Source organism: Pinus tabuliformis, chromosome 3_1, assembly GCF_031772625.1.
Source record: "Pinus tabuliformis cultivar Carrire ecotype Pingquan chromosome 3_1, CPIR1, whole genome shotgun sequence".
NCBI lineage: Eukaryota > Viridiplantae > Streptophyta > Pinopsida > Pinales > Pinaceae > Pinus > Pinus tabuliformis.
The window spans coordinates 102,445,475-102,589,653 of record NC_142301.1 but is presented as its reverse complement, the minus strand read 5'-3'; the positions used below and the strand labels follow the sequence as shown (position 1 = coordinate 102,589,653).

Genomic DNA, 144,179 nt, shown 5'->3' with positions numbered 1-144,179 from the left:
TCAAAGAGGCTGAATTCTAAGGCGTGGATCTCTCTTTTCTATCTTTTTGTGAGCTGGTTTCATAACATTTGGTATCAGAGCTTTGGATTCTAGGGTTTCGCTGCTCCAAACAGGTCATCGTGGAATTTTCGCTATAATTTTTTTCTGTGACGTTTCAGAAGTCGCAAAAAAAACCCATTTGAGAAGAATTGGCGCTAAACCTTGGGTCTGAATTTCAGAGCTTTTTGCACGATATTTTCGGAGATATGATCTGAGGAAGTTGGCCTTTTTGCAGACTCCTGAATTACATTCAAAACAGGTGACCTGGGGAAAATCGTCATAACTCTCTCTCTGAGGATCGGATTGAAATTTCGTAAAAGGTACAGAAAGAGGACGGACTGTAGTTTCTTGTGTGTGTGTTTCAGATTCAAAGGTTGAAACAGTGACTCGTGGCACGTCGTACAAGTTCGCTCTACTGAACCAGTCTAAAAGCAAGTCACTGTGGGAGATTTCACATAACTCTTCCTTGGAGAATCCAATTTGGCTCAGACTTGTGGCATTGGAAAGAGGACGCAGAAGGCTACTACAGGTAGCAATTTCAGAACTGGATGATCCGAAATTACAGAGATACATCAGATTCAATATCAGGCTTCTATAAAGTGAAAAAAGGTGTGTAGTTTTTTTTTTATTTTTGTGTAAGCTTGGTTTAACGGAATTCAAAGGGCATAGTAAAGCATTATTATCGGTAACTGATGCCCCGAGGAAAGAAAATGCAAACACCTAGTAAGGAACCTGAAAGCTCTAGCATGACTCATGAAGAAGAAGAAGAAATGCTACATGATATATCAAAATTACAAGAACAAGTGCAACAAATGTCACGCTCACAAAAGCTAACAGAAGCTAAGATAAGTGGCGTGGAATCTAAGATAAAGGGCATGGAAGCTAAGATGGATGATTCGAAGATAGATTTGAAGAGAGACATGGCAGATTTGAAGACAAATTTGAAGACAGACATGGCAGATTTGAAGACAGATTTGACAAATTTTCTACAAGAAATACTTACTAATGGTGAAAAGGTTGTAAAGGAAACTCATGATGTGAACAAAAGAAATGTTAATCATGATTCCATAGACGCTAATGTTGGATCGAAGACCCACCATATTCCAAAAATCGATATGAGGAAGTTTGATGGCAAGGATCCCGCCACATGGATATTACAGATGGAGCAATTCTTCGATCTCAATAATGTGCAAAACACACAAAAGGTACGTATGGCAACTGTATATTTGGAACCAAATCAGTTTGTATGGTATCAATGGCTTTGCTCTCGTAAAAAATTTATCACTTGGGCAATTTTTACGGAAGAATTGATAGCACATTATGAGGATACAAAAAGCAACACTTTTTTTAGCCAATTGATAAGTCTCAAACAAAAGGGTTCAATAATGGAGCACATTGAGGAGTTCCAAAAATTGAACATAAGGGTAAAAGATATTCCAGAGGAGCATAGGATTGATGTGTTCATAGGGTCTTTAAAGGATAATATCCAACATGATGTTCGCCTTTGGGAACCTGATTCATTAGAGAAGGCATTCAGGTTAGCAAGAAAAATGGAAAGCAAAATTATGGCAACTAGGAAGCATACCATTCACAACTATAAAGACGGAAGTGTTGTTGCCCATAGTCTTCCACAACCTACAAGGTTGACACCACAACAATTGGAAGAAAAAAGAGCAAAAGGGCTTTGTTACAATTGTGATAGCAAATACACAAAAGGTCATAAGTGTGCTGAGAAGAAATTATTCTACATAGATTGTGAAGAGGAAGAAGAAAAGGAGCAAGAAAGGTCAAAAGAAGAGGATATACTCCAGGAACAAAGCCTAGATGAAGAACAAATAAATCCGACCATATCTTGTAATGCATTGGCGGGAATTACCACTCCTCAAACCATCAAGATAGAAGGACAAATCAAGAAGAAAAAGGTAATAGTGTTGATTGATTCAGGAAGCACCCACAATTTTATTCATTGTAGGGTAGCAAAAGAATTGAATTGCTTCCTATATCCAGCACCAGAGTGTCAAGTGATGATTGCAAATGGAGGAACAATAAATTGCTCTGGAAAGTGCCATAATATCAAGCTATCCATGGGAGAATATGTATTGACTAGCCCAATGCTTTCCATTCCAATGGGAGGTGCTGATGTTGTACTAGGAGTCCAATGGCTACAATCCTTGGGTACAATAGCTTTTAATTTTCAAGAACTTTTCATGAAATTTTCTGTGGAAGGAAAGGAAGTTGAATTAAGGGGTATTGCAGGGAAACCAGGAAAGATAATCAGCTCTAATGGCATGACAAAGCTTCTAAAAAAGGAGCAAAGAGGTGTAATTGCACAATTATGTTCGCTAGATGTTTCCACATTGGAATCATCTATTTCTCCAGATCTCCAAAAAGTCCTGGACAATCATTCCAAGGTATTTGAGACTCCCAAAGGTCTCCCACCTATGCGTGATCATGATCATGCTATTCATCTGATTCCAGGAAGTGTTCCTCCAAACATCAGGCCGTACAGATATCCCTATGTCCAAAAAAGTGAAATTGAACGTATGGTTGCAGAAATGCTAGAGGCTGGTATAATTCAACCGAGTCAAAGTTCTTTCTCAGCTCCAGTAGTATTGGTGCACAAGAAGGATGGATCATGGCGCATGTGTCCAGATTATAGGGAGCTCAACAAGCTCACTATTAAAGATAAGTTCCCCATTCCTGTCATTGATGAATTACTGGATGAATTGCATGGATCAATTTACTTCACCAAGTTGGATCTTCGTTCGGGATATCATCAAATCAGAATGAAGATTGAAGACATTCCGAAAACGGCATTTAGAACTCATGAGGGTCATTATGAATTTTTGGTCATGCCTTTTGGCCTTACCAATGCACCTTCAACATTTCAAGGTTTGATGAATTCAATTTTCAAACCATTCCTTAGAAAATTTGTGTTAGTATTTTTTGATGATATACTAATCTACAGCAAGTCTTGGAAGGATCATGTTGAACATGTTGACAGGGTGCTACAACTATTGGAGGAGAAACAATTATATGCAAAAAGATCCAAATGTTTCTTTGGAGTCCAGGAGGTGGAATATTTGGGTCATATTGTATCTCATGAAGGAGTTAAGGTAGACCCTAGCAAAATTAAAGCCATTAAGGAATGGAAAATCCCCACATCCATAAAGCATCTGCGAGGATTTCTTGGGTTGACAGGGTATTATCGCAAGTTTGTTAAGAATTATGGGAGAATAGCAGCACCTCTAACAACATTATTGAAGAAAGATTCATTTTCATGGACTCCGGAAGCAACAAAGGCCTTTGAACATCTTAAAGAGGCAATGTGCCAAGCACCGGTCTTAGCTACACCGGACTTCACAAAAACCTTTATTGTGGAATGTGATGCTTCAGGAAATGGAATTGGTGTTGTTCTAATGCAAGATGAAAGACCCATTGCTTTTGAAAGTCGTCCAATCAAGGGAAAGTTTTTAAGCAAAGCTATTTATGAGAAGGAAATGTTGGCAATACTCCATGCACTTAAGAAATGGCGACCCTACCTAATGGGAAGACACTTCAAGGTAAAAACGGATCATGATAGCCTTAAATACTTTTTAGAACAAAGATTATCCTCTGAAGAGCAACAAAAGTGGGTCACAAAGATGTTGGGTTATGACTTTGAAATCATCTACAAAAAAGGGAAGCAAAATGTGGTGGCAGATGCACTCTCAAGAAAGGATGAGGATGTGGAAGCATTGTTGTGTGCCATTTCTATTATCCAACCAGATTGGATAAACGAAGCAAGGGAGGAATGGAAGAATGACGAAGAAGTGTGGGCACTTATTCGAAAGCTACAACAAGATTCCAGTACTTCTGATACATTTAGCTGGCAAAATGATTCGTTATGGTACAAAGATCGCTTATACCTCTGTAAGAATTCCCAGCTAAAACAAAAGATTCTTATGGAATTGCACACTTCTCCCTTAGGAGGGCACTCAGGATTTTTAAAAACTTACCACAGGGTTAAGAAGGAATTTTTTTGGGATGGCCTTAAATCAGATATTCAAAAGTTTGTGGCGGAATGTTTGGTTTGCCAACAAAATAAAGTTGAAACAATTAAGACACCAGGTCTATTACAACCTTTATCCATTCCAAGCCAACGTTGGGAGGAGGTTTCAATGGATTTTATCACAGGTTTACCCAAGTCTGAGGGAAAGAGTGTCATCATGGTGGTAGTTGACAGACTTACCAAGTATGCACACTTTTGTGCATTATCACATCCATTTAAAGCCAGTACAGTTTCTACTGCATTTATGGAAACAGTTCAAAAGCTACATGGAAACCCAAAGATTATTGTAAGTGACAGAGATCCCATTTTCACTGGAAATTTTTGGACAGAATTATTTTCTTGTCTTGGTACTCAGTTAGCTCATAGCTCATCTTATCATCCTCAATCTGATGGGCAAACTGAGATAGTAAACAAATGTTTGGAAGGATATCTTCGTTGCTTTGTATCTGATAAACAGACACAATGGGTCAAATGGTTGCCTCTGGCTGAATGGTGGTATAACACTTCCTTCCATACAGCAACAAAAATGACCCCATTTATGGCACTTTATGGGTATCAACCACCATCCATCACATCATATTTAAGAGAAAATTCTAAGGTTCAGGCAGTGGAACATCACATCGAACATCAACAACAAGTCCTCCAACTCTTAAAGGATAACCTCGTGTTGGCACAAAATAGAATGAAACAACAGGCAGATCAACATCGCAGTGAAAGAAGTTTTGATGTAGGTGATTGGGTATTCCTACGGCTACAACCATATAAGCAAATGTCCCTAAAGCAAGCTAAGAAGGATAATAAATTATCACCAAAGTATTATGGTCCGTACAAGGTGTTGCAAAAGATTGGTACTATGGCATACAAATTGGAGCTTCCTGCAGCTTCTCGATTGCACCCAGTTTTCCATGTTTCATGTTTAAAGAAGGTTATAGGCGACAAGCTCCCAGTTCAAACAATATTGCCAGAACTTGACGAGGAAGGAAAAATTATATTGGAACCGGAAGCAGTCACAGAAACAAGAACTCGACAGCTACGAAATCGATCAATTTCAGAGTATCTTATCAAGTGGAAGAACTTATCCGCTGAAGATTCCACATGGGAGGATGAGAATTTTATGCAGAAGTATCCAGAACTACTCAAGCGTTGAGGACAACACTTTTTTGAAGGAGAGGGGCATGTTGGGTCCCTATAATACTAGTGATTACCCCATTACTATTGTAGTTATACCCCTTATTTATATTGTTGTGCCCCTATTACCCCCATATTGTTATTTCTGTGCCCCATAGAATCCCTCTATTGTTATTTTTGTGGCTTTATATTATTATTGTTAGGTCGGTTGGATTATATTGTGACTCCTTAGACTCCTATATATAGAAAGGAGGTTTTGTCATTTGTATCATCCAAGAATTGTTCATTTATGTAATGTAAAGGAGGTTGCCCCCTCGAAGAGGCTGAATTCTAAGGCGTGGATCTCTCTTTTCTATCTTTTTGTGAGCTGGTTTCATAACACTTGATGTCTGTCTGTTTGAGATAAAACTTTTTACTTGATAGTATTACACAACTCATCCCACCTATCATCATTCAATATAGAAAGATTTATTAGCTTTCCATAAACTTCATCTACTTCAATATATTTCTCGAAAGTTGGCTTGTTGATGAAAATTTGTTTGATTTCATGCTTGATAGTTAGATCAAACTCCAATGCTTCAATGAAAGCTTTACCTGTGACATGTCCTTTAATACCTGCAAACTTGGATGTATCTGTTGCAATGGTGTAAAGCTTCTCACATTAATCTTCCAAGATGCTTAATCTGTTATTGGGTGCTACTAACCCTAGCAATCTTCTTTGATTCAACAAATTGAATTTAGTATGAAATCTCTAGACAACATTTTCCCGAGCTTGACACTTAGTCTCCAACTGAGTCATTAAATTCCTTTTCTGCAATACCTTCTTGATCTCTAGGATTGTCTTTGTCCTATCAGCAATCTAAATTTGCTCCAACTCTGCTCTAGTCTTTGAGTTCAACACTTTGATCATAGATGTAGCCTCAGCTGGTTTTTGTCCCAGTGTTGTTCTGACTTGTTCAATTGTTGTCTGGAACCTGTCAATTAACTCTTCTTGTTCAAAAATAATCTGAATGGATGGCCAAACCTCAGTTATGGCATGATTGATATCCACCCAAATTCTTTCCTTGGCTTGGGCCAAGGTTTGAGCCATCAGTGACTGATTTTCTAATTGATCTATCTTCTTGGCAAGTTGATGAGATTTATGCATCTCTTCGACCAAGAGGGTATCATTTTTTATTTTTTGTGCTTCTAGGTTCTTTAGCTTATGCTGGAGCTTATCATTTTCTTGTCTCTAAAGAGACAGGTCCTGCACAACTTTATTCAAATCATCTGGTGTTGATGTAGACTCCCCTGTTGTCCCTACAACTGTAATTGGTATGGTTGTTACTGGAGCTATAGTCAATTGTGCAGCCTCTTATTTTTCCTTAAGTAGCTTCTCTATCTGTTCCTCCATCTCCTTTATCTGTATATTTTTCTTAATGATCAATTTGACCATGTCTTCTTTATGCTGCTCACTTTCTTCAATCTCTTTAAAAGGTAACTTCAGTTGTTTCCTGAGTGCTGCTATGTCTGCATTCTTTTTCTTGATGATTTCTTCCACTGCTTTGACATCATTTGGATCATAAGCCAGCTTGATCACCAAATATTTCAAGGTTTGGATTTTGGTGTCCTTTTCTAATGAATAATTTTCTCCAATTGTAATTGTGTCTCGACATTTGTGAGAGATGTCTTTAACTTTGAATGTTCTATAGCAGTATTTTTCATAGTGGAGAAAATCATTTATCCACACTATCTATGCATATCCATTTGATCAATGGGATGTATTTGCTTTGCATCAAATGAGAAGATAGTCTTCTTATAATCTGAAGGAGTTTTTTTGAGATGGTACTTGAGCTTGTAAGAATGCCATTTTCATCCTTCCTTTCTCACTATCAAATGTTGTTAACAACCTATGTTGGGAAGTAGAAGTCTACTTCCAAAATTGAGCATAGGTGTTGGCTTTGAGTGTTTCATTTTTCTGCTTAATCTGCAAAAAATTACTGAAGATATTGGGATCATCATGTTCACCCAATTCTGTTGACTGTGATTTTTCTGAAGGATTCTGTGAGGCCGAGGAGGATGGGGTGTCAGGGAGGTGTTCCTCTAACCCTATGGAAAATTGTAAACCACTCATAACAATAGTTTGTTGTTCTTCCTCATTCTGAATGGTGACATATTTGAGATGTGTCCTCTGCTTTTTCTGTTGAATAATGAATTCTTGTGCACTTATTTCTGTACAGGCTGGAGATGAAGTTTCTTCTCTTTGCCTTTTTCCCTGTTTATCTTGAGGTACTGGAGTGTGGAGGGTAGTTGTAGACAGAATCTTCTCTTCTACTTCTTGTAGTGTATTCTCCTCCCACTAGTCTTGATTCATAAACTTCTCAATCTCTGGTCTAGGGGTATGATTATAAGGTGTGGTTTTGAGTTCCACCCTTAAATTAGAAATAATACTAAATGGATCATATGACCAGGTAAAACTGGGCTGAAAGTTGAATTGCTTGAGAATTGAGTCGCCTCATCTCCTGATGTTATAGTATTGCATATGAAGGGTCCCACTTGAGTCTTGATCTTGAATTATGATTTTCTTTTACCTGAGATAGAATGGATTTCATCCATATTGATCATTTGCCTTATATATTCCAAATAGAAAATTCTCATTGGAACATACTTAGGCAGCTTGTAGGGAGCCAACTCACATCCATATACTCTTACCTCTGTATAATTCTAGTATAAATACCAATCTCTAGTCTTTGTCTACTCACTCAAGTGCAAAACCATTTTAATATCTAAAATGATCCTTGGCTCACTCTGACTGCTAAGAAGCCCTGCAACTGTATGAACAAAATTGTCTATGAAGTTTGCAAACTTAAACTCTATTGAGTTTTTCCTTACTAATGAAGTCCATTGTATCACTGATTGGTTGATGCCCTGATCATCTTGCTTGTGTAAATTTATTGGAAACTTATCTCCCTGCTAAAAAAGAAACATATAGACTAATACAGATGCATAATTAAACATGCCTTCTGTAGTAATCTTCATCATCTGTTCATGCATATTATCAACCATAAAATGACTGAAATTAACATGAATTATGGCTTGTGTTCATTAGAGAAAATAGAAGAAAACCTAGAATGGGCTCATCTACCCACTGATCTGATGGATACCCTAAAAGGCAAGAAACTAAGGCCATTATCTGTTTGGCTTTCTCTGGGAACATAGAAGCTGGATAAGGGGGATTTTTCTTGGTAAGTTGAGAATGTTCACGAAGAAAAATCTCAAATATCTGAGCTCTTTGAGGAAAGGTGAGCTTATGATATACGTCCATAAGAACAAAAGCATAAAAATGGTTGAGGGAGTCATTTTAAGGAATCAACAACGTTTATGGTTTCAGGTGCAATTGAGATCAGAATGTCTCCATTCTAGGCCACAATGGTTCTTTGCAGTGGATTGTATTTGGCCTAACACCACATGACCAGATCGGGGAAATAATGTGTCTGTGGGAAGATAAACATAGGTAACAAGGATTCCCAAATATTAATGTCATCTTGTTGGTCTAGGTAATTTTGCTTCAACCAGTGATGTAATTCGAACAGGTCGAATTCACACTCGATGTTGGCAATCTTGAAATATTGGTCTGCTAATGGCATGTGGTCTAGGTCTAGGGTAGCAGAAGTCTTGGGGTTATCCTCGCTCTTTGATTTGCTGCTAGAAGATTGGGCTTTCCCCTTTGGTGTTGTGAATAAGGAGTTTGAGAAGGAAAATGATATCAGAGGACAAAGGTTTGGCTTGAACATATACCTAGATAAGCAATGAATCTATGTCAAGGGTATATGGGCTCTGAATTGCTGAAATTGACAGGTGTTGGCAATAGAGGTTACAAAAGCTTAAACAATATCTACAATTTAAAAACAATAACATAGTAGCTAGGAGAGTCGCGCGAGATGAGCTAAGGTGATTTTTTAGACTTTGATCTATTATCATTATGATTGGAATTGTTACCCAACGAGATTTAGGTGTATTAATGGGCAACGGGAATATGGTAATGGATAAGCGTATAACGGGCAAATGTTAACGGGAATAGGACGTGAGCAAATGATAGATTGACAAGTGGCGCGATGTGATTAGTGGAAGGAAATGTGCGGGAGGTGATGTAGTGACCGTTGGCGGGAGCAGAGGAGCGATAGGTGGATTTTGGAGGGGGGGGGGAGCGATGGTAAGTGGTTTTGGACGAGGGGGGTGCGAAGTCATGAGGGAGCGCCACGTTGCATGGGGCCCTGGAAATGCAATACCGCTTTTCTGACCCTCGCCCCAACTTTTCGTTGATTCCGACGGGGAAAATCATGGCCATTGAAAAGTGCCCTTTAGATATTACAAGCCGACAAAACATCAAATCATATCCTGACGTTGTAATAAAACTCAAGTTTAATGCTTATTACATCTCTCTAATCATGTTTAAATGACATTATGAGTTCTTAATTTAAACAAAATAAATCTATCCGAGGCATAATTTAAATCCCTAAGGGCACATTTGATCTAGCATGCCCTCTTTTATTTCTTAAAGTAATTATTAACCCTATTCTAGTGCATAATGCAATTGACCAAGATTAAATGCTTTGGTCACTTTTTTCTCTAATCTATCCTATCTTCTAATTTCAACCAAGATTAAACAATTTGGTTGAATTATTTCCTAATCTAAAAGCATAAATTTAAACATGTTTGATCATGATTATACTATATTATTAAAATATGAATTATTTCAAGTGGCATTTGAGCTTGCTCACTTGTACAGTGGTTTTTCTTTTCATGGGGTTCTTTTCATTTTATTTTTTTAACAATTTTCATATTTTCATTCTTTTATTCTATTTTTTTATACCCTCTTTTATAAGCATCTAACTTATCAAAACCATTTATGTTACAACACTGCCAAAGGAGGAAAACATTGCCAGTTGTTATCTTTGATAACTTTTAGATAGTTTGGAGTTAATTTGTCAAATTAGCAATGTTGTTAAAATTTTTGAAAGGAAAATAAATGTACAAAAGGAACAATTGGCTACAGGCAGACAAAAATAAGTTGCAAAGACGAGTCAAAGCATTGGAAACTCAAATAGAGATGATCAAAGTTGAACTCTCAAAAAGAAATATTGGTCTCTTAGCTGAAATAACAAGCACCCCTTAAGTATGGTAAATTCCTCACTTTTTTGCCTATACTATGCTAAACTAATAGTTTCAGCAATATACATGGTTAAATAAGCTATAAGGAGTGATAAGAAGGCAGAAGAAATCATAAAAAATCAAAAACTCAGAAAATTCAAATTTCGTAGCAACTCCCCATAGTTAAGCTGAAAATTTGCTACGAAATTGTTGTAGCTTATCATTGAGGAAAATGCAAGGAAAAAATTTAGTTAAAGGAGTTCTAATGGCATGAATTTAGCTAAAATACATGAGAGTAGACTTCAGAACTTACAGAAAAATTAGAAAAGTACCAGAGGGATGTTTTTGTAACTTGCTACCAAAATTTGCTACGGAAATTCTGGAAATGATTGTTTTAGTAGTCAACTTCAAGCTCACTTTTGGACCAAATGGAAAGGAATTTTGGAAATCTGAAGGAGGTTTTTGTTCAGCACGAGCTCATCTACAAAAGCCTCTCTCAGTTTTTACATAGATATCAGGGTTTGGAAGATATGCACTTATCTTTGAGGCCTATTTTACAGAATTTTTCCTAGCCAGATTTGTTGCAGAAATTTTGAAATTCGACTTGGTGGAGGTCCAGGTCAGCAAAGTCAAACAAGTCAGCATCCACATGGAAAAATCTCAGCACTCCAACACATCAACACTCCAGCACATCAACAGTTGTTTGCATTCGATGAGGGTCACTAACAGAATTTGTTGAGCTCATAAATGATAGGAGACTCCTATTTGTATTCAAATTCTGTTAAAACAGAAATATCCCTATAAAGGCTCCATGTTTTGTAATTCAATTAAAATTAGGTCTCTTAGCTATGCATCGAGTCTAGCCCAGGTGGAAGATTATTGTAATGGAGACCTCACTCTATATATGTGTAACTTTTTCACTTTGAAGGGGTGGATGGATGATGTGAGAGGACCATCTTTGTAAACCTTTTTCTTCAGTTAATATACATTTGCAGTAGAATGTCTTTTTCACCTGAGATTCTGTTTTGGCTCATATATTTTTCTCCATGTTTTGTATGTTGTTATCAGTTTCATAGCAATTTGATTACTTGGAATTCATGTTACATGCTCCAACTTCCTTCATTTGCTATGTTTTACTGTAAAAGTTTTATTTCTTGCCTCAGCTTCCATGAAAACAATGTTGTTTGTAATTGATTTTATTTAATTGACTCCATGCCCAATGGTGGTTGTCATCACACTCTTTCACCTGCAAAATCACATGAAAAGTATAGAGTTAGCCTTATGAAATTTTGAGTTTTATACTGAAAATCTTATAGGTATTTTGAGAGAGCCCTCTCAAACTGGAAGGGCTAACTTCCAGTTAAAAGTTGGTTTGAAATAGTTATGCTTGGTTGGAGGTTGTCACAGCCCAGCTAGTCTAGCCTAGTTATAACACCAGTTTTGCGAGTTTTGTGAATTTGCAAGACAAATGGCAAAGAAATGGAGGAGGCTTAACTTGGCCATTTTTCAGCCTTTTTGAGTCCAAGAAGAGCCTACCAAGAATTTTTGGGTGTTCTAGACACAATGGCAACATTATTTTGTGATTTGAGCATTGTATGTTGATGTAATTGACATTTTGAACATATAATATAAAGGGATGACATTAGAATATGGACCTAGAGACGTAGCCTAGGAGGGGTGAAATCTGTCACCAAATTGTTATTTTGTGATGTTGCATGTTGTCTATTTTTCTCTGTTTAAATCTGCAAAACTTAACTAAAATTTCTAAGTTTATGTATTTTTTCAATTTCGGTACATTTTGCCTACAAGACATAAACTAGCTTGCAAACTTTTTCAAGAAACCTTCAATTTTTAATTTCATATCAGTTTGGTATTAGAGCATGGTTGTTTTGAAGGTTTGACTATTTTTGCAAGTGTTTTTGAATGATTACAAGGTATAAGTTGAGAAGAGGAGAAGGAGTGCTTGAAGAACCAAACCCTCAAATTGGTTCAAGGAGGTCACAAACTCCAAAAAATCCACCAATCATGGTACATGAAGAAGGACAGGAGTTGATGTCTGAGGAAGATAGAGCTTTTAGAAAGGATTTATATGATATGTCTGAGACGTTGAAAGTGTTATACAATGAAAGGACAACAAGGTTGCAAGGAGAAAGTTCTAACCAAAAAAACGATAAGGGTAGTGATGGGAGAAATCCTCCACCTCCACCTCCTCCTTCATGTCCATCTTCACCTCCATCCTCACCTCCTTCTTTACCTCCTTCAACACCTAGAAATACTCCTCCTAGATCTCCAAATGGACATGATAAGTTTCCTTTGCTTAAGATTAATGTCAAGTTTGAATTGCCTATGTGCAATGGGGAAGTAAATGCTAAAAAGTTGGATAATTGGGTTTGTCAAATTGAAGTTTATTACAGGATTCAAAAGATTGACGGTGATGTTACAAAGATCCAACTTGCTTCTCTTCATTCAGAAAGTGCAGCCGTCATCTGGTGGGAGGCCAAAACTTAAGAATATTTGAAGAAAAGTGGTAAAATTATAACTTCTTGGAATGATTTTACAGTTGTATTAAGAAGGCAATTTTATCCATTAGTTTATATGCATAAAGCAATTATGGATTGGCAAAATTTTAGACAAGCTAAAGGTCAGAGTGTCCAAAGTTACACACAAGAATTTAGAAGAAGAGCTTTAATCTTAGGTGTTCATTTGCCTTCACAAGACATTCTCCTTAAATACATAAGTGGATTACATAGTTATTTGATACATACTATACTTATGTTTAATCCCACCAATCTAGATGAAGTATGTGTTCAGGCAACACATTTAGAATCAAGAGGCAAGAATGTTCCTCTAGAGACTAGCAAGAAACCTTCAAAATATGGATACAAAGGAAAGGAGAAGTTTAAATGCAAAGGAAAAAGAATGCTACATTCAAGAAAAAGGGAGAGAAACTTACATGTAAACATTGCTCAAAAGAAGGCCATGATGAAGACCATTGTGGGAAATTATATCCATAAATGAGACCAAATAAGTTCAATGACAAGGGGAAACAAAAGACTATTGCAACAACTCAATAAGATCTAGGATTTGATTTAGGTGATGAAACCAAAATCACAGCCATGTGAATGAAGGGTAAAGCTTATAATGCAAGTACTAGTTCTTCTAGTAAGCTTATTGAGTCTCAAAATGATAAAGAAATAATTGAGCTTTTCCATATCAGGGTCATTACAAAACATACAAAAGTTGATACCTTGTTTGATAGTGGTTCCCAAGTCAATCTTATTTCTGAATTAATTGTCAAGAAACTAAAGCTAGAAACTACACCTCGTACTAAACCTTACCCTTTGGGTTGGGTATGTGATGATGCAAAATTGCAAGTGAGAATAAAGTGTAAACTCAAATTTTCCATCACTGCAAACTGTATAGATGAGGTAGAGCTTGATGTTGTACCACTTGTCACATGTGGGATTGTTTCAAAGAGTCCATACTTGTATGACCAAAAATCCATATTCTATCATCATGAGAACAAATATCATATTTTTAAAGATGGAGTTGAGTATATTGTTAGAGCACATCGCAAGAAGATGAACTTATCTCTTGTAAGTGTTGGTCAAATGAAAAGGCTTGTAAATGCTAGTAAGAATTTTGTGTTGTTGATGATTAAATCTAAAGATATTGTTGAATCTAAAGCTTTTACAGGATGTGATTCTAAACTCAAGCATGATTTGGTTTAAGTTGTTAATAGTTATAACAAGATGTTTCAGGAACATGAAGGATTGCCTTCTAAAAGAGGAATCCAACATGAGATTCACTTAGAACAGGATACACCACTTCCAAATATTGGCATGTATAGAATGTCAATTTTGGAGAATGCATAAATTAAGAAGCAAATTCAAGAGTTGCTTGACAAAGGGGTCATCAGGCCTAGCACATCTCCTTGTGGGTCTCCTATTGTATTGGTTCCAAAGAAGGATGGTACATGGCGCATGTGTGTGGATTTTAGAGCTTTGAATAAAATCACGGTAAAGAATCGCTATCCTCTTCCTAGAGTTGATGATTTGCTAGATCAATTAAAGGATGTTATTTACTTCACAAAGTTAGATTTAAGAAGTGGTTATCATCGGATAAGGATTATTGAAGATGATATTTGGAAAATTGCTTTCAAGACAAAACAAGGTTTGTTTGAATGGTTAGTTATGTCGTTTGGGATTTGGAATGCACCTACAACATTCATGAGAATTATGAATGATGTGTTGAGACCATTCCTTGATGATTTTGTCTTAGTCTACTTAGATGATATTTTGATTTTTAGTAAGACTTGTGAAGAGCATGTCAAACATGTGAAACATGTTTTAGATGTCTTGAAAATAGAGAAATTGTATTTGAAGATGTCTAAGTGTGAATTTGAGAAAGCCTCTTTGGTTTATTTGGGTCATATTGTAGGAGGGGGTGAATTGAAGATTGATCCCTCAAAAGTTGAAGTCATTGTGGATTGGCCTAAACCCAACAATGTAACTGAAGTTGGGAGTTTTTGGGGAGAAACCCAATATTGGAGAAAAAATATAGCTAACTTCTCAGTCATTGCAACACCATTACATGCTTTAGCAAGTCTGAAACATGTCTTTCATTGGGGTACAACACCAGTTCTAGCACTTCCAGATATTAAGCAACCATTTGAGATTCAAATCGATGCAAGCGATTATGGCATGGGAGTAGTTTTGATGCAACATGGTAAGCCTATTTGTTATCATTCTGAAACCTTTACTAATGCAGTAATTAACTATCCAACTTATGATAAATAGTTGTATGCTTTGGTACAAAGTGTGAAGAAATGGAAGCACTATTTGATGGGTAAAGAAACTATTATTCATACTGACCATCAACCTTTGCAATATTTACAATCGCAAACCAAGCTACAACAAACTAGACACTTCATGTGGATGAGATTCTTACAACAATTTTAGTTGGTAATCAAGTACAAGAAAGGTATGTACAACAAAGTTGTTGATATGTTATCAAGGCCTATTGTTAATGAATATGTCATTCTTAAGCATAACTCAATCATGCATGAAAATTATAATGAACAATATGATCAAGATGACGATTTTAAAGATGTTTATGCAACTTTGATTCAAGGGAATCATGTTGAAGAGTTGGATTATCATGTTCATAACAAGTTGTTGTATCAAGAATCTTCCCATAAGGAGATACACAAAGGATAATCTCAATCATAAACCATCATTGTAAGGATAATCTTCCCATAGTGAACAAAACAATAGTGCATCTCCTTTGTGGATATTGTGGTAAGCATCCTAAACTTTGGGATGAGAATTTGCATTACATCCAGCATGCCTACATTCGTGCCAAGCACTCATCTACGCAAGTATCTCCATTTGAAGCTTGTTTGGATTATTTTCCAAAGTCCCCTTTGGTAAAAATATTGCAGTAGATGGACATAGTGATGTGGACAAAGCCAAGCATTTCATTGAACAAATTCAGCTAGTGCATAAAAGAGTACAAGAGTAGATTGAGAAAAGCAAAGAAAAGTATAAAGCAAGGCATGACAAGCATCGGATTGATGATGATTTCCAAGTGGGAGATCAAGTTTGGTTGTATATCAGCAAGGAAAGACTTCAAGGTGAAGGTAAAAATTTCAAGCCAATTAGATATGGTCCTTTCAAAATATTGGAGAAGATTGGTAACAATGCTTTCTGATTAGAATTGCCACCTTACGTGAAAATTTATTCTATTGTGAATTTGGAAAACTTGAGATTTTATGAGCCTCCGATGATTGATGATCATGGAGAGGATGTTAAGATTCCATCTATGGAAGATTTTGCTCCTGGATATTTAGATGAGTTGCAGGTAGACACAATTCTTTACAGGATAATTAGGACTTTGCGCAAAGGTAATGTAGAGTATCTTCGAGTGGGTTTCAAAGGTACCAATCCAAGTAAATCAAGGTGGATTAAGATTGGGAAAGTGAAGGATTTGTACCCTCACTTAGTTGCTGAGTAAAAACAAACTTTTGGTGGTCTAAAAGCTTCCAATGGGGAGGAATGATCTAGGGGATAAAAAATATGCTAAAAAAACGTGCTCAAAATTGTTCGAAACTAGTGCCAAATAGTAGATCTCGTCTTTCTATTTCTAATGACGTTTGAATTTCCTTAATCCGACACTATACGTGAAAGTTATCGTGTTCTGAAGTTTTTGGCAAACAACTAAAAAAGTCAACTTGCAGGGTTGAATGGGTTGCTGACTAGGCAAGTCGTACAGTGATGTGGCGTTGAAGTCAACAGGTTGACTGGGTAGGTATGGTGGTCAGATGGGCCAATCTTGTGTTGACACGTGGAAATTCTTACAGGTTGATTTGGCGAATTTTTATTGGTTGTTTGGTTTTCGGTGGACCAATTAGGAGGCACCACGTGACCCTCGAGATTGGTGCAAAATTGGTTAAGGGTTCGATCGACCTCAGTGGGGATCGGCCCTATGACCCTCAACAAAACAATAAAACACCATACCATTCAATTGGTTCTTACCATAGAATGGACCTCGGTTATATTTAATGTGGAGATGTCGACACACTCGCCGAACCGACCCTAGCCTTGGGTCATGTTAACTACCATACAATCTTGGCAAAGGACTAAAGTGGGTTGAGGCAGGCATGTGGCCCTAACCTCGAGCCATATGGGAACTACCTGTGATTGGATCCAAGCCGGAGGGGGTGAGCAGTTAAGCCCCAACCCCCGATCCCAACGAACACCACGGAACCAATGATGGGGGCATCAGAGGAGGAGGGCTGGTGCATGACCCAACCCGCTGTTATATGGCCTGCAATGTGACCAGGAGCGGCAGAGGTGGGGGATGTGTGGCCTCTGGCCCTCACCCCTGTCCATATCGTGCGACATACGACCAAATATGAGTGCTAAGAATCAATGCATAGGGCTTATTGGCCCACTTAAATGTTCAACAATTTGCAATGATTTCAATGGAATTTTCACTGCACGTATGCCGATTTGTCGCCTAGTGGTTCTGCCAAAGGAGGAAAACACTACCAGTTTTTCTAGTTTTGTGAATTTGCAGGACAAGTAGCAGAGAAATGGAGAAGGAGGCCTAATTTGGCCATTTTTCAACCTTTTTGAGTCCAAGAAGAGCCTACACAAGGGTTTTTGGGTGTTTTGGACACAATGGAAGCATTATTTCCATGATTTAAGCATTGTATGTTGATGAAATTAACATTTTGAGTGTAAATATAAAGGGCCAACATTGGAAGTTGGACCTAGAGATGTAGCCCAGGAGGGGTGAACTCCATCATCAAATTGTTGTTTTGTGATGTTGCATGTTGTCTATTTTTCTCTATTTAAATATGCAAAACTCAATTAAAATTTTAAAGTTTATGTGCTTTTGCAATTTCGATCCATTGCCCACAAGACATCAACTAGCTTATAAACTTTTTCAAGAAACCTTCAATTTTTAATTTCAGATCATTTATTCCCACCGTGATATTTTCATGAGGAACCATAAAAAACACTACTACCAACCCGCAACACGTATTAGGAATAATTAAGAATTAGTATGTAATTAAGGAGATAATTAATACTTAATGTTATAATTAGTATAGGCACCTCTGTGAGTTAATGTGGGCCTCTTTAATATTCATGAAACAAATTCGTGTGTAGTCAAAATATCACCCTGGATGCAGCTTACAACATTTCAATGTTTAATCACATTTATTTGAAGTACTACATATTGATTTTTTTTTGAAATTCTGAATAATTTCCAAATCAATAAATCACTCAATAAATTTGTTTTTCTTCATGTGTTCACACCACTCACCCAACCAATTCCTCTAGGACTCAAAGCATGGCTAAGAAAACTTAGAAAGCGCAAAGACTTCTATAACTAATTCTTGAAGACTCGAATGAGAAGAACCCAAATGCTTTTTTGTTCTCTGATACAATAATCACAGAGGTAGATGTTGGTATAGCTTCATGGTATGGCATGTACAAATTGTTAGAGGTTGAACTTCATGGAATTCAGCCCGACATTCCTCTAGATGAAGTTGGCGCAAAGGGTGGCTCAAACACCTCTTGGCATGAGTTGCAAAGTCTACCCTTCACAAAATCATTGCAAGACCCAAACTTCTGCCATACACTAACATGATGCAATGGGCGGAAGATCATGTGTACACATCGAAGCAGATAATTTTCACTTCTCGTGGCACAATTGTGGGCTCCTTTCGTCCCCAAGACCTATAGGTTGTTAGAAAATGTAATTAGGTTTAGTGTTCATAATTGCTATTATACTCATGTTTCATGAAAAAAATCAAAAGAAGAAAAAGAAATATTATTTTATAAACATGTGTTTCATCCTCAAATTGATTTGTCATCTAGGTCAAGCATGTTCTTCGTGCTTCTAGCATTTATTGAGTCAAAATCTTATTTGTCATCGGTCAAATTATTGTTCTAGAATGGAGTCCCATTTGGAATTTGAAAAGAAAGTGGAAAAAGAAAATTAGTTGAGTCAAAAATGTAATTTTTGTACCTTAAGACCAAGTCGGCCCTGGAAGGGGTAATTCGACCTCCTAGATGTGTATAAATAAAGACAGTTCGACCTCATTTTAAGAACCACAAACAAGTTTCGACTTTTCTGCCAAGAAGAGAGAAGAAAAAACAAAGGAGTTAAAGAAGTCAAGGAAAAAAGAGCAAAGACCAATGAAGAAGGAAAATTGAAGTTTCTACCCTGAAATTTGCCCTCTTTCACACGTGCAAATTTTCTGAAGCTGTTGTAGGGGTCGAAGTTGCAGATCTACTACAGGTCTGAAATTCTATTACTGGGGTCCAAAAATCTGAATCTAAAGTTGATTTGAAAGGTTTTGACTTGTGTTGACTTAAGCTGACTTTGACTTGTTGAAAGAGCTTGTAAGGAGGGATGAATTGGGTCTTGTTGGAGGTCTTGGTCTTGTAGTTTGGGTCTTGGATTCTCATTTGATCTGATTCTATAAGAAGAGAATATTTTTTTTGTGTTTTCCCCTTGGAGGGGTCTTGCCCTAGCTTGGAGCCTACATCTTACGTTCATTATCTTTTGTGATCTTCATAATTTATGGTTTTGGTAATTGTTTGACGAACATAACATAATAAAGTAATAAAAATCCAACATAACTTCACAATAAATTATCAAGCAAAGGGAAATCATCCTAATTGTTGCCTCGATTGATTTCTCAACATAGGTTATGTATAAGCTTCACGAGCCCAAACATTAATATAATGCTCAATTCATTGGAAGGAATGTGTAGAATGTGACAAAAAGATGCATGATTTGATTAAACCATGGAGGGTTAGTGAACATAAATTTAAAGAAGAAGTTACAAAAGAATATGTTATTTCCCCTTTAAAGTGAACACATCAATTTATTGCTATTATGCTCTATAGTCTTTATGACATAAAAGGAGTAACACATTTTCCTTTGGAATGGGTTCCCCTCATTCAACGGGCCTTAGAGGGCTACTCTTTCAATCGGTGACCATACTGTGTAAAAACATATCTAAAACCCATTCAGATTTCAAAAGAGGCTAAGTAGGGCATTGACCGAATTGGTGATTGGTTTTTGAGGAAAATTTTTCTTATTTGAGAATATATGGTTGTATGGCTTCCTTGCATGCATTACCCCTATTAATCCTTGACATACTAGTTTTCAAAGAAATAACCTATCAAATAGTTGAAACACGAATTGCTTCTAAATTGCAATTTTTTTTATAGAAAATCTTGCCAAGTTTCCCACACACACACACATACATATATATTCTCGAGAAATACCCTTTTGATGATATGTTTTGTAAAGTTCAATCTTATGACAAGGTTTGTCAGAAAGCTTGAGGACTCTTACTTGAACAATATCATCTTTTTCTTACATTCAAAGAAGGAAGAAGATCATCCTTACCTTTGATTCTGCAACAACTAGTGGGCAAATCCCTTGCCACGACAACCTCTACATTTAAGGCATCAATTATTGTTCACGATAAAGATCCATTAAATGTTGAGCATGTTCTTGCATAAATTACTACTAAACTTATCAAAGAAGGCATTATCAAAAGAGTTGCAACTTCAATTGAAATGTATGAACAATGGGATCAATTTGCAATGATGGCTGCATATATACATAAAAAATAAGAACAGGAAGCTCCAAAGCCTCCTTCTTCAACTTCTACTCTTGGACCGCATACACAACAACATATTAAGCAACATCAAGTAAATGTTGAGGCTTGCAGTGAAACTAGTTTGGCTACTTCTGAGTTCCTGATGAAAACTCTCATTAGTGCTATCCCAAGTATCAGTTCACAGGATGAAATATAAGCAAGATCTTTGCCACCAATTGAGTCAAAATATATGCCTGCATTGGAAGTCTTTTACGGTTCTTAAAAGAAGGTCGTTGTGAGGAAGAGCATAAATAAGAGGAAAGGCGAAAATGAAAGAGAAATCACAAACATTTCATTGCAAACAGTTTAGGATGGATCCCAACTGAGGGAAGATCAAATAGCTAAGGAATTAACTTATTTCATTGGGGCTTATGCTAATGCTAACATTGGTAATGTTATTGGATCAAAAGACTTTTTAAAGTAGAAGATGACATAATTCTTCAATTAGAACAATAATTGTCATGAAAGGGAAATTAACTCTAAGCTCGAGAAGTCGAAGTCAGTAAATTGCAACTTGAATTACAAGTCATAAGTCAACAGAAAGATGCTAAGATGGCTACACTTCAGTTCAAAGTTTTGGAAGCAACAAATAACACAGTGGACTTAAAAATGTTCAAGTAAGAAGCCTCTAACATTAATCAATAGTTCCTTCGTGAACAAGAGCAATTTTGTAACAGGTTGAGTCTTGTTCAAGCTCAATAGAACTTGGATAAAGCATTCTTCAATGATATGATTGATAAGGAATAATGTATGAAGAAGCGAAAAACAAATTGACTGAATTGATTACTTGGTAGAATATTGAAAAAAAAAAAAAAAAAAAGATAATAATAATAATTATTCTCGGCCTACCCTGTCTCAATGTGATATAAAAGAAAACAATGTTGAACACCTAGAAGGTTAATTTGCATATTTCTAAGGAGTTGATTAAGGCAGCACGACAAAGTTGTTCTCCACTAATAAAATTCAGCATGCAAGTTGTCAAAGAAACAGAGCTATAACTAGATGTTTTAGAAGAAAAGCCATTAGAAGCAAATGCCTTAAGAAAGAAGGCGAAAGAAAGTAGACAAGAATATCAAAATTAGATTGAACAAATTCAAAAGGTTGACATGGAATCCATTTGGAAATATGTGGTCAAGTTGTGAAGCCATACACTTATGACCAAGTTGGTCAATGACATAATTGCACAAGAGTTGCCAACTATGGAAGCACACTTTTTTTTAGTGCCAGGTCAATGTTCAACTTGATCCTCTTATGCAATTCACACATCTTGTAGAAATGTATGCTCATCGATAATCATCCAATAAAGCTCAACGGGATATTACTCTAATTAACTGAAAGTTTATTTTTATTTGGGCATCCAAACAAACTTCTACTTTGCTATATTTATTTTAATTATTGAGAACATCATGGAGGACAAAGTATAATTAGTTTTTTGTAATATTATTTGAGTCGCATTACAACCCCGTGAAAGGGGTTTTGATTTTGGCTAAGAAAGTAGACTTTGCACTACTGTAAAGTTGTTTTCTTAATATAAGCTTTGGACCACTTCAATTTCATGTTTCAATGAGCACGCGCAAATATGGTACTATTGCTTTAATTTGCCTCCTTGTGTTGTGATAGAAATTATAATATTTATTCTTATTGCTTTAATGGTTTATGATTGGAATTGATTATTATTGATCAATTACTCTTATTTGTATTGAAGCATTGAGATTTAAATATGTGTGTGAATGTTGTAAATGAATGAAATTCATTTAACTATTTAAACAAATTATTGTTTTATTCACAATTGATTTATTATATTGAACAAGCTTGGAGATCCATTTCTCTTGTTTATTGTTGTTTTTCTATTTCACATACATTGAATACCCGAGATAAATATAAATGTATATTAGTTTAATGATATAGAAATAGCTTCGATAAGTTTCTTTTAGTTTTCACTATATTACAATTACTTGATCTTTACATTATTTCCCTTTAAAAACATTTAATTCATCATTTGCAATAAGTCTCCATTTATTCGAGCAAAATCTCATCGTGATAACCAGACACATTTAACCCGTTGAAATCATTATCCCAAATGGAAAAGGGTTTGATTGGGATCATGACTGAGTGATTTCCTAAATGTTGAGTTCATCAATTTGGCCATCAACATTACACTAGATCAAGAAATGTCCAATGTCCTCCTCTATTCCTTACGCAGATAATAGATGCCCAATCCACTTTTACCTCTTTTTTAAAATCATATCAAAAGTTAGACTTGTATCTATAAGGGCCAACCATATAAATATCTTGGATTTTTTTTATGAACTTTATGTTTTATATTTTAATCCATCACGAAGCCCCTACTTGACCATTAACATAAACAATGAATTTATAGTCTAACTCAACATTATAAGTTTCATAGGACTTATTTCAAGCCCAAATCAATGAGTCAACCTCCTTGTTTAATCTAATATGCCCTTGATCCATAAACTGCCATGGTTGTTCCACTTGGCAATTCGTCAAAACAAATCTAATAAAATTATACTTAAAAATCCAAAATCTACATTATTACAGTTTTATTTCTCTTTAGATTTATAGATATGTAGATCATTGTTAGTAATGTATGCATGTGAATTAAAATTAAGTAAAAAATAGAGAACAATGAAATAAAAGCTCACACACACATTTGACACAAGGTATGACTTGGGAAACCCTTACGGGAGAAAAAACCAGATGGAAGGTGAGGATGCTGTACTATCTTTCTCTAAATATAAAATGTCTATGAGTACAAAGAAGTATGGCTTGTGGGCTACTATAGTGCACAAATCCTCTCTGTGTGCTCTATCTCTTATCCCTTTATGCTATTTTTTCTCAACTATGGAACAAATGCACTCAAAGAATGGAACCGCTTTTCCCTCTAGTGGCCTGGTTATAACATAGCCCGATAACCTACTAGTGGTTATGTTTGACTACCTCAACTCCTAACCAGAGTTACAATATAGGCTCTTCTAGAGTCTTCTTCGTCTTAATCACATGCCTAACCCCTCTTCCATGAATTATGGGGGCCAGTGTGGCATCCTCTTGAATAATGGCGGTGAAAACATGATGGTCAACTTCTGAGTGACATAACTTTCGCATACATACTCTGATTGATGTGATTCTTGCATCGTTGGAAAAATCTTTGTGTGTAGAATAGAAAGAAAGAAAAAAAGTGCAACACTGAAGCAACGAAGTTTTACCCCCAAAAAATGTTGTTTGATGCCTCAAAATGCTCCTTGAAGGTTTTAGACGCCAATTTGCCAAACTGGGTCCTGTCGATAAAAATGGTCCTGTAAGTTGATTCGTCCACTTTTACCACTTTGAAAGCATCAAGATGGATGACAAACAATATAATGACCCAATCTAGACCAACCCATTTATGTAACAACCTTGGTTAAAAATTCATGTAAAAATATATAAGACCACGGTCATGGGACACTTATTCCAAGCTAAATGGTGGGCAAAATATCTTGGTGGGGTGTTCATTTCAATTGTTATGGCTAAGGAAATTAGCAAAGGCAATGACAAAGGCTTTGGAAAGGCATGAGTCATTTATTGGCATTTTATTTAAGAAAATAAAGGAAATTAGGAAAAAAGGAAGGTGAAAGATCACAGGTTGCATGTGAGGAGGAAATTGAAGGAAAATAATGGGAAATGAAGAAAATAGAGGCCTCATTAATAAAAAGGCTTTTGAGGATCAGTGGGTAAGCTTGGTCAGTTCAGTTTCAGAGCTCTATCTCATTATTCTCTCTCTCTCACTCTTTACTTAGAGTTTTCTTAGAGCACCCTTGGAGAGTTTTCTTAACGATTCTCAAATGAGTATGAGACCCCTATGCTTAGATCTGTTGTTTACACCTGTAGATTACATATTTGTGATATGTTTGACAAAATGCCTGTCATGGCTAGTAGGGGTCCAGTCAAGGGCTTGTTCAAGTATTTGAAATTGCATCATTGTTTCATTGTTATCTTTTTGTTCTAAAGGTGTCATTCAATTCTGGGTAGTGACCTGGGCTCTAGGCCTGAAAAAGTGGCTCAAATCCCGGGGACGCTAGCACAACACTGAGAAAAATAGTCCCTGGACATTGACATGCCTTGTCATGAGAGCATCCAGAGCCTCTTGGACGTTGTCAGGCCCATAGCATGGGAGCATCCAGAGGTCAAGAGGTCTAAAACCTTAGTGGGACCCAGGGGTTGGTTACCATAAGTGTTGGGATGGTTCTTAGGGTTCCTGTAGCTGATGTGGAAGGTCTATATGATGTGTTTCCATCGATTCCATTTCCTTAAGGTCACCTAGGAGGTTGAATCCAATCATAGTAGCCTCTCGTCACATGTTTACCTCGGATGGCCGGTTACTTGGGTAGATGTGGGAGGAGGGTATTACATAGTGGTATCACATCATGGTTCACCCCTCAGACTAAATGGGCGGTGTGTTGGTCATGCATTCATGTCGGGGTCATATGTGTTCCTTATGATTATAGTGCATGTGTTTGTTGCATTTACATGGTGTTGATCATGGTTGTAGTGATGTCACCATGTAAAGGTTAATGGTGTTGTTGTTGTGGGATGTGTCGTCATGAGTGTATGGTTGTGTATGTGTTTTTTATGCATATCGGTGTCTATATGTTATTATGCATGCATTGTCATGGTGAAGGTTGTTGTGCATGAGGTAATTTTATGCAATTAGGTCATCGTGATACTATTGGTATGTTATGATGCTAATTTGTTGGTCGAGATAGAGCAAGAGATGTATATCATCATAATGAAGTTGCAACATTGGACCTCGAGGCAAGAACATGTTTTCATACAAGTTTGTATGTTGGGCATGTAGGTATATAGGTTAAGGATTGTTATGTGCATTATGGTTATGTGTATGTCTTTCATTCTATTGATGTTATGGTTACATACATGATAGATTCTAGTTGATTAGTGTAGTCATATGCACATGTGTCAGATAGTCATGAATGATAGTGTTTCCGGGAAAACTAGTGTCCATTCAGAGCTGCTAGTCCCACTAAGATAGGTAGCTATCTTAGAAACAAACAATTCAAAGTAACTTGTGTTTTCCTTTATGAGAGATAGATGAGAGAGAAGCAGAGAGTACCAACCTCAGTCTTTCGCTTGGCTCCTTGCTTGTTTCCTCTCTCCTTTGATAGAGCTTCACCACTCCTTTCTCACTTGTCCCGCTTCAAAGAACACCTGTAGAGTCAAAGAAGCAAAATACCATCAAAGCATAGAGATCTATAACCATAAACAATGTAGAACCAGATGTACATTAACCATACAAATGCACACACAAATACAAGATTCAGAAATATACAAGTATATGGAGGAAAACTCAAATAGCTTTATTGATAGAAGTAGTAGAAGAGAGGATTACAACCCAGCTATCCGATCCAGCATCACCCTCCCAGCATGAAAGCCCTCTTCGCCTCATGAAAAGCTAGATCACCCAACAATACAGTGTCTCAAAGAGAAACCAATAGCACTTCCTTACAAATTACAAAATTCTAGCCTCTGGATCTCTAGGATGAGGAATCCATATATAGATATTTGCAGGGGAGTGAGTCAGCTTCTGGGATTTTGATTAGTGTCATTTCACTGATAGTTCTTGGTTCCACTTGGATATTTCATGATCTCTTACTCATCCCTGGGCGAATTCAGAGAGGCAAGTGTCATATGAGCAGTTTCTAGAAGATTCTCTGAGTTTCCACCTAGCAAATTGCCTCTGCCATTTGTCTACTCTCGCTCATCGCACCCTACAGAAGGGCTTTTCAGTATGCATCACACCCTTTGTGTGTAGTAGGTGAGATGCATCGCACCCTCAGCATGGAGCAGTCTGTATGGTCCAGTTTTGACCAATTCTGAGCAGTTTTTCAGGGAGAACTTCTGGGAAATGATGTAATCAGTTGACCTTGATCCTTTAGGGTATGAAACAACACTTTTATGGTTTTGAGAGCCCTTGGTTTATTGACATATGTGATTGGGGTTGCAGTGCCCAAATATGTCTATAACAGTTGCCCCCTACAGCAAGAGGTCGTAAATCTTCTAATGTCGGGTGAAATGCTTTATCATGAAGATCCGAGGTTTTTCAAACTGGAAGGTGACCTGTAATAAGATACAATACAACACATTATCTTCATAATATTTTCATGATCTAGCTGAGGCGGGCATTCCCATGCTCAGCTTTATAAAATCATTTTCATGTACATAGGACAGACAACCGTCTGTGTGGCATAATAATGATTCTGGTAGAGCCATCATCCCTTAGCTTAGATGATAATCTGTGCAATTATGAAGTACATTTGATGTTTTTATTTTCCTAAATATATCGCAGCCCGGATGGATGAAACTAGATCCGGGGTCTTCAAACTCGTTCAATCTTCGCCCGATGTACAAGTTGATCCATGTGAAAAGATGTTCTAGTGTCGAACATGGAAAGACATCACCTGATTACCAGCCAATGATGTAAGTTGTTAACAGGCGCAAGAGGAATCACCAATAATGATAATGACCCTCAAGGTATTGCAGTATAATTCACATGGTGTGAATACATGAGTCAATGTCGAACACCACGTAAAATCTTTCAGTCGAAGGCCATTGATGTAAACCTGTCGCCGGAAGTGAGAAACTTGCCATTGAGGCATGCAAGCTTCAAAGTACTGAAAGGGTTGTTCCTAAGTCGAATTCTTGGATAATGAGCTGATGTCGACAAGAAGTGACCTCGTCGTAAGAGGGCCTTAATGAATCCCACATCTACGACACAAAACGGAGCAAATGATTTTGTGGAGGTGAAAACGATCTGATGATACAAGGTTCAGGGTGGTGGTCATGAAAGAATGGAGCGTGAAGGTATTGCAGCGGATGAGGCATTAGCTGGGTTGGTGAATTCTCTGAGTGACTTCTCTTGAACATATCGGTGACACTGAAATGGATTGGTAGCGTTAACCCCAAAATGGATGGTACGGAGGACCAATGGTGATATGACCGATGAACGGAATAACCCAACCCGACTCAATCATGGTGATGGAGTGAAAGTGTCATGTTCAAGAGCGACCTGCTACCAATGAAGTTCTTCAAGTTTTCTTCCCTTTTTCCCCAGTCATTGCTGACCAATACCTCTTTATTTTTGTCAAGCTTGAGGAGGATAACATATGCTTGTTCTATAATTTTCCCTTCGGGCAAACCTGTCGCTATGTTTTAGCGAGCCTAGCGACAGTGAAACTTGCTCTTGTCCGTATGGACAAGTTTGTCGCTATTGTTTTAACGAGTTTAATGACAAAGATAACTCGGTCCTTTTCAGTTTTAGAGAGTCTGAAAAGAGACGGAAAGGAAACTCCAGTAGTCCTTTTTCGTAGTATAATCCCTTAAGTCCGAAAAAGTATAAAATAATACAAAAGGGATGAATTTTCCGATCACTTTAGCGAGCCGAAAAAAGACAAGCGCTCAATCTTTTTGTGTAATGATCCCTCAGGTCCAAAAAGATTAAAATATAGAGGAGGGATGGCACTTCCAATCACTTTAACGAGCTGGAGAGGCCAATTGCTCGGCAATCTTTTCATATTTTACGAGTCTAAAAAGAGCTTAAAGGAGACTCGTTTTTTAGGAACAAGTGATGTTTTCAGATAGCAACTGGTTCCAGGTAAGTTTGGAACTTTTCAATCATGGCAGTGTAAAGAAGGTGGCTAATAGAATCACTCGTCGCAGCTATTCCTCAAAAGGGTAAACAATCAAGTGGAGGCGTATGATTGGCTAAAAAGGTGGAGGTGATGGTAAGAACACGACCAAGGCTCAAAAGCTGATAGCAATGTGATCACAAAGGTTATTTACCGAAGGTGGGTTCATTTTTTAATGAGCTTGAACTTTGGTGGAACATATGCTCATTGCTAGGTTTATTTTTTAACGAGCTTGAACTTCGCGGAAACGTGCTCATGATAATAGTCAGAGATGTTCAATTCACCATTAACACTATGTTCTCTTGACGGTCATACTGCATGTTCAATTGCTCCATCAAATTGATTAGAAATGTAAATACATGCTTGAAAAATGAGTTAAACACCAACATCTTACTTGAATTACGTGAATAGTAACATAAAAGTAGTTTTTACCTCTCATTTTTACCATTTCATTCAAATTTGGGACTTTTGGAGCTCTGGAGGTGTTTTCCCCCTCGATTTTCATCAATTGATTCCGGGAGATTCGGTGGACTATTTTCGGCGCCGTCTAGACCAGGTAGGAGCTAACCCTGAGCTCTTCAATTGCATTATTTCCTTTTCTGATTATGAGCATCTTTTCCTGTTTTTCTGGACCTCAGGGGTTTGAACAATTCGTTCTCTCCCCATTGTACCTAGTATACATCGAAAGGTGCAATGCATACTGAGCTGGCCATTGGCTAGTCAGTATGCATCTCACCCAGTACACAGCTGGGGTGCGATGGGCGCAAAGAGGAAAGTTTATGCACTGTTCTTTCATGGAAATTTTGCTTGTTTTTTCCCAAATCAGAACCCTAATTATTCTCTTGTTGTTTTTCAGAGATTCATCGGATCAGGATGGTCGTTACATGGCGTGAACGCGAGCATGAAGAAGAGGATATGATTGACTTACATGATCCGGGTACGGTGACTACATTGCGGAACTGTGGCTTGCTCAAATTCTTCCGCATATCCAGCATGAGGCAACAAATCAATTTGTTGCAATATTTTCTCGATGCATGGGATCCTACCAACCAAGTGTTCTAGATTCGAGGTAAATCCATCCCTTTGACAGTTGAGGATATCTACTTCTTGACCGGTTTATCGAGGTGTGGTGCCCCTCTCTCACTATCAGGATCTGCCCGTGGGGGTGAATCTGTGAGGGATTATATTCGCCGGTTCTGTAGAGATGGATCTCAGCCGAGCAGGGACGGCAAGATCAGTATTTGAGATGTCACTGACCGGTCCTTGAGGACTATCTTATTCACCTTCGCTAGATTGGCTGGTAGTGCGACTCTTCATTTGGCCAACAGGTCCTATATGTAGTATGCTCTGGAATGCCTTGAACCAAAGGTATTCAACTGGTGTGATGCAGTACTTCCGGTTATAAAAGAACAACTTTCCAAGGTGAAGAATGGAAGATCCAAGAACTTTGGTTATGGTTCCATTTTGACTGCTTTCACTTTGGAGAGGATACCACTGATGCAGCCACAGTACATTTCACTCGGACTGCCAGCGCCGAGGGAACCACGGATGCAGAGATGGGTCGATCTCATGGCCAGACACACTGGTCAGTCGCAGATTTCATTCTCTAATGCCTTCTTTGAGTGGTTTGACCATCAGGAGATGGTCTTTGCCGAGTACCCATATGTTGGGATGGATTTCCGGGGCGACCCAGATTTGGTGCTGCTGGCTGGCGAGCAGTGGGGTGTTATAGGTAAAAAGATCTGACCATATCTCTGCTTATTGCTTTTATAATGTTCTTGTGTATTTTAAATGTTATCAAGACTAATCAAACCCATATATTTGTGCAGATATTGGACCAGTGCGACCAGCAGCGTGCCCGAGGGTAGCAGCTGCCGTTCTAGCAGGAGAGGCTGTAGGGAGGGCTGTCCTTCGCGATCTGGACATAGCAGAGACCCTTGCAGTATTGCAGGATCAGATCGAGGGTCTCACCCTTGGTATTCAGGATGTGAGGACCGACGAGTTACCTCTGAGATTACAACGCCATACCACTGGCGTGCCGAGTCGATGGACTAGGCTCTTACGTATGATCGCATAGGCGGTGACTTGTTATCACCAACACCATTAGTCTAGGGTGCTTCCTTGCATTTTTGAGTTTTTGGGTCGTATGACCAATCTTGTCCTGGACACAGAACATTTTGTAAAAGACTATAAACAGTTATATATATTTTTGATTTTCGGAGCTTTATTTTGGTTAAGTTATATGATCCTGATGCAAATGTTGATTGACATGCTTTTTCTTTTATAAATGCTGCAAATGTCTATCTAACACATAATTTTCTAATGAATCAGTTAATGTGTTTAAGTTTTTGGAAATGTGTTGATATTGAATAGAATCAAACTGAGTACATGATTAAATGCCAACTGAGTTTCTGTATGCCCATAGAGCTGAGTACATGATTAAATGCCAATCTCGTTTGTGGGTCCAACCATTCTCTACAGCATGCGCTTGAGGACTTTGTTGATCGCTTCAACTTGTCCATTAGCATGTGGATAATATGGAGTAGAACTATCGTGGGACAATCCTAATTTGGTAGTCAATTCAACCATCATGTGATTGCGAAAATGAGATCCATGATATATGACTATAGCCTGTGGAACACCGAACCTAAAGACTACATAATTGAAAAAGAAAAGAGCATCCGTTTCACCACTGTTGTTTAATGTAGGCATCGCCTCGGCCCATTTTTTAAAATAGTCAACTGCGACTATGATATACCCATGCCCCCCAGCCGAGGTGGGGTTACATGTCATGAAATCTATGCCCCATTTGGCGAATGGCCCAACAGCAACTACTGGATGAAGAGGTGCGGGTGGGATTCTAGTTTTGCGGTTGAAAATTTGACAAGCATGGCAACTTCTGACTGCGATTACGCAATCTTTGAACATAATAGGCCATAAGTAACCTGCTCCTAAGACCTTTTGCGTCGTAGCGTAACCAAATTGATGGGCCCCACATGCGCCTGAATGGCAATAATTCAGGACTTTTTCAGCCTCCTCATGGGTGAGGCACCTTCGCAGAACTGTATCGATACCACGACGGTAAAGTGTATCATCGACGATCATGTAGTATTTTGCTTGGTATCGAGTACGTCGTTGTTAAGAGCAAGAGGTATTAGGCCTAAATGTTTGGGTTTGGAGATATATCAATATATCTCCATACCATGGATCGCTTGATGATATCAGAAACAAAGATTCATCCATGATTGATGCTTTGGATGTTGAATCATTGGACGATGATGGTAAGTCGCATAGTAACTCCGCGAATACTAGAGATTTCTTTGATTTGGATTTTATGAATTCCAGATCAAACTCTTGCAAAATGGCTATCCATTTCGAATATTTTCCCCCAAGTAACTGACGTGACAGAATGTAAGTCATAGGGTTGCAATCTGACAAAATGGTAGTTTTGCGAAAGAGGATATAGTGTCGAAATCTCTGTACTGCTTGAACAGCTGCAAGAGCCAGCTTTTCAACATAGGAGTACTTGCTTTCTGTATCATTTAAGTTTTGACTTAAATAATAGACAGGATGTTCGATTCCATTGTCTTCTTGAACTAAAACCATTGCGATGGTCGTATCTGCTGCAGCTAGATACAGGTTAAAGTCTTTTTGATAGTCAGGAGCGTACATTAATGATGCTTTTATTAGGGATTCCTTTAGAGCATCAAAGGAAGCTTGCGCAACCTGATCCCAGTTAAAGGGCACTTCTTTTTTCAAAAGACGCATATAACCTTTAGCAAGTTCGGCGTAATTTGGAATGAATCTCCTCAGAAAGTTTGCTTTCCCTTGGAGTTTCTGAATCTAAAGCAAATTTGAAAGTGGAAGAATGTTGATGATTGCCTAAACCTTACATGGGTCGAGTCGAATCTTGTCCATAGAAACTATGAAACCAAGTAAACGACCAGAACTGACACAAAACACACATTTGTGCAGATTGAGTCGTATCTTGTAGTGTCGGCAATGTAGAAATATAGCTCTCAAATGCTACGGATGGTCAGTCCGCTTTCACGAATGAGCTGGTAGATCATCGAGATATGGTTGAATGATGTTCTTGATGTCATGGAAGGTGTAGTTCATAGCCCTCTGAAAAGTTGCCCCTACGTTCTTTAAACCGAAAGGTAGTTTGTGGTACGCGAATGTGCCCCACGGACATATAAATGCAATCTTCGACTGGTCCTGTGGGTGGATATTTATTTGATTATACCCGGAAAATCCATCCATGAATGAAAAGATTTCGCATCTAGCGCATTCATCAATTATCTGGTCGATGAAGGGTGTAGGGTAGTTGTCCTTTGGACAAGCTTGATTTACATCCCTGTAATCGACACACACTCTAATCGTTCCTTGCTTTTTCATCATAGGAAAAATATTTGATACCCAATCAGTTAGAGGAACCGGGTAAATGAAACCAGCATGTAAAAGTTTTTCAACTTCTGCCTTGATGGTAGCGGCTTTCTTCGGGTGTACCTGCCGAAGCTGTTGTCGTACCGGTTTGACATCTGGATACATCTTGATTTCGTGTTCAACTATACTCAAGTCTATGCCTGGCATTTCTTCATATGACCATGCAAAGACATCTCTGAATTTGCAAAAGAGAGTGCAATATATTTCCAGTTCTGCAAAAGAACAAGATTTGTCGACATGAATATTCTCTACAACATTAGGTTTGGTCGAGATATTTATGGCGATAGTTTCTTCAATATTGGACAGATTTCACTCGAAATCCACCGTATTTACAGTATTTGATAGAAAATCAAAAACTGAAGGATGATTAAGGTCGCTGGAATAATCTTCGTTGTAATCCGGAAGATGGGAACGATGGTGGTAATCTTCCCATGGTGCCTCTCCTATCATCATCGACTGAATAATTCCTTCATTTGTAGAATGTACATGCGACCAACGATCTGAAGAGGTGCCATATTCCTTAGACCTATCTATCCAAACACTCGATGAGCGTTGATTTTGTGTTTGCCACCCAGGCCTAGAAAATTGATTGCTACAAAATTTCTATTGGGCTTGGAGGCAATACTTGTTGATGATCCATGCTAACAAAATGTTTGGAAATCTTCTAAATCCATGTAGATATGGAAGATATCATATTGCAGGTTTCCACCGTGGCCACTTCCGCCAGATTACTCGGAGGCGGTAGGGCAAAAGTACCCATTAAAGCAGGGTCTTTTAGGAGGCCTACTTCGACATTTTGAAGCGAATGAGAGCTTCCATGGATCATTGGAATGCTTCCTGTAACTTGTGAACTGTTGGGGAGGAAGGTTTGTTGATCAACGATTGTAATTCCTCCTTGAAAGGGAAATGCAATCTTTCTAAAGTATGTTGACACAACAGCAACCATAGCATAAATCCAGGGCCTTCCTAGTAGGATATTGTAATCGAGGTTTCCATCGATAACTTCAACGTCAATTTCTACTGTCTTGCCCCCAAGTTCAACTTGTAAGTTACTTAAAATCCCATACGGGGTGTATGTTCGTCCATCGAATGCTTTTAATGTCGTTGATGATCTTGACAAGGGTGGTGAGCCTAAATTTTTCCAGCAACTCATCAACATAATGCAGGTAGATGCCCCCTCATCAATAATTGTTCGATGAACAATTTTGTTGAGGGCTTTCACTTGTATGAGAAAAGAGAGTTGAGCTAGTAATTGAGGTTCATATCCTTTATGATTAAAGGCCACAAGATTGGAATCCGTTGGGTCAATCCCACCTATTGCTGATAATAGAGCCTGCTTTTGGGAGGGGCAATTTTGCAGTACTTCAAGCGTCGACATAGCAGATGGCGATTGGGCCAGATCCTCTACTATATTATAATTCTGTGCTACTTGAGCACGAGGATTAAATGTTGATTTGTGTACTACTCCCTTTGGCGGCTTTATTGTTAGCTCAGGAATGATGGGTGGCACAACTTCTGTCGAAGTTGTTGTCGAACTACTAGGTTGATCTGTAGCCTTGTTGTTCGACATCTGTGGATTCCCATAATCTTTATTCCTTGTCGATATCAAAGCATCATTTTGTTGTTTCGAAATGGACAACATAAGCACTTGGGATGGGGAAGCATTGTTGCTAGCAACCAGATTGGTTTCTGGGTTTGGAAACGGATCAGTCAACACCATTGAGGTATTTGAACTCTTAAAGAACTTCTTAATCTCAACTTTATGTGGACAATCTCTCGTCCAATGGTCCTCATCACATATGAGACATGGCTGATTAGGTTTGTTTTGCCCATAAGGGTTTCCAGAATATTTTTCAGGAGTCAAATCTTCCTGTTTCTTCTTTTTGTTTTTCCCTTTCTTCTTGCCCCCTGGTTGCTTCGGTTCTTTGCCTTTTTCGGTCGACATGGCATTAACCTCCGAGGCAGGAAGTTTGTCATTTTCCTTTTTACTGGAAACTGCAAGGGCTTTACCAAATGGGGCCTTTGCGGTTTGCGTACTTGAGGTGCCAATCACGTCGTTGTCGGCATGAGAGTCCCTGTTCGATTTAGGAGGAGGAACGGAAAATTCTGGTCTAGGAGCATCAGGAATTTTGTCATAGATCACGCCAGACTGAGTATAGATCAAGTCTAGATATTGTGCACAAGTAATGACTTGCTCTTCAGTGACGACTCCTCCCTTGGTCACATGTTCTGTAATAGAAGGTAACAATGACTTAATAAACCATTCAACTAGAAGCTGATTAGGAACATATGTCTTTACCATTCGACAATGACGACGTCGCCACTCATGAATATGATCAGATATGTGAGTGGCTGTTGTCTATTTAAAATTGGTAAGGAGTTCCATTCCTATTTCGTACCTTATGGGTAACTGAAAATGGGTTAAAAAGGTGGTGGCAAGGGCACTGAAGTTATCAAATGAAGCTCTAGGAAATTCGATGTACCATTTCGCTACCGGACTAGTTAGCGTTCGCTGAAAAATGTGAAACCTAATCGAATCATCATTGAGGGTGTTGGACGAACACCACAGATGAAATGTCATCACATGATTCGATGGATCTTCACCCGGATTTCCATTGAATTTAGGAATATCTGACGGAAGTTTATGAGGAATCGTTGGCCACCAAGGGGCGTAAGCAATTGGATCATTTGTTAGCCGATTCAGATCTGGTAATTCTAAAGTTGCTATGAAGGGCAACTGTTGATTCAGGTTTGGCGAAGCATACCCAGGATAAGATGGGATCGCCTGAGCAGTGGGTCTTTGCATACCAGCATAATGCATTTGATGCTGATAACTTTGATAAGGTTGATGGGCATAACCATTATAATATGATTGTTGGTAACCGTTTTGAATATACGGCTGCCCATTACCTGCAAAGCTTTGTTGCTCAGGTCCTCGGTAAGCTTGCTGGAATTGCGGTTGTTGATATTACACCAGCCATGGTTGTGAGACCATTTGTTGTTGTCCAATACTAGATGTTTGACCAAGATGAGGGGTGATAGTACCCGTTTGAGCCTGAGTCGCTTCAGTTAAGGAGCCACTAATCGGTGGTTGTGATTGAGTCGCAGGGACAAGAGGCTATTGTATTACGACCTGAGAGACTTGAGGTTGACATACAACAGGCAGCACTTGTACTTGCGACACCGTCACAATAGCCGGTGTAGTGGGAATGTTCGACACAGGTTGATTTTGTTGTATTCAATATACAACTCTTGGCTGTTGAGGCAGTATTGGCACCCAAACGCTGGTTGTAATTCCAACTTGACCCGAACTTTGTTGTAAACTCTCATATGGTTGCTCCCCCGGAGGGAACAATGAAAAGGCATACTGCCCCCCATATGGTGGCAATCCAGTGTTCAAAGGGTAAATTGGTCTTTGGAGATTGGACTGCCCAAATTGATACTACTGTGAAGGATCAATTTGCTAAGTCTCAACATAAGAAACTCCAGATAAGATTTCGGATGAACAAATAGGAACAAACCATGTTGTTGAAACAGTCCTTGGGTGGACTCCATCCATTGGTTGAGAACTAGTTGGGACAGATGGTATACCAGCGAACATTGTCGAAGTAGTGGCAGGAAGTTCTACTGCTGCTATATCAGAGGACAAAGTCCTAGATGTCCATGGTTGTTCAGACATATTGAGTCTATCCAAAAGATTTCCTAGCAATTCAACAGGAACTTGCGATGAAAGAGAACTAACTTCTGTAGTAGAAGGATGTAAGTGGATACTAGTTCCAAAATGCACTGGAGTATTGGGTGAAATATCCTCCACTATCTCTTCTATAGCAATCAATCCAGGTGGAAGAGGTAGACCGTCAGGTCTGTAAAATATTTCTAGTGCCGAAGAAGGTATAGACTCTGCAGCGACAGATGTTGGAGGGGTGACACCTTCCGAATCAGCCCTAGATGGAGTTGGTTCAGGAATAGAAGTGTTTACCGTTACACTAGGATCAGTTCTAATGTCCTCTTGTAACTGCGGAACTTCTTCTGTAGAGGCAGGGGTACCAGAAATAATTGGAGTAACTGGAGTCTCTGAGGATGTTGAAACACAAGTTTCAAATAAACCAGGAGACTTCGACCCAGTTAAACGAGATCGCTTGGCCCATAATGGTTTCGTTTCCGGAGTCAAAGACGGTTGACTCGTTAGTCTCCACGAACGACGAGGTTTTGATTGACTTTCTTCCACGATTGCGGATTACTCAATCAACTCAAAATAAAAAGGGGAAAATGTTATTCCGAATTAAATGAATTTTATGATGCTTTGACACAACTTTCTTTTTCAATTTTTAAGAGTCGAGAAAAAGCTAAAGATGACTCTAGTCGCCTTCGATTTTTAATGAGCCTGAAGTGACAAGTGCTCAGATGGACCTTTTCTTTTAAGGAGTCTAAAAAGGAACGAAAGTGACTACTCTAGAAATCTAGACAAAGGGATTACCAAACCAATCGCAAAACTGCAATATACACCTCGGTGGTAAATTATAGAGAAATTACCGAGGACTTTACGTACGACAGTCAATCTTCCTGAATGCTATGTTCAGTGCATTGCGATCGATAGGGTGGCAGACACAGCTTCCTAAGGATAAAGGATATCAGCCTATTGTGGTCTCCCAATATATACTCGACGGTACGTGGGAGCACAAGTTCGTACTGGCACTTGTATCAAAGAGGAGGAATCACCCAACCTACAATGAAAACAATAGTTACCAGGCTTTACGACGCCGGAATACGTCTCTAGCCTAGACTTCTAGATGTTGTGCGTTAGGTTCCAAAGCATTTTTATGTTCATTGAGGTTTATTTTATAGTTGATCTTTCTTAAGAAGTTTGCCTTTCAAGGTTCACCGCGTGATGTAGATGTACAACTCCTAAATATGCAATCTAAAATGATAAACAGTCGTTTATTTTCTTTTAGCAATGAAAATCCTAGCTACTAAGGAAAGGAAAATATGATTCTTTCAACATAGAGCAGAGAGCACACACTAAATGCACTTTTCCTAAATCAATTTCCGCATGCAGTCTAAATGCAAATGCACATGCATGTATTTGTTTTTCAGTTCCCTTAATGTGAGAATGACAAAAAGAAAACTAAGTATAAATCTGAACTACTTTTCCTCGAAGCGACACTTTAACAATTTCTTTTCAAAAACGAAAGGAAGACTAAGACAACACTTTCTCTTTCCAATGGAAAATTGTTTTCGACACTTCAAGAATTGACAATTCAAATCAAATACAATGGCAAAAGTGTAATCGACTATCTAAAAGAGGAAGACTTTACGATGTTCTTTTTCTTGACTGAAAACGACAGTTGCGACACTTTCGAATCAAAAGACGATAGTTTGATTAAGCTACTGTTTGCAAAGGAGGACTGTAAATGATGAAAAAAACATTAAAAAACAAACAAACAAACAAACAAACAAATAAAAACAAAAACAAAAACAAAAACAAAACAAAAAAAAAAAAACAAAAAAACAAAAAACAAAAAACAAAAAACAAAAACAAAAAACAAAAAACAAAAAACAAAAAACAAAAAACAAAAACAAAAACAAAAAACAAACAAAAACAAAAACATTCACAATTCCTTATCAATGGAGGCTGAATAATGTGAAGGAATAAGGTTTCAACAGTGATATACTGATCATAGACAACAAAACTACTGAATAGAGCTGAAAACAATGAAGAAAAAACCAAAATCTAGAGGCAGAAACAGTCTCATTCAATCATCGCACCTGTCCTTAAGGAAAATAGGGATGCATCTCACCTGCAGCACACGAGAGGTGCGATGCATCCAGACTGCTAATGAGAGACAGTGCGATGGTCCAGGGATGAGACTGAGCTTGGTTTTCACCCACAGTTTGCAGCTAAGTTCAGGGATTTAGGTTGAGCTTATGACAGACAATAAATACAAAGTATAGGGGCTGATCTAATGAGGTTATTGAGCTACCACCAGGGCACTTAGGATGTTTGCAAGTCAGATGTTCAGTTCATAAACCAACCCGGAGATTGACTAAAGCAGCGTTGATCTACTTTGCAGTTGCATAGCAAAAGCAGTTCGAAGGCTAGCTGGCTTAACTTTAGGCTCCGTCTGTAGTTTATAAAGCAAACAACAGTAACAAACAAACAAACTATTCGCTCCCTAGCGGAGTCGCCATTTTGTTTCCGGGAAAACTAGTGTCCATTCAGAGCTGCTAGTCCCACTAAGATGGGTAGCTATCTTAGAAACAAACAATTCAAAGTAACTTGTGTTTTCCTTTATGAGAGATAAATGAGAGAGAAGCAGAGAGTACCAACCTCAGTCTTTCGCTTGGCTCCTTGCTTGTTTCCTCTCTCCTTTGATAGAGCTTCGCCACTCCTTTCTCACTTGTCCCACTTCAAAGAACACCTGTAGAGTCAAAGCAGCAAAATACCATCAAAGAATAGAGATCTATAACCATAAACAATGTAGAATCAGATGTACATTAACCATACAAATGCATACACAAATACAATATTCAGAAATATACAAGTATATGGAGGAAAACTCAAATAGCTTTATTGATAGAAGTAGTAGAAGAGAGGATTACAACCCAGCTATTTGATCCAGCATCATCCTCCCAGCATGAAAGCCCTCTTCACCTCATGAAAAGCTAGATCACCAAACAATACAGTGTCTCAAAGAGAAAAAAACAACACTTCCTTACAAATTACAAAATTCCAGCCTCTGGATCTCTAGGATGAGGGATCCATATATAGATATCTACAGGGGAGTGAGTCAGCTTCTGGGATTTTGATTAGTGTCATTTCACTGATAGTTCTTGGTTCCACTTGGATATTTCATGATCTCTTACTCATCCCTGGGTGAATTCAGAGAGGCAAGTGTCATATGAGCAGTTTCTAGAAGATTCTTTGAGTTTCCACCTAGCAAACTGCCTCTGCCATTTGTCTACTCTCGCTCATTGCACCCTACAGAAGGGCTTTTCAGTATGCATCGCACCCTTTGTGTGTAGCAGGTGAGATGCATCGCACCCTCAGCATGGAGCAGTCTGTATGGTCCAGTTTTGACCAGTTCTGAGCAGTTTTTTCGAGGAGAACTTCTGGGAAATGATGTAATCAGTTGACCTTGATCCTTTAGGGTATGAAACAACACTTTTAGGGTTTTGAGAGCCCTTGGTTTATTGACATATGTGATTGGGGTTGCAATGCCCAAATATGTATATAACAAATAGTAACATGTGGTTGTATGCATTGCTATTTTTGTTTTATGTTAGATAACTTGATGATTATGTTATATGTTGTTGATGAGTATGTTATAGGTTAACTTATTGTTGTTATATGATAGTTAGCTTGATGAATAGGTTATATGTTGTTAATGAGCAGGATACATAACTTGTTGTTGTTATATGCTAGTAACTTGATGATTAGGGTTATTACATTAAGATCTTGTTGTTATATGTATCATACTAAGTTGGATTGGTCTATGTGAATGGCTAAGGTTATGACATTAAGGTATGAGTTAATATGTTGTGATATTATGTCATACTAATCTAGACTGGTTGTACACATGTGATTGTTATGCATAAACGACAAATGTTTATGAGCTTATGATGTGAACATGTTAGTTAGTTACTATTATGGATATTATGATCTTATTTTTGTTTGAGTTGATGTGTTGTGAAGTTATATTGTGCTAACTATAATGATTTTGCAGACAAGACAGCCTCCCTTGAGATACATTAAGGTATGAACTTGCTTATGTCGTCTACTTTTTGCTTGAACGTTTGATTATGTCGTCTATTTGGTGTTTAAGTGTTTGGTTTCTATTATGTTGTCCAATTGATTTATCTATCATGGTACATTTATAGTTTGTTTGAATGTTTGATTAATTGCATGATACAAGTACGGGTCTATAGTATTGCATGAATGAATGATCTTGCTTTAAGATGATTGTACTAACACATATGTGTTGAGATAGTTGATATGTGCTTGAGTGTAGTAGGTGACATTTGTAGCATTATGTCTAAAGACTATGAGTTGACTATGGATTATGACATGATTGTTAGTCTTCGTAAATGTTGATTTCAAAATGATTAGATATGATTGTCTTGATGTTTGGAACACATGGTTGACATGTGTAAACAGTTGCAGGAAACATGCTTGTTATTAGCATGACAAGGTAACAATAGATGTGTTTATATAACTAACAGTTGGGTGATGTGACAATATATAGTAAGCCTCGATTGCAACAAGGTAAAAAGGTAAAAGAAAGGAATTGGGCAAGAATTCCTTTGGCTATAATTGGAAACGCTAATTCTAAACGAATGAGTGCTTTGCATACCAGAAGTATTCTTAACCCTAATTTGTCTGACATTAGGTGGATATGTCATATATATTTGACAGGCATAACAACTAGTGTTTAGTTATAGCTGGATTTGTCAAGGGAATTGGAGTTCCTTGAGACATGGCACCGATGTCTTCAACGACAAGGCAGTGTGCTTGGCACAACAAGATAAGGTAACTGGTATATTGTTATGTTTATTTATACATTGATGATTATGTGTTTATGGTAGTGTGATGTAGGGAGTTGCATGGCAAGAGAGATTGCCATGAAATCTTGAAGAAGGCTCGGGTTGAGCTTTCCTTGGGAACCATGGGGATTGAGTCATGGTGTCTGTTGTCAGTCTTGTGCTTTTGGTATTTTGGTGATTTGTTGTGCTTGATTGCGGTTTTGTTTGCGTCTTGTGTATGGCCATGCCACTTTGTTTGTGGTGTTATATTGTTATTGGTTTTCCATGGTTTTCTTCTTGTTTTATTCTCGGTCTTACCTTTATTGTTTTGAGAGTCTTGGGAATTGGTTGGGGAAGGAGGAAGTTAATGGAGCTCGGGGAGAGCTGTGTGGTACCCAACAGGTAATGAAAGACTCGGATGAAGCTGGTGCATGTGTAAGGGAAGCTAAAGGTAAGAGTATGACAATCGATTGAGTTGGTTGGGTCCATTGGTGTAAATGGACGATGGCAGGACAATCATGAGAAAGCTAACAAAAAGGTAAGGTGAATGGATTTGAGGCGTCATATGCCTTGGCTATGTTGGGAACTATTGTTCTCAATGTTGCGCATGTGTTGCACGCATAAAGGGAGTTCTCTTAACCTTGACCTTATGATATCTAGTAATTATGTTGTGATTATGATTATGTTGATGTTTATATATGTATGCATGTATGTATATATGTAGTTCATGTCTGATAGGGTCATCATGGATCATGATTGTTTTTATGCTAATGTTTATATGTATATATATTGATGCAGGAGCATGTGACTTAGAGGGAAAAAGTCTTCAAACATATTCCAAAAATCCAAAAAATCTACAAGCAAGGGAGTGGGGTCCTTTAGCCAGCAATTTCCGTGCTTTTCTAGTTCAAGATAGAATAGAATTAAGAATAAAACATGCTAATTATATTGCTTATGGATAAGCTGTAATAAAGCTTTACGCTTTAAATCATTCTATGTAAAGCATGCTTTTGTAAAGGATAATGGTCGAGAAGGCTTTATCAATTATTTATAAATAAGAGACAACGGGACTCTCAGAAGAGAAGAGCGGTGCCTGGAAGCATTATCCCTTGAAAACTTCTCTCTCTGTTTATTTGAATTAATGGCTTTCTGCTAATTAATAATGGTATGCGTGTATTTGTTAAATTGCTTTCTTCTGAGTTGAAAATGGATGAATTCGCCTTATTTTTTCAAAATGATGCTTGACTAAAGCCTTTAGGATCATTTTCCCTTCATATCGACGCGTGCAAGCTTTCTAAGTTGTTTTACAGAGTTCTGTGGGCAAACTCTGTTTACACAGAGAAATCATGATATTTTCTTAAGCGGAACATTGTTTCGGACTTGAAACTTTATTGGATTTGGTTCATGCTCGTATCGGGTCCGAACCAATATCGCATCGGAGAAGCGCAAGCGGAGTAGAGAGCCTTTGGAACTGCCGAAGTGTGAAACCCTGACATTCCGGAACCGAAACATTATAGAGAAGGGCAGAAAGAGGCATCGGGTCCGCAAGGACGATCGCATCGCAAACCTGGAGGCGGGAGGAACCAAGTATTGGTGCTTTGGAGGCCACCGATAGCGATTGCCGATTATTGCATCGGGAAAAGGAAGGAGGAAGGGCATTAAACATGCCGATAGTGTATATTGCGTATAACGCAGAACTTGGAATATAAAAGCGCCGATAGTGTAATTCCTTTGGAATTACACCAAGACTGTTTATAATCCATGACAGTGTTTTGATAAAAGCACTAATAGTGTATTGTATGAATTCCACACTAAAAGCCTGTCGATAGTGTTTAAAGTAATTCTTTGGGAATTATAGTTCTGATAGGAACAAAGACCATATTTGTCAATTAACAAGGGTTGTGGCGATCGGAGGAAAATCCATGAAGCTGTCAGTTAAATGACTGATACGCCAATTGAAGCAGAGGGAGAAATTTGGCCTAATATTGATGAAATTGTAACCAGGTTTGAGAGGTTGTCCATATTGCCTGCACCCAGGCCACCATTAGTGGTATCAGAGCAGCCAGCTGACATTGGATTAAATCTTAGAAGCAGGAGAAGGAAAGTTACTATGGCTTTCAAATTTGGAAGAGGACGAGGACGTGGTGGAAGAGGATAGCCTGTTGCAAACGTTGAAGTAATGGAAGTTGTGCAACAGATGAAAGCTAGATTGGATGCATTAACAACAGGCAGGAACATAGATGATGGAGATGTTAGTGAACCTGAGGTTGAAGCTGCAGAGGAGGAAGCTGTAGCAGTTACTCCTAAGATGAGGTTCTTTCAGTCAGTGTTGAGATCCACGGCCAAGCCAAAGACCGAGGTATCAATATATGAAGGAGGATTGAATCCAAAAGAATTGATAGACTGGATTAATGGCATGGAGAAATTCTTTGACTATGAAGAAACAGAAGATGAGAAGAAAGTGAAGTTTGTTGTCACCAAGCTAAAAGGCCATGCAGTGCTTTGGTGGGATGGTGTGCAGGCAGAAAGGAAGAGACTTGGCAAGCAACCAATCAAGAATTGGAGTAGGATGGTAGCAAAGCTAAGAGGTAAGTTTCTGCCAAGTAATTATCAGCAAACCTTGTTTAGACAAATGCAAAATCTTAGACAAAGATCTTTGACAGTGAAAGAATACATAGAGGAGTTCTACAAGGTAAGCATAAGAGCTGGAGAAGCCCAAGATACAGATGAGAAGGTGGCTAGATATATGAATGGCCTCAAGATGGACATTCAAGATGAGATAAGTCTACTGTCTCCTAAAACAGTAGAGGAAGCTTATCAAATAGCACTGAAAGCTGAAGAAAAACTCATGAGGAAGCAGTCTGCCAGAGGGAGAGGTACTTTCCGAGGAAGGGGAAGTCAAGGTGGTAGAGGAAGATCTACAACACCTAAAGATGGAGCTAGCAGTAGCTCAACCCAACATGCACCCACAGGAGGTGATGCAAGAGGCAGAGGGAGTTTTTCTAGAGGAAGAGGAGGTAGAGGAAGAGGCAGAGAAATAAGATGTTACAGATGTAACAAGCTGGGACACAGAGCTTTTGAGTGCCCAGAGAATGCAAAAACAAATCAGAGGAATGCAATTGTTGCTCCAGTTGAGGGAGAAGCACCAGCGGCAACAATAACAGAAGAAGAAAATATACCAGAGAGAGGAGAATCTTTGGTAGTTAATAAAATTCTGCTCAAGCCAGCAAAGGAGATGGTTGAACCATCACAAAGGAAGACTTTATTCAGGACAGTGTGTAAAGTCCAAGGGAAATGTTGCCAGATGATCATTGATAGTGGCAGCACTGATAATTTGGTCTCTACAGAAGTGGTGGAGAAATTGAAGCTGAAGACAATGAAACATCCAACACCTTACAAGGTGTCATGGTTGCAAAAGGGACATCAACTGTTGGTGAATGAACAGTGTGAAGTGGAATTTCAGGTGGGAAAGTATAAAGATAAAATTGTTTGTGATGTGATGCCAATGGATGTGTGTCACATATTGCTTGGAAGACCTCGGCAATATGACAGAGGATCCATGCATGATGGAAAAAGAAACACCTACAAGTTTGGAAAGGATGGTGTCAATCATATGTTGCCGCCTCTACAAGAAGAAGATATACCAGGAAAGAAGACTGATCCAAAAACTTTGTTACTTGGAGGAAAGGAATACTTGAAGCAAATTGAAGAAAATGAGGTAAATTTTGTTGTAATTTGCAAGCCCAAGGTAATAATGACTTCTACTAAAGTTTCTGATTTACCCATTGAAATTCAAGAAATGTTGGAGAAATATTGTGATATTATTGTTGATGATTTGCCTAATGAATTACCACCCATTAGAAGAATCAGTCATCATATAGATTTGATACTTGGAGCAAGTCTACCTAACAAAGCAGCTTATAGAATGACTCCTACAAAAAATGAAGAAGTTAGAAAGCAGGTGCAAGAATTGCTTGACAAAGGGCTGATCAGGGAAAGCTTGAGTCCTTGCGCAGTACCAACAGTGCTGAGCCCAAAGAAAGATGGAGGCTGGAGAATGTGTACAGATTCAAGAGCCATCAATAAAATCACAATCAGGTACAGATTTCCATTGCCTAGAAATGAAGATTTAATGGATTGCTTGAGTGGAGCAAAGTATTTTTCAAAACTAGATCTTAAAAGTGGGTATCATCAGATAAGAATAAGAGAAGGGGATGAATGGAAAACCGCTTTTAAGACAAATGAGGGATTATATGAGTGGAGAGTAATGCTTTTTGGGTTGTCAAATGCACCAAGTACATTTATGAGACTAATGAATGAAGTTCTTAAAGAGTTCATTGGTAAATTTGTAATAGTATATCTGGACGATATATTAGTCTACAGCAGGTCTAAAGAGGAGCGCGTGAGACATCTGAATTATGTCTTACAAAGGCTACAACAAGAGAAATTATTGCTGAATTTGAAGAAGTGTTCATTCATGAAAGAAGAGCTAGTATACTTGGGTTTTGTTATTTCTGTTGAAGGGCTAAAGATGGATCCAGAGAAGATTAAGGCAATTATGGAGTGGCCTTCACCCAAGAGTATTTTTGAGGTAAGGAGTTTTCATGGTCTTGCTAGCTTTTATAGAAAATTTATCAAGAATTTTAGTAAGATTAATGCACCTATTATTGAGACCATAAAGAAGGACAAACAACCATTTAAATGGACTGTTGAAGGCAAAAATAAAAAATAAAAAAAATCAATTGTTAAAGAAGAAAATCACTGAAAAGCCTATGTTGCTTTTGCCTGATTTTAACAAACCTTTTCAAGTGAAGTGTGATGCCAGTGGAGAAGCAATTGGAGGTGTTTTAAGCCAAGAAGATAGACCAAAAAATCAGTTGTTAAAGAAGAAAATCACTGAAAAGCCTATTTTGCTTTTGCCTGATTTTAACAAACCTTTTCAAGTGAAGTGTGATGCCAGCAGAGAAGCAATTGGAGGTGTTTTAAGCCAAGAAGATAGACCAACAACTTTTTTTAGTGAAAAGCTAAATGATTCCAAAAAGAAGTATTCTTCCTATGATAAAGAGTTCTATGCAGTTGTGCAGTCATTGAAGAAATGGAGGCATTATTCAATGTCAAAAGAATTTATTCTTTATTCAGATAACCATGCATTACAGTTTATAATGCAGCAGCCAAAGCTTAGCCAGAAACATGCTAAATGGGTAGTGTATCTTCAAGGTTTCCATTTTGTTTTGAAGCATATAAATGGGTAGTCAAACAAAGTTGCAGATGCCTTAAGTAGGAGAAATGTATTGCTTCAAGAGAGTCAAATCCAAGTGTTGGGTTTTGCTTTTCTTAAAGAATTGTATGAGACCGATTCAGATTTAAAGAGGCATTTGAGGCTTGTAAAAATCATGTTTTGATGGATAGAAGTAAATGGTTGGGTTACTGCTTACAAGATGGACTATTAATTAAGAAAAACCAGTTGTGCATACCAAACTGTTCAATGAGGGAGAATTTAATTAAAGAAAAACATAGTGGAGGACTTGCAGGACATTTTGGCATAGAGAAGACTTATGAACAGCTAAACAGATTTTATTTCTAGCCGAAAATGAAATCTGAAGTGGAGAAGTATGTGAGAACTTGCAAAGTCTGCAAATATGCAAAGGGAAGGAGCCAAAACACAAGTTTGTATATCCATTACCAATTCCAGATAGGCCTTGGGATATGGTAAGTATGGATTTTGTGTTGGGCTTACCAAAGACTCAAAGAGGTAATGATTCAATTTTTGTTGTAGTGGACAGATTTTCAAAAATGGCACACTTTATTCCATGCTATAAAACTAGTGACGCTTCTCACAATGCTAATTTGTTTTTTAAGGAGATTGTAAGATTACATGGGTTGCCCAAAAGTATTGTCTCAGACAGGGATTCCAAATTTGTTGAACATTTCTAGAGGACACTATGAAGAAACTGGGAACTAAATTAAGTTTCAGTTCTACCTATCATCCACAAACTGATGGGCAGACTGAAGTGGTGAACAGGAGTTTAGGCAATCTTTTAAGGAGCCTTACTGCAGAACATCCAAAGCAATGGGATCAAGTATTAACACAAGCTGAGTATGCATATAATGACTCACATAACAGTAGTACAGGACAGAGTCCATTCCATATTGTTTATGGAATGCATCCAAGAGGAATATTTGAATTAAGAAACTTGGGAAAAGAAGAAATGAGAAGTGCAGAGGGTGAAGACTTTGCTTCAGAAATGCAGGGAATACATGAACAAGTGAAGCAGCAGCTGCAGGATAGCAACATCAAGTATAAAACCAGAGCAGATATAAGGAGAAGAGAGGTGAACTTTGAAGTTGGGGATTTGGTTTTAGCACATCTAAGAAAGGAGAGATTTCCAAAGAGGGAGTATAATAAATTGAAATTCAAGAAAATTGGACCGTGCAAAGTATTGAGGAAATTCTCTGCAAATGCTTATGAGATTGAGTTACCCCTTGATGTTGGGATATCACCAATTTTTAATGTTGCAGACCTGTACAAGTATGAAAGTGGAACTACAGATGATACAACACAAGATCAAGAGATCCAAGAGATTGACTGGGTAAAACAGTTACCCACAACAAAAGAGTTGCAGCCAGAAAGAATTCTGGACAAGAAGGTATTTAAGAAGACAAGGGGATGAGAGTACTTTCAGTATTTGGTAAAATGGAAGGATCTGCCAACCGCTAAAGCTACTTGGGTTACAGAAGACATGCTACAGAAACTGGGTAGTTCTGTAGATGAACTCATGGACAGGAGCCCATGAAGAATTTTGTCCTCAGGAGTCTGATGCAGGAGCATGTGACTTAGAGGGAAAAAGTCTTCAAACATATTCCAAAAATCCAAAAAATCTACAGGCAAGGGAGTGGGGTCCTTTAGCCAGCAATTTCCATGCTTTTCTAGTTCAAGATAGAGTAGAATTAAGAATAAAACATGCTAATTATATTGCTTATGGATAAGCTGTAATAAAGCTTTACGCTTTAAATCATTCTATGTAAAGCATGCTTTTGTAAAGGATAATGGCCGAGAAGGCTTTATCAATTATTTATAAATAAGAGACAACAGGACTCTTAGAAGAGAAGAGCGGTGCCCGGAAGCATTATCCCTTGAAAACTTCTCTCTCTGTTTATCTGAATTAATGGCCTTCTGCTAATTAATAATGGTATGCGTGTATCTGTTAAATTGCTTTCTTCTGAGTTGAAAATGGATGAATTCGCCTTATTTTTCCAAAGTGATGCTTGACTGAAGCCTTTAGGATCGTTTTCCCTTCATATCGGCGCGTGCAGGCTTTCTAAGTTGTTTTACAGAGTTCTGTGGGCAAACTCTGTTTACACAGAGAAATCATGATATTTTCTTAAGTGGAACACTGTTCCAGACTTGAAACTTTATTGGATTTGGTTCATGCCCGTATCGGGTCCGAACCAATATCGCATCGGAGAAGCGCAAGCGAAGTAGAGAGCCTTTGGAACTGCTGAAGTGTGAAACCCCGACATTCCGGAACCGAAACATTATAGAGAAGGGTGGAAAGAGGCGTCAAGTCCACAAGGACGATCGCATCACAAACCTGGAGGTGGGAGGAACGAAGTATTGGTGCTTTGGAGGCCGTCGATAGCGATTGTCAATTATCGCTTCGGGAAAAGGAAGGAGGAAGGGCATTAAACATGACAATAATGTATATTGCGTATAACACAGAACTTGGAATATAAAAGCGCTGATAGTGTAATTCCTTTGGAATTACACCAAGACTATTTATAATCCATGACAATGTTTTGATAAAAGCGTCGATAGTGTATTGTATGAATTCCACACTAAAAGCCCGCTGATAGTGTTTAAAGTAATTCTTTGGGAATTACAGTTCCGATAGGAACAAAGACCCTATTTGTCAATTAACAAGGGTTTTGGCGATCGAAGGAAAATCCATGAAGTTGTCAATTAAATGACTGATACGCCAATTGAAGCAGAGGGAGAAATTTGGCCTAATATTGATGAAATTGTAACCAGGTTTGAGAGGTTGTCCATATCGCCTGCGCCAAGGCCACCATATATGTATGTATGTATGATGTTGAAATTTGGTACCGGAGGACAGGTGGTTCCCTAAGGCTTTGATCTTTGGCCTAAGGAAAAGTTTCCAAAAGAATTTAATTTTATCTTAAAGTGACTTTATAATTTTTATAAAGTCAAAACTAATTTAAAAGTGACTTTAAGTGATAAAGTTACTAAAGTCTAATTTTAAAGTGACTTTAATAAAGTCAATGTAAAATTAGAAAGGAAAAGTGACTTTGGAAATAAATAACTAAGTGGGTCTTTATTAAAGTGGGGTGAATTAAAAAATAGAAAGTGAGATTTAAATGAGCATTTAATCTCAGCCCTAGATCTCAATCTATTTCAGCCATTGGATTTAGGGATTCCCCAAAAGTCACTTAGGGTTAGATTAAAGGAGGGAAAGAAGGAAAAGGCCATTAATTCTTTCATGAGCAGATTGAGAGAAGGAGAGCAAGAGAGCAAAGGAGATTTCTGGACAGTGAGGAGAAGGAGGCAAAAGCTTGGCACACATTCCAAGGCAGCATTTCAGCAAGTCTGTACAGCTGAGTTAGCACACAGTGAAAGGCAGGTTTTGGGCACGTTTCTCTAGAAAGGTCGTACAACAGTTTTGGTTCAGATTCCAAGGAGGCCGTACAACAAGTTAGCACAGAAATCGAGGAGTAGAAAATCTGTAGGTTGCTAGCACATTTTTCAAGGGAGGCCGTACAACAAGTGGCTGTACCTTGGCACGCTTTTCTAGGCAAAAATCTGTACAGCCGTACTGCTGTTTTCTGCACAGAAATCGAGGAAAACTGTACAACAGCATTTATGGCAGCATGCACGCTTTTCTAGGCAGTTCGTACAGCAGCATTTAAGGCTGAAATTTGGGCACAAAAATCGAGGAGGCCGTACAACATTTATTGCTGTTCTGTTTTGCTGTTTGCAAGTTTTTCCAGTTGGCTGAGAGGCATGGAAAACGAGATAAGTTGTAAAAGTTTGCTTGCTGATTTTTGCTGAATATTTCTCTTACTGTAAAAGCATTTTCCAGAAATAAGAAGGAGCTTTTGAACTGGTTTTCCCCAAGAGTTGTAGGGGGTTTTTCCAGGGTCACCTTGACCAAAAATCACTGTGTTTAAATGTGTTAAATGGCTGTTTGTATGTGCTGATATTTATTTCTGCATTTTCCAGCATTCTGTTATATTTCCAGAATTTGTGTTTTCAGCAAAATTTATTTTCCAGTTGTTGAATGTATGGATATGGGAAAGGGCATTTAACTATTTTGGAGAAATAAGGTGAAACTGAAAACCGGGGTGGGAAATGAGAAATTTTTACATATGATGTTGTCTTGCATACTCAAGATTGTTTATTGTTAGTATTTATATGTATATATATGTATGTATGTGTGTTGTTATTTGACAGGGTCGTTAGGAATCATTCTTGTGAAGGAATGATTGCTTATGCAGGTGAATGACAGGAAGAGGTTCCTGGTTTAAGACGGATCAAGTGGAAGGGTAGTCATGACAAATATAGAAGGTCGGTATCATGTGGTTATGAGTTGATATTTTGTGATAATATTATGTCTATGTTATGGACATGCTATATTGAGGGATACATCAATGAAATGAAAGCAATGTGGTCTGCAACATGTTGGGACAAGCATGGATAAGACACTGGAAGCAAGGTTGCTTGGCATAGACAATGTGGTTTTGGATGTGTGGTACTACTGTTGTGCATGTGTTGTATATGTTGTACATATTGCATCTGTGATGTTGTGCATGTGTGGTGTGGTGTATATGTAGTTTGTGTACATGTTGTTTATGCAATGTTATGCACAAGGTGGTACAAATAGTGTTGTGCGAGTATTGCATATGCAGTGCTGGGCATAGATGGTGCTATGTACATGTTGGATACACGGTGATGTGTACATATTGTATTGTGCACATGATGGATATGCGATGTTGTGTGCTTATGGTGTTGTGCGCATGTTGGATATGCGGTGTTGTGCGCATGTTGGATATGCGGTGTTGTGTACATATGGTGCTATGTACATGTTCTGTATGCAATGCTATGTACATATGGTGTTGTGTGCATGTTGTACATGTGGTGCTATGTACATATGGTGTTGTGTACATGATTGTACAAGTGGTGTTGTAGCATGTGGTGTCGTGTACATGTTGTACATATGATGTTGTGCACATGTCGTGCATGTGGTGTTGTGTACATGTGGTGTCATGTACATGCTGTGCATGTGGTGTTGTGTATGTCTGGCGTTGTGTACATGTTGTACAGGTGGTACGATGTGCATTTTGTATTATGTACATGTTGTGCAGGTGGTGCCATGTACATGTGATATTATGTACATGTTGTGCAGATGGTGCTGTGTATAGGTGGTACTGTGTACATACTGTACATGTGGTATTGTGTGTATATCGTACATGTTGCGTTGCAGACATGTGGTACTATGTATGTGCATCGTGTAGTCGCGGCATCATGACATGTGTATTCATTGTGTTGTACGATGTGTACGTATATGCATTGTGTTGTAAATTAGGTGTAAGTGAATATATTGTGTGGTGGTGTACACCGTATGTAGGAGTATGTATTGTGTTGTGTTGTACACTAGGTGTAGGTGTATGTGTGGCATGTTAGGTGTAGGTGCATGTATTGCATGGTGTTGCATGTCGTGTGTGGTTGTATGTGTGTGGTGCACATGGTTGAGGAGAAGGAACTAGGTGTTTGTTGGGTGTGGCAACCGATCCGGAGCGTGTAGGGAATAAAGACAAAGGTAGAAGCTAAGGATTGATTAAGGGATAAGTATCAACATTTTATTTCAATTTTATTAGGCATGTGATTTATGATTTTGGTCTATGTTGATTACATGTGATCTATGATTATAGTTTACGATGATTGCATGTGATTTATGATTTTTATCTATGATGGTTATGTTTTGAGCTAACTTGATGTGATATGTTTATATATGATGATGTGGTCAAAGATGTTAGTTTGACTTGTGGTGACAGGGAGTAAACAGGATTGCAAGTGTACCTTGTTGACAGGCCACTAATGAGGTATGATTTGAAGTTATTTCAATTTATTTTGTATCTAATGGAAGTTATGTGCTTGGTACAGGAAGCACGGAAATGCCTGGTTGTGTGGTTGAAATCAACTACAATAATTAGCAAATGGAAGAAGAATTAGAACATGCAATAGTATGTTGGTAAAGTACTTCAAGAGCAAGGCCATTGGGGACATTGGTACACAATAGTGTCCATTGATTTCCATGAGCATGTTATGACCGGTATGATGGTTTTAAGGCAATGATATGCCTTGGTTTTTGTATCTTCTTATGCAAGGAAGCCTTGCCAAGGGATGGACTACACAGTATGGGGGTGCCAATGGAACTTAGAAGGTGTGTGACTGCACAGAAGGGGGTGACCGAATTGCCCGAGGGACTGTGTAGCAGAGAAGGGAAGGTTGGGGATGGATTTGTTTTGGTCATTAGCATTACCAGATGGAATCAAACGCACATTGGGAGTTCACCCTGGAACAATGAGCCAGTAACTGTTCACTGAGAGGATAAGTGGCGCTGGATTGTAGTGCTGGACATTGGATGCAGCTTTGATTATGACAGTGGATTCTTGAGTTCCTGGGAAGGAGGTGAATCATGGTATTACTTTGAGGGTGGAGGTGTGAGTCTCTAGATTCCCTTGTTGCGGATGCAGGCATCATATCCTTTTATTTGTTGGCTGAGTAAATGTGCATATGTGCATATGTGTGTATCATTGTAAATATTGTATCGAGTTGGATTTATAAAGCTCCATAGACAATATGATTAATTTCTGGTTTAGAAAACGTGCATATGTGGTTATTGTAAATACGGTAATGAGCTATGTTATAAAGCTCAAGTAAACAGTATCTTTGTCATGTTTTAGCAGATGGCCATTGTAAATACTACAATGAGCTGTGTTATAAAGTTTCATGGGCAGTATATTTTATTTTCACCAGTCTTGTTGGTTACAGGTGTCATTGAACACCAAAGACAACGTTCCCCCAAGGGGTGGGTTCTATAACAACCATGGTTAAAAATTCATGTAAAAATATATAAGACCACGATAACAACCATGATTAAAAATTCATGTAAAAATATATAAGACCACGATCATGGGACACGTATTCCAAGCTGAATGGTGGGAAAAACATCCTGGTGGGGTGTTCATTTTTGTTATTATGGTTAAGGAAATTGGCAAAGACAATAACAACGATTTTGGAAAGGCATGATGCATTTATTGACATTTTATTTATGAAAATAAACGAAGTTAGGAGAAAAGGAAGGTGAAAGGTCACAGGTTGCATGTGAGGAGGAAATTGAAGGAAAATAATGGAAAATGAAGAAAATAGAGGCCTCATTAATAAAAAGGCTTAAGAGGATTAGTGGGTAAGCTTGGTCAGTTCGGTTTTGGAGCTCTCTCTCATTATTCTCTCTCTCTCTCACTCTTGGTCACTTAGAGTTTTCTTGGAGCACTCTTGGAGGCTGTGGCATACTTGGAGTTTTGGAGCAAGAAGGCACGAGAAGAGACATAAAGCGCAAGAGGACATCAGGATCAACAACTACAACGGGTTTTGCTTAAAGGTATCGAGTTGCATGTATGTTTTCCTCACTAGTTTTGGCATGCATGTAGTTTATTGGTTATGACATGTCACTGGAAAGGAGGATTGCCTGGATTGACTTTGGATTTGCCTAGCCTTTCCATTTCCTAGATAGCCATGGTGTTGTGGGTTCATTTCTTTGTTTTTCTGGTTGGTTCTCATGTTTCCTTAGTTTGGGTTGAGTTACTAATTCCTGGAAGCCCTGGTTGGACAAACGCTCTAGAAGCCCTGTAACAGCTTGGGTTGAGTTACTAGTCCTGGAAGCCTTGGTTGGACAAACACTCTGGAAGCCCTAGGTGGGTTGAGTTACTAGTCTTGGAAGCCCTGGTTGGACAAACGCTCTAGAAGCCCAGAATAAGCTGTGGGTTGAGTTACTAGTCCTGGAAGCCTTGGTTGGAACAAACACTCTAGAGCCCTGGAAGGCTTGGGTAGAGACCAATCTGATGATGGTTTTGTGATGTCCGACCGTGAGGTGGAATCATTGTTTGATGGGTTGAGGTGGTTGGCCTCTAGAAGCCTTGGATGGTTTTGGATTGATGTGTTCTACAAGATCCCACATTCATGGCTGGAATATGGCACGGGGTTGAATGACTGAAGAGAGATTTGACTCAGCCATTCTATGGTCAGGTGGAACGTGGTAGTCCTATCCCGGGTTTGGATTTTGCATCATCAATATGAGGTTATTTCTCCTTGTATTTCTATGAGTATTATATTGGTTTATATGTGGATCCTATGGCTGTGATTTCCTTGGCATTTCTGTTGCTATTATGCTGGTTATGTATATGTTTTATGGCAGTAGCTATGTAGGGATCTCATTATGTTTTTACTTGTAAATGAATGGACAATGTATCTATGACCTAATGGATGAAACTACAACTAATGTGTTGAGGCATCAATGCTTCTTAGTGATTCTCAGATGAGTATGAGATCTCTATGCTTAGATATGTTGTTTACACCTGTAGATTACATATTTGTGATATGTTTGACAAAATGTCTGTCATGGCTAGTAGGGGTCTAGTCAAGGGCTTGTTCAAGTATTTGCAATTGCATCATTGTTTCATTGTTATCTTTTTTTTTTTGAAGGTGTCATTTAATTATGGGCTGTGACGTGGGCTCTGGGCATGAAAAAGTGGCTCAAATCTCGGGGATGCTGGCACAACATTGAGCAAAATAGTCCCTGGATGCTGGCATGCCTTGTCATGAGAGCGTCGAGAGCTTCATGGACGTTGTCAGGCCCATAGCATGGGAGCGTCCAAAGGTCAAGAGGTCTAAAACCTCAGTGGGACCCAGGGGTTGGTTACCAGAAGTGTTGGGACAATTCTTAGGGGTCCTGTAACTGATGTGAAAGGTCTGTATGATGTGTTTCCGTCGATTCCATTTCCTTAAAGTCACCTAGGTGGTTGAATCCAATCATAATAGCCTCTCGTCACATGTTTACCCCAAGTAACCGGTTACTTAAATAGATGTGGAAGGAATGTGTTACACTTTCTTAACTCTAGTATTAACAAATTCCATGTAATTTCACTTTCACCTTCTGAATCCCAAAAATGTATTAATTTCCATCATTAAAATTAGATAAAATTTGTACAATATCCTCAACATAATATAAATAACACAACCCCTTGTAATTAGGCTAAATCATTTGGAGAAAGTAAACTTACTTTCCAACCCTCTACAATTCAATCATAACCTAATCTTAACTATATCCCATTTCTCACACTCCAAACTAAATTGTTTTGATATATAGGAAAAAGTAATACTAATTTGATACATTCTTAATGCTCTTCGGAGGATTTTTGATCTCATGCATAAAGATACATGCTAAACATTGTTATTCACTCACATACTTCCATAAACTATATTTAATCATTAAATTTTACAAGCTCTGTTTTTGGGATGGTTAAGAAATTTTTGGAAAAGATGAACGTGCTTTAACCCAACACCCATATCCTTAAGGTGGCTCAATTATATGTAACTACACACGAGGATTCACCAAGGTTCGCCTGCCTCTCCTTCAAAAAGCACGAGGTTTAATTAATAATTTGTCGTTCAAATAATTGCCTGTCCAGCTGTCCAGATGATTATCTATTTTGACGCATTGGTTATTGTTGATTTTAGAGGTAGACTATCTTAAGTAGAAATATACTATTCAATTATCAATAAAGTTGGGAATTTTATTCCTTGTTTGCAACCTCTAATGGAAAAACGCTTGCAGATATTTTTTTTATACTATATCCTTAAACCCTACGTTCGCATCCTCGTGTTGAGCCGCCCTGCGGAAAACCCCCTTAATGCAAATTTCCTTTTCCTTCGATTCTGTGGTTCTTTTTGTTGCTTTGGAGGCACTCCCTGGTAGGTTCCATTTTCAGCAATGGCTCGCAATCTGAAGAAGAAGAAGAGAATTCCGAAGACGCGCAAGGTAATCCTGCATTCAATACTTTCAAAATCTTCATATTTTCCTGGCGACAATTACACAATTTAACTTGCAACGACGAGCTGTTAATTGCAGGTTTCCAAGAAAGGCGAGGGAACTTCAAGGACGACGCAGCAAGATGCCAAGGTTAGCCTTTTGAATCATTGTCTATTGTAAATTTCACTGTGACAGATATAGCTTGTCGGTCAAAGATATGAGGGGGGTAATTAGTGTTCCATTTAAGTTAAATTGTGCTTGGTTTACTTCATGGCTTCTTCCTCCGATTGCTGGCGTTAGCTGTTGCAGCTCTTAGTGTTTTGGTCTTATTTATTTATTTATTTGAGGGGAGAACTCCTTATTTAGAATCCAATGGCCTCTGGCTACGATGTTGCCACTGAGGGGACATAAATGTCATTAACAGCACCCCCACTTTATCAGGGAAACGGATTTGACGCATTAACATGACTTCATACCTTGATATTTATAATCACGGGGAGTACTACTACCACCAGATTTTGAATCTGGGTCATTCTCGTGGTAAGTACTCCAACTTTGCTGCTACATCACAGCCCGACAGACTATCTTCTGCTTGGATGTTAATCTAAGCTCCTGAGTTATGAAATTAGAACTTATGCATCTAATACCTGCCCCGTTGTTTGTTTTGCTATTTGGACCTTTTGATGACATCTCTCCGAAACCTAGGATCTGTAGATGTACTGTGTGGAGACTTGAGATTGTAGAAAGTTCACAGTTTTCCTCTTTTTTTCCTCTTATTTATTTATTTCGGAAGTAGTTTTTTTCTAGCTCAAAGAAAAGCATTACTACTGGCCCCAAGGGGATGTTCACATGCGCGGATGAAAAGGTTATGAACCACTTAACACAAGCACTTCTGTTCGGCTAAGCTGTCAGGACAGTGGGGTACTCTTCTGTCAAAATCATCCAGGTCTTGCACCTAGCTTGACTGCTTCCTTGCGCGTCTAGAGGGATTTAATCTTGCTGGGTTGTGTCACACACTCTTGTCTTCACCGCTGAACTATGACCTCATTGGCAAATACATGATTTCAGTCTGAAAATTGATTAATGCTGTACTCTTAAAATTTCGTTTCTGTGGTTGAACAGCTTTATCATGAAAATGACCAAAATATAAATTTTTAGCATTTGCTTCTGTGGTTGAACCGCTTTATCATGAAAATGAACAAATCATAAATTTATAGCATTTGCTTGAATTTTGAGCACGAGTTACTTCTTGTAAAGAAAATGGATGTATTTGCTGTTTCCAAATTTTTTCGGGAGTAAGAGCTTGTATCAGACGTACTTTTGAGTAAAACTGGTTGATTTCTGGATAACAGGTTTGGCAGCCGGGAGTTGATAGATTGGAGGAAGGAGAAGAGCTGCAGTGTGATACATCAGCTTATGATTGTTTACATGCCTTTCATATCGGGTGGCCTTGTTTGAGGTGCAATTACAGAGAGACATTATTTGTTTTGTTACTTTTGTTCATGCAAGTTTAGGGAATGATATCTAAATTTTAGATGGCCTTTAGGGCCACTGTTGTCATCCTTGATATTTGACCACATCGATTGTCCTGTTGGTAATCATTGTACAGCTGCCTTAAAACACAGAACTGATTAGTTGCTTTGTTTGTGTTTGACTGGTGCAGTTTTGACATAATACATGATTCCCTAGGACTTGTACGCACTGAATTTCCTCATACTGTCTATTGCATAGCTGGGACACAGGTAACTAGCAATTTTGATGCACAAGGGATATTTTGAAGGTTTATTTGAGCAGAGGCATTCTTACATTACAGGAAACGTAAAAAGTGTAACTTTGCTGTTATGGTGGCCCGTCTACTGGCACTATCTTTTGCTATACATGTAAATAGGCAGATGACACTTGTTGGACCATGTTACATGCTTGGAAGAAAGCACAGCAAAACCCAGTTTACTAAAGCTAAAACCCCCTTCATTGTATAGTACATTCTGAATTCCCAGGAACAAAAGGAACAACTCATTCATAGCTGAATGCGATGGGAAGCACACAGGTCTATAATATATATGCAGGAAGTAACTAGACATTTCATTTAATTGTGAGAGGTACAAAAATTCAATATTACAAGGTATGTCCTTCATCGTCTTATACAAGAATTTCCATGCCCATAACCAAAGAAAACACCTCACTGAAAATGAGGGATGGGCTCACGGGTGATTATATCATTTGTTATGTGTAATATTGAGCAATACATTAGGAACCCTAACACTAGGTAAATACTCTCAACATATCATCCAATCACTCAAGAGGGGTGGTCTCCTTTCGACCTGTAGATCCAAGTTTTGTTCAGGTCATGGCCACACTGGTGCAATTAATTGCTCATCAACCCTTCTCATGGTTTTGGCTGCGTTTTCCTCTGCCAGTTTCTGCTGGATAGGGTCTGTTACTACAATCTCACACCCAAAAATGTAAAGTTCTTGTACCTTGGTGAAGACTTGTGGAACAAGGAGGTTGGCCAATGCCACCCCATCAACTTTCCTTTGCAGTTTAGACAAAAGATGGACCTAATTCAAGGGGGGCTTCTCAACAATCAAAATGAAAGGGAAAAAAGGTTTGGAGGTGATGGATGAAAGGGAATAACTAGTGCCTTATTGTTTGGGCTATGTAGTCATTCATAGAGGGCGGTTCTGATGAGAAATTAAGGGCTATATATAGCTAAGGTGTCCTGCTCTACTACATCCCTAATTATCATGAAGGAATAACTCCTACTTGTGACCATTTTTACTTTAGACACACACACTGAACATTTCCCCTTAGGGGTTCTGGAGCATATTTTCCCAATGTTCCTTGCTTCATATATGTTTGAGTTTATGTGCTGCGGTTTTGATTTACATCATTTTTGGTATTAGAGCCTTGGTTGTGGCCATGAATTTTTTTATGATGTCTATTGTGATGAAAGTGTGTGAGAGATGGGAGTTGTTGTTGGCTGCAAAATTAATTGAATTGCCTTGGGAATTCTGCTTAGTGAAGCACAACTTTAGAAGCTCAAGAATTGAGTGAATGTGTGGCAAGTGGGTGATCCACTATTTGGGCATTGATGGTACATGAACAACTTTGTTTAGTGCATGTTTCTCATGCAAGGCATGTGGTTCTTGGTTGTAGCTCGAGTTGATCTTGGAGTTGAGGCCACAAGAAGGTTTTGGTGGAGAATGTTCTTGGCTTTTGCATCATCTATGTGGCTCTTGGTGAGCCTTCGATGAGAGTGGATGTTTGTATTTAAGAGTTTCCAAGACTTTGTATTCATTGTTGCTTGTTGGCTGGTAATTGGACTTGGATTGCAAGAGAACTGGGTCGAATTTGAGTAGCCTAAGAGATTGGTGCAAAAGGTTTGCAAATCACCATTCACAATGAGTTGTGTTAAAATTGGCAATTAGGGCCAAATTCCACTTTGGACAACTTAGTTTATGGAGATAATCATTCCATTGAATTCCTCTTTTCGAGAGGACCAAAATCGATATAAAGATCGTCTCATTTGGACAAGCGGAAGTGTGATTTTGAATTTTTGTTTTCTCACATGCAATTATCAAGGTCGACCTCTCCTATATGTCGGCTCATCAAGCCCTACAGTCACGTCCCTTCAACCCCAACGACTAGTATATATTGAGGTGCCCTCAACCTCATTTCACACATCGATCTCATGTTCTTCTCTCTCTAAAATGGCCGCAAAAGGAAGGTATCTCTAGCGAAGGATGAAGGGCTTGTTTGGTGTCATGACAGGGCTGGTTGATGGGCCGAGTCCCTTGAGAAGAAGGTCGAGTCTCTTAAGATCAGGTCTGGGCTTATGTGAGGATTGTTTTTGGGCATCTCTCTCCTATTGTAGGTCCGAACTATTCCTAAGGATGACTGCAGAGCTAAAGTGTTTTGGGTGTACTTTCATGGTGTGAAATCTCTCTTAAATGGGCCGTAGCTTCTAGTAGCCTTTCTCAAGCAGGCCACAAATCTCTTCTTGCAAATCCGTGGACTGAAAGGGATAGTATCTGTTCAGATAGGCCGCAACCCTAATTTGGTGAAGGCAGGTATTCATGGAGGCTAGCTTGGGGTTGGATTGAGCCCAGATGTGTGACATGAAGAGGAAAAATTATCTTGCAGGGAGGCTGCAACGATAGAAGTCTGTTTTGAATGGTTCTGTGAGGATTGAAACTGTGTCTGATGCCCTAACCAGGAGCAACATCCAAACAACGATGAATTTCCAGCGCTCCTTATATTTAGTTGACTAATCCTTACAGATTCTTGATGATCTGTTAGTAGCCCTAGCAAGAACAAGGTTCTTCTACTGTTTGTCACCATATTAAGAGGGTACATCTTGAGTGCACCAAAATTGCAACTGTAATGGAAGGCAGTGTTAATGGATCTCCTAATTGGCAAGCCAATCTCGACCTTTTAATTATTGTACTCTCTCTCTCGCTTTGTCGAAGCATTTGATTATAATAATAAGAAGAATTGATCAAGGGTTTTCCCCATCTTGGGGTTTTCCCTGGCTTGTGCCATATTCTTGTATTCTCTTGGCTTGTCTTCAACACTTTTCATTTATGTTCTTTCTTCAATTACTGTCATATGTGAATGCTAATGGAAATGTAATTGATCAAATAATTGGGTATCACTAAGTAACTGTCCTAAGCAAAGAACATGTTAACAGAAATTTAGCAAGTTGTTTGTTGGGTGGTGTTGAGAAACACATGCTTCTCACACTTGAACCATGGGAGAAGATGGAGTAGTGCCCCTTATGTGGACATCTCGAAACCAAGAAATTTACTTTCAATTTGATAGAAAAACATATGACGAGCTTTAGTGATGGCAAGCCTAAGAAATATGATTGATGAAGGAGTATTTCACGTTCATGAAGGGTGCCATCTCTATGCCTATAAATCTCCTTGGGACTAGTTAAAGTAGAAGATTGAATTCTAGAGCAAAGATATTGGAATGTGTGAAAAAGATCACGGATGAAAGGAAAAGGCATCCACACGTACACGAAGACGACCACCTTAGCAATGCCATGGATTGTCGAAGTCAATGTTGAAGTCAAGTTGAGAGTCAGATTGAGGTGGAAAGCAACTGTTGATGTAAAAATATAAAGCGTTGAAGTCAAGTCAAAGATTGAGTGTCAAGTGCAAATGTGGTAGGGAGATTTTAGTCATAGTTGAGTCTTCTCAAAATCAAAGTCAAGTTAAATATTTAAAGATTGCCATTTCATGAAGAAACATTGATGTAAGTCTATTACTGAGTTGTCATTTTTGTGACATTTAGTTTGGCCAACTAGTGTCACAAGTATGAGTCTAGGTTGGAATTGGGCATTCCAACATTAGACGATGTTTGCAGAAACCATCATCGCTATTCGACACACTCCATCTCTCTCTCAACTTGTACTATGCCATGTACATTATGCTCTCCATTTTTTGCCTGTAAACCCCCCATCCTGTTCGTATCGGTCTCAATGGGAGATACTCAAGAATTTTTGAAAAGAGATATAATGTTCCTATTATCCATCCATACGGGGAAGGATAGAATTAACGATTCCCCTAAGGATGCATGAGGGATGATTAAACCATCCAGTTTTTTTGTTTTGTTTTGTTCTCTAGTGTCTCTCATAACATACTACTACTTAGATGGGCAGAGACAGAATAGAGTAAAGTAACATAGAAAATGTGATAAAGACATGAAGAATATCATAATGAAAATGTGAAGTAAGTTGAAGACAAAAGAAGCAAAATTTAACACATGATGTAGTCAAAGCAGGATAACAGAAGACAAAAGATTGATGAAGAGAGAAGAAGATGTTGACTCCATAGCAGAGTAAATGACAAGAAAAGTGCCGAAAAGAAGAAGACTAAAGAAATAGAGGAATTTGGCGAAAGAAGGAAGCCCAACAACTATTGAAGCTTGAAAAGTGAAGAGTGAGGAGCAGATAAAAGCTTAGAAAGAAGGTCCAAGGTGAATGATCATAAATATCGAAAAACTAGGTTAAGCAAAAAAGACAACCTATGTGAGGTATCTGGTAAGGTGAGAAAGAATTGATGAGGAAGAAGAGGCACATTGGAGTCGAAAGAGAAAGAAGGTGGTGAGCACATTGAAGCTTTTAGAGGATCTTGGGAAGAAGAAGTAGAAGAAGCAGATGCTATAGGATCTCAGGTTTGAACAATGAAGCAAATGCAAGAGAAGCAAATGACAAAGGCATATTAAAGAGATAAGAAGAAGTGATGAGGAAGAGAATTTTGAAGTAGCAAAAGAGAAGGGCAAAACAAGGACAAATAAAAAAGTTTGATGCAACAAAGATAAGAAGGAAGTGAACTAGGGTAAGAATAAAACTACCGTGTGTTCAAAATTGAGATGTAGATATAGTGTATCCATGAAAAATGACATCCTAACCAATTTAGTGGTCCTACTTAAATAATGTTTTTGAATACTAGAAATAAATGGTCTTGGTCCAATATTTGTATAAGGGTTGGAATAGCTTCAAATACAAAGTTGAAATTGTATTTGCCTTAGTCAAATGATTGATATGGGCCTCATGTGGCAAGTATACCCTTGTAATTGTTATGTTGAAAAGTTCTTGGTGCTCTAAAAACTACTTTGTAGTGAATGGTTTGTGGTAAACTAGAAACCACTTGTCATGACAAAGAAAGGTTTGTGGTCAACAGAAATGTATTGTTTGTGGTAAGCAAAAACCACTTGAGAATGTAATGGTCAAGGGCCATTCACAAAGAGAAGCTCGATCATGGGCATAATCACTGATTTGAGGTAGTCCCCAACTAGTAGAAATGTCGATCTGAGGCAGCTAGAAAGATTGCAAGTCATGAAAAAGGGATTGTGTAGGAGCAAATTGACATTGAGGATATCATGTTTAGGGGTAATCCAAAAAATCAAGAGTGAAGCAAATTGTGAAATAACAGGTTGTGAGAGAAAGAGTGGGTTAGAGGAGCCAATCTACCAAATATGGTAGCAACATTGATGAACTCATGGACAAGAGTCCATGAAGAAGTATTTTGTTCCTTTTGTAGTTTGATACAGGTGCATTGAGAGTCTGTGTTAAAATGTACAACTAGGGCCAAATTCCACTTTGGGCAGCTCATTGACTTAAGGTGATGTTTGGACAAAATTCCTTTTTTCGAGAGGACCAAAATTGACCCTGGAAGCACCAAATCGGACAATGAGAAATATGTTTTTGAAGTCAAGCCCACAAGAACACATTTGGTCAAGGTCAGCTTGGGGTCAAGTTGGACAAATTTTTAATTGATACCCCTCCAACACATATAAATAAATGAGACCTTCATCCTCATTTGACACATTTCATCTCACAACATATTCTTCTCTCTCCTTCATTTATTGGGTCGTACAAGTCTAAGGCAACATGTTCTTCCTTCACACATGCAAGTTTTGAAGTTGATTTGACTTGCATTGATTTTTTTTTAAAATTCTTCTAGAGTTGACTTTGACCAGCGTTGACTTTGGACTTTGAGGGGCTATTTGACTACGTATTGACCAGGGAAAGGTTTGTCTAAGCAAGCTGCATTATTTGGCACAAAAACCGAAGCAAAAGGAGTTGTTTGACTAAGGTTGACCACAAAATTGTAGGATTGTTTTGATTGCAGGTTGACTACATGATTTGACTTGGTTTGACTGCTGATTTGTTGACTGTTTTTGTCGCTGCTTGACGACCAAGGAAGGCCAAGTTTGACTAAGGTTGATCGAGCTCAAAAGGACAAGTTTGACTATTGCGTTGACCATTGACTAGTTAGGGCAAGTTGACTGCTGTTGACTTTTTAGATTTGCAGACCTCCATCAAGCAGATCATATTTGCAATTGGTTTGGATACTTTATGAGACTTGGACTTTCATCATTGTACTCTATTGGATATTCTCTCTTTGCTGAACATTTGATATTTGATAATAGAGGGATTGATTAAGGGTTTTCCCCATCTTGGGGTTTTTCCCAGGCTTGAGACAAATTCTTGTGTTCTCTTGTCTTGGCTTGTCTTTTAAATTTTATTGTTCATGTTCTGTCTACTATTACTGTTAATGTGAATTAATGGTTAATGTGATTGGTAGTGGAAATTATGGTGGAAATTGCCCTTGGGCTAACAAAAGGACATTGAAGTAATTGATACAAGCATAGAGCATACCATTGTTATCTAAAATTAACATGGTATGAAAGCCCAGGTGAGGACAAGCCCAAGCAAGAGAGAAAAGTAATCACTAAGATATCTGTTTGACAAAGATTGTTGGACAAGTCTCCATGGCCTCTACATCTTACTTTAAGGCCGAGGATAAGCTCAATGACAAATCTGACTATCATGCATGGAAGATGACTTTGGATCTAACTTTGGAAGAGCATGAAGTATTGGACTATGTGCAAGGAAAAGTGGTGGAGCCTCCTTCAAATGCACTTGCTGCTGCTAGAACGAAGTATAGAAAAGGTGAGGTCAAAGCTAAGAAAATTATAATTGACTCCATTCAAAAGAATTTGGTTGCCTATATTTCTGATTTGGGAACTTCTAAGGAAATGTATGATAAGTTGGTTGGGATGTTCAAAGTGAACAATGCAAATCAAATTCTCTTTCTCAAGAACAAGTTGAAGGATATCAAGATGGATAAAGGGGATTCTATCCAATCCTACTTCATGAGAATAACTCAAATCAAGAATGACCTGCTATCTATTGGAGAAGTTATTGCTGACAGGGAACTCACTCTCATTGCTCTTGGAGGTCTTTCAAGACCATGGGATATATTTGTCACCACCATTCTCAACAATGACATGATACTTGGTTTTGATGAGTTATTGGTTAGATGCACTTAAGAGGAAACAAGGATGATGGAGAGAGATAAATCCTACAATGGAAATGAACCTATTGCTTTCTTTGCACATGCTAAGAGGAAGAATGATGTTGGTCCAAGGAGACAGGGTCAAGGATCTAAGAAGGGATTCAAAGGAAGAGGCAAAGGAAGATGCTACAATTGCAATAGGTTCAACCACTATGCTAGAGAGTGTCCTCACAAGAAAAATCCTCCAAGGGATGACAATAACAACAACAACAATTACAAAAGCAATAATAATCAAAGGAACAACAGGTATAACAACAAAGGAAAGAGGAATGCTTTTGCTGCTCGAGAAGGAAATAATTGGCCTTCCAAGAGGACAAGAAATGTCAGGTATGACGAAAATAATGTTGTAGAAAAACAAGATGAGTTATATCTTATTTCTGTTCTATTTACTGCCTCTCCTCCGGATACTTTGGATCATTAGTTAATTGATAGTTGAACCTCAAGGCATTTCACTGAATACAAGGAGGCCCTCTCAAATTTAGTTGAGGGGAAAACTAATCTAAAGATTATACTTGGAGGTAATGCCACCTACTCTGTAAAACGGATAGGAACTGTCACTCTTCACTTGAACTATGGTCAAACCATACATCTTTAGGAAGTCTTGTATGTGCCCGATTTGAAGAAGAACTTGGTGTCTATTTACGATGGAAGACAAAGGCTTCAAGATAGCTTTCATTGATGGAAAGGTACGCGTATGGCATAGAAAGCCTAAAGATGCTTTTACTCTTGGATTTAGGGTTGATTGTCTTTATCAAGTTGGTGGAAGTCCTTTGGGAGCATTGGCAAGTGAAACCTCTATTCAATGTGAGCTATGGCATCGAAGATTTGCCCACTTACATTACAAAGCCTTACTTGGGGTAAGGAAGATGGTCACAAGGATGCCCGAGTTTCATATGAACCATGAAGGAGTCTATCAGGGATGTGCAGCTGGGAAACATACAAAGGGACCATTCCCTTCTAGTGAAAGCAAGACAACTGATATTCTTCAATTGGTCCATTCTGACCTGTCTGGTGCCTTGCTCATAACTTCATTAGGAGGATACACATACTATGCAATTTTTGTGGATGACTTCTCACGCAAAACATGGATTTATTTCTTGAAGAGGAAGGATGAAGTGTTCAAATGGTTCCATTCTTTCAAAGCATTGGTGGAAAATCAAACAGGGAAGAAGATCAAGACGTTAAGGACTGACAATGGAACCGAATATGAATCCAATGAATTCAATGACTTTTGCAAAGAGGCTGGCATTAAGAGGGAGACAACTGTTCCATACACTCCAGAGCAAAATGGTGTTGTTGAAAGAAAGAATCGAACTATCATGGAAGCCACTCGTGCCATGATCTATGATCAAGGAATACCAAAATTATTATGGGGAGAAGCTGCCAACGTTGCTGTATATGTTCAAAATAGGAACCCCTCATCAAGCCTCAGATTTCAAGACACCTGAGGAAGTCTTCACTGGTAAGAAACCTGATGTTTCTCATTTTAGAATCTTTGGCTGTTTTGTATACTTTCATGTTCCTAAAAGAGAAAAGGAGCAAGTTGAAAGCTTCTGGGAAGAAAGGTATATTCGTTAGATACAGTGATAATTCAAAGGCATATAGAATTTATGTACCTAGTCAAAGAGATGTAGAAGTAAGTAGAGATGTTACCTTTGATGAAGACATTGCCCTCAAGAAAAATAGAGTTCTCCCCATCTCAAGGAAGGACGATGATGCTGCCGCTGAAAAACAAGAAGAACCTCCGATGGATGAGCCTATGCCTGATGTTGATGGCTCGATGGATTCTCTTGATCCACCTCCTGGTGATCCCTCTACCTTTTGGAAAAGACCATTATGGCTCAAGGACACACTTGAAGATGTTGAAAAACATTCCACTCCAAGGGGAACGTTTCGAGAAAGTAAGAAGCCCAACAAGTATCAAGGGTACTTGGATGCCATGAATACTATTATTCAAACTGAACCTTGCATGTTCGAAGAAGCTGTAAAGCACAAGGTATGGAAAGATGCAATGAGTGAGGAGTATGAGTCAGTCATGAAGAATGATGTCTGGGAAGTGGTGCCTAAACCCAAGGACAAGTCTGTGGTCACTTCTAAATGGATCTACAAGATAAAACATAGAGCTGATGGAAGTGCTGAAAAGTACAAGGCAAGGTTCATGGCTCAGGGTTTCTCTCAAAAGGCGGGAGTGGACTATGATGAAATATTTGCACCAGTGGCTCAATACACCACTATCCAATCCATAATTGCTCTCACTGCCAATCAAGGATGGAGCCTATATCAAATGGACGTCAAGACTGCCTTCTTGCATGGCTCACTTAAGGAGGAAGTCTACTTGGAACAACCATAGGGGTTTGAAGTACAATATCGAAGGTCTCATATACGCAGTTGAAGAAAGCCGTCTATGGGTGCAAGCCCCTAGGGCTTGGTATGAGAGGATTGATAGCTATCTTACGAAGTTGGGATTTATTAGAAGCTATGCTGAATCAAACCTCTACTTCAAGGTTGAAAAGGACATGCCACTTATTTTGGTCCTTTATGTTGATGATCTCTTTCTAAATGGTGTAGACCCTCTCATTTATTAATGCAAGAGGGATTTGACTTCCGAATTCGAGATGAAGGACCTAGAACTATTGCATTACTTCCTAGGCTTTGAGGTCTGGCGAAAGCCAGGTGAGATTTTACTCTGTCAATGGAAATACATTATGAAGTTCTTAAAAAGATGTGGTATGGTGGAATGCAAGACCGTGTCGACTCCGATGGAACTAAATTTCAAGAAGCTATGCAGAAGTGTTGCTGGTCCCGAATTGACAAATCCTTCTGAATATAAACAAGTTGTGGGAGCATTGATGTTCTTGGTAAACTCTCGACCGGACATATGCTTCGCTGTAAATACTTTGAGTCAATTTATGGTTGAGCCTCATCATATACATTGGGTTGATGCAAAGAATCTTTTAAGATATCTAAATGGCACTATTAATTATGGACTAAGATATATTGTCGGGAATTTGAGGCCACATCGATTTTCTGATGCTGACTAGGTTGGTAGTGTAGTGGATAGAAAGACCATGTCAGGATGTTGATTCTCTTTGGAATCTGCTTCAATTTCTTGGATGAGTAGGAAGCAGAGATCGGTTGCTTTAGTCACTGTTGAGGCCAAATATATTGTAAGCTAGAATGGCCTGTTGTGAAGCTATTTGGTTGAGGAAGTGCTTCAGTGAGTTATTTGAGCATGTGTTGGATGCCACCGTCATCTACTACGATAATCAAAGTGGGATTCACCTTTCAGAGAATCCCGTGTTCCACAACCACTCTAAGCATATTGATATCAGGTACCACTTTATCGGGATATGGTACAACATGGAGCAATAAGGCTCCAACACATCATGACAAATGAACATGTTACGAAGATCCTCATGAAGCCCCTGGGGAAGGCCAAGTCCTTAGCCTTCTGAGAGAGACTTGGAGTTGTGGAAGGACCCTCCCATGAGGGTCCTACTTGAGTTGGACATTGAGCTTTGAGAGCTCCTGGGGGCCTGGGATACTACTTGTAGCTATGTGTGACCATAGGGTGAGTGGTTCACCTTCCCCTATAAGTACGCTGTGTACAGGGTGAGTGGTACACGTTCCCCTGTGATACCCCATGGTGATATTTGTGAGCATAGGGTGAGTGGTTCACCTTCCCGTATCGCTGATGATATATGCATAGGATGAGTGGTTCACCTTCTCCTGCGGATGCCCCAGCATACATCCTACCCTTGCAGTCTGGGACTCTTGGGAAGTACCTCTCATTTGGCCAATGAGTTGGGAAAAGTGGTTAGGGACCATAACACTATAGATGGACGCATCGTGTACTGCCATACTCCCTATGTCTAGGATGCATGATGTTCAACAATTTGATCACTTAGGATGAAGTTCGATTGGGGTTCTACCCCTGGTTATGTGGACTAACTTTTGTCAGTGAAGAGTGGTAATGTCTTGTGACTCACTCTCGATCGATCCTTCTTATTATCTATATCAATCTTCAGCAGAGACGAGACAAGATGCAAAGATAGTACATGATGGCATGATGATGGATGGATATTGACAGGTAGAATTCTCCCTAGTTGAGAGGGAGTGTTAAAATGTACAACTAAGGCCAAATTCCACTTTGGGCAGCTCATTGACTTAAGATGATGTTTGGACAAAATTTGTCTTTTTGAGAGGAAGCACCAAAATCAGACAAGGAGAAATATGATTTTGAAGTCAAGCCCACAAGAACACATTTGGTCAAGGTTGGCTTGGGGTCAAGTTGGACAAATTGATCCCCTCTAACACATTTACATAAAGGAGACCTTCATCCTCATTTGACACATTTCATCTCACAACATATTCTTCTCTCTCCTTCATTGCTTGGGTCGTACAAGTCTGAGGTAGCTTGTTCTTTCTTCACATGTGTGACTTTTGGTGCTGATTTGACTTGCGTTGACTTTTTGTTCTGGATGTGATTTTGACCAATGTTGATTTTAGACTTTGAGGGGCTATTTGATTGCGTTTTGAGTCTTGACTAGGGATAGGTTTGTCCAAGTAGGCCGCATTATCTAGCACAAAAACTTAGGCAAAAGGTGTTGTTTAACCAGGTTTGACCATAGACTTGCGGTGTTGTTTTGATCGTACGTTGACTACATGATTTGACTGGGTTTGACTGGTGATTTATTGACTATTTTTGCTATTGTTTGACCACCAAGGAAGGTCGAGTTTGACTAATGTTTACAGAGTTCAAAAGGACAAGTTTGACTACTACGTTGAGCGTTGACTGTTGACCGGTTAGGACAAGTTGATCGCTATTGACTTTTCAGATTTGCTGACCTCCATCAAGCATATCAGATTTGCAATTGGTTTGGATACTTTACAAAAGTCAAGTCACTTTGACTTTGACTTTCATCATTGTACTCTATTGGATATTCTCTCTCTGTTGAACATTTGATATTTGATAATAAGAAGGATTGATTAAGGGTTTCCCCATCTTATGGTTTTTCCCAGGCCTGAGCCAAATTCATGTGTTCTCTTGTCTTGGCTTGTCTTTTGCATTTTATTGTTCATGTTCTATCTACAATTATTGTCAATGTGAATTAATGGTTAATGTGATTGCTATTGGAAATTAAAGTGGAAATTGTCATTGGGCAAACAAAAGGACATTGAAGGAATTGATACAAGCATAGAACATACCATTGTTATCTAAAATTAACAGTCTGGTTACGTGTAAGCCAAAGAAAACCTAGGATGATGATTGATGATGTAGGGGGGAGTAAAAGATACAACTATGAAGATTTGCGATTGAAAAATGGTTGATGAACAATGTATGAGAAAAGGTTTCCCAACGAACCAATCCAAATTGTAAATGGAGAGAGCAAACCCTTGCATAGGTTTGAGCTCTAACTCCGCATACAATAAACAATGAATTGTTTTCCTAGATTCATTAGTTCTCATATGAATGATCATAAAATAATCGTCCTTACCAAAAATAGAAAGAGTTTGTTGAGATCCATAATCTCATCTAGGAGATTACAATATAATAATCCAGGGAACAATTATCAATGAAGCTCATATCTAACTAACTCCAAAAGCTTGGTTTAAAATGAATAAAATAGGAGTTAGTTGTATCAATTTTCCAAAAATAGGAGCAAGTAGTTCTGTGCCTTTCCTGCTTGAGAATTGGGTCAAGTCTAGATTGCCAAAATGCCAAGTTTGTCAGTGTTCACAAATGTGCTTTTCTATAAGTGTGTCTACATGTGTGAAGTATTGGAATGATCTCCATCATGTAGCAATGGATATTGTCAATAGATTTTCAAGATTATCCACACATGTGGACCTTCTAGACTAAGTCATCCCAACAAGTAGCATAGGAATATGTGCAATATTCTCTTCTCAAGAAGATGGATGTATGAACAAGTAGAGTGCTCAAGTAAATGATGCAACCAACACTTCAAATGGCATGTGTGCATGGTCCCAAGGTATAACTAGTGGTAGATGGCATGGAAAAGTGTGCAAGGTGACCTCCTCTAGGATATAGTTGCATAAAAGGGTGGAGTACTCAAGTGGAATGTGCCATGTCATTAAGTCCAAGCTCCAACCTTAAATGATATGTCATATAACCCTCCATTCAAACCATAAAATGTTGGAAAACCATGAATCGTAAGAGCGTTCCATGAATTGGAGCATCTATCAAATAGTAGATGACCATAAGACTTCACTAAACATAATGCCCTTAAACAAAGGTGCCACACAATCACTTCTTCAATAACCTAAAAATGGTGTTCCATGCTAGAAATTCATAGTAGGGTGGTGGGTTGGTGTTCGCCAAATGAATTGTTTGTTCTGTAGAATATGACCTAAGGTCCATAATAGACACACAAACGCCCAAACACCCTCAACCAAGAAGTGCCAAAACATGATCAAGCTCAAACCCTTGAATACTAGACCAAGACGTCAAAACTCCACCATGAAGCAAGTCCCTCACCAAAATTAACTTTTATTCAATCAATAGTGACCATAGGAGCATAATAGACACAAGAAACCAAGGGCCTTCTTATCTAAATGGTAATATTTGTTAACCATGTCCCATTGTGGTCGTTAAACCCTTGGACGCTGGAAATGTGCCAAGGGGTGAGCACTTACCAAAAGAAGTTGTGTTTTTCGTCAGGTATTATTATATGAGAAAAATGGACACTCTTAAGTCTTGGGTGCTCTGTTAGAAGAGTCCAATAACACATGACCACTAAATTCCTCATCAAACCCCCATAGTTGCTCCAAAGCAAGCCTAGGAGATGAGTGCACAAGGAGAACACGTTTTTGCGGTGTTTAATAATTATCATGAAAGTACAATAGACAAGGAAAGGTAGGACGCTTTTGTACAAACATGTCACAATGAAGACTTAGATCAAATCCCTTGGGTTGCTCCAAACATGCTCAAAAGGTGAGTGCTCCATGGGCTTCGTTGTCCATCTTGTTGAGTATAACCATGGGAGAAGAATAGACGAATAGAATGAAGGCACTCCTCCAAGGGTGATCACATCATTACTACCTTGACTAAGCCTCTAGAGTCCATGCAAAGGAGTAACATCATAAAGGTGTAGCAAAATCATCAAGTGAACTTTAAGGAGCATCCTCACCATCTAATGCAAACATCAAAGAATGTAGAAAGCAATATGATCCACCACACAAGCTACTAAAGCGACCAAGACACCAAGATGTTCCATCAAGGAGGACCCCTATGCTCAACCATCCTCAAGCAAGGAAAAATAAGGTGTGGTAACATGGTCCATATTTTATATTTAACTCTAACATACTACTATCTAATTCTTCACTTGTAGTGGAAGCTTTTGGAATAACCACAAAACTTCGGCAACATTAACAAATCAAATGCGTTTTGCTTCTTAATGGATCTACATAGTTACTATATGATTCTATTGATGCTTTGGAATTCGAGAATATAAAATTTGGGACCTAGAAGGCAACGACAACATGCAAGTGTTACACCATTTTGATATCATCAAGATTGGATCAAGAAAGAGGGCAGTTGGAAGATCACATTCAAGATGAAGCAAGGTTTGTACAAATGGTTTGTATTAGTAATGGATTTTGAGTAATGCACCAACTTCTTTTTGCATTTAATGAATGATGTGTTCCATCCATTCATAGATTCATTTGTCATAGTATGTTTGGAAAACATTTTGGTCTGTAGTTCTACTTGGAAGGAGCATGTTATACATTTGAAGCAAGTGTTAGAGACATTAAGGAAACATTAGCTTCTATCAAACATAAAGAAGTGTGAGTTTGATACACAATCCCTAGTGTACTTGGGGCATGCTAAGTATTATGATACATGCTACATGGGCTCTGTGTTTGTATCTTGTATGTTAGACATGTTACATGTGTTAAACATGTGCCCTGGATATGTCTTGACATCTCTTACACCAAGGTGCAAAAAATGTGTTTTCTAATGGTATGGATTTGGATAGTAGTGTTGAGTTGGCGTTAGGCAACTTGGATCTTAATGAAACAGTGCTAGAACTGGTCACTTGTGCTAATGGTGATCCTAATAAGGGGTCATTATCCACACCAACATATGTATATCTTAAATTGGAGACCTTAAGGGGTCATTTGTAACATGACATCTCATATCTCATATCTTTTGTACATCCTTATATAAATATATATTTTGAATCTCTTCGCTGTGTATATATACTTTGTTTGTAATAGAGGAGGAGGAAGATGGAGGAGAGCGGTGGTAGCCGTGGTAAGTTTGATGATTTTGATATGGATGAGGACTAATAATAGTGACAAGCTATGATATTCTTCCATTTATAGTTCTAGTATTGACACTATTTTGTATTTGTTGTTGGCTTTTCTACGCATAGTATCATTGACTCATTATTCATGTAATACATTTTGTGTTTGATGACATCAAATGACTTAATGAGGAAATTGGAGCTTATGTTTCTAACATCTAAACGTCTATCTTATTACATATGTGTATTGCATATTCTAATTTCTTGTGTGTTCGATCACCATTTATGTAGTTACTAGTTGTATCTATATTTTGTAAATATTCCAACTTCTAAAAATCTTGGATCTTCAAGTTTATATTTCATTTCTACATTTGTAATTTGTATGTGTGTGGGTATAACATGTCCCCCATGTGCTATTTTTGGGGTCAACATGTCACGTGTTAGATACTCATATACATGTGTCCTTTGTGTCTTGTGTCCTCGTGTCATGTGACTCAGCAGGCATATGATTGGTGGAGGTGAGTCAAAATTTATCTTGCAAAGATTGAGGTCATCCTTAGTAGTATTGATGTATTTGTGGAAGTTAGGAGTTTTATGGGAGCAACCTAATGTTTGATGTTTTTTATAGCATCAGCCATACATTCTCCCATGGGGTCATGCTAATTTGACTAGTGGGGGAATGATACGTTCACCGATGGGGCCATGTTGATTTGGCTAAGGGTGAATGGCCTAGGGGCAAACATCCTCCCATGGGGTCATGCTGATTTGACTAGGGGAGAATGATGCATTCACACATGAAGCCTTGCCGATTTGGCTATAGGGGTGAATGGCCCTTGGTACTCACATTGTGCTTTGGGATGGAGTGATCTATTTTTCATATAGTGGGTTTGAATTATTTATTGATTGAGGTTTTTCACCCAACAATGGGGTAAGCAATTTTAGTCTAATGTTGAGTTGTCATGTAGGCTCCATAAGTGAGGGGGTGAAGAGTGTTAGAAAATTATATATTACGGAGCAATGGAACACATAAAATATTGCAGAAATATAAACACAAAAAATGCACAAAACAAGAGAGACACAGATATACGTGGTTCACCCAGTTTGGGCTGCGTCCACCCGGAACAGCCAGTCCTTCCTTTCTATTATCCAGCAAAATGAAGAGACACAACCTATAGCAAATCCGCTGTAATATCCTCTGTTTTCTCTCACAGTCTCACCTCTCTATTTCTCGCTCACCGAATACACATCTATATCACAGCCTCAAATACAATACCCTCATACAAAGAGAGGGGTTGCCTTCTAGGGCAAAAAACCCTAAACTACACATAAGTTCTACCGTCAGATCATCCGCCTAATGAACGGCCCACATTGACTAGAAATTACTATACTTTTACAAGGCAATTTTACATTTGTTTTTAGCTTTGGGGGCGCTGCCCCCGAGCCCCCGCCGGGGACCGCTGGCGCCCGGACCCCCCAGCCAGGGGGATCGGCCCCCCTGGACCCCCGCGGGGGGACAAGTCCCCCCTGCACCCCCTCGCGTGGAGTGGTGTACAAGACTTCCTGGGGTATACATCCGGCTGAAACAAAGACCTTTGAACAATCATGCTCCACACACAACAAAGAGCCCCTCTATGGGTGCCCACTCAACATTAGAGCTCTATATAAATTGAAGAGCATGTGAGAGGCAAATGATCAACATAGCAAGCTCAATTGATCTCTTCTAGTGGAGGAGAAATTTAGCCAAGGAGAAATTTCTTGGAGATCATCTTTATCATTTCTATCTCTCTTGTTTTGGCTGCACGTGTGGAGAAGGATGAGTTTGACTAGGTTAATCGAGTTGTTTTTGACCAAGTTGTCCAAGTTGTTTGACTGATTTTTGGAGGCCGCATGTGCATATTTGACTGCAGTTTATCAGCTGCAAATTGTTGACCGCAACGCTGCACTTGCGAGTTTGATTGCACATTGTTGACCACAAGGCCAGAGTTGACCAAGTCGAGTTGATTGTTTGACCAACATTGACTTTTGATTATTTTTGGCTGGTTTGACTAGCGTTAACTTGCTGAAGTTTGACTGATATTTGACTTGTAAAGTTGGCTCAAATTTCTAGACAAGTTTTTGATTTGTAAACCTTGTTGAAAGACAATTTCTCCTTAAAAGATTGTTCAGTTTTCTCCCAAAATTTGGTTTCCTAGGGTAAAATTTTTGTGTGTACTGTGCATGGTTGTCTTTTTATGATGTTTATTGTTTCCGTTGCATTTACAATTGAGGTTTTCTATGTAATTGTTCAATGATATCAATGGCATGAGAAACACTGTTTGAAAAATCATTAAGAAGTAATTATTAGGCAGGAAATTGTATTCTACTGCACTTGCCATAGAATTTCAACATGGTATCAGAGCTTTGTTGAAAGATCAACCATTGAAGTCAGCCTAAGAGACAATATTCAACAACTTGATTGGATTTTAGATCTCTTGTCAAAATGGTGCCAAGTCTCAGAGTAGAAGACAGGTTGGATGGTGCCACTAATTTCAGATCTTGGAAGACCAGGATACTCCTTGTCTTGGAAGAAAATGAGATTCAAGATCATGTGAAGGAAGTTATTCTAGAGCCAAAGGGAGTAGAGGAGAAAAGCAAGCATAAGAATAATGAAGCCAAGGCTAAGTGAATCTTGATAGATTCTATAAAGTATCACTTGATTCCACATGTTGCTGAGTTGAAGATTGCCAAGGAAGTGTATGATGCTTTGATGGGATTGTTCGAGAGTAACAACACTAACAGGGAACTAACCTTAAGGCATCAACTCCATAGTGTCATGATGACCAGATCAGATTCAGTTGTCTCTTGTCTTGTGAGAGTCTCTTAGTTGAGAGATGAACTTAGAGCCATTGGAGATACCGTTGATGATGCAAAGCTTGTTATAGTGACTCTCAATAGATTTCCTTCCTCAGGAGATCCGTTTGTTTAGGGAAATTGTGCTTGAGATAAGCTGCCCAAGTTTGATAAGCTATGGACTGATTGTGTCCAAGAGTAGGCCATATTGTTTTTCTAAGAATAACTTGCAGAGACCTCACGATGATGAAACTCAAGTTCTTGCAATTCATGGAAGGAAAGGAAAAGGAAGAAGAAATACTAGTAAGAAAGATACGGGTAGAAGACTAACTTTAGTTCAAGATCAAAGGAAGAAGGATCTTTCAAATATTAGGTGCTTCAATTTTCATACATATGGTCACTATGCCTTCCAATATCCTTAGAAGTAAAGGAAGGGAAAGCAACATGCATTAGCAGCCGATGTTGACGATGATGATGAGCATCCACTACAAAAGAAGTCGAAGGGATATCTCTGTCTTCTCTCTTTCAAGCACTATTTTATTGGTAGTAGTGATGTTTGGTTGGTGGAGAATGGTGTTTTCAGGCACATGACAGGTCTTCGAGATTCTCTCACAGATTTGACAGAGGGGTGTTGTCGCACAAAGTGTCTAGGCACCGTGACAACGCTCAGAGTAAGGGCTGTCATTCTAATCCTTACTCCGTTTAGACTTTCTCCTAGGCAAGTCAAGGGGGGTAGTCCCTAAGGTGAATGAATGAGAATAGCCTGTGGATCACAGGTTCTAGGAGACCTGAAGATGGATAACCTTGATGAAATTAGAAGTAATCTTGGCCAACTGAGATGAATAGGTTAAGCACAAGACACAACCACATGATAGAAATGATTATAGACTAGTGCCTCAATATTCAATTAAATGTAGATTAAGTAAAAACAAGTTATCCAAAACAATTTTCCAATATGTGACGAATAGTGACAATCATGAATGATCAATGTAAACGTCCAAAACTACAATATGCAAGAGATTCCAGATTTAAAATGATTTTCATTAATGACCCAAATCTAGATTTAATTAACTTTATCCTATCGATAATATACTTTTTTGAAACATTAATTGCACTTGACAATAGAGAAATATTACCACAAAATGACACCAAGGAAATTTATGTAATCAATTCAATTGTTCCTTGGGAAATTAATTTAACGTGGTAAATGAAGAAATTAAATTTCTTAATATGACAAAGTAAATCAAAAGGATTAATAAATTGAAATTTTAATGGGCCATAGGCCACATTAAATTTTTTAATGTGAAAACGCAAATCCTTTTTTTAATTTAATTCCTTAACCACCAATGCTTAATTCTTTTTAGATTTTTAAATGTTTTTTATTTTTATTTTTATATTATTTATTTATTTTATTTTATTTTTTTAAATTTTAGATTTTTATTTTTTTAGATTTTTTTAATGTTTTAAGATTTTTTTTTTTTTTTTTCTTAATGAAAATAAATAAAATCAAAACCAAAAATCAAAAGTTAAAAAAAGAAGGAGAAGGTAAAACAAAAATAAATCAAATCATTAATAAAAAAATCGAAAAAACAAAATCATTGAATGAAAAAAGAATTAACCCTGTTGGACACCTAATTCTCTATGGGTTAGTGTGGAAGCGGAATAGACTAAGGAAGTCCAAGAGACCTTGGGATGTGGAACCCAACAGTCAAACCATGTACTATAAATGTATATCATTTGTTAATAAAAATTGTACTCTCATGTTTTATCTTTCATACTCTTTCTGCCATGTGTGTGTTTAACATGGTATCAGAGCGGGTGATATCCTGCCCTGCTGATATTGAGCCATTTGTTTTATGGCCTTTATGTGCAGGTCATTTCTGCTATCAGTTATGCATTTCATGAATATTTTCTCAGCTAAATTCTAGCTGCAACCTCTGTCATTTCTCCAACGCCATTTTTGGCTTCCAGCTCCATTTTGTAACTCCCTTCTGCCATTTCTTCAGAAGTTTGTCCTGCATTTTTTTGCCAATTTTGTAACGTCTCGCATTCAATCTGACATGGGTCAGAGTAATCGTACATGAGGCTGTGGTTACCATCTGTTACGAGGCTCAGGCGAGGCTCTCGGATCCTGTTTATGGCTGCGTTTCGACCATATTTGCACTGCAACAGTAGGTGAGTTGCAACCCAGCCTTTGCATGGCACGCCCCCGTCTGTTTCCATACTCTGCGAGTTGGGCTCTGGCTGAGAATTCTTGGCAGTGCCCTCGGTGATCTTCGCGGACCAAATCATAAAACCCAGAAGCTGACCAACTGACTTTGGCAGCTCATTCAACTCCTCGCTTGACACGTCGCGACTCGGACCTCCACACTGCGTTACTCACTACTCCATCCATGGTCCTCCTCCACGGCCCTTCTCCATACACAGTCTTCTGATACCTTGGCCCTTGGCATATGAATCTGCTCTAATATAACACTCCAGGTATTACCGCGTTGCCTCTGTTGTTAAGAGCCATACTCCAGCCTGGTAGGCTCCGGCATTGTTCCATTCAAAGCATGCCAGTGTTGCAAAATTCTATCAGTTCGGAACTTACGTCCTTTAACTACTTCGTCCAACAGACATTGCTAATGCCTTGCCAAAAGGATGACGAGCTGGGTGAAGCCAGCGGAGTTCGCAGAACTATACAAGCTCAGGTGCGATAGCGCTTTGGATCAGCAGTGTTGAGATCCATTTGCGGAATTTGTGTGTATAATTTATCGGTTAAGTTCGAATCAGTTCTCTGTGCATGGGGTCTTGTGTATTACAATCATGTAGAAGCCTGTGTATGCAAGGGATTTCCAGTTGAGTTTAATAGTATTCACAAGTTGGAATACAACATTCTCCATAGTAAAGAGGAAGAATCATGCGATGGGAACTGAGGACTAAATGAACTTTAATGCTGTCAGCCGAGCCAGATCCGTGAATGATGTTTGGGCTTCCTAATTTTGGAGATCTATCTCCCCCATAGTAGTCGTTTTAATACGAAAACCTGATTGAAGCCTGATGTGACTTGATACAAAATAAAATGATGGCAGTAAACTGCAAGACGTTATCCTCGCAACCTAATTTTTAGAGACTTTAGACGAGAGGTCGTCCTTTCAACATATATTTTGACATTGTTGACTCGCAGGGCTTTTCCGCAGACTTATAAGGTAGAAGACTCAAGCCACAACTGAGCCACAGCCACAGCTGGAAAGAGAACGAGTTCCCTTCTTATTCTGCTGGTCGAATCTTGAGAATAGAGGTCGTATTTTGGGAAAAGAGACAAGGCCGAGTTCTGGTTACTAATGGCACAAGTTCTCCATTAAAGGAAATCTAATCTCCCTCTTGTATCAGTGCAGTTATTTGCTACAGTCTAGACGTGGTTCTCTGAGAACAAAGGACAAACCACATTACCCTTATCATGGGAAGAATCACCTTAGTTCTGAGTCGAGTTTCTGGCTGAAGGGACAAGATTCTATCACTGTTGAGAGCCATATCAAATTCTGAGTGTGAAGCTGAACCTACCTCACTAAGGGACCGATATTATGAAGTGATTTATTGGTTGTGAAGAGCATACAAGAGGCTACTAAACCAGCTGCCCCAGCAAAGAAGCCAGCTGCAAAGAAGGCTGCTCTAGGTTATATACATTAACTGTCCAGTTATATACACTGTTGAACACTGTCCATAAGTATAACACTGTCCATATACATCGTATTGTCTCATTCTTTGTGTGTCTGTTGCGGGACCTGGGCGTTCTCTGAAACTATATATTTATGCGTTGTTTGTTGACACTGGTCAATTCAAAGCGTTGAATTGGTTATGTGTGTTCTCAACGAGATATATATTGAATTGAATGTGGTGAACATATATGCCTTTAATTACATATATGTTGTTGATTCATAAGATGGCATACATTGGATCAGTTGAGATTATATGACTATATGTGCGCTGGCTATACTTTGGAGTTAAATATGTGATTTGGTTTCAATAAATTTTATATGTGCATTGAAGACAAATTTATGTCAGTAGAAGAGTCACAGTTGTAGGAGCGGTTCTGAGTTTGAACAAATTTATGCCATTCAAAGAGTGAAGTCAGCAAATAAAAGGATTTTCCAGTAGGAACACATATTGGTATTTTGGCATTTTTGTTTGCAGCAGGTGTTGAGATATAAAAGTTTTCAATAAGAACCAATCTGCATTGTCTAGTTTGTTGGCTCCTTGCAAATTTTGGGAAAGAAAGAATTATAGTGTTGAATGAATACTTAAGCTGCTTCCTGGTATGCTTCAAGACATTGCAGAAGGCTTAAAGTTTGTATACTTGCAGTATTTTCAATTAACATAATTTTGTGGCGCTTGTGTGTCATGCGAAATACAAGCAACCTGTAGATTTGGAGGTCGAAGGGATACAAACACAATCTACATATATATGCATTGATTCCTTGTTACTTCGACTGCTGCATAAGAGTTTGGTGGGCTGTATAAAGGCAATGATTGTTTTGACAATTAAAAGTAGTCTTTTGTGGAGGAAAGTTTAGTCAGTTGTATTGTCAGAACATAGTGCTGGTCATGAGTAAACTCTTATTTTTATGTAATGGATTGTAATTGGTGCTTGCTGGTTGCACACTGATCATTTGCTGCACATTTATAAAGGATATTGCTGTGTATTGTGAGTGGGTATTACTTTTTTGAATTGAGTAGTAGTTGTGATCAGTTTTTTATGGTGTAATTCTGATATTGAAAAAAAAATGGTCAGAATTAATGAAGTATTAGAGTTCCTCAAAACTTTGATATTGTCTACTACTCATGATACATTAAAAGCCAGCAAAGTTTCTCTCATAGACATTCAGGTCTGTCTACAAAATGCACAAGAGAAAATTGATTTTTTGCAGCTCGAATCTCGGCTACAGCAAGAAGAATTATACAAAGGAGTCATCATTTTGAACCTGTTTCTGTTCAAAATATTGAAACAGACTCCCATAAAGCATTAGTTGTACATGCAGATGCAGAAGTTCAGTTTGCACTTCCCAAGCCCATCATCAGACCTTGGGAACAACTTGTCCACAACAAGCACAGAACTGGTCTTGGATATGACAAGGATGTGTCCTTTCATATTCTAGACTACTCCAAACCAATTCAGTTTCAAAGTGCTGGATTCCTTCATGACAGTGCACCTCCAGTTGTTTCAGATTCTGCTCCTCTTCCATAGCAACAACAACAGATTGTGAAATGCCAACACTGCGACCGAGTTGGCCATCTGAAAGATCATTGTTTTGATTTTCATCCATGTAAGCACTGTCATAAAACCAGTCATTCTTCAAACAGATGCTTCAAAAGCAAACCTCCTGTAAGAACAAAGATTCATCTTGGATGGATCGCTTCTTAGCAATGGGCATCAACAGCCAAGAAGATATTTCAATCACATGTCAGAACTTGTTCAAGAGTATTGAACAGTCTTGCAGTTAAGTTTTCTCCATCATCTCACCTTGTATTTGATAGGGGGGGAAATGTTGGTCATCTACAAGCTTCAAAGCCACATCAAGCGAGCCTGAGCCACAACCTGCCACACCAGTTTCAGAGTTGTAGCCAGAGACAAAGATGCCCTTGAGCATGCCTTTAGTTGGTAATGCCTCTTCAAAGAATCTGGGACACTTCCTCTAGTAGAAGACTTCAGCTTCTTGCCAGTTTCGGAAGAATTCCAGGAATAGAATTGGGGACACTTCCTCTAGCAAAAGACTTCAGCTTCTTGCCAGTTTCGGAAGAGTTCCAGGAATTGCATTAAGCATTCCAGAGTTGTTGGTCATCCTTAAACAATCATAGGTTGAGACCTCCCTTTTCAGGTTGAGATTCTCCCTTTTATGTGGGGTGAGACCTCCCTTTCATGGTTGAAGGTTTCCCTCTTCAAAACATCAGGAACACTTCCTCTAGCAGAAGACTTGAGCTTCATGCCAGAATTGGAAGAGTTCCGGGAACTGCACTAAGCGTTCCAGTGTTGGTGGTCATCCTTAAACCATCGCCCTTTATACCAACATTTCAAAGAGCACATTTAGCCTAGTGCTGCCATGCATTTTTTCACATTTTATTTTACAGCTCTCTTCTTGGACTCATACATAACTCTTCGGATTAAGTGGGGGGAATGTTGGACACCTAATCCTCTATGGGTTAGTGTGGAAGCGAAATAGACTAAGGAAGTCCAAGAGACCTTGGAATGTGGAATCCAACGGTCAAACTATGTACTATAAATGTATATCATTTGTTAATAAAAAATGTGCTCTCATGTTTTATCTTTCATACTCTTTCTGCCATGTGTGTGTTTAACAAACCCTAACTCCTACGAATATACAAATGAAATACAAATGGACTAACTAAACTAAAAAAAACATGACCTAGCCTAACCTAATACATAAAAATGCATACATCGAATGTTTTCTTGTTGCGTATGCAGGTGTGCGGCTGTGAGGGCAGCTTGACGGAGCAATGGGAAGGGACACACAGGGAGTGACGGAGGTTAGAGGGTTAGGGAGTGAAGGCCAAGGTTTTGCTTGACGGGTTAATGAATGGCGGAAAAGGCAATGATGGGAGAGATTTTTGACGTAGATGGAGCTGCGTGGGGATAGGTAGTCGGAATGAGGGAGAATCGAGGGCTACAAGTAGAAGAGGGACGTGTTTGAGGCTAAGACACAGGTTTAGCAGTGACGGTTTGAAGGAGGAAAACGTAGCTCTGATATATGGTAGCAAGGGTTTTATTTTTTTTTCGAAATTGCACAGTGAACCCAAAAACCCAGGCAACAAACCAATTAACAAAATGGTAGCCCAGAAACCCTTTGAAAACTTTTCGGAAATCTTCTTTAAAATGTTAAATCCTTCTGCTTCAGATTTATTTGAAACCCTTGTAATATTTTCCAGATTTAAAACCTTTTGAAAACTTTGGACTGCAAAATCTTTTGAATAATATCACTGCAAAATTATACAAATAAAACCCCAGAGATCTAGATCTTACCCTCCAGGGCTTAGATCTGGACTCTACGCGGGTTTCTTTCTCAGATTTGTTGCTGCAAGACAACAAGAAACACCCAAACGATATATACAATGATAAAACTAAAACCCAGAAAAACCCAAGTCAAAAAACCAAAAATAATTTACAGATCTATGTACAAGAATGGTAGATCTATCAGATCTGAGGAGTATGAGTCCAACTCCGCTCCTAGATTTGATAATCTAAGGCTCTCAACAACCAGATCTATCAATTTCCCACATAAAAAATATTTTTTTTAGATTTTAAAGGAGGTGCTTAGCTCGAAGCCCTTCATGCATCACCAATAAAAATCTTATGATAAGCCCGGGATCAAATTAAGCTGGGCTCTTCAGAAAACACGGATCGGGAGTTGGTTGGTCCAACTGAAAACTTCCCTGAACGCCCGATGATCTAAAAATCAAGACTTTCCTGCAAAACTCAATTCAACCATCAAAATAGAGCGAGAAAATGATAATAAAATTCAGATAAATAAAGATACCTACTATTACATTCAAAATTTAAATTATCACTTAAACCCCAACGACTGAGCAAGATACTTGTACTCAAATCACTCTTCAAAAGCTATCATCAATGGCTAAAAGAAATTTACGCATGAAAAACGACACATCTTACAGTATTTCCATGAAGAGTAACACCGACGAAGATTAACCCCAAAGTCTTTCTTTATTATCTGAATAAAAATTACACAAGAGCTTTTCGCTTAGCACACGACTCAAAGGTCAGATGAATTGACTGACGAATGACTTCCTATTTAAAGATAAATCCTCCAACGGCTAGTTCGAGCGATCTTCATCAAAGCAATCTCGCCGTTGATGAGGATTAAAATTTCTTTTAATCTCAAAGGCTTAAAATTTATCAAAATAATTAATTTATCTTAGTCCCGGGACCTTTTAAATTTTGATTTTTAAGGACCTACGAATTTTGCCTTTGGAGAATTTAAATTTATGTAGGACTTAGAATTAATTAAATTTCTGGCTTAGGATTTTAATTAATTTTTGGCCAGAAAATTTAATTAATTAACGTATGAGGGGATAAATTATTTTTCCAACCCTAAAGACACTTTACATCATGATTTTCATATTTTTTACATCTCAAGGGGAAAACCCATTTGTAAAAGACCCTCACAGACTACCCATTTCTGCGATACAAATATAATCCAACAGACCAAGTAATTTGTAATAAAATAATTTAACCAAATAGTTAGGATTCCCAAATCACTTTTACATAGACTCGATCTAGAACACTAGGACTCGCCTAAGATCCCAGTGACAAAATCCATTCCGGCTTTGGGGTAAGACTGAAGGAAAACTCTGCCGACCATCCGAGAATGGATTGGTGAGACAAAAAACCTCTCGGAATGTAGATCATCACCAGAAAAGTAGGTTTACCTAGGCAACTACATATACGACACAGATCTGCCGAGATTATTTACATCATATACATGCAGAATGGGTTTACTTTATAACATCTTGGTTAGGGTGATGATGATAGCTGAACGACACAAACACATCGATCAGGCGCTATCTCTTTTGCGAAAAATGGGTGTACTGCTATGGGGCGTTGACACGTAGTGGTCAAAAAGGGGGTTTCGACATTGTAGGTGGAACTTGGAGATAAAGCCGAATATGTAGAGAAAGGAGTTAGAACAACATCATTTCAGCTAGAATCTAGAGATTCTATACACATGAGAGATGTTTTGTTTGTACCAGGATTGAAGAAGAACCTACACTCTATCTCAACGTTGGAGGATAGAGGTTATAGAGTTGCATTTGTAAATGGCTAGGTTCTTGTATGCCCTAAGGGCTCGAGCTTAGACCCAACATAAGTGATCAGTGTTCGAGAAGGAGGACTATACAAACTAATAGGACGTCTGACCCAAGCATTGGTACATGACAATATCAATTTATGTGAGTTATGGCATCAAAGATTTGCTCACTTGCATTACAAAGTTGTGCTAACATTAAGGAAGATGGTTACAGATCTTCTAGAGCTTCTATTAAAATTGGCAACTAGGGCCAAACTCCACATGGGTCATCTTATTTATGACAACTGATATTTTTCTTGGATTCCTCTCTCCGAGAGGTGTAGGATTGATCTAAAGATCATCCGATTCCGACATGTACAAATGAAGTTATGAATTTTGATAATGGACAAATTGTTAAGGTCGGCCAACAAACTTATGTAGGCTCATAAGCCCAACAAACTTATGTAGGCTCATAAGCCCAACAGTCACGTCTATTCATCCTCAACGTTGCATATAAATAGAAGGTGATTGAGCCTCATTTGGACACACTCATCTTCACACTTCTTTTTCTCTCTCCTCATTGATTGGGTATGGATTTCTGGGCCTTTCTCTCTCCACACGTCCGGAATTTCAGGAGAGCGAAATTTCAGGAGGTCGAAATTTCAAGAGACCGAATTTCTGGACAGTTTGACCAGCGTTGACTGCAGCTAGGGCTGACCGCATGTGGACTGTTTGACCAGACTTTAACTGGCCTGTTTTTGGGCTATTTTGAGGGCTGATTCATGTTGCTGTTTGGAGGCTGAAGTTTACTGAAGTTGACCGATTCGCTGAGGGTCAAATTTGCCCTGTTGACCAGCGTTGATTTTTCTGGTAGGGCTCTTTTGCTGCTGTTATAAATGATCAGATTTGTAAATTGTATTATCTCTCTCTGCTGAACTATTGAAGGTTAAAAGAAGATTTGATCAAGGGTTTCCCCACATTGGGGTTTGTCCATGGCTGGTGCCACATCTTGTGTCCTCTTGTCTTGGCTTGTTTTCTACTATTTATGATTATGTTCTATCTGCATTTTACTATCATGTTGATGTGATTGCTAATCTGAATATTGATATTGGGATAATAAAGAAATTGAAGTAAAATTGCTCTAAAGCATAGAACATACCATTGTTGCCTAAAATTAACATGGTATCAGAGCTCAGGTGAGGACAAGCTCAAGGAAGAGAAAGCAATCACTAAGGGAAATCTGTGAACAAATCTACATGTTCTCCTCTCTTTGCAAGTCTGAAGTGTTCAGCTATAACAATACCAAGACAAGAATCCCTTTTCTAAGAAGGAGAACTATCTTTCAAAGCTGAGATCTTTATTGAGACCTACAGGTAACCCTGAGGAGCTGTAACGCAAGCATCAACAGAGGAATAGTGTTGTTTATTTATTTTGGTCACATGAAAGTTCGGTCTTATTGCAGGGTGCTAAATCTAACACAATTTCTTGTCCTTCACCCGAGTCTTCTACCCATCTTCAAACCTCCAGCATAAGAATTCAGGACAGTCACTAGTTTGCTTAAGCAACTCTGTGCTTATTTAGGAGGACCAAGTCTCTTCATTTCTAGCCGAATTTGACTCTTCTGTGCATTTGTTTGTGGTAGAACATTTTGCTTTGAAAATCAGAATCTACTGTGGTACCTTGTTTGAAGGATTCAAGTACCTGTTTTGGAGGACCGCATCATCAGGCATGTAACTGGAATGAGGCCATAAGGGATAGCGCAGGAGATGTTTTTTTTTTTTTGAGATTCTCGCACTTCATGGAACCATGTTTTATATGTCATCCCTCAATTGACACAATCAAAAGGTATCACCTAATCTCATATAATTCGGTCCAGTGTTGCGGGGGAGCGCCCCCCCCCCCTTCGAACCCGCTCCCGAAGCGCGCTCCGGGCGGGAGCGGCTCGGGAGCGGGTCGGGAGCGCGCTCCCAAAATCGCTCCCGGACGGGAGCGATTTTCGGGAGCGCGCTCCCTTAAAAAAATTTACGCTCCCTGCTCTGATAGGGAGCGTTTCAGGGAGCGATCGCTCCCGAGCTCCCGGAGCGTTTTTTAATGCCCGGGAGCGATAGGGGAGCGATCGCTCCCTAATCGCTCCCGGGCATTAAAAAACGCTCCGGGAGCGATTTTTAACCGGCCGGGAGCGGTTCGGCGGAAAAAAATTCCGCCGGACCCGAAAAATTAAAAAAATTTAGCTAATTTTTTTTGTTTTATAAGCCCAATGGGCCAAAAACTTGTCATTACAACTTTGTTGAGCAAGTGATTGAGAGCTTGAGCAAGAGATTGAGAGCTGGAGCAAGAGCTGAGGAGCAAGGAGCCAGAGCTGAGGAGCGAGGAGCAAGTGCCAAGGAGCGAGGAGCAAGCTTGCAGAGGTATGTAACTTAATCATTTAGTTAGTTTAGCTGGTTAGGTAGTTAATTTGGTTAGTTTCATTTACCTGTTTGAGTTTAAAGATCATTAATTTAAATTAAATTAATAAATTAAATGAATTAATCCCAATAAACTAAATTAATTTGCAGATTCAAGACTCAAACCCTACAAACATCAAACACGATGGACCTGAGCATTTTTATTGGCATTTTCCTCTTCCTGGTCCCCTTTCTGGTTATTATGGTGGTGGAGAGTAGGAAACGGAGGGGGCCTGACCCTGAAGAGGTGGATGAAGAAGCCGGAGGAAGTCAAATAGGTGAAAACCCCAGTGAGGAGGATGTGGAGGGTGAACATGAGGGTGAAAAAACTAAACAAGACCAAACTCCATTGTGGAAATATGTTCAGAGGCCTGAAACAGGGAGAGGGGGTGGAACCACTAAATTTCATTGCCCCCATTGCAACACTGATTTCACAGGCTCATACACCCGTTTGAGAAGACACCTTTGCGGGAAAAGGGCATGGGATGGAGAGAAACAAATAGGAATCAGAACTTGCAACGGGGTGTCAACAGTTGATAGAGCCAAATACATAAAGGAAGAGGAGGACGCCCAATACAAAGCAAAAAGATCAAGGGGTTTCTTTGAACCAAGCTCACAAAGAACTCCTTCAGCATCCTCCCAAGGCAGTGGATATGGACATGGAGGCTCAGGGTCATCATCTTTACGCCGTAGAAGCATATCAGATTTCCTTGATGAGGGGTGTAGGAATGATGTGGATTCAAAAATTTACAGGTTCCTCTATGCAAATGGGATACCATTCAATGTTCTACGCTCACCTTATTGGCACGAAATGGTTTCTGCCATAAATGATGCCCCTAAAGGATACAAGAGCCCTGGGTATGACAAGGCAAGAACAGTTGGCCTTGATCATGAAAAAGCAAAAATATCACATTCTTTGAATAAAATGACAAGTTCTTGGACTGACAATGGGGTGTCCATTGTATCTGATGGATGGACAAATGTAAAAGGCAAGCCATTGATAAGTGTTCTTGCTGTGTCCCGAAGTGGTCCCATTTTTCTAGCTGCACATGATTACTCAGACAAGTTCAAGACCGCTATCAACATTGCAGAAGCATTGCTTGAAACAATTGAGCGTATTGGCCCATACAATGTCATCCAAGTCATCACTGATAATGCTCCTAATTGTAAGGCAGCGGGAGCAATTATTGAGGATAGATACCCGAACATATTTTGGTCTGGATGTTTGGTTCACACATTGAACCTTCTGTTGCATGATATTGTCAAAAACAAAAATGAACAATACCAATGGATTGGGGATTTGTACAAGAGAGGAAAAAAAATGATAAAATTTATTACAAATCATAGCAATACCCATGGCCTTTTCCGCAGTCACTCGAGATTGGAGTTGCTGAAGATTGCGAGGACTAGATTTGGTAGCTATTACCTCACCTTCAGGCGCCTTTTGAAGGTAAGAGAGGGTTTAGCTAGCATGGTATCAAGTCCAAATTGGCAGGTGTTAAAGGAAAGGGCTACAAATGTAGCTGACATTGCAGGTTTTGATACGGTGGAGGAGGCCGCTCTTGATGGGCAGTTTTGGACAGCTGTGAGACAGGTATTGGATTTCACCAAGCCAATTTATAACATGATTCGGTTTGCAGATACAGACAAACCGGTGATTGGCGAGGTGTATGAGCAAATGGATACCATGTTGGGGGAAATAAAAGACATTGTTAATAACAGAGATCCCGACTTGTACAATCTGATTCACGATTGTGTGTGTGAACGGTGGAAAAAGCTTAACCTTCCACTACATTGCTTGGCGTATATCCTTACGCCAAAATACTACTCAGATTCTTGGTTGGGCAAACCTGCAGCAGGGGGTGGTGTTAGGACCAAACCCCATTTAGATCGAGAGGTAACTAAAGGATATCTGGATGCATTAGAAAAGTTGGTGCCTGACAGGGAGGAATGTGCAGCTGTGCGCCTTGAAATAGGCAGATACTTCACTGGCAGTGGTTTGTATGGTAACTTCCATGCAATGGACGACAAAGATAAATTTGATTCTCTCACATGGTGGGAAACATATGGCGGCGACGGACTTTTGCGAAAATTGGCATTGAAAGTTCTTGCACAGGTTGTAAATTCTTCTTCTGCAGAGAGGTGTTGGAGCACCTACAGTTATATACATAATGTGAAAAGAAACAGGCTCAACGAAAACCGAGCAGAAAGCTTGGTTTATGTGCACTACAATTTGAGGTTGTTGAGCCATTACTGTGATCGGGCCAATGAAGATCCCACATATAAAATTTGGGACAGTCACCCTGAGGACGACAATTTAGAGGATGGCATTGTACATATGGAAGAACTAGAAGATGAGCTTGTACGGGATGAAGCTGAAGCAGCTGCAGCAGCCATGCCACCTCCACCTCCACCATCCAGTAGCAGTTCTCGGGGCCCGAGTCTTGTTCCATTGCTGTCGCCACCTCCATCGACACCCTCGCGTGGAGGCTCGAGTTCTGGTCGTCGGTCTGGGAGGGAGACTCCTAGAAGACCGCCAAGACCTACTTATACTCCTGGAGACTCTCGTGGCAAGGGCCACTTGTAGATTTACACTTTACTTGTCTTTTTTAGTTTCTATTAGACTTGTCACTTTAGTTTTCATAACTGTTCAGTGTTGAGTTTTGAGTCCTTGACTCTTGACTCTTGACTCTTTCATATCATTATGACATTATGATATTTTTTGTAAACATTATATCACTGTGACAATGAAAATTTGAAGTTTGAAGTTGGGCCTTGGCAATTATAACTCATTGGTAATGATTGTGAATTATGAATATGATGCTTTGTGAAAGACTAAAGTTGTTTCATTTCATCTCATTATTCATGTTTCATTTTATAAATTTTTAACATTTCATATCATGTTAACAGTTAGAAGTTAGGACTTAGAAATATCTTCGATATTACTTCTTGTAATGGTTAAACTTGGCTTACAAGTACAACTTGTTACTTTGGTGATCAATGATGATAAATGTTATTGAATTGAATGTTATTTTAATTTATTATTTTACTAAGGTTGATGACGATTATAATTTCTAGATGATTGATGTGATATGGTTCAATGATCAATTTATGTTTTTTTATGTTTTTTATGTCTATTTCATCATTCTACATGTTTTTGTTGACATATATGTATCAAAAATTAAAAAATATAAAAAATATATATATTTTTAAAAAATCGCTCCGGGATTCGCTCCCAAACCGGGAGCTTCTGAAAATGGTCGCTCCCGCTCCCGCTTCCGCTCCCGCTCCCCGCTCCCGCTCCCGCTCCCAAGTAACACTGATTCGGTCCTTTTGTACATGATTTGATTCAGATTGACTCGTTCTCCCTATAGATGATTTTGCACAGTTGGCACGGTTCTATAGCTTACATTTCGGAGATAATTTTGTCACTGTTTAGCACCCTGTATGGTTTTGCACCTACCTTTGGGACTGCCAACAATGTTTTGTTTGTTACTGGGCTAGAACTTTTACCTACAGCTGCAAGTCCAGAGCTATTGATATCAAGATCCTGCATGGATGTAGATCCTAATGTCTTTCAGAAGGTGGAGCCAGCCCAAAAGGATATCAGGTGCTGAGATAGAAGTTTTTCGACGCCAAATTGCAGATATTTTATCTACATGCACTGCTTATGATTTGCTTCCCGAGTCAGGAAAGGTAGTAGCTCTGGATATTAGTTTGCCTATGAAGCAAGCATTCCATGCACTTTATCAATAGGGTATTTCTGTGGCTCCTTTATGGGATTTCAGCAAGGGAGAGTTTGTAGGTATGCTCAGTACTGCAGACTTATCTCAATCCTAAGAGCGCTTGGAAATTATGGAGCAATTCTCTCAGAGGAAGAGCTTGAGTTATATACCATTGCTGCTTGGAAAGATCAAAAGATGTTTATTAAGAAACCACAATCTGATCAGTCTATGCCACCATTTCAGAGATCTCTTATGTAAGTCCTTATGATTCTCTGAAGGATGTGAGACACATAATTTTGCAAAATAAGGTTGCTACGGTACCTATTCTCCAACACAAGATGGCTCATGTCCACAACTATTACACCTTACATCTCTTTTTGAAATACTAAAATGTATATGCAGACATTTCAGACATGCTGCTAGTACTATGGCACTGCTGCAACAACCCATTTATGTGTTGACCATAGGTACATGGATACCAGAAATAGGGAATGGAGGTGATCGCCCTTTGGCATGCTTCGATCAATTGAATCCCTTAGTTCTGCTCTCTCTTGAAACTCATGTTAGTGCAATCCCAATAGTTAATGACAATGGTTCACTACTGGATATATATATTCTAGAAGTGACATTGCAGCGATAGAGCTTATGCCCCAGTACAAGAATATCAGTGGTATGGTAGAACAACATTGGAATGGGCATATGGATATGGCACTGTAGAAAAGAGAATGCTGATAGAGACATACTCAACTTAAATTTCTTATATCAGTTGAGCCAATCCGTGAAGTGTTTTTTTTTTAATTTACGGAAATCCCATTGCAATCTCCTGTAAACCTTTTTTAAAGTATAGCAACAGTCATCAAGCGGAGGAAGCATTTGATTCTTTAACAGAATCAAACCACTTTCACCTTTAAGAAGAAACCTGAAGTGGTGGAGCTGAGATTATGTCAATAAAAATAATCCTCCTGAAAGTTTGAAGATCGGAAACTTTAAACATCACTATTATTTATGACTCCAGGACTGCTATGTGAGGCAATACTCTATGAATAGCAGCTGAACATCTCTTATGGTCTGTTCAACATTATGCAAACCCTGTATGTCGATGACAGTATTATAGTCTTGTTCACAATCGAAGTTGTGAACAAGACAGGTAAATCGTGGATTCCTCATCCTTTAAAGTAGCTACAGTGGGTCCTGGCATCATCTCATGATGATCATTTGTCGAGGTATGCAAGAAACAACAAATCAACTAGCTAGAGTTTATGACTTGTTGTGAAGTGTTCAACTCTTGTAGACAAATCAAGATGTCATCTTAAGTAGGGATTTCAATATTCAAATTTGAAATAAGAGGCTCTAGTAGTAATGTTTGTAACATCCATAGTTACATCAAAGTTTGCATGGCAGTAAGAATGTTTACCTTGCAGAATTGAATGTGTATCAACACCTGCTTTATCATCACTACCCTCAAATCAAAAGTATAGTGGCACTCCTTTCTGTAAGGAAGAAGATTGCAGTTATGACATCAAAGAATGATAAAGTCTCATCTTAATGATGAAGTGCAGATTGACAAAGGCTTGATGATCTCTTAAAGCAAGGATTCAGAGGGAGCTGTAATGTTTCAATGATGCCTGTCCATCAGATAAGGATCCTCTCATTTTCAAATAAAAGAGGTAATTTTAAGATGTAAGATCTAGCTTTGTTTCTAAGCATCATAGGTTGGTAAAATGCTGCAGTTGTTGTAGACTACGCACGGGGACATTGGGGTATACCTTGATTCGAAGACTCTAAGTTGATTTATGGTCAAGCTGCATATATTGATAAGCTGCACATTATGATTATCTAAAGGATGCTGCTGATCTTTCAAATAAAAAGAGCACATCTAAGTGCTATATATATATATATATATGTTGAGGACCATCTTTACTTCTGAAGTCTGTTACTCTAAGGCACTATTTCCTAGGTTTGGAGGTTTAGCAAAAGCCAGGCAAATTTTTTTTCTCAAGGAAAATATGTTGTGAAGATATTGGAAAGATTTGGGATGGTGGATTGCAAGCCCGTGACTACTTCAATGGAACTTAAATTTAAGAAGTTATGTGGTAGTGCTGCTGGACCTGAATTGGGAAATGCTTCTGAGTATCGTCAACTCATAGGAGCACTGATGTTCTTGGTGAACTCTTGTCCGGACATATATTTTGTGGTTTACACATTGAGCCAATATATGGTTGAGTCCCAACATATATATTGGATTGGTGCCAAGAATCTTCTGAGATATTTTCGGGGCACAATCACTCATGGACTGAGCTACACTGCCGAATATGTGAGGTTGCATGGTTATTTTAATGCTGATTGGGCTGGCAGTGTGGTGGATCGCAAGAGCACTTCTGGTTGCTGTTTTTCTTTGGGTTTTGCTTCGATATCTTGGATGAGCAGGAAGTAGAAATCGGTTGCCTTGAGCACCACCGAGGCCGAATACATAGCTGCTAGTATGGCCTTTTGTGAAGTTGTTTGGTTGAGGATGCTGTTCAGTGAGCTGTTTGGACATGTGCTGGATACCACCGTGATCCTCTACGACAACCAAAGTGGGATCCAATTATCAGAGAGTCTCATGTTTCATGTTTGCTCCAAGCATATAGATATCAGGGACCTTTTTATTCGGGATATGGTACAACGAGGAGCAATAAGGCTCCATCACATTGGGACTGATGAGCAGGTCGCCGATATTTTGACAAAGCCCCTGGGGAAGGTCAAATTCTTGGCCTTCCGAGAATGACTTGGAGTTGTGGAGAGACCCTCTTATGAGGGTCCTGTATGAGATGAACATTGAGCTCTGGGAGCTCCGGGGGGCCTGGGGTACTTCTTGGAGCGGTGAGCAACCATAGGGCGAGTGGTTCAGCCTTCACCTAGTGGTTTCCTATGTACAGGGTGAGTGGTTCAACCTTCCTCTGTGATACCCCTTGGCGACATGTAGGCAGGAAGAGTGGTTCATCCTTCTCCTGCTTAGACATCCTACTTATGCGGTCTGGGACTCATGGGAAGTAACTCTCATCTGGCCAATGAGTAGGGAAATGAGGATAGGGACCATAGTACTATTGATGGACACATCGTGTACTACCGTACTCCCTATGCTAGGATGACTGATATTGATCTGGGATCAATTGGAACTGACTTCGGGTCAGTAAGAGTGGTATGAGACACTCTCTTTTGATTGGAATTGACTTCGGGTCAGTAAGAGTGGTATGACACACTCTCCTTTGATTGAGACTGACTTCGGGTCAGTAGAGAATGGTATGATACATTCTCTATCACTTCTTCTTCATAGTTCAGCAGAGCAAAGCAGTGCATTGAGGGTAGAGATAGTACAGATTGGCAGATGGATTAGCAGATGGAGTTCTCTCTAGTTGAGAGGTAGTGTTAAAATTGGCAACTAGGTTTAAACTCCACATGGGTCATTTTATTTATGACAATTGATATTTTTCTTGGATTCCTCTCTCCGAGAGGTGTAGGATTGATCTAAAGATCATCCGATTCCGACATGTACAAATGAAGTTATGAATTTATTTTTATGATGGACAAATTGTCAAGGTCGGCTAGCAAACTTATGTAGGCTCAGAAGCCCAACAATCACGTCTATTCATCCTCAACGTTGCATATAAATAGAAGGTGACTTAGCCTCATTTGGACACACTCATCTTCACACTTCTCACTCTCTCGTCATTGATTGGGTATGGATTTATGGGCCTCTCTCTCTCCACACATCCGAAATTTCAGGAGAGCGAAATTTCAAGAGGCTGAATTTTAGGAGCAAAATTTGAAGGAGGCCGAAATTTCAGGACGCTGAAATTTCACGAGGCCGAAATTTCAGGACAGTTTGACCAGTGTTGACTGCAGCTAGGGTTGACCGCAGGGGGGCTGTTTGACCAGGCTTTAACTGGGCTGTTTTGAGGCTGATTCATCCGAAGTTTACTGAACTTGACCGATTTGCTGAGGGTCAAATTTGCCCTATTGACCAGCGTTGACTTTTCTGGTTAGGGCTCTTTTGTTGCTGTTATAAATTATAAGATTTGTAAATTGTACTATCTCTCTACTGAACTATTGAAGACTAAAAGAAGATTTGATTAAGGGTTTCCCCACATCTTGTGTCCTCTTGTCTTGGCTTGTCTTCTATTGTTTATGATTATGTTCTATTTGCATTTTACTATCATGTTGATGTGATTGCTAATCTGAATAGTGATACTGGGCTAATAAAAAAATTGAAGTAAAATTGCTCTAAAGCATAGAACATACCATTGTTGCCTAAAATTAACAGCTTCAGGTAGAGCATGAAGGTGTTTGTAGGGGTTGTGCACTTGGTAAGAATGCTGAGGGATCATTTCCGAGCAGTGATAGAAGATCCAAGAGGATCTTGGATCTAGTAGATTCAAATGTATGCGGACCGATGATAGTATCGTCTTTGGGTGACTACTTGTACTATGTGACATTCATTGATGATTTCTCCTGGAAGACTTGGATCTACTTCATGAAGACCAAGGATGAGGTCTTCAACAGGTTCCAGGAGTTCGGGGATCAGGTAGAGAACTTGATAAGGCAGAAGGTCAAAGCTTTTAGATCAGATATTGGAGGAGAATATACTTTCAAGGACTTTAGTGATTTCTGCAAGGAGGCAGGGATCAAGATTCAAGAGGGAGTGGATAGTTCTTTACAACCCTCAACAGAATGGAGTTGCGGAAAGGAAGAATAGGTCCATTGTGGAAGCGATGAAGGCAATGATTCATGATCAAGATCTACCCATGTTCTTATGGGCAGAGGCATCCAACACAATTGTTTATGTTCATAACATGAGTCCTCACTAAATATTGGAGAACAAGACTCCTGAGCAAACCTGAGGAGACATTCACTAGAGTGAAGCCAAAGGTCAGTCATTTGAGGATCTTTGGTTGTCTAGTATATATTCATGTGCCCAAGGAGAAGAGGAAGAAGTTAGAACCTTCTAGGAAGAAGGGTACTTTTGTGGGATACAACGAGACTTTGAAGGCCTACAGGATCTACATAGTACATTCTAGGACAACATCAGATTGAGGTTAGTCGTGATGTTACTTTTGATGAGGAAGTAGCCTTCACGATGTCTAGAGAATCCCACATGTAAATTGATTGAGAAGCAGGAGGCTTTGAAGGATGTAGGTACAGGTTCCTCTATTCCAATTGATCACCCTTCAAACTATTGGGAGGAGTTAATAGAGCCAACTGAGCCAGTGGACCCACCTAGAGATGTTGCATAGACTAGGAAGAGGCCAACATGGCTTCGTGTAACTTTGCAAGATGTAGAGAGGCATACTATTTCCCGTGGTACTTTCAGGGAGAGTAGATGACCACAAAGGTTCTTGAGTTATATGGCATTGATGAGCCACATCATTGAATTCGAGCCTTCTAGTTATGAGGAAGAAATAGGCCAACGGGTTTGAAGGATGCCATGATGGAAGAGTATCAATCCATCATGAAGAATGATTTGTGGGAGATAGTTCCGAGACTTGAAGGGGAGTTTATAGTGACTTCCAAGTGGATCTATAAGATCAAGCATGCTACAGATGGCAACATTGAGAAGTACAAAGTGAGCTTTATGTCGAGAGGGTTCTCCCAGAAAGAGGGATTGGACAATGATGAGACTTTTGCTCCACATTATTGATTTCAAGCCTTCTAGTTATGAGGAAGCAATATGCCAACAGGTTTGGAAGGATGCCATGATGGAAGAACATTAGTCCATCATGAAGAATGATGTGTGGGAGATAGTTCTGAGACTTGAAGGGGAGTTGTAGTTACTTCCAAGTGGATCTATAAGATCAAGCATGCAACAAATGGCAACATTGAGAAGTACAAAGTGAGGTTTGTGTCGGGAGGGTTCTCCCAAAAAGAGGGAGTGGACAATGATGAGACTTTTGCTCCAGTTGCTAGGTACACTTCTATCAGAAGTATTGTTTCTCTTGCTTCTGTTATGAGTTGGAAGATACATCAGATGGGTGTAAAGGCCACATTCCTCAATGGTGTTGAAGAGGAAGTGTACATAGAACAACCTCCAGGATTTGAGGTACATGGGAAGGAGTCCCATGTTTGTAGACTGAAGAAGGCTTTGTACGAACTCAAGCAGGCACCAAGGGCATGGTATTCCCAAATTAAAGGATACCTGATGAGTTTGGGCTTCACTAAGAGTGATGCGGATCTTGACCTTTATATCATGGTTGTTTATGGTGATCCTTTAATCTTGGTGCTATATGTTGATGATTTGTTCCTTAATGGTAGAGAGAGTCCTATTGTAGGGTGCAAGAGGGAGTTGGTCTCAGAGTTTGAGATGAAGGATCTTGGCTTGATGCATTATTTCTTAGGATTGGAGGTGTGACAGAGACCCGATGAGATCTTTCTCGGACAAAGGAAGTACATCGTTAAGATCTTAAGGAGATTCAACATATGGATTACAAGTCCATGGCTACACTGATGGTGAAAATTTGAAAAAGTTGAGTGTTTCCGCTTCAAATTTAGATTTGGTGGATCCCCTATGTACAAGCAGTTGATTGGATCCTTGATGTATCTGGTTAACACTAGTTCAAATATTTACTTTGTAGTGAACACTCTGATCTGGTATATGGTTGAGCCAAGGCATGTACATTGGGTTGCAACAAGGCATGTGTTGAGGTATTTGCGAGGTACAATTGGATATTGTTTGAGATATGTCTTCAATGGTGAGGTGAGGTTGCAGGGATACAATGATTCAGATTGGGTTGGGAGTGCAAAGGATAGAAAGAGCACCTCGAGGCGCTACTTTGGCTTGGGATTAGCTATGATATCTTGGTTTAGCAGGAAGCATACTTTTGTTGCACCCAATACAATAGAGGTAGAGTATATCCTAGCTAGTGCCGCAAGTTCAGAAGTATTGTGGCTTCAGAAGCTACTTGCAAGGCTATTTGATCAGGAGCTAGAGATGCCCTAGATACATTGTGATAACCAAAGTTGTGTTAAGCTTTCAGAGAATCCAATATTTCATGACAGGTCGAAGTACACTAAGATCAAATATCACTTGATTTGAGGCATGGTGCAGAGGGGAGTAGTGAAGCTCCAATATATATCCACAGACGAGCATATTGCAGACATTTTCACCAAGCCTCTGTCTAGAGTGAAGTTTGTATACTTGAAAGACAAGCTTGGCGTCATGCAGAATGTCTCGCTCGCTAAGAGGGAGTGTTGATGTCTTTGCAACGTCAAGCAAACATTCTCTCACGGGGTGATGCTGATTTGACTAGTGGGGGAATGATACATTGACCCATGGGGCCATGCTGATTTGGCTAGGGGTGAATGGCCCAGAGGCAGACATCCTCCCATGGGGTCATGCTGATTTGACTAGGGAGAATGATACATTCACCCATGGGGCCATGCTGATTTGGTTAGGGGTGAATGGCCCATGGTATCACATTGTTCTCTAGGATGGAGTGATTTATTTTTTATAGAGTGGGTTTGAATTGTTTATTGATTGGAGTTTTTCACCCAATAGTGCATTGAACAATTCTAGTTTAATATTGAGTTGTCATGTAGGCTCCACAAGTGAGGGGGTGAAGAGCCACCTCTATGGGTATCCACTCAACATTAGAGCTCAATAAAAGAGAATGTGAGAAGCAAATGATCAACATAGCAAGCTCAATTGACCTTTTCTAGTGGAGGAGAAATTCAATTGAGAAGTCTATTAGAGATCATCTTTATCATTTCTATCTCTCTGTTGTTCTGGTTGCATGTGTGGAGAAGGACGAGTTTGACCAGGCCATATTGACTAAAGTTGATATAACTGACTTTGACCAAGTTGACCGAGCCGTTTCCCTGATTTTTGGAGGTCGCACGTGTGGATTTGACTGCAGTTTGACTAGCTGTAGATTGTTGACTGCAAATTGTAGTTGACCCAAGCGAGTTGACTATAGAGTTGACAATTTGACTAGGATTGACCTTTGATTATTTTTGGTTGGTTTGACTAACATTGACTTGCTAAAGTTTGACCAGGTTTGACTCGTATTTGACTTGTAAAGTTGGCTTAGATTTCTAGACAACTTTTTGATTTGTAAACCTTGTTGAAAGGCAATTTCTCCTTAAGAAAAGATTGCTAGGTTTTCTCCCAAGGTTGGGTTTCCTAGGATAAAATTTTTGTGTCTACTGTGCATGGATGTCTTTCTATGATCTTTATTGTTTCCATTGTATTTACAGTTGAAATTTTCTGTTTAATTATTTAATGATATCACTAGCATTAGAAATACTGTTTGAAAATCATTAAGAAGTAATTATTAGGCAGAAAATTGTATTCTACTGCACTTGCCATAGAATTTCAACACCTAATATTAAGAAAGTCAATAACATCATTTTAAGCTATGGAAACACCTCTTCATGCTATAACAACTAATAGTAAGAGTTTGCAGTGGGGTAAGAATAAACAAAAAACATTTGAAGAATTGAAGGAAAAAACTAGCAAGCTCCAAACCTCACATTACCTAACTTGAAGTCATTTGAAGCAGAATTCGATGCCAGTGTTGTGGGTGCAGTGTTAGTGCAAGGGGGAGACCGATCTATATCATCTGGAGCTATTCCCATGGAGTAGTACTAAACTATGCTACATATGACAAGGAACTTTATGGTTTGGTGCAGGCAAAGAAGAAGTGGAAGCTGTTTTTATTGGGTAAGGAGACTATCATCCATGCTGATCAGGAACCTCTATGATACTTGTAGACTCAAAATAACCTTCAACAAGCAAAGGGGTTTTAAATGGATGGGATTTCTGCAATAGTTTCATGTAATGATTAAATAAAAGGAAATGTATTGCCAATGAGTTGGTCAATGGTTGATTTGTTAATAAGATTATTAGCATAAAAAATCACAAGGATATCAAGGGTGTGTTAATGGTTGCAGGGTCAATAGGACCAAGTAGACTTTGAATACCATCTTCAAAATGGGGAAGCTTTGTTTACCAAAGGAAGAAAGAGTATAGTTGATAAGGGAGGCCTATACCTACAAGGTTGCTAGGCATTTTGGTGTCGAGAAGACCATGGCTAACTTATTGATGTATGTTTATTAGCACAAGATGCAGGAAGAGGTAGATAGGATTTTAAGAAGTTGTATATTATGTTATACCAACAAACCTAGAAACAAGAAACAAGGACTATATAGTCCATTACCAATTCTTACAATGCCATGGGAAAATAGACCTGTAGATTTATTGGGGTATTGCCAAGGACAAGAAGAGGGCATGATAGCTAGGTTTTTAAGAGGTTGTATATTATGTTATACTATCAAGCCTAGAGACAAGAAACAAGGACTATATAGTCCACTTCTAGTTTGTAGAAGGCCATGGGAAAGTATACCCACAAATTTGTTTGGGTATTGTCAAGGACAAGAAGAGGGCATGGCCAACTATTTGTGGTAGTCGATAGGTTTGATAAGATGTGTTTTGATGACTTGTAAGAAGATTGTCAAAGGACATGAAGCTGCAAGTTAGTTCTTGGAAAAGGGTTTGGGTGGACTTTGGAGTTCTCAGGTCTTTAGATTTTTGATAGAGATACAGGATTTCTCAGTACATATTTTGAGAAATGGTACCGAGGAGGTATTTCCTAGTGCTTTGAGCTTAGCTTTAGAGAAGTGGTAAAGTGAGCGCCTTGAAGAAAAAGTGACTTTATGAGTTTATTAAAGTCATGTGACTTTTTATTGGTTACTTTATGAGATTATGAAAGTACATTGTACTTTTTATCATTAAAGTGACTTTATGAGAAAAGTTACTTTATGTGTCATAAAATACATGGTACACTTTCAAAGTTTCATTTTATTCAAGTGATTAGGAGGGCTAATTAATGAAAAGGGGGACTTGAGGGGGTCAATGTGAGATTAGATCTCCACCCTTGATCAAGAGAGGCTAAGATCTAATCTCAGCCCTTGATCTTAGGGATAGGTCTTTCTCTTCATTATGAGAACAAAAAGGGGGAAAAGGCACTTTGAGAGATTCATTCTTCATGTGTGAGATTGGAGAAGAGAAGGAGCAAAGGAGGTTGAGAAGACAAAGGACAATAGGAGAAAGGAGTACAACAGGTACAACAACAAGGAAATCAACACACATTCTAATGACTGGAGGCACAAATTTCAAGACATATCTTGGTAATTTGCCTGAGCACTAGTGCGATTTTCGAGGCAAGATGTGTCGAAAATCAAGGAGTTATTGGGGCCAAAATTCAAGGCACTGTCAGTCATTAACTGTTGTTTGAAACAACACACATTTCAAGGGTGTTAAGAACTGTTTTCAAGGAGTCTAACAAGCAATTAATGTTGGCTATCAAAGTTGTAGTAGTGCAAAAATTGACGAAGAGGGCATGAGTTTTGAGCAGTCAATCACAAGTTTCAAGGAATTGACAGAGTTGAGTCAGCACGAATTTTTGGGCAAGTTTGGCACAAAAAATTAGAACTATTAGCACATAAATCGAGGGGTTGCTTGACACAAACTTCTAGGAGTAGTCTGCATTGAGAGGGAGTGGATAGTTCGTTATGCCCCACAATAGAATGGGGTTGCAGAAAAGAAGAACACGACCATAGTTGGGGTAGCGAGAACCATGCTCCATGATTAGAGGCTACCATTCTTTCTATGGGCTGAGGCTTGTAGCATTGCAATGTATCTGTAGAACATGAGCTCACACAGAGTGTTGGGGAGCAAGATTCCTAAGGAGGCTTTTCTGGGGAAGAAGATTGAGATTGGGCACCTTAGAATTTTTGTGTGCCTAACCTATTCACATGTCCCTGAGGAGAAGAGGACGAAGCTAGAACCCACAATGGAGAAGGGTATTTTGTGGTGTATAGTGAGGCCTCCAAGGCCTATCACATATACATTCATGTCAAGAGGAAGGTTGTTTTGAGGCGGGATGTGAGATTTGAGGAGAGAGCCTTGAGGAGGTCAAGAAACATGGATTAGCTAGAACAACAAACTTCTTTCCAGGGGAGTCCACTATAAAGTATGGGACCATTAGGTACAGGTTAACAAGGGTCTGGAGGATCATGAGCTCCAGGGGTGACAGGTCCATAGGTCACTGGGTCACGGGGCACATGTTCCCATAGTACAGGTTCACCGTAGACCACAGGGGCATCATCATCAGGGGTACTGATTACAGAGGAGGATATACCCATCCCAATATAGTTGGATACTTCAGGGAAGAGGAAGCCTAAATGGCTTCATGATACCTTACAGGAAGCTCCAGATGCAGTGGCAAAGCCTAAGTGGTAAGTTAGGGAGAGCAGACCACTAGAGTGGTTTGATGGCTATTATGGTGAGTAACATTGTGGAGACGGAGCTATCTAGCTACAAGGAAGTTGCAGGTTATAGTAGGTTTGGAGGGTTGCCATGGTGGAAGAGTATGCTTCCATCATGAAGAACGATTTGTGGGAGATTGTGCCTAGGCCTGAGGGCAAATCAATGGTGACTTCAAGATGTCTCTATAAGATCAATTATACTGCAGATGGCAGCATCAAGAAGTATAAAGCTTGTTTTGTGGTATGGGGGTTCTCATAGGTAGAGGGAGTTGACTATGATGAGACCTTCGCAACAATGGCTTGATACACTTTGATTAGAGTAATGATCTCTGTTGCAACATAGATGGGTTGGAAGATCCAATAGAGGGATGTGAGGACTGCTTTTCTCAATGGGATCATACAGGAGGAGGTATATATCAAGCAACCATAGGGCTTTGATGTGCATGGGAGAGATTCTCATGTATGCAAGTTGAAGAACGCTTTATATGGGCTGAAGTAGACATGAATTGTTTCCTACTTGTAGCAGATGGGTTTCGAGAAGAGTGATGCGGATCCAAACCTATATTACATTATGGTTGGCAAGGATCTGCTCATTCTCGTACTATATGTAGACAATCTGTTTATTACAAGAGAGGAGAGACTCATTGGGCACTGCAAGAGAGACCTTGCTTCAGAGTTCCAGATGACCGATATAGGACTGATGTACTATTTTCTGGGGTTGGAGTTTTGGCAGAAGGATGGGCATATCTTTTTGGGATAGGGCAAAGGTGCAACAAACATACTGAGGAGATTTCATATGGAGGGCTGTAGGTCCATGGCCATGCCTATGATTACCAACTGGAAGAAGCTGCTATTTGTTTTGCAGTCAATATATTGAGTCAGTTCATGGTGGAGCCCAAGAGGGTGCATTGGGTGGCTGTGAAACATGTGTTGTGGAACCTACAGGGCACGGTGGATTATGGACTGGATTATATCTAGGGGGATGGGGTCAGGTTGATTGTCTACATAGACTCAGATTGGGTAGGTAGTGCTAGTGACAGGTAGAGTACATCAAGGTGCTATTTCATGTTGGTTTCAACGGTAGTGTCATTGTTCAGCATGAAGCAAAGATTGGAGGCACTGAGTATCATAGAGGCGGAGTGTATGGTAGCTAGTCAGGCCAATTGTGAGGTTATTTGGCTTTGCAGGATGTTGTATGGATTATTTGATCAGCAGCTAAGACCAACAGTGATATACTACGATAATCAAAGTTGTATTAAATCACAGAGAATGCAGTATTTCTTGACAGATCAAAGCATATTGAGATTATATGCCAATTCATCCGGGATTATGTTAAGAGAGAGCAGTGAAGCTAGAGTACACAACCACTGATGAGCAGGTTGCAGACATTCTCACCAAGTCCTCGCCAAGCGGCAAGCACGTCTACTTCAGGAACAAGATGGGAGTGGTGAGAAACACTTTCCTTGGTAAGAGGGAGTGTTGAGAAATGGTACCAAGGAGGTGTTTCCCAGTGCTTTGTGCCTAGCCTAGGAAAAGTGGTAAAGTGAACCCCTTGAAGAAAAAGTGATTTTATGAGTTTAATAAGTCATGCGACATTTTATTGGTTACTTTATGAGATTATGAAAGTATATTGTACTTGTTATCGTTAAAGTGACTATGAGATAATTTATTTTGTGACATAAAGAACATGGTACACTTTCACGTTATTAAAGTGACTAGGGGGGTCGATTAATGAAAAGGGGGACTTGGGCTGGTCAATGTGAGATTAGATCTCCACCCTTGATCAAGAGAGGCTAAGATCTTGATCTTCGAGTTGGTCTTTCTTTTCATTATGAGAACAAAAACAGGGAAAAGGCACTTTGAGAGATTCATTCTTCATGTATGAGATTGGAGAAGAGAAGGGAGCAAAGGAGGCTGAGAGGACAAGGTACAGCAGGTACAGCAGCAAGGAAATCTGCACACATTCCAAGGACAAGAGGCACTAATTCCGAGACATATTCCTGGTAATTTGCCTGAGCACCAGCATGCTGTTTGAGGTAGGCTGGGCCGAAAATCAAGGAGCTGCCTGGGCTGAAAATAGAGGAGCTGCCTGGACTGAAATTCAATGCACCGACAGTCATTAATTGCTGTCTAAAACAGCTGCATTTCAAGGGTGTCAAGCATTGTTTTTGAGGAGTCTGACAGGCAATTAATGCTGGCTGTCAGAGCTGCTGTGGCAGTGGAGAAATCGAGGTGGAGGGCACAAGTTCTGAGCAGTCAGGCACAGTTTTCAAGGAACTGACAGAGCTGAGGAGGCACAAATTTCTGGGCAAGTTTGGTACGGGAAATGAGAACTGTCGGCACATTTCCCAAGGAATTGTGAGCATGAGATTTGGGAGATAAGTTGACTGTATGTTGTATTTAATAGCTGTAATAATTTCTGTCTGAAATAATAAATCTCTCTCTCTCTCATTGGTTTTAACTTTTCCCTTCTGGGTTTTTCTAGGGTCAGTGTACCAAAAAATCACCTGTGTAAAATTTGTGTGACATTTGCGTTTATTTTCAGCAAAGGTGAAAGAGTAGAGTAGGTTCATGTGTTTCATGTTTTCGGAAAATATTCATGTTATGACAACAGCATAAAAATATGTTGGTTTGGGCATTAAACTGATGTGATTTCCTAAAACTTGAAACCGGGTTTGGGCAATTTCTACAAAAAAATGGATACTAGATCCAAGAGATCCATTACCTTCAGCCTGCACACTAATGGGTTGGTGGAGGTAATGAATATGACTCCAGTTCAGCATTTGAGAGGTGAGGCAGGTGACAATCAAAAACATCCAAGGACCTGACAAATATTCCAACTCTCAGAAAAAGTACAAAGCCAAGAACTATCAGCAGAAAGTTGAAAAGACTTTCAAAGTGCGAGACAGGTTGTTTTCACCTTAACAAGGAAAGCTTACAGGGACCAGCAAATAAAACTAAGGCCTTTAGATATGTATTCATTGAAGTGTTGGAGAAAGTAGGCAATGACACTTGCAGACTCAGTCTTCCACTTTATATTGACATGCTGTTTCATGCTGTCTCAGCTATGTACTGCACTGTTACAGATCTATTCTGCATGGCTACAGATCTGTTATGCCCTGTGATGGGTATGCTTTGTGCTGTTTCACGTCTGTTCTCCATGTTACAGGTCTGTTCTGCATCATTAGATGCTGGTTTGTGCTGTTTCATGTCTGTTCTCCGTGTTACAGTTCTGTTCTGCATCATTAGATGCTGTTTCAGGTCTGTTCTCCATGTTACAAGTCATTTCTGAATCATTACATGTTGTCTCGTGCTGTTTCTGGCCTTTGCGGACGGATTGTTCCTGTTCCAGATCTCTGTAGCTTGATTTCTTGCACACTATGCACTAATTTCAGGATCTGTTACAGGTCTGCGGCTGCTCGTTGTATCACCACTCTCACACAGTGCAGATCTTGTTGGGTTTTCTCTGCCTTTGTGTGTGTCTCCCCAAAGTCTCTGCTTGAATCCATTTCTGCCAATCACAGTGTTGCACGGGGACGCGTCCCCCAGGGTCGGGTGCGCACACCCCACTCACCCGGGACGGGGGGACGTCTGGGGAAACGTTTCCCACGTCCCCCTTTTGGGGAGACGTGGGGAGACGCTAGGGGGGGCGTTTCCCCAGTGTGGGGGACGCGACTCCCCAAAAGGGGGACGCGACTCCCCAAATGGGGGACGCGACTCGCGACTCCCCAAATGGGGGACGCGACTCCCCAAATGGGGGACGCCCTCCCCAAAAGGGGGACGCTTGGGCGTCCCCCCTCAAAATGGGCTATGCGTCCCCCTTAAATTTTCTTGTAAACAATGATTTATGACAGGGGAAACCTAGTATTTGATCATATTGCCCTACTAATGCTATGCAATTCATGGTAATGTTAAATTCTTAAAGTAAAAGGATGAAAATGAAAGATAAAGGAGAATGATAAAAGTGACATTCTCCTTTATCTTTCATTTTCATCCTTTTACTTAAATTTTTAACATTACCATGAAATGACTCAGGATGTTTGAGAGTGGTTCCGACCTCTTTGGATTTCATATGCAGAAAGTAGAATTTTAGATCTCACTCAAAATCCAGCAGACTTAACAGTTTTTCAGGAATTCAGGATTCGATGGATTGCAATGTTTCCATTGCATTTTGTCATGTACAAGGGTATGGAATTAGTATTTAATCAAGAGCACCAAGCCCTCTGTGTACTTTAGAGTGACTTTTAGACTCATCACTCCACTGTTTTTGAGTTTAGTTATATCAAAATACTATTCCAGTCTTTAGATTTCAGTATCTATTATAGTCTATTTTGCTTAGTACTAATTAGATTCTAGAATGATGAATGATGAATTTTAATTTTAAATCAATTTAGAATCTAGAATGATGAATGATGAATTTAATTTTTAAATCAATGTAGATTCTAGAATGGTGAATAATGAATGATGAATATGTATTAAAGTATTTCATTATTGAATCTTGTGGTCTACGGATGAATCATTTATGTATTAGTAAGGATGATGAGTATGGATCAATGTATTTCATTACTTAATTCAATTATGTATGTATCATTGTATTTATGCTTTCATTATTGAATATGAATTTGAAATATATATATATATATATATATAAAAAATTATATACCCCGACGTCCCCCTGCCCCCCCTAAATTTCCCTAAAATTTGAGGGTACTCCCACACGTCCCCCTTGTGCGTCTCCCCGCACCCGCGTCTCCCCGTCCCAGAGTCTTGGTGGAACATTGGCCAATCATTCCCGTGGCTACAATCCCTTGGTGATATGCTAAAACAGTCCTTTGGTCATGCTTCTCCAACCTCCACATGTTGAGAATAAAGAAACCACGGTTCATTTTAAAACACTTCAATTGATACACACGACAAATGAGGATTGGAAATCTCTTCATTACAATCATTCATGTCTGTAACATGTATTGATTGATATCTGAGAGTCTAATGTCTCCTAGATGTCTACCTCTACTATGTCTCTCTGATACGACGTTGATAGTTGCATAGAACAATAGTAGAAAACAAATACAGCAGGGAATGAGAGAGATACATATGAATAGCATTAGCTTCATTTTTGAAAACACATCTTTCGTCTGAGTACATGAAGCGACTCTTTGAATTCCATAATTAGAGACTAATCAAAAGTCTAAGTTAAACTAAAGTCATGATAAGATGACTATATTCCAAGTTGTTCTTTTCAACTGAAGTAACTTAAGTACTCGATATGTCATATGAAGTTTTGTATGATGTAAGATGACAACACAAAAGAATGTGTTGGGTGCATCATCACTTGATTTTGGAAAAAGCCGACTTGTGACTTCATGTAGATGCAATATACACTGCTGGTTGTCAACATTATCCATGCCTTCTTATAGTGTCTTCGATAAACATTGGGTTACCACAATTTCTAGAGTATTCGCAATGCCACATTAAATGTACAGGGATGTTGCAAAATGTTCCACTTTTGAAAACTTCATACATTGAAAGCAAAAGGGCATAACACATTTCTAATATTATTCCTTCATTGATATATTTGGATGGAGCAGTAATGTGGACAACAAAGAAAGATACTATATAGATATTTTATAAGTGTAGAGATCAAAACAAATTATGGTGTCAGTTTGGAGTTGGACAGTTTCTATATTGCCTTCTCATAATTATTACTTCACTTCCTTTTGTGAATTTTTTTGGTTCTGTACAAATTTAATATTCTCATGAAGTTACACAACAGTTGGAGCCCATCTAATAAATAGATTTGTATATCACTTGCAGCACAAGTAACTTATGTCATTTATTTTTATGAGTTACCCAAGTCTTTATGTTTGGAATAGTTGTTATTTTTAGATGGATTGTTCCTACCTTGTGTGTTTGATTGCTTGTGCTTTGTCTTGTAAAGGGTTTGGCAGCTGCTGATAGGGACCTGTTTGTCCAGGTCTTTCTGTGAGTTTCGTCCAGTATTAAAATGGTAATGGGTGTCTTGGCCCTTTTTTTATTGTTGTCTTAATCAGACTGTCCTGATCATAGTTCCAGAGGGATTGTGTTGTACATTCCTTGTCCTTTCTAGTTTTGCCTTTTCTATCTTGAGCTGTGCTTGCTCTTGTTGGATGCTTGGCCTTAATAAATTAAAAGCCATATGGATACTGATGCCATTATCCTTGTCACTCTATATTTATTTTTATGTAACCTTTCCAATAAAAGCCGAGTTTTCAAAAATCACCATGTGCAGAAGTGTTGCTTGCAGATTTAAATGCATCCGTGTCTATGCTGTGCCCAGAATCTTTTTTATCTCTATTTAATCAAGATTTTCAAATTAATAAGCATATATTAATATCTCCCTCCTTTGTGGGAGCATTTTGTATCATTGATGTCTGAGCAGCCCATAAAAAAGATGCCTTGCCAGGAGAGTTTTGCTGTCTTTACGTCTGCAGCATAGAGTACCCCTCAGTCTCCTATCCTTATTTTGACACATACTCTCTTAATCCCAAATATTCAAAGTGGTTTTTCCTATTTTTTGGTAACTTGGTACTTGGTTGAACTTATGAATTATCCTTTCATCCCTTCAGAAAGGTCCAAACAACATCAAGGATATTTGTGCTTTTTGACTTTAGATGGATACTGTCTTAGCTGATTTGTGGTCTGGCACTCAGTATTTCTATAGTTTATGACAGTTGTGGTTGTTTTTGTAGAGAACAGATGTATTCAGTTTGTTTGTGGTCAATGTTAGCACCGGTTATCATTTTGACTGGTTCTTTCTGGCTCCTAATATGTACGCTACGTATAAAAATGGGAAGAAAGTGGCTAAGAGTTTTTAAGTCTGTATGTAGCAAGGTGGATGCTAGCCATTTTTTGGATATTCAATGTGCAGTTCATAATAATTGAAATCGCAGAAATCCTAAAATTCATACCAGTGAGTCTTGTCTTTTCGGTATGCATTGGATTTTCATGCATGCAACTGAGGGTTAAATATACTTTTAGTTAAACTGAATTCCCAGCACTTGACCACAAATGCTTAAGGCATATGTTCGCAAAAATCCTAAAATTCATATCAATGAGTCTTTGTCTTTTGGGTATGCATTGGACTTTCATGCATGCAACTGAAGATTAAGCTCCTGCTACTGCCGGAAGTATACTCTTGGTTAAACTGAATTCCCAGCACTTGACCACAGATGCTTGAGGCATATGGAAAAATAATTTTTGTTTTATTTTATGTGCAGTATACCCTTTTTATTCTAAAGGTGTTAAAGATTATCTAATATATACTTCCAGTTTATTATGCACCGGTTCTATTTTTTTTTTGTTCTTAGATTCGTATTAAAATATCTTTAAGATGCACTTATCCAGAGAAGAACCTTCTTTCTTAATCATGGAATATTTGGATTATATAAAGTTTTAACACAGTTTGAAAAATAGTCTGATTAAAACCCCATGAGTGGCCTTTAGCAGTGGTCTTGTATGAAATGATGAAGCTGAGTCAGAGATGAGATTTTTTGTATAGTGTTCAACATTTATATTACACATCTTAAAAATCACTTATCATTGAACTCCAGGCAGATAATGCAGCAGATAATGCAATTGGAGTTGTCAAGCTGTCAAATATCAGCGGCAAAAAGCGGAAGCTGCTGCCTGCTGTCTCAGATGATGAGGAAGATGACAGTGATAACAGTAGTGATGACGATGATGAAGATGATGATTTAGGATTTGAGTCAAAGAAACCTACCTTACAGGTAGACTTGCATCCAACTTTTGTTTATGCATGTCCTCTGTTAATAGCAAATTTTTCATGCTCATTTATCTCATCAGCCTGAAACTGTAACTGGCAGCTGTTTTGCCTGTAGTAATGCTGTTTGAACTAGATATATTCCATAATACTGATTTCTAGTTACAATGCAGGTGCGTATGGTGGCTCATCAAGGTTGTGTAAATCGCATACGCTCAATGCAACAGCAGCCGTCTATTGTTGCAACATGGGCTGATAATGGCTATGTGCAGGTAAGCTTGATTTTATAAACAAATGCATGTGGTGTGTGTTATGAACCTGAGTTTGTAATATAGTCTGATCTTACTGAAATAACAGAATAAATTCCTCTTGGTCTAGAAGAAATAAATTCAGCAATTTCAGTGCAGCATATTTTAGATATAGCAACTGTAAAATTCAGCAGATTAGAAGGATTCACAGCCAGTATATAGTCTGGAACTACATTACAGAAAATCTGCAAATCCAGAGTTTGAAAGGAAGTTATAAACTTAAGACAGAGTAGGAATGTGGTGCATCAACAACCAGATGCACTCTTGAGAAGGACACCAACTCAGGGCCTGAAATATGCAAGGCAGTACAGGCACTGCTCTTGGCCTAACCTAGTCTCTTAAGCAATGCCTACGAGAATACAACTCTATATACCCTCGTTCTGATTGCACAAGCCCACAAAGAGTCAGAAGATACATTAAATCACCAATATGAAAGCCATGGCTGACTCTAAACAAGAGGGTCATAAACACATAATTGTCAACAAAGCTTATCCATAAAAATATATAACATATTTTTCGCTGAGGGGTAGTTCACCATAGTTAGGTTAGGTGGCTCCTAATTTTAACAAAGCTACCATAGTTAGGTTAGGTGGCTCCTAATTTTAACAAAGCTATCCTGTTCTAAGGCTAAGATCTATGACTAGCCCATCAAACACAAGTGACAAAAACTGGGCCTGTAGATTTAATTTCTTCCAGATATGATTCATATCTTAACTAAAAGATATGGCTCTTATGAAAGGGCACTCTGCCTAGTATTTATACAGGGCCCGTCATTGTACAATCACCATATCAATTCATTCATACGTTATTCAATATATTTTTACTTATCAAGTCTTGTGGATTATTTAGCTGTGAGCTAAGTTTGACTAACATTTGGTATTAGAGGCTCGTTCTCCAATCTTGGCCTTTGGCCATTGACCCTTGGGCAAAATTTCATTTTTGTAGCCACACAGTTTTCTGGAGTTCCTCCATTTTGCAGGTCTTGTTGATGCTTAGGCCCTTGAAGATAATTATTTAAAAAAATGAAAAAGAAGAGAAGAGAGTAGCGATATATTATTAAAAAAAATTGAAGTTCAATTAAAAAAAACAATATACCCACACACACACACACAATGGTCTTGTTGATGCTTAGGCCCTTGGTCATTGAAGATAATAATTTAGAAAAAATAAAAAGAAAAAAAGAGGGTAGCGATGTATTATTAAAGAGAAATCAAAGTTCAATTAAAAAAACAGAAAAAATGATATATATATATATATATACACATATACATATAGCGACGATAGTACCAGTAGGCAGCAGCGATTGTGGCAAAGTCCGGCGGTGGAGGCAGCAAATATGGTGGCTTGTCGCTGTCAAGGCAGTTGCGTCTGCCTTCCTTTCTAATTAAGGCAGTTGCGGCTTCCTTCCTTCTATATAGGGAAAAAATAGAAAAATTAATTTAAAAAAAATCAAAATTAAAAAGGAAGGCAGCCGCTATATTCAAATCAAAGTGGCTGTCCTTAATAAAGAGAGCAATTATAGATCATATAAAGCAAAGTATGAGGTCAAATGTGGGTGTTGCACAATTGAGAAAATCTTACTCTTATCAAACTTCAAGAAGCCTTCCTTGTTTTTTTGGCGAAAACATGATGCTAAATTGCATAATATGTTAAGGAGGCATCTTATGCAACAAGGGTGCCTTAGACAATGTGCAAGGTTAACGTTTGTATCTTTCCTTGAGTTTGGCATGCCATCATGTACCCTTTTTGTATGTTCAATTCTCTATACTACAACTGTCCCATACCAGATACTTGTGCCACATGCACCATTTAATACTTGTACCACCTACAGCACAAAACACTTGTTCCAAATAGGCCAAACACTTGTCTCATGTGCACTACATAAACCAAACACTTGTGTAAATGCACCACATAGACCAAACACTTGTGCCATGTGCAACATATAAACCAAATGCTTGTGCTACATAGATTATTTTACATGCATGGGAGTATTTAGCCCTACCCATAAAGCACTAGGTTGGTGTAAGTAAGAAGGTGACGAGTCGTCTCACTCATGCTCGACTTGTACAGGCAATCCTAAACCACCTAATGAATTTCATGCATAATATAATTGGGCCTCAACGAGCTGATGACTTTCATGCATAATACCATTGGACATCAACAAAAGGATCTAGTATGCAAATTGAAGGGTCAGAAGGTGGGGCATTACAAATTTGGTGGAAAAAAAAGTATTAACTAGATGGGAAATAGAACCAGAGCATAAGAAACTTCCTGGATAAAAAGGACAAAAAGAGAGTTGAAATGACAAATAGTGCTACAAAATTGCATCGTGATTTCGAGAGAGAGAATAAGGTCAACAAGGATGGTGAAGATTCTATGCCTCAGTTATGATATCAATACACAATAAAGCATGATAAACCTTCATACAAACAATGTACTAAGTAACCCAAATATATCGAACTGCACTAACATAAGCCAATGTGTACAATAATGACTGTTCAACTTTTCAATTTACTAATTTTCAGTGATTGCCCAGGCCCTCGCACTGACAGGTCAATATATACAATTGACCTCTTATATGCCCCATTAGGGTAGCAACATAGTACCCACCTTCGAAAATCTTTGTTCTCCAAGCTTTGTAATTAAGGGATTTACATATGATGAAACCAAATCAGAAGATTTCTTAAAATTTTTACTCTTGCTGCCATTGTTGATTATCTATACATCCATGATTCTTATCAGTATCAATCGTTGTTTGTCTTTATGTCAGTATTTTTGCCATATTAGTCCACTAATTGTTGTAACTTAACCAATTTGTTGTAGTTGGTCTTTGATAATATCATGCTATTTAACAGTTTTTGATGCCACATTCCATGAATGTATTTGGCCTTTCCCTTTGCTTCTTTCTTTAAGTATCTTGTTTTTTTCCCCTTGTAATGAGGATGTTGATAGGGTTCTACGTTTGATTGTTTGACTTCATTTTCTGGCACCCTAATCATCAATATTCTTTTTCAGTACAATGATACTCTGTAGCCTCTGACACTCTGTGTTTTTCTTAATGCTTCCTGTTGAGATAATACCATCATATTTGACATTTATGTTCTCAACATGGAGCTCAACTTTTGAAAGTCTTTTCTGGTGACCTTTTATCTTCACTTCCTTCTCATTCGAAGCTACACTATGATACTGATCATTGATTTCTTCGTCATTATTCAATTCTTGTTTGCATTTCTGATTTGACATCTTCAGTACTTAATTCTTCAATCTTCTTGCAAATTTCCATTTCAAGTCTTTTAGTTATCTCAAATTCTGTGTCCTGTAGGTATTTTTTTCACATTTATAACATTATTAAGAAGGGCTAATTATCACTTATGTTATAACTAACTTCCTATCTTCAAATTAAGGTGTGGAGAGGCAAATCTATAATTCATGTCACTTATTTAAGTTAAATGAAAATGTCTTTTCTTCGTGGTGTATTAGTAACATATTCTGTTCTAATTGAGTTTGTGTTAGTAACATATACTGTTTAATTGAGTTTGTATTAGTAACATATTCTGTTCTAATTGAGTTTTGTATTAGTAACATATTCTGTTTAGTTGAGTTTGTATCAGTAACATATTCTGTTCTAATTGAGTTTGTATCAGTAACATATTCTGTTCTAACTGAGTTTTTTTTAATTTGCTGCTCAAGCAGATCTGGGATTTTAATACACATTTGAGCTCTTTGGCAACATCCGATCCCAGAGTAAGCACAGCATTGAGTGCTGCTATTCATCAGGCTCCCCTACAGATTTTCGGTGGACACAAAGATGAGGGTTATGCAATAGACTGGAGTCCCGTGACACCTGCAAGGCTTCTTTCTGGTATGTGATGTTCTGAATATTCTATCAGTTTCCATGAAATACAACATAATTATTATTGCTTCTATTTCAACAAAAATAAATTAGATTCTTTTTAAACTTCTTGACAGGTGATTGCAAGGGCTGCATACATCTTTGGGAACCTACATCTGGTGGAAAATGGACTGTAGACAAAAGTCCTTTCAAGGGCCACACAGATAGTGTTGAGGATCTGCAGGTGTTAGATCTGTGAATTGGTTGTCAATTTGATAACAAAACAATTCATTGCTGATATTTATTGTTTTGGCCCACTATCGCATTCCAATGCTCTTGTCTTGTGAGCCATAGAGTATGCCACTTGCATGGAAAAGTAGTCTGTTTCTATATTAACATGTTTTCTGTCTCTTTTATCAGTGGAGTCCAACAGAAGCCAATGTTTTTGCTTCATGTTCTGTTGATAGAAAGATAGCTATATGGGATGCCCGAATTCGGGAACAACCAGCACTCTCAATAAAGGCACATGATGCAGATGTCAATGTTATATCATGGAACCGGTACTGCTTACACTAAATTATTTCGACCATGCAGTTAATATATCACATGTTTATTTTTGTCAATGGACATGACTTGATTACCTTGGATTCCTTGCAACAGCCTGGCAAGTTGCATGATATCCTCTGGAAGTGATGACGGAAGCTTCTCCATTTGGGATCTTAGATCATTCAAGGTTTTGACTTCCCGTTATACTATTATTTGCATTTCGCAGCCAATTATGCATTCTTACTGCTGTTAGTATTTTGATATTGGACAGAAGATGCACTGGATGTCTTTACTGTTTAGCCAAAAGATGACTCGTAGATCTTTTATAGGGAAGATTGAGAATTCCATATATCGTCATGTAGAGTAAATATGCGATGAATACTGGCAAAATTGTACATTGAATTTAATTAGTTTGAGGGATGGTTTGATTCTAGTGCAAAATTTTTAGGTACTCCCCCTTTATTTTAGACAAGTGAAACTTTTAACATGGTTTTAGACCTATAGTATCCTATAATACTTTCTTGGTATTCTCACTGGAGATTTGAATGTGGATATAATCCACAACGGACTCATTCTTTCTATCAAAAGTTATCAATCAAATATAAAATTTGTACATACACAAATGCAGAATACTTGCAGAGGGAGAGGAGTGGAGATTTTATGGTTGTGGAAGCTATTCCAAGACTCCACAAGATAGATTTATCTGACTGATTTTTACACTTGCATCGACACAACACGTCTTATAGAAGAGGAGTGAAAGGTGGAGCAAGCAAGCGTACTCACCCTGCAACCAATCACCTATCGTGTTAGTAGGAGACATCACTCCCTTGTGTCTGCCCCAATTGGCATGAGTATCATGGCATGTTGGGACATATATGCTGCCATAGACCAACCCTCACAATCATTGTGGGATAACACACAAGGAGAGGAGATTTCACAGTTGTAGCAGCTGTTGAACACACTCACCAAATAATAGACTAATTTGGATAAACGTGTGATCTTTATTACTCAAATGGTACACATATTAATACATTTTGTGACCCAGGTTTTCATTGTCCAAGAGGTCTCTTGGACTTTTATGACTGTTGGCATTCCTCCACACCAACCATGATGAATTAGGTGTCCAACATCCCCCCCTTTAATCCGAAGGACGTGTGATCCTTATTACTCAAATGGTACACATATTAATACATTTTGTGACCCTTGGTTTTAATCGTCAAAGAGGTCTCTTGGACTTTTATGACTGTTGGCATTCCTCCGCACCAACCCTAATGAATTAGGTGTCCAACATCCCCCCTTTTAATCTGAAGGGGTGTATTTGAGTCCAAGAATAGAACTGAAATACAAAGGTGTATAGCAGCCAATGATTGGATGTGTTCTCTAAGATGGTGGTTTAAGGAAGAGCACAAACCAAATGAGGTAGAAGAAGGCGAAGCCTTTTATGGGTGGTGAGGTAGCAGAAGCCGAAGCCTTGAAACTTGGCTTGATGCAGTTCCTTGAACAATTTCGAATCTGGCTAGAAGCTGAAGTCTTCTATGAAGTGGAAGTGCTCCCTGATGATGGTTTAAAGATGACCACAAATTGATGAGATGGGTAGTAGAAGCCAAAGTCCTGTACTGACAGTGCTTCAAAGCTGGACACAGATAGTGGTTCAAAGCTTGCCACCAACCAAATCATGCTCATGGATCATGAGTTTGTCTTTGGCTACAACTATGACTCTTGCTTTCGCTGACTCTCCTTGCAAAACCCCTTCAATCTTCTCTGGGGAAAACCTGTTAGAGAGCTCTTCAAATTTATTTATCTTTCAAGTTAAGGAAAAAATACATTTGCAGACAAAACAAAACAGCAAAATACAACTTATCTCTTCAGCCCAAAACTCCTTGAAAACCGTGCCCACTTGACGCTGAAAATATGTATGGTATGAATACGGACTGCATGGACTGTACTGTATGGATTTCCGTACCATTGTACGGACTTTTCCCAATTTTTTTTCAAAATTTTTCTCGAACGTCATGCAGTTCACAACATTTTGTACCTTCTGCTGTCTTCTATGCCTTGATTTCCGTGCCCAGCTTTGCCCAGAAATCACTCCTTCAACTTGTTGCAACAAATTTCTCTTTTAGAACTTTTCTCTAGCTCTCAGCCTCCTTTCTCCAATCTACTCATGAAGAATGAATGCGGTCTCTATTTTCTTTTCCCCCTTTTGTTTCCATAAATGACTTTTGGGCAACCCTATGATCTAATGGCTCATATTCATTTAGGTCAAGGGATGAGAATAAATGTGCATTTAATTCTCACTTTCTATTTTTTAACTCACCCATTAAATAAAATACCCACATTGTACTTTATGTCTAAAGTTTACTTTATAATTTAACATTGACTTTACCACTTATAAAGTCACTTTCACTTTATAAAGTCACACTTAGGAAAATAATTATTTTGGACACTTTTCCCTAGGTAGGGAACTAACCCATGGGAAACCACTTGTCCAAGGTACATCAAAAATCAACATTTTGTGTTTGTGTTAAGGAATTTCTGAAAAGTGTGTGGTGACAAGGCAGTGGGCCCAGATCTGACTTAAAGGGGCTTTCGAGCATCCGGTTATTGGGAAGATTTGGTGTATGAGAAATGATCTGGACTCCTAGATATCTGACGCACACCTGGTCCCATCGATTGGTCATATGAAATACAACTAAAAGCTTCACGAGCTTGGAAAAGTAATCCCGACAAGTTCGGGGGTGTGGAGAATTTGCACAATGAAAAGTCTTAAAAGACCCAGAAACTGGATTGTGTGTTAAAAAGGTTAAGCCACTTGGTTCTTGCATCAGGTCCTATGGACCAAGATGCTGACCTCGTTTCGTTTTTTTTTCAAAATTTGGTGCTGCGTTCGTTGTGAATCTGAAACAAAGAAACCAACAAAGCTCAAAAAGGCATGATCTAAGGTGATTTGATTTCTGATATTTTGTGAATGCAAAAAGACACAGCTGAGACTGATATAAAGTGATGCTTCAAGTCACAATTAAGATTTTTGGCTCTTATTTTGATCAAATAAACAATTTGAGAAAGAGAGAGATTGTTGACACAAGAATCTAGTGAAAAAGCTGTTAAATGTCAAAAGTTCGAAGCATACAAAGAACAAAAAGACAAAAACAGAGGCTGTAGGAGGAGATTGGGTGAAGTCGAAGATGCTATAAAGAAAAGTACAGAGGATAAGAAACACAGAGAGAGCTGTTGAAACGAGATCATGAGAACGTGCCAGAACATTTATTTGCCTCATTTATTAGGGGATTGGTGTCCTTTTTAGGTAGGTGCCTGAAAAAGATCAGCAGGTTGTTGCCTGTGAACGGTGGGAGTTGGTGCTTCCAACAAGTGGGTGCTTGCAAAGAAAAAGAGAGGTTGGATCCTTCTGTAGGTTGGTGCCTACATAATACAATGTAAAATGAAGTTGGTGCTTGCATTTACATCAAAACAAAAAGATTGGTTATTTTCTCCCTTTATGGGTTTCCATGTACATACAGTGTCTCTATGTGCTGCTTATTTGTGTGATGTTGATAGTATTGCTGTGTATTGATTTCATGATTAATTGCTGAATATTTAAATAGCTCGGTTCATTGTTAAAGAAATTGGCTAAACTTGATAAAAGTTATAAAACACTGATTCACCCCCTCCCCCCAAAAAAATGTATTTTCCAAGTTTCCAACATCTTTCATGCTAAACATCAATCAAATGAATTCACAGTACAGATAAAGATGCATTTATTTCAAAACCTTGACTTTAAAATGTTTGTTTGAGTGGTGTGAGTCATCAATATGTTTTTTTTAGCAAGAAATCTAAGTAACCGGATCCGTCAGGCTCGGGTGTTGGATCTGTGGGTCCCCGGATCTGATACAGATTTGGATTCGGATTTGGATCCGCTCAAGATTCGTACAAACATAAAATTTTTACGTACAACAAAAACTAATGTCGGCCTAAGTCAACCCATTTGCAGAAATTCATTCTTAAAATTCAGAATTCTACGCATATGAAGAAAGGTCGCATAATTTCAATTAAGTTCATTAGATTTGGTCGGAATGCATGATTCTAATAGTTTTCTGTTTCACGTGTTTTTAGATGGGTCCGAAGGTCATGCCATGAAAAGTGCCCTGGGGTTTTCCTCAAATGCTTGGTCTTTCGCGCTAGAATTTGCCCTTGAGCCTGTTCGTCATGTTATGCTATCAAATGCTCTGTCTTTCGCGCTAGAATGTGCCCTTGAGCCTGTCCGTCGTGTTATGCTATGAATGTGCCCTCGAGCCTGTCCATTATGTTGTGCTGTGAATGTGCCGTTTGTCCTGCTGGAGTGTGCCCTCAGGCGTCAATTCACCGTGATGTCTGTCCGACGCCATGCTCCAATGCATTCTTGGTTGAAGGTTCTCATAAATCAACAATGGCGGTTGCCAACACACTATGTTTTAGCCACAACTAAGTTTAAAAATAGCTAGCCGTCACACTATGTTCTTGCCATGACTATCTTAAAATTAACTTTTAAATAAATTGTGAGATAAATGTAATTTACATTATATTTTTATATTAATGTAACTTTCTATAGTAATTGTATATATATAATTTATATATTATTATATAAATAAAATGAATATATAATTTGAGAAACATTAAAAATTATTATCAAATATATGTACTTGCTGTTTCCTACTGTATATGGATCTGGATCCGCATCTTGGTAACTTAGCAAGAAATGGCTTGTAGTACGGGTGTGCCTAGTGCTATAACCCTCAAATATACTTTACGCGAGGCCAGTATGAGAGTAATATTCTCAAATGCTGTTTTAGGTGCACTATAATAGTTAAGGAGGTTCGAGATTTGCCCTAGGGTGTCTTCAAATATAATCAAGGTACGTGGAAGTGATGTCCATGTTCAGTTATGTCTAGTGCGATATTACTTGAATGGATACCAGCAGGGGTAAACTAGGTCTCCAACAAAGTGAGCCTTAAGCTCAATGAGTAGCCTCCTGAAGTCATGAATTTTCCCTGTGTGTATGAATCCCAAACCACAATTTTAGTGGCTTAATGACAGATTCTTCTGTTATTTATAGACGTCATAACATGTCTCTAGCCTAGATCACTAAGGGAATTTCTTAGAATTTAGAAGGTATATGTGAGGTGTGATTGTGTAGAATATTTGCATCATCACCCTTTCATATATATGCTTGAATCAAATGACAAACACCATCTCTTGCAAATATTCCAAAGTTAACTTTCAATCATCCAAAAATATGTGTAAAATTAATGCAGTTGAGACCATGAACCAATTACACCAATTTAAGGAAATGTTTCATAAAAAATTCTATCACATATACCACCAATTATGTTATTTGCCACATAAAATATTGTAATTCTATCATGTTCATGAATGACAAATCTAAATTATACCATGGTAAGCATTCAAATGTACTTATGTCATAAAGTATATATGTCAACTAATTTGATTAGTTATCAATATTGAAGCACATTGAGTAACACATGTACTAAGCCAACTTAAAATCAATGCTAGCAATGATATTTGAAGGATGAAATCAATGTATAAATGCTTGAGAAATGTTCTCAAATTATGATATTAGCATTTTGAGTGACATGCAAGTTTAACAAATTTATATACATAACACTAAACTTTACCAATTGATTCAAAATTCTGTTCATGGAAAGATTAGTGTTACCTGTGCTAAATGCAAAAGTAAACCCTAGAAAGCCTACGTGCTGTGATTTTCTCTAAAGTTAATGATGGGTATATTTAATGTTCATGTTCTCGATTCTTTTAGATGCTGGTCCCAACCCTGTCTCTCAAATTAATTTTAATATGACTGGCAGCATACTTACAGAAAGAAAATTATGAGAGACTGTCCCTGGACAAATCGTAATGCACTCAGCTCTGTCCAAATCACATAGAATCAGGTTGTTGGAATTCAGTGTGTAGGGCCAAGGGTTTATGTTGGCTTGAAGAAAGGTAAAATCACAAAGGCTCTGAAAATAACCGGCTCAGAATCAAATTTTCAAACTGTAAATTTGCATGGGATGCGGGCTGTGTATTACAACCACGATTTTGAGAGAGATGCGGCTTGATGGCCTGTAACTTGAACTGGTTTGACCACCTGACAATAAATTTGTAACTGCTCTAGCCATCGTCATGTTAGTGTTAAAACTGGGTCTGAAAAGTCAGTGTTATGAACTAGAAACAACTGCAAACCTGTGGGAGAAACCCAGAAATCCTGACCTGCAACATTCAGCTACGGATTTAGCTAGTGAGGTGGCTGTTATGTCTCATTTGAGCAGAAGATTGTGCCCTAGTTTCGAAATGGTTCTGGCCATGGACTATTTCTATTTGTTGAGACAAACTTGGGCTCATTCAATGTGGATATCAGTATGTGGGGTGCTAAAGCCACGAATTACCCAAAAAATTTGAACTCCTCCCAAATACGTGCAGGGTTTGTTAATGTCGGCTGCTGCGTGGAGGTGCTTGTTCTGAGTGGGATTTTTACTCTTGGGTCCCTTCAATTATAGAATAAACGATCTATCCCTTGGATTGAGCTGTGGGCTTGACTGTAGTGGCTCAAAGCCCATTAGTATCATTTAGTTCATTTGCCTTTGTATTTATTTTTTGGTTTTTGGTTTTTGGTTTTTTTTTTTTCAATTTAATTATGCTTTCTTTTATTGTTTTATATATATATATATATATATATATATATATATATATCAGAGAGTATCCCTGGACAAATCGTAATGTACTCAGCTTTGTCTAAATCACATAGAATTGGGTGGTTGTAACTCAGTATTTATTTTTGTTATCTATTAGAATTTATTTCAAGTAAAACAAATAAAAAATTAAGAAGGTAAAAAAAAATACCTTTTTTTTAATTTGTTTTACTTGAAATAAATTCTAATGGATAACAAAAATAAATACTGTGTTACAACAACCCAATTCTATGTGATTTAGACAGAGCTGATTGCATTATGATTTGTCCAGGGACGCTCATAATTTTCTTGCTAAGTGTGCTGCCAGTCACATTAAAATTAATTTGAGAGACAGGGTTGGGATTAGAGCTAAATATTTACGAGCATCTAAAAGAATCATGAATTTGAACATTAAAAATACCTGCCATTAACTCTCTAGAGCAAATCATAGCAAGTAGGGTTTCTAGGGTTTACATTTGCATTTAACACAGGGAACACCAATCTTTCCATGAACAGAATTTTGAATCAATAGGTAAAGCTTATTGTTATGTGAATAAATTTGTTAAACTTGCATGCCACTCAAAATGCAAATATCATAATTTGGGAACATTCTGAGTTATTTATATGTCGATTTCATCCTTTAAAATATCATGGCTAGCATTGATTTTAAGTTGCTTAGTATGCGTATTACTCAACGTGCTTCAATGGTGATATTTAATAAATTGGTTGACATATATACTTTATGGCATTACATTTCAATACTTACCATGGTATAATTTAGATTTCTTATTTATGAACATGATAGAATTACAATATTCTATGTGGCAAATAGCATAACTTGTGGTATATGTGATGGAATTTATGATGAAACATTTTCTTAAATTGGTGTAATCGATTCATGGTGATGGGAATCTATAAATGTCTCAACTGCATTAGTTTTTCACATATTTGGATTACTGAAAGCTACTTTGGAATATTCACGAGAGACGGTCTTTGTCATTTCGACTCAAGCAGTTATCTGAATGGATGACGATGCAAATATTCTACACGATCACACTTAACATATATCTTTTGAGTAAGAAATTCCCTTAGTGATCTAGGCTAGAGACGTGTTCAACAATCTATAAATAACAACATGATCTGTCGTTAAGCCACTAAACTGCGATTTGATTCATACATGTAGGGAAAACTTGTGACTTCAGGATGCTACTCATTGAGGCTATGCCTTGTTGGAGGTCTAGTTTACCCCGACTGGTACCATTCGAGTAATATCACATTAGACGGGACTGAACATGGACACCACTTCCACGTACCTTGAGTGTATCAGAAGTCACCCTAGGGAAAATCTCAAAGCCACCCATTCGCCTGCTTGATTGTCATAGTGCACCGAAAACAACTTTCGGGAAGGTTACTCTCTCATGTTGACCTCATGTCAAGTATATTTGAGGGCTATGGCAACAAGCACACACGTACTATGAGCCATTTCTTGCTCAGAAAAAGTGCACTGATGACTCACACCACTCAAACAAATATTTTAAAGTCATGGTTTTGAAATAAATGCATCTTTATCTGTACTGTGAATTCATTTGATTGATGTTTGTGTAGGAATTTACAGGGTAAGTTCCTCAGAAAGAACACCAAAAGGACACCGCTCACAACCAAATCACATATCAATACACCAGTATTTTTGACGTGGTTAAAACCCTCAAAGAGGGAAACAGTCCACGGCCTGAGCCAACGCGGCCACTTCAAGCAATTTATTAATCAAAGAATGAAAATTTACATAAGCTTCTCTCATGCACGGATTACCCTACAAATGACCCTCCATGCGCTTTAAATAGAATTCATGGACCAATCGGGTGTCAAGCCACGGATCAAGTGTCGATAATACCGATGAGAGAATGAACTGTCAGATCACTACATATCGTGACCGTCGGATTGTAAGTTACAAAATGTACAACGGTAAAGAAACACACTTTACCTAACTCTATACCTAACTCTACACTAGACCAAGTTGAACTTAACTATATCCTATGTGTCGGAATATCCTAACATCCCCCCTTAAGAACAACTTGGGATAGGATTGAAGGATTTACAAATATGACACAATAGGAGAAGGAAGGAGGCACTAGAGCCTTTGGGTTGCGTGCTTGCTTTGAGAAAGCTCTTTTTCCCTACAAAACAAAAAACACAAAACTCAACACGGACATGCAAAGAAAACGAACTTTACGGCTCGAAGTTAGCTTTACCCAAAAAACTAAATATTTTCAAAAATTGAACCTTGCGGCTCAAAGTTAGCTTTAGCCGAAAAACTAAATATTTTTCTCAATGTTTCTGATTTTCCGAGATCACACTAAGGTGCAGGGAAAAGAGCATACGCATGAGAAAAAATCCTTCCTTTCTGTTTCTGATTTGCCCAGATCGCACAGAGTCGCAGGGCAAAGAGCATACGCAGAAATGAAAGGTATAGATCCGGTTAAAAAAAAAGCTAAATAAACCGAAACCGAAATAAGCAGAGAGAAAATAACAGTAAACTGCAAATAAACACTGTATACCTCCAGATCTTAAAAATGACGCAGCTAGGGCTACCGGAAACCTTTTCGCGTGAAACGAAAGGGGTTCCTCACTGGAACAGATGCTCCGAACACAACAGAGCAGTCCTCTTGGCCCGAAAGCAGTCAGAAATAGCAGATCTAGGAAACGGCAATCGGATGCAGTTCTACCGGCTTCAGATTTGGATCACCAACGGACGCGGCCCTCAAATAGCTCTGATACCATGTAGGAATTTACAGGGTAAGTTCCTCAGAAAGAACACCAAAAGGACACCGCTCACAACCAGATCACAGATCAATACACCAGTGTTTTTGACGTGGTTAAAACCCTCAAAGAGGGAAACAGTCCACTACCTGAGCCAACGCGGCCACTTCAGGCAATTTATTAATCAAAGAATGAAAATTTACATAAGCTTCTCTCATGCACGGATTACCCTACAAATGACCCTCCATGCGCTTTAAATAGAATTCATAGACCAATCGGGTGTCAAGCCACGGATCAAGTGCCGGTAATACCGAGGAGAGAATGAACCCTCGGATCACTACATATTGTGACCGTCGGATTGTAAGTTACAAAATGTACAACGGTAAAGAAACACACTTTACCTAACTCTATACCTAACTCTACACTAGACCAAGTTGAACTTAACTATATCCTATGTGTCGGAATATCCTAACAGTTTGGTATGAAAGAATCAACAATCAAATCATCATATCACAACCTTAGGGAAGCATCAACAAGGTCACATCATACTCAATGACAAATTTAGAACTGGAATCAAACATAGGGAAACCCCCCTTAGGCTAGGAAAACCACACATTTGAAACCTATAAGTGAGGGGCAAGGCTGTCGAGGTAATAGTGGGTGGATTTTCTATTAGTATCATTAGGTTCTCCCCTTGGTGTGATTGGGACTTTTGCTCTAGGGAGAATCTATTAAAATTGGCAACTAGGGCCAAACTCCACATGGGTCATCTTATTTATGGCAGCTGATATTTTTCTTGGATTCCTCTCTCCGAGAGGTGTAGGATTGATCTAAAGATCATCCGATTCCAACATGTAAAAATGAAGATATGAATTTATTTGTATTATTGACAAATTGTCAAGGTCGGCCAACAAGCAAAACAGGGATTTTAACCCCCAGCTCATCCTCAACATTGCATATAAAAGGAGGAGACCTCAAGGCATTCTTTCGTGATCTCATCTCATCACATCTCTCTCTCCTCACTTGATTGGGTACGCTAATCTGGGCAACAATCTCTCACACATGGAGGTAACAGTGGGTGGCTTTTCTATTAGTATCATTAGGTTCTCCCCTTGGTGTGATTGGGACTTTTGCTCTAGGGAGAATCTATTAAAATTGGCAACTAGGGCCAAACTCCACATGGGTCATCTTATTTATGGCAGCTGATATTTTTCTTGGATTCCTCTCTCCGAGAGGTGTAGGATTGATCTAAAGATCATCCGATTCCAACATGTAAAAATGAAGATATGAATTTATTTGTATTATTGACAAATTGTCAAGGTCGGCCAGCAAGCAAAACAGGGATTTTAACCCCCAGCTCATCCTCAACATTGCATATAAAAGGAGGAGACCTCAAGGCATTCTTTCATCATCTCATCTCATCACATCTCTCTCTCCTCACTTGATTGGGTACGCTAATCTGGGCAGATATCTCTCACACATGCGAAGGAAGGAGGACATTTTCTGTTTGGCTGTTTGATTGTGTTGACCAAATTTCAGAAGGTGTATTTTGGGCTGCATTGACCAGCGTTGACCTCCTTTTGACTGCGCATTAGGTGAGGCATCTTCTCCTTGGCAGGCCGCAGATTTGGGCACTGAAATCGAGGTGATTTGACCTCCCATTTGACCAGCATTGACTGCCCTAGATTTGGCCGCAATTTGACTTTTGTTGACCAGCATTTGACTGGACTTTTTCGGACTCTTTGGGTTTGTTGTTGGAGGCTGAAGTTGACTGGGTTTGACCTAGCTGCTTAGAGGAAGAATTCTGCCATGTTTGACCAGCTTTGACTTTTCTGGTTAGGGCTCTTCTGCTGCTGTCATAAATTATCAGATATGTATTTTTGTACTATCTCACTCTGCTGAACTATTGAAGAATATAAGAAGAATTGATCAAGGGTTTCCCCACATTGGGGTTTGTCCTTGGCTGGTGGCACATCTTGTGCCCTCTTGTCTTGGCTTGTCTTCCACTGTTTATGTTTATGTTCTATTTGCATTTTACTATCATGCTGATGTAATTGCTAAACTTGATATTGATATTGGGCTAATAAAGAAATTGAAGTAAATTACTCTTAAGCATAGAACATACCAAAAATTAACATGGTATCAGAGCTGAGGTGAAGACAAAGCCCAAGCAAGAGTGAAAGAGCAATCACTGAAGACAGTTGGACAAGGACAAAAGGCTCAATGGGTTCCTCATCCCACTTCCTAGCTGAAGACAAGCTCCGTGAAAAGTCTGACTATCATGGATGGAAGATGTCTCTTGATTTGACATTGGAAGAACAAGAAGTGTTGGATTATGTGAAGGGGAAAATCCCTTAGCCTTCTTCAAATGCATCGGCTGCTGTGAAGAACAAGTACAATAAGGCTGAAGTCAAAGTGAAGAAGATTATTAGAGATTCCATTGACAAGCGTCTGGTGGCCTACATCTCCGATTTGAACACCTCCAAGGAGATCTACGACAGGTTGGTCAACATGTTCAAGGTTAGTGATGCAAATCAAATTTTATTTCTCAAAAATAAGTTGAAGGATATATCTAGATAGATATAGAATAGGTAGATATAAAGTGATTAAGTATATAACATAATTGCACGATTCACTCGAAATCAAGGGCAAGGACGAGGATATTCAATCCTACTTCTTAAGGATCACTGAGATCAAGAATGATCTTCTGTCGATTGGAGAGGTCATTCCTAACAAGGAACTTACTATCACTACCCTTGGAGGACTCCCACCTGAGTGGTATATATTTAGAACCACTATTCTCAATAATGATCGAATTCCAAGGTTTGAAGAATTGATGTCGAGATGCATTCAAGAAGAAACAAGAATGATGGAGCAAGAGATGCCTTCTAATAGAAGCAACCCCATTGCTTTCTCCGCTCATTCCAAAAGGATAAATAATGCAGGGTCTAAAGGTCATTTCAATGGAAAGCCTGGATCTAAGGGTGGAAGGAAGGGCAGGTGCTTTGTTTGCAATAAGTTTGGCCACTATGCAAGGGAGTGTCCAAATAGAAGGGACACATCACATGATGATGATCACAATCATTCCAGGGGCAACTTCAACAACAACAATCAAAGTAATGGCAGCTTTGTTGGCAAAGGAAAAAGGAATGCGGGACATCATGGAAATGGTCAACCCTCCAAGAAAGCAAGGAACTCCAAGTATGAAGAATGAAATGGTGTTAACAATAAGCAAAAGGAATACAATCTTATATCGGCCCTCTCCACTACCTCTCCTTCGGACTCTTTGGGGAATCGGCTAATTGATAGTGGTGCCTCAAGGCACTTCACCGGATACAAGGAAGCTCTCTCTAATCTGATAGAGAAGGAGACAAACTTGGAGGTTTTTTTTGGAGATGATGCCGCCTATCCCGTGAAGGGAGTACGGAATGTTACCCTTCAATTGAATCAAGGTAACACGATTCATTTACAAGAAGTTTTATATGTACCTGATCTCAAGAAGAACCTAGTGTTCATTTAGGCAATGGAAGACAAAGGATACAAGGTGGCATTCATCGATGGAAAGGTACGTGTTTGGAAAAGGAATTTTAAAGATGCTTTTACTCTTGGGTTCAGGGTTGACACTTTGTATCAAGTTGGAGGAAGTCCATTGGGAGCCATGTCTTGTGACACATCTCTACAATCTAAACTATGGCACCGGAGGTTTGCTCATCTTCATTATAAGGCTCTTTCCGATGTGAGATAGATGGTGACAGGTATGTCCGGAATGTGCCAAAGGAAAACTTACAAGGGGACCATTCCCCTCAAGCTAAGTTACCAGGATTCGAATACGGATACGGATCCAGATCCGGATCCGCTAGTTTTTTGAAAATCTAAGATCCGGATACGACAAGGATACGTCACGTACAATATATATATATATATATTTAAAATTTTAAAAAACACCTTAGAGCTAAAAAATCAAATACTCCATGAAACCATCAAACACTTTTAGAACATTGAATGATAAATATGAAGATTGAATGATAAATGCTATTTAGATCCATTTGATGATCTGTAAATGTATTTGAATTTAAATAGCATTGCACCCAAAATACATTAAATTTTAAATACATTAAAATTAAATTTAAATACATTAAAATTTAAATAGTCAAATATTAATATAAATTGCTAAATATTGTAAATATTATAAAGTATAATGATTTAAATTTATATTTGACATTTGTACATAATATATATTATATATTACATAATTTATATTTGACATTTGTAATTAAATTTATATTTGTACATAATATATATTATATATTATATATCACAAAAAATGAATATTAAACATTTATACATAATATATATTATCCTATGCATAAAATTAAATTAAATACACAGTCTACACTACACTATATCACAAAAAATGAATATTAAAAATTTAAATACAACCCGGCGACTGTGTGCTGCCTGACTGCCTGACTGTGTGCGGGCGTGAACAGTGTCAGTGCTGAGTGTCACTGTGCTGCGTGCAGGGGGGCCAGCAGCGTGAACAGAAGTGCTGCGGTGCTGCGTGCAGAGGGGCCAGCAGCGTGAGCAGAGGTGCTGCGTGCTGACTTTTCGGCGACCATTTCACCGTTTCCGGCAGCCACCAGTGGGATCCGTATCCTGGGAAAATTTGCCGATTCCAAAAACTGTATTTTATAAAATACGTATTTTAGCCGTATTTTTGGTGTATCGTATCCGGATCCGGTTCAGATCTGTGGATCCAGCAATATTCCTCTTGCCTCTGCCGGATCCGGTAACTTAGCTCTCAAGTAATAGCAATACCATCGATATATTGCAATTGATCCACTCCGACATATCTGGTATGATGCCTGTAAACTCTTTGGGAGGATACTTATATTATCTCACCTTTACGGATGACTATTCTTGCAAGACCTGGATCTACTTCTTGAAAAAGAAGGATGAAGTGTTCACCTGGTTCCATCACTTCAAAGCCATGATCGAAAATCAATCCGAGAAGAGAATCAAGATATTGAGGACTGATAATGGGACTGAGTACGAATCAAATGAATTCCATGATTATTGCAGAGAAGCTGGCATTAAGAGGGAGACTACAACACCATACACTCTTGAGCAGAATGGTGTGGCTGAAAGGAAGAATTGTACTATTGTAGAAGCTGTTCATGCCATGCTTCATGATGAAGGACTTCCAAAGTTCCTATGGGTTGAAGCTGCAAATATCGTCGTGTATGTTCAAAACCGATGCTGTCATCAAGCATTGGACTCCAAGACTCCCTAAGAAATGTTCACTGTTAAGAAATCCAATGTCTCTCATTTTAGAATTTTTGGAAGTCCCGTATATTTTCATGTGCCGAAAGAGAAAAGAAGCAAATTGGGTGCATCAGGGAAGAAATGAATCTTTGTGGGCTATAGCGAAAATTCTAAGGGCTATAGAATTTATGTGGCTGGTCAAAGGGAAGTTGAGATAAGTCATGATGTCACCTTTGACAAAGATATGGCCCTCAGCAAGATCAACAACCTTCTTATCCCAAGGAAGGACAAAAAAGCTGACACCAGAAAACAGGGTGGAAAATAGGATGAGGTGATGCCTGATGTTGATGAACATATGGATCCTATTGATCCTCCTCCCCAAGAGCCCTCCTCCTCCAAAAGGAGACCCTCATGGCTTAGGGAGACTCTAGAAGATGCCGAGAGACATATTGCACCAAGGGGGAATTTCTGTGAAAGCAAGAAGCCAAACAAGTATCAAGGATACTTGACCGTCATGAGCACTATCATTCAAAATGAGCCTTCATCATTTGAAGAAGCAACAAGTATGGAAGGATGCTATGAATGAAGAATACGAGTCTATTATGAAGAATGATGTCTGGGATGTGGTCCCTAGACACCAGGACAAATCGGTGTCACCTCTTAGTGGCTTTACAAAATCAAGCATGGAGCTGATGGAAGTGCATAAAAGTTCAAGGCTTGCTTTGTTGCTCGAGGCTTCTCTCAAAAGGAAGGTGTAGATTACGATGAGATATTTGCACTTGTTGTCCGATACACCACCATCCGCTCGATCATAGCCCTTGCTACCTCGCAAGGATGGAACCTACATCAAATGGATGTCAAGATCACTTTCTTGCATGGTTCGATTAAAGAGGAAGTCTGTGTGGAACAACCCGAGGGGTTTGAGGTTCATGACCAAGAATCTCATGTATGCAGGTTGGAGAAGGCTCTCTATGGCTTGAAGCAAGCACCCCGGGCTTGGTATGAGAGGATTGATAGCTATTTGATGAAGCTGAGATTCACTAGAAGTGAAGCCGATCTGAACCTTTACTTTAAGGTTGAAGATCACAAACCTCTCATACTGGTACTTTATGTGGACTACCTCTTTCTGACAGGTGCAAACCCTCTCATTCACAAATGTAAGAGGGAGTTGGCTTCAGAATTTAAGATGAAGGTCCTAGGATTGATGCACTACTTCCTACAGTTGGAGGTCTGGCAAAAGCCAGGGGAAATTTTCCTATCTCAAGGAAAATATGTTGTGAAGATATTGGAAAGATTTGGGATGGTACACTGTAAGCCTGTGACTACCCCGATGGAACTTAACTTCAAGAAGTTATGTTGTAGTGCTGCCAGACCTGAATTGAGAAATGCTTCTGAGTATCATCAACTCATAGGAGCACTGATGTTATTGGTAAATTCCCGTCCAGATATATGTTTTGCAGTTAATATGTTGAGCCAATATATGGTTGAGCCTCATCATATACATTGGATTGGTGCCAAGAATCTTCTGAGATATCTTCGGGGCACAATCACTCATGGATTGAGATACACTGTCGAGATGTGAGGCTGCATGGTTATTCGGACGCTGATTGGGCCGACAATGTGGTGGATCGCAAGAGCACTTCTGGGCAATGTTTCTGTTTGGGTTCTGCTTTGATATCGTGGATGAGCAGGAAGCAAAAGTCGGTTGCCTTGAGCACCGCTGAGGCCGTATACATAGCTGCGAGTATGGCCTCTTGTGAAGCTGTTTGGTTGAGTAAGCTCTTCAATGAGCTGTTTGGACGTGTGTTGGATACCAAACGTGTGTTGGATACCACCGTGATCCTCTGCGACAACTAGAGTGGGATCCGATTATCAGAGAATCTCGTATTTCATGATCGCTCCAAGCACATAGATATCAGGTACCATTTTATCTGGGATATGGTACAATGAGGACCAATAAGGCTCCATTACATTGGGATTGATGAGCAAGTCGCCGATATTCTGGCAAAGCCCTTGGGGAAGGTCAAGTTCATAGCCTTCCGAGAATGACTTGGAGTCGTGGAGAGACCCTCTTCTAAGGGTCCTGTATGATATGGACATTGAGCTCTGGAAGCTCCGGGGGGCTTGGGTTACTTCTTGGAGCGACGAGCAACCATAGGGTGAGTGGTTCAGCCTCCCCTAGTTGTTTGCTGTGTACAGGGTGAGTAGTTCAGCCTTCCCCTGTGACACCCCATGGCGACATGTAGGCAGGATGAGTGGTTCATCTTTCTCCTGCTGAGACATCCTACCCATGCAGTTTGGGACTCATGGGAAGTACATCTCATCTGGCCAATGAGTAGGGAAATGAGGATAGGGACCATAGTACTATCGATGGATGCATTGTGTACTACTGTACTCCCTATGCTAGGATGACTGATATTGATATGGGATCAATTGGAATTGACTTCGGGTCAATAAGAGTGGTATGACACACTCTCTTTTGATTGGAACTGACTTTGGGTCAGTAAGAGTGGTATGAGACACTCTCTTTTATCTGGGACTGACTTCGGGTTAGTAGAGAATGGTATGATACATTCTCGATCACTTATTCTTCTTCATAGTGCAGAGCAAAGCAATGCATTGATCGCAGAGATAGTACCGACTGGCAAATGGATTAGCAGATGGAGTTCTCCCTAGTTGAGAGGGAGTGTTAAAATTGGCAACTAGGGCCAAACTCCACATGGGTCATCTTATTTATGGCAGCTGATATTTTTCTTGGATTCCTCTCTCTGAGAGGTGTAGGATTGATCTAAAGATCATCCTATTCCGACATGTAAAATTGAAGATATGAATTTATTTGTATTATTGACAAATTGTAAGTGGGCCAGTGAGCAAAACAGGGATTTTAACCCCTAGCTCAAGCCTCATCCTCAACGTTGCATATAAAAGGAGGAGACCTCAAGTCATTCTTTCATCATCTCATCTCATCACATCTCTCTCTCCTCACTTGATTGGGTACGCTAATCTGGGCAGCAATCTCTCACACGTGCGAAGGAAGGACATTTTCTGTTTGGCTGTTTGACTGTGTTGACCTGCGTTGACCGAATTTCAGAAGGCTGTATTTTGGGCTGTGTTGACCAGCATTGACCTCCTTTTGACTGCTCATTAGGTGAGACATCTTCTCCTTGGTAGGCTGCAGTTCTGGGCACTGAAATTGAGGTGATTTGACCTCCCATTTGATCAACGTTGACTGCCCTAGATTTGGCCGCAGTTTGACTTTTGTTGACCAGCATTTGACTGGACTTTTTTGGACTGTTTTGGACTGTTTGGGTTTGCTGTTGGAGGCCGAAGTTGACTGGGTTTGACTGAGCTGCTTAGAGGAAGAATTTTGCCCTGTTTGACCAGCGTTGACTTTTCTGGTTAGGGCTTTTCTGCTGCTGTCATAAATGATCAGATTTGTAAATTTGTACTATCTCTCTCTGCTGAACTATTGAAGAATATAAGAAGAATTGATCAAGGGTTTCCCCACATTGGGGTTTGTCCCTGGCTGGTGCCACATCTTGTGTCCTCTTGTCTTGGCTTGTCTTCTACTGTTTATGTTTATGTTCTATCTGCATTTTACTATCATGCTGATGTGATTGCTACACTGGATATATTGGTATTGGGTTAATAAATAAATTGAAATAAATTGCTCTTAAGCATAGAACATACCAAAAATTAACAGAATCCGATAGATAATTGAGAGCACATGGGTCAATTCAAAGATCATTTCTGAATTTGTGCTCAGTGATGGTTTTCAATGTTAGGCTCTTTGGTGGCTCCTGTCGTTTGTGTTTTCAGGAGCTCTTCGTGGAATTTGATTTTTAATATGTTGAGGAGGAATTGCTTGTTTTTCTTTTGATATTTATTCCACTCTTTCTTCCTTCCTCTCCTTGTTTCTTCTTGGGATGGCATCTATCCATACATTCTAGTTATGATATCTGCATCAACACGTTTGCCTTTGAACTGTTTAATTTGATTTTCATTCACATGGGATACCTTCCTTTGATGTGCTCAAATTTAGATGAATTCCTGCCTGATTCTCTAATTTGTATGATCAATGGACATGCATTCTCATCATGGGAATCTTTGACAAGTTCTACACTAAGGCAATTTCTCATGTTTAACATTCCTCAGATTCAAAGGCACAGGGAGTTTTTGGTTTTAGTTTTGAATTGGAAGACCTGTATTTCTTTCCCATCCATTATTCCCCCTAGTTGGATACCTATTTTGTTTAGCCTTTCCAATTTTACCAATATGTTTTGCATAACTTTGTTTTGTCGGGTAACAGTGGTTTCCATTCTTTTGATTGCTTCAGTTAATGCTTTTATGGCATCATTAGGTGCACGCTCAATTGTGTTAATTGTTCTCGATCTTGTCTCAATTCTTGTGTGGGATCTAGAAGAACTAGGGTGCTTTGAGTTTTTAGAAGTTGTCATATTCTTCTAGATGTTAATGTCTGATTCTTGGGTTTCTATAAGGTTTTGAGGGTTCTTTCTTCTAATTTGGAAGCCCAATTTTCCATCAAATGAATCATAGAAGCATTGAACTGGTACTTCTGCACAAATCTAAGTGGCTAGATGTGTGGAAGTAGCCCAAGGCTTTTAACCTTACCAAAATTACTTTAATTAAAGGAATAATTAAAGTGTAGTGTTTTTAAAAATAAGTGAGTGAAATCTAATGAGGTGAGATATAATCTCGATTCTCAAGTGAGGTGAGATATAATCTCAAGCATCAATCACTTTGGAGATCAGGGTTGTGGCTTCAGTCAACAACTCAAGCTTATAAAAACAACTCTAGGTGGAGGAGGAAGATAGACGAGAAATAGAGCTTGAGACATGGATGACTGTGATTCAAGGAGATCTCAGTGAGGGTGAAGAACTAATTTCATCTAGAGATCAGCCCAACGGAAGAGAGTGCAAACAAATTGCAGCAAACCCAGCAACTGTGAGCAGACAGAGAGGGTCATATATCAAGAGGGTAGCAGTGCAGAGGCTTGGGCAATGTTGTACAGTAGTTGGGCAACAATATATAGACATAGGGTAGCCATGATCGGGTGTGTGCAACAGTGTACTGCTGCAGGGCAGCCACAATAGGGCGTGGATAGCAATTTACAACTGCAAGGCAGCCACAGTAGGCTGCAGGGAGCCTAGAAAAAATATCAGGCAGACATACAACTGCCCGGGCAACTTTACAAGGCCACGAGTAGACGTACATCTACGTGGGCAGCCCAGAACATGGTGTAGGTAGGGCATACAATCACGCATGCAATGGGTCGAACAGGCAGAAAACATGTTTTTCTTGAGGGACAGTTTGCCTAGTTCACTGTAGTTGTGATTTTCTCATTGGACAGATTATTTCCTAGATTGGGAAGCCGTTGTATGCTATAAAAATTTATTAATGAATAACATATTTGAAGGGCGAAAATTTCCTTTTGCATGTCTGAGATTGGTTAATTTTTGCTTTCCTTGATTTATTTTTTATTTACTGTGAAAATGCCAACAATGTTGTTTACGTAAAGCTGAAATTTTTAATTAACTTACAAGGAAATTTACTAGAAAATAAATTTGTCAGTTCCTGGGGTTGAGGACAACTAACATGGTATCATAGTTCACACTTTGAGAGGGAGGCCGATTTCAAAGTCTTACATAGATCAGTCAACAGTGGGATTGGTGGAGGCCATACTTCAGAGGGAGAGAGAGACGCTATGCCAGTCAAGGGTTGGCAAAAATTAATTTTTTGTGGGTGTTTTAAAGGACCAAAACATGGATCCGTGGAAATTTGCAGCAGATCTATCATATCTGCAAGGAGATCTTAATAGATCCAAACCACCCATGTATTTTATTCTTGTGGGTGCTTGAAGGAATAAGCACATGACATTTTTTTATCAGATCTAGAAATGGCAACAAGTAGTCTTAGGTTTGAAGACCACTTGGATGGAGCATCAAATTCCCTGTTTTAGAAGGTAAGGGTAACATTGGTTTGTGAGGAGCATGACCTTTGGGTGATTATAGAAAAGATTGTTCTTGCACTTACAGATGCAACACTCAAGTTGACTCATGAAGAGGACATTAGAGCCCAGATAGTGATAATAGATGTTGTGAAGGATCACTTGATGCCTCACTTAGTGGAGAAGAAGTCGGCCAAAGAGATGTTTAAGGCTCTAGTGGACCCGTTCCAGAGTGACAACATGAACAGGAAGATGATCTCGAGGTACGAGCTCATATCCATCCATATGTCAATGAGGATCACATAAATGCGTGATCAACTTGCAACCATTGGGGAGAAAGTGGAGGATGTAGAACTCGTCATTGTGGCACTGAATGGTTTCACCAAGCCATGGGAACCATTTGTTGAGGGATTCTTCTCTCAGGGGAAAGTTCCCAATTGGGAGAGGCTTTGGGATGATTGCATCTAGGAAGAGGCTCAGGAGGAGTCTAAAGCCGTCAGGCAGAGAGACGAGGAAGATAACTTGGTCATGGTCCGTTAGGCCATGAAGGGCGAAGGGAAGGATTCTGAGTGTAACAGTGGGGTGGCAATCTCTCATATAGGGAAGAAGAAAGACTTGAGCATGGTTAAGTGTTTCATTTGCCACAATAATGGGCATTATGCATCACAATGTCTAAAGAAGAAGAAAGGGAAGGGGAATTCGCAGTAGACAACAACGTCAACAATGACACAACTAGATGAGTTTGTACAATGTAGTGAAATTCGAGGACTTCTTATTAGTCTTTTGTCTTTCTAACAGCACCATCGCCAACAGTGCTTGGTACTTGGACAATGGTGCATCACGCTATATGACATAAGCATGTGAGTTGTTTAGCAGTCTGACGTAGAAAGTCTTAGGGATTCATGTGGAGCTTGGTGATGATGACAAGTATGCAGTGAAAGGAGAGGCAACTATCTTGTTCCAACAAGTGAGGAAGAACATTGGAGGCCGAAGACATGCTCTATGCACCGGGACTGAAGAAAAACTTGCTCTCAGTAGCAGTTATGGAGGACAGGGGCTTTGTAGTCACACTTAGGAATGGGCAAGTTCCCATTTGTCTAGAGGATTCTAGCGTTGACACAACAATAGCTATTGGGGGTTAGAAAGGGCAACTTATACCAGATGAAGCGTAAGCCTATTCAGGCATTGGTACATAACAGTGACAATCTGTGTGAGAGCTATGTCACAGGAGGATGGGACGCTTGTACTATACGGTGTTACCAATCTGGAGGGAGATTGTCACCAGTCTCCCAGATTTCTGTATTGAGCAGTAGGGCATGTATGCACTTGGAAAGAATACCAAGGCTGCTTTTCCAAGTGGTGAGAGTAGGTCTATGGGGATCTTATGCATTCATATGTGAGTGGACCAATGTCAGTGACATCATTGTAGGGTGCACTATGTGATCTTCATTGATGACTTTTCTAGGAAAACCCGGATCCTCTTTATGAAGGCCAATGATGAAGCCTTGAGTTGGTTACAAGATTATCTCTGTTGCAGGGGCACAAAAATAAAAAAAGTCCATGTACCCTATGTTCCAGTGTAAGCATTGTGCTTACAGTCAACTCCAAATGTGTGTATATATATATATATATTATTGCCATCCCCAACCTGTTGTCCCCTGAAATTTTTAATTTTTTTGGGGTGCGCTCTATCCAAGTTGGGATGCATCCCCCCATTTCCATGTTCTGAAAACATTGCTAACTATCTACTATTGTCTGATCCTTTGACTTGAAGATTCAGGAAAATGCTTAATTAAAAAATTATTCTCAATACAGCACTTTCTAGATTAAATTAGACTTTCAGTTTAGAATAAATAATTGATTAGGAGAAAAGGTAAGGTTGTATGTGAAATTTCAGAGAAAATGGGATAGTGCAAGAGTCAATGATAAGTCAACACTTGGTCAACTGTCTGCAAATGTGTTAAAAACTTTAGTGAAAGCTGTATCGATGCATATGTCAAATTTTTCTTCTTGAGAAAATATTTCAAAAACAAAGAAATAAACAGGGAATATAGAGAAAAATGGAGGGATGAAGATATGGTCGAGGTTTTGATGGAATGGATAGAGACTTAAGATTATCAGGCACAAGAAAACTTCGACGACATGAAGCAAACACTTAGTTGTAAAATGTATGAATCCACTAAAATTATAATTGAGCGATGTTTATATTATTCATGGAATGTTAATTGGCATATGCCTTTTCATGACACCCTTTCTATCCAGTGACCTATAAAATAATTATTAGTAATTATATTGAGTGACAAATATGGTGATTGTTGCTATTAATCTGCTATGTCTTGCCAAGTTATGTATTTAATCATTATGTGAATTCTGGGATGTGAGTTCAACATTCATCGTGATGCATGAAATAGAAATCCTAGTCAATTGCTTTTGTTTCATTGGCCAGGATACTTACTTTCGATGTTAAATATTTCAGGAAGATTCTCTTGTAGCTCATTTTAAATACCATAAGCAGCCAATAACATCCATTGAATGGAGTCCTCATGAAGCTTCAACCCTTGCAGTATCATCAGCAGACAATCAGCTCACGTATGGCATTTTGCTTCTATTTTTTTTTGCTTATATACATACACTTTATTGGTAAAAATTTGTGGACTAGCAGATTGCTAGTGAATCAGTTTTTGCAGAGTCCAAGCAAATGATGTTAGTAGTTTCTAAGGCTTTCCTGATTTCAGATATCGATTTTGTTTTTATTGGGTCCATCTAGGGAATCTGGGGGCCAAGTTGATCCACATTTTAGTCAAATAAATTATTGTTCTAAACAATGAACTATTTGTGTGTCAGTATTTGGGACCTATCACTAGAGCGTGACGAAGAAGAAGAAGCAGAGTTTAAAGCTGCATTGGAAGAGAAAGTTAATGCACCGGAAGATCTACCTCCACAATTACTTTTTGTTCATCAGGTTGAAACTTTTAATATGGCCTAATGTGCTTTAGTTAATTTTGAAATTTTGTAATGTTTCTGATTTCATAGTATGTAATCTGGATGCTGTTGTTAATTACAGGGTCAAAAGGATCTCAAGGAGGTGCATTGGCATGCTCAAATTCCAGGATTACTCATGTCTACTTCTTCTGATGGATTCAATGTTTTTAAGCCAACGAACATAGAAAATGTTCTCCCACAGCAATAAGATATACGTTGTGTCATGGAGAGCCATAAACACTTATTAGGATAAAATTTCTCTCTTCTCACCTGCATTTTCCGGCCTCTTTCTTATTTATCAATTCCTTTATTTATCATCTTTTTGTATAAATCGAGCTTTGTTCCCAGGTTGTAGTTCATGTTCCAACTTCTGACTTTTGAAGGGTCGATGAAGCCATGAGTTGTGTAGACATTTTACTGGCAGAAGCTTTGAATTGATTCATGGTGCATATAGTGGAGTAACGTGGTCCCATTATCTTGATCCTGCAGTCACTTTTCGGGTTTTGTTTATTTGAAAAGTGATTAAAACAAAGTTAGTGGAGTTTTTTCTGAGACGAGAGTTGTATTGGAGAGTGAACTTGTGATATGGAGGCTGTTTTAACTGCCCAGATGTTTCCACGGTTTATTTTGTTGCAAATCATGTGTTTTTTTATATGTTAGCTGTCCCCGTCTGTAGCAAAAAGCTAAATGTTTGTCTTTGTGAGTTGTATATAGGGGAGTAACGTGGTCCCATTATCTTGATCTGCAGTCACTTTTTGGGTTTTGTTTATTTGAAAAGTGATTTAAACAAAGTCAGTGGAGTTTTTTCTGAGACGAGAGTTGTATTGGAGAGTGAACTTGTGATATGGAGGCTGTTTTAACTGCCCAGATGTTTCCAATGTTTATTTTGTTGCAAATCATGTGTTTTTTTATATGTTAGCTGTCCCCATATTTAGCAAAAAGCTAAATGCTTGTCTTTGTGAGTTGTATATAGTGGAGTAACGTGGTCCAATTATCTTGTTCCTTCAGTCACTTTTTGGGTTTTGTTTATTTGAAAAGTGATTTAAACAAAGTCAGTGGTATTTTTTCTTGTTGTATGAATAACTGAAATAATGAAGAAAACAAGAAAGCTCAACAGAATAACCAAGACAAGACACTGAATGGATTGGAATTTGTTATTCAACAATGATTCTCCGCACATTACATTTCATGGGCATTTGTTAGTTTTATATCATCGACCGTCGTTACATAACTAATATTTCGGTATAAAACTGTCTAGTTACATTTTACCCAAAGTTACTAATTCGTTGTCAAACTAACAAACTCCACCTTGACAACAATTTTCCTAATCCCTTGCCCATGCCCATTCATCATCTTTTCTGCAAGCCAAGAGAAGCTAAACACCACCGTAGCTTCTCTACTGTAACTGGCTTTGTGAACATGTCTGCACAATTCTCTTGCGTATGGACCTTTTGAAGAGCTACTTTTTCGCCATCGATCACATGTCTCAGAAAATGATACCTTACATCAATGTGCTTGGTTCTGCTGTGATAAGCAAGATTTGTAGCCAAGTGAATAACACTTTGACTGTCACAAAATACATTCACTGTCTCCTGCGTCCTTCCAATCTCATCGAGCAAATCCTTTAACCAGATTGCTTTTTTACTGGCATCTGAAGCAGCGATATATTCAGCGTCGGTAGTGGACAATGCAACTGTTTCTTGAAGCTTTGACATCCAACTAATTGCTCCACCTGCAAGAGTAAAGACATAACCTGTAGTAGATCTTCTTTTGTCCAAATCACCTGCATAGTCAGCATCTACATATCTGCAGATTGATCCTTCACTACCATTAAAGACGATGCAATGGTCACTTGTGCCTCTTAGATATCGAAGCACCCATTTCACTGCTTGCCAATGTTCTTTACCTGGATTTGCCATGAACCTGCTGACAACCCCAACTGCATGTGAAATGTCAGGTCTTGTAGATACCATCGCATACATTAAGTTGCCTACAGCATTTGCATGTGGTACATGAGACATACACTGCTTTTCTTCATCAGCTCTAGGACTCAAAACTGAAGAAAGCTTAAAATGGGAAGCAAGTGGAACATTAACAGGTTTCACATTGTTCATAGAGAACTTTTCAAGTACTTTCTCCACATACTTCTGCTGTGATAACCAAAGCTTACCATTTGCCCAAGATATGTTTTGCTGCTCCAAGATCCTTCATATCAAACGTCCTAGAGAGTTGAGCCTTTAACCTATTGATCTCTTCCATGCTTTTGCTTGCAATAAACATATTGTCAACATACAAAGCTAAGATATGAATATGCCATTGAAACTTTTGAAGTACACACGATGATCATACTCACTTCTTATAAAGTTCTGGCTCACCATGAAGGAATCAAACTTCTTGTACCATTGTCTGGGAGACTGCCTCAGACCATACAATGATTTCCTAAGCTTGCAAACTAATCTTCTGCTGCGACCTCGTACAAAACCATCTGGTTGTTCCATATATATCTCTTCGTTCAAATCACCATGTAGAAAAGCTGTTTTAACATCTAACTGTTCTAACTCAAGATTAAGCAACGCAGTTAGTGCCAACACAATACGTATAGAAACAAGTTTTACAACTGGAGAAAAAATCTCATGAAAGTCTATACCTTCAACCTAAGAGTACCCTTTTGCTACCAGTCGCGCCTTATACCTTTCGATACTTCCATCAACTTTCCGTTTCAGCTTGAAGACCCATTTACATCCAACAACACTTCTCCCTTCAGGACGCTCTACAAGATCCCAGGTATTGTTCTTGGCTAAGGAGTCTATTTCTTCTTCCATAACCATTTTCCATTACTCGCTATCTGTATCATCTACTGCTTCCTGATAACAAGAGGGTTCCCCATCTTCAGTAATCAAAGCAAAAGATGAAGCAGAATCTTCATACCTTTTGGGAGTTTTCCTTTCCCTTGTAGACCTTCTCAGAGCGACTGGTTGCTGAACTGGTTTAGAAACTTGTACTGGTTCAGAAGCTTCAACGGCTTCCTTTGTGTCTTCAACACCTTTTTCTCCAGAAGTCTCTCCTTCCTTTCGATTGTTACCGAAAGGTCTAGCCTCCAACTGAACTTGTTGATTCGGCGATACCTGTTCCTGTTCAATTCTTTCAACATTTGATTTTAACAGAGAGGATTTATCAAATGTTACATCTCTACTAATGACTATCTTCCGCAATGTAGGATCCCACAACCTATATCCTTTCACTGCATAGTCATACCCAACAAAGACATAACATTTCGACTTTGGATCTAATTTTGAACGCTGATTTTTTGGAATGAGAGAATAAGCATCACAGCCAAATATCCTCAAATGTGAATAGTCACAAGACTGACCTGTCCAAACTTCTTCAGGAATTTTACAAGCAATTGCTACTGAAGGTGATCTGTTAATTAAATAACAAGCATTAGATACTGCTTCTGCCCACAACTCTTTTTGCAAGTTAGCATTGTTGATCATGCTTCTGGCTCTTTCCATAAGAGTCCGATTCATACGCTCAGCAACACCATTTGCTGAGGAGTATAAACAACCGTTTTGTGTCTAACAATTCTCTCATCCTTACAGTATTGTTCAAATTCAACTGAAGTGAACTCACCACCATTGTCAGTTCTTAGACATTTAATAGATTTGCCTGTTCTTTTCTCTACCATTACTTTAAATTGTTTAAAGACATTTAATACATCAGCGTTCCTTTTTAGCATATAGACCCAAACTTTACGAGAGTAATCATCAATAAACGTTAAAAAATACAATGCACCTCCATATGACACAACATGGGATGGACCCCACAGATCAAAGTGAATATAGTCTAAAACATATTTACTATTATGATTTCCAACTTTAAATCTCTGTTTACACTGTTTTCCATACACACAATGTTTACAGAAATCTAACTTCAAGGATTTCAGATCGGGAAGAGATTTACGTTTCATCAGTATTTGAAGACCTTTCTCGCTCATATGACCCAACCGCCGATGCCATAGACGAGTACCTGCTTCTTCCTTTTCTGATGCAACCGTTGCTCCACTGACCTGAGTACTTCCTTTCAATCTGTAAAGATTTCCGACCTTTTCTGCCTTCATAACCACAAGGGCTCCTTTAAAGACTTTCAAGACGCCATCCTGACCTGTAAACTTATAACCATCTGAATCCAACACTCCCAAAGAAATCAAATTTTTCTTCAAATCAGGTACATGTCTAACATTAGTTAATGTCCTAACTGTGTTATCATACATCTTAATCCTGATATCTCCCATCCCAACAGTCTGACATGACACATTGTTACCCATAAACACAGAACTACCGTTTACATTTTTATATGAAGTAAACCAATTTCTATGTGGGCACATGTGATGCGAAGCACCAGAGTTTAACAGTCAGCTATCAAAACCCCGAGAGACATTACATTCAGGTGAAGTTTCATCTATCATACATAATTCTTCAGCAGATAAAACTTCGTCTATCATACCTGAATCGACTTGATTCGCTTCGTTCTTCGGGTTTTCGAATTCCTTTCGTTTCCAACAGTCCTTCTTCAAGTGTCCAACTTTACCGCAGTTCCAACATTTTGCCTTACACTTCTTTCCCTTCGATTTCAATCTGGAAGACCCCCTTGGTTTTTCTCCTTTTTCCTTTGAGTGTTCTCTAACGACTATGGCTTCTGATACCACTGTTTTAGTGCTGGATTTCCTTCGTACTTCTTCAGACAGGAGAGCTCCCACGACTGATTCAAACTTCAAAGAATTAGCAGAGCTGAAGCTGATTGAAGTTACGAAGTGATCCCACGATTCAGGCAGAGAACACAACAAGGTTATGGCTTTATTTTCTTCCTGTATTTTGGCTTCCATATCTGTTAATTGACATATTAGTGTATTAAAAACATTCAAATGTTCTGCAATGTTTGAACCTTCTTTCATTCGAAGACTGTATAACTGTCTTTTCAGATAAATTCTGTTGGTTAATGATTTTGTCATATAGAGATTTTCAAGTTTTTCCCACAATCCTGATGCCGTAGTCTCTTCAACAATGTTGAAGAGAACTTCATCCGCTAAGCATAACCGGATGGTACTGAGAGCTCAGGCATCCAAGTCCTCCTAGTCTGAAGTAGTCATGTTTGCAGGTTTCTTAGTTGCCCTATCCAATGCCTTGTGCAACCCTTGTTGCACAAGCAAATCCCTAACCTTCAGTTTCCAAGAGCAAAATTGCTCTTTTCGGTGAATTTCTCCACCTCGAATTTTGCATTCGACATCTTGGCCATTTTCTAAGATTTTCAATCTTCAGTCTAGGGTTTTAAAAAAATATTTCAATTGTCTTCTTCCAAAAAAAATTTCCAATGCCAACAAAGGATTTCCAAGTTTTAGCTCTCCCTACTTCAATTTTTTTAAAGAATCGCTGAATATTTTTCAGGAAAACCTTTGTTTTTTTTTGATTCAAAGAAAACCCTTTTAAAAAAAAAACT

At 38.8% G+C, this 144,179-nt stretch overlaps 1 protein-coding gene and 1 pseudogene across 1 annotated transcript; both read left to right on the top strand.

The window, feature by feature from the left end:
• Positions 1-56,062: 56,062 nt before the first annotated feature.
• On the top strand, positions 56,063-139,340 carry LOC149185972 (protein HEAT STRESS TOLERANT DWD 1-like). Its single transcript, XM_089410852.1, has 13 exons — positions 56,063-56,319; positions 56,410-56,460; positions 57,663-57,769; positions 57,974-58,052; positions 110,137-110,313; positions 110,480-110,578; positions 114,308-114,476; positions 114,584-114,690; positions 114,867-115,006; positions 115,107-115,179; positions 138,181-138,293; positions 138,549-138,666; positions 138,769-139,340. Exons 1-13 carry the CDS (start codon positions 56,272-56,274, stop codon positions 138,892-138,894), a joined length of 1,407 nt encoding a protein of 468 aa, XP_089266978.1. The 5' UTR covers positions 56,063-56,271; the 3' UTR covers positions 138,895-139,340.
• On the top strand, positions 66,655-91,963 carry LOC149185973 (sucrose nonfermenting 4-like protein; annotated as a pseudogene).
• Positions 139,341-144,179: the final 4,839 nt, after the last annotated feature.

Coding starts and splice junctions, on each gene's coding strand:
- LOC149185972 (XM_089410852.1), top strand. CDS start 56,272: ATGGCTCGCAATCTGAAGAAGAAGAAGAGAATTCCGAAGACGCGCAAG. Junction 56,461..57,662: donor CGACGCAGCAAGATGCCAAG/GTTAGCCTTTTG, acceptor TCTGGATAACAG/GTTTGGCAGCCGGGAGTTGA. Junction 58,053..110,136: donor ATTGCATAGCTGGGACACAG/GTAACTAGCAAT, acceptor ATTGAACTCCAG/GCAGATAATGCAGCAGATAA.